Raw genomic sequence first — 144179 nt, forward strand, 5'->3', positions numbered from 1 at the left:
AGCACAGGAGAGAGAGAGAATCTGTGAGTGTCATGGACTTTGAAATATTTCACTGAGCAGTCACATTACACTCTTATTTCCTCTTACAGAAAGTACCGAGTCCAGATATAGTTGTTTTTCATCTAAATTAGGTATTTCTTGACTAGGAGATAACATTTTTCATAATTCAGTTAGATTTCTTTTTTTTCATTCTTTTTTGTTTGCTTTCTCATTTCTTCAAGTGAACAGTGAAATATTTCTGTATGTCTGCATGGTTCAGCTGTTTGCTTTGCCTTGAGAACAAAGGGTCACTTATGGGGTAGTGTGCTCCTGTTCACACTTCTGGGGGTAATGACTTCTACAAGGTGTTTCAGAAAAAGTGCCAGTGAAATAACTTGAAGAGTAATAGTCAATGTGTAAACAAGTCTGCTGAGTTTAAAAAGTATATGAGCCAAGGCAGGAAAAAGAAAAAAAACAATAGTGAAGAAGAAAAGCAAAGTGGTAAATGAACTTAAAGAAATGGGTTCATTCAATGGAAAAAGAAAAAAAAAAAAGAAGAGAAGATGGTGAAAGAAAATGTGAAAAAACAGAGGTGGAATACAAAGAGAGTGGCTAGGTAGTAAAGGAATGGGTAGCAAAGGTAGCAGACAGGTGACAGAATAATCTAACTGGACCAAGTAATGATTAAGAAATAGAAGAGACAGGGATAGGAATGGTGATGACATTGCCAATAAGAAATTATTTAAGCAGGAAAAGAGATCAGAAAGAGAAGATGGGTTGATTATTATACTACTAAACGCAATTTCCTTTGACTTGGACATTTCCATCATCATCTTTGATACATTTTCATAAGAACTAGTCTTGGTTTAACTTCTGTGCACATCTGAAAACCACAGCTCTTATGTGGAAGTCCTTATGCTAGATTTTTTTATATTTGTAGCAAAGTTGTAAGAGATATAGATGGACTCTCAAGAATCAATGCTTATGTGAGGGATTTTTGTGCCCAGGATTACATACTGGCATGTGCTACATATACAGTATGTAGTATATGCCAGTTTGACAGTATATGCCACAGATACATACAATGAATCTACATTTTATTTCTGGAAAGTGATTCATGAAATAAGGATATTCTTCCCAGCCATTGATTTCCTCTTCCATTTAGAATGATAGGTAGAAAAAAAAAAACAAAACCACCTTTCCATTTGAAAGGCCTTTCCTGAGAATTTAGTATAATTCCTGTTTAGATCAGAGGCTGCCATTTTTAAGTACCTGTGCCCAGACTCTGTAGAATTAAGTCACTGAAATCCAAAAGGCACTAATAGTCCTGAAAATCTGATCATTTATTGAAGCTGCTAACCAAAGCCAGTAAATTTAGAAACATCTTTTTTTTTTTTTCTTTTTCTGTTTATGATAGTATGGTGTGTAATGCTGTAGCACTTCCCTGTGTAAAACTAATTTAAATTTAAGCAAATGTTTGTACACTGATCTGTGTTTTATCGAGGTTACTGCATAACAAAATAATTGACACATATGTATACACTGTATTTTATCAACAGACTACTAACACATATTAATACTTATCATGTCTCAAACCAAATTATTTTTAGATTGAACTTATGAATTCCTCCTTTTATAGAATTACATCCAGTTCTGGGCCGCTCAGTTTAGGAAAGACGTTGAGACATTTGAGCACATCTGGAGGGCAAGAAGGCAGGTGAGCGGTTTGGAACACAAGCCCTGTGAGGAATGGCTGAGGGAGCTGGGGGTGTTTATTCTGGAGAAAAAGGAGACTCTATAACTCCCTGAAAGGTGGCTGTAGTCAGGTGGGGGTTGGTCTCTTTCTCCAGGCAGCACAGAGAGAACCAGAGGACACACGAGAGTCTTTAAGCTGTGCCGAGGGAAAATTAGGTTGGATATCAGGAAAAAGGCTTTTTTTACAGAAAATATGATAAAGAACTGGAATTGTCTGCCCGGGGAGATGGTGGAGTCACCATCCCTGCACGTGTTTAAAAACAGGCTGGATGAGGCACTTGGTGCCATGGTTTAGTTAAGGTGTTAGGGAATGGGTTGGACTCTATGATCTTGAAGGTCTCTTCCAACCTAGTGATTCTGTGATTCTGTGATTATTTTAATGAAATTGAATTCCTGTATTTAGAATATTTTGTATTTTGATGATCAGTATTATCTCTTATGTCTTTCTATCAATCCAAACTCAAGCAGCAACTAAACCAAATACACATTTCAAGTCCAATGGAAGATCATAAGCTCCTGTGTGACTATAGAAATTTTGTCATGAGCTGTACTCACAGCTCCAGCTCTGCTCATCAAATTCTGCAAACCAGAGTCTTCAAAGTGTGTGCAGTGTTTGTCTCAAATACTTGTACATGGTTTGACATTTTCAAGAAGCAGTGAAGTGTTTTCTATTGAATGCTGAGGACAATTCTGTCAGGCTTTCCACTGAAAGCTAGAAAGCTAAATCCAACTGTGCACAGTTCAGTGCTGCTGTAGGAAGAATGCTTCCAGTATATCAGCTGGTTTATTCAGAACTACCTCACACACCTCTTCTCTGCCCTGCCCTGTGACCTGCAGGATTTACACTCTTCTGATTTCATGTGGTAGAGGAAAAGAAAAGGAAACAGGGAATATGTGTGGCTTCCGGCTATGTGACACTGTGGGCATTGAAAGCCTGGGAACAGTCCTAGCAGGGAAGGGGTTTGAACTAATCTCTGCTGTTTTCTGTGTATGATTTATTAACAAGAACCAATGAAAGTTAAGGAAAAAATATAAGGAAGTGAATTACTTTAACTTAGCGTGTGGTTTGTGCTTTCAGTTTTGCATAAGTGCTTGAGTTGTTGTTTCTGGACATTTCCAATTTTGGCTTTTAATATGTGAAGTTGAGGAGAACCTGACATGGGTCATGAAACTGCAACAGCAAGTTTAGTGAAAATTATAGAGCAGCTGCAAATGTTGGCTTCAGTCCTGTAGAAACAGCAGAAACTGTTCCACCAACAGATGGTTGAGGGGCCTTCATTTATTTGGTAACTATTGGTGTGTACCTGCTCAGTGCTGTCTGCAGTCAAAGGATGTCATGAGGACACAAAAACAATTGTACTGGGTCAAAGATACATCCAGTCCTGTATCCTGTCTCTGACAATGGTCTATGCCATCTCAGAAGAAAAGTAGAAAACGAAGTTCCAGGGGGAAAATCTTTATTCAATAATCTTGCAATTTGCTCTGCCTGATTCAGAAATTTGCTTTAAATATTTGCTGTCAGTTCACTCTACCATCTACATTACTAAAATTCTTAAAGCAGTTTTGTGTGGACAAGCATATAATGTTTCAGTGGAAAGTAAAATTGGTCTGTACACTAAGAGCTCTTGTACAGCAGTGGAGACAGCAGTGCTAAATCCAGCTGTGACCCCTGGGCTTTGCAATTGTCCACTTGGTAGAAACCTGTGGATCTTTAGTTGTCAGGCAATGCTGTAAGTGTTCTGAGATGCCAATACTCTATCCACCTTAGCTATCACAGCCAGCTTCCCAGGAGATGAAAGCTCACAAGCAAGGATTCAGATCTAAGCCCATACATCTGTTCCTGAATTGTACTCAGCTAAGGGTGAGCTGACATAATTTCAGTTGGTCTGATCCTATAAGTATTGCTCTGAAAGAATGAGAATTGGACAATCAGATGTGTGAGCTCCCATTCAGCTAAGCATTTATGTTGAGTTACATGAGAAATAAGTGTGGGTTTAAGAGTGTTGCTGAACAATAGATTTTGTTATCATTAAGTCATTTTCCCCTTTCAAACTTTTCAAAGGTGACATCCATTGACCTGAATGGAAATCAGAGTATGGGTTGAGTCTACACAGAACAATTTTGATCACCACTCTGAAAAAACATGTGGAACAATCTACTGTTCTTCAAAAAGACTTGTGTATCTCCACCATACTCAGTATCTCTCCATAATAATAGTACTGAAACATATTCAGCAGCTTTTATTGACTATTTTTTTCCTGTCAAATCACAAAAATACACAATCCTGGTTTAGTTTTAAGATTTTTCTTTAGATAACAATTATTTGCAACCTTGCTAAATTGTAAGCTCTAATGTGAAAGAGCATTAATGCTCGAGCCACTGAGACTCCTGAGTCTGGTGCTGATGGACATAGACCCATTACCAAAAGGACAATGTGTTGGTAATAGTAAAAGATGCCCAGAATAAGATATGTACATGGCTTCAAAACCTGATCATTATTTTAGACACAAAGATAAGAGAATCTGCATAGCATCTAAGAAGTTTTTAAACAGAAGGAAACAAATGAGTCAATTATAAATAAGAGCTCATTAAAACTACATTAAAGTCATTTCACTCTCTTCACTCACATTGTCATAGCTCTGCAAAAAGCCCCATTCTTCTGACTGCAAAAAAATGTAAGTTTGTAATGCTGATTGATTACAGCCTTGATAAAATTAAAATTGTTGAATGCATCACTTATATTCAACCTTATTACTATTATCAATTCATTAGACTAGTTGGATAAGCTATTCTCTCCAATTCTTCCTAGAATCAATAGTTATAAAAAGACAAGGCAGGCAGATTAGGATCAATGTTAAATTAGTACAAGCAAACTAAGATTGCAGTTTAATTGCAATCATGTGAAACCAACATTACATAATTGAGGATTTGATTGTTTCAGCTTGACATATAGCCATTATTTGTTGGATTTTCAGCACAAAAGCATCCCATGAAGTGTTTCTAGCAGAAGTCCTTCAAAAACTTGAAAAAATGTTTCATTAAATTGAAGAAGAAAACCAGGAAATCCTTTTGTCATATTTCAGCTCAAAGTGGGTGAACCACCTTATAAAAAGCCCCGTTGCTTCGTGTCAGTGAGAGAACACCTGCACTTGTAGACTGCAGCTGGAGGAAGGGAAAGGTGAGCAGCCCCCAGGTGCTCAGCAGGCTGCAGAAGCCATGCCATTCACTCAGGACAGCAGCCCACCTTCAGGGCCTGAGAGCTACTGAGCAGAGAGAAGTGGTGCAGACAGCTCTGCTCACCCCTGGCTGGGATATTGGTGCTGCTGGAAAAGCAGCCAGGCAGCTGCTGGGATTGCCTGCAACCTCAGCCCAGTGAGGTTCAACATCAGCTGGGGAGCTGCTGCCTGGAGTGCAGGTCCATCCTTTCACAAGCCAAAGCTGTCCTGCTTATCCCATGTTCAGGCCATTAATTCTGTGTCTTTCTATCTGCTTTGCCTGAGGAGCAGGGCAAAGATCCCTCTGTGGACTGTGGCTCAGCTGCAAAATATTTTAAATGCTGGGCAAAGTGCCATGTGTTTGTAGTTAGCACTGAACAATCACCAGGAAAACATACTGTGAATTATCACTAACAGCCTTTCTCAGTGTGGGAGCTAAACAGAAGAGGGGGAGCTTGGCAAGTGACTGAACATGTGAGCAAAGCTGCTAATTTATCATGTTGTATCGAGAGACAAACACAGGGTAGGACCAATGGTCAAAAGACAAATTCCTGTAAACACAGAGCTGTGCTGTCCAGCTAAACTGTACTGGATACTGCCCTGAATAATCTGGGCTGGTGTAGCAGAGGCAGAAAAACTAAAGGGGACAGTTGTCCCTGTGCTAATGAGATTTCTAAATTACTGTGATGAGGGTAAAACAAGTGGTGGTGTAATCCTCCCCCTGGTGTCAAGGTGGTGAAAGAAAACAGAAATTATGGAGTTGAGAAAGACTGAGACTGTGGAAATCTAAGTGGTTTTAATTAAAATGTCCCTACATTGTTATTACTATGATATTAAAATCAGCAGGAGGTTTATTTGTCAGACTTGTTATTAGAGGAGCTGAGCAGCTCACAAACCAGCCTGACACTGTCAGATCTGCAGAGGGCCCAACTCAAACTGCTGGTACTGCTGAAGGTAAAATTTCATTTCTTATCCTCCAGATGAATGGTCTGCTCCCAGCTCAATCAGGTCCAATCAGCTGCTGGATAGTAGTAACTGCTTATTTTTTCTTTGAATTATTGGAGCCTGACAGTTTAGTACATTCAAGAGGTGGTTAATTCTTCTCTGTTCTTGCCTGAGTGATACCCTGTGCATCCTCTTTTACTCTTCAGAAACCTGGTGGCTTTAGAGAACTTCTGTACTGTCTATTTATCCAAACCTGTTTTGGTGCCTTTTCATGTTATAAAAAGACTTTTTACTTTAACTGATCCACTTGGCTAGGGTTTATTCCACTCTCAGAGTACCATGATGTGGCTGTATGCAGGTAAGTGGCTATTGAAGAATTAGGTGGCTAAGCTCCCCCAAAAGGTGGAGACAGAGTCAGTTTGCCAAAAAAACTTGCCCATTGGGTGTTCCTGCAGTAGACACATTATGTTTGGGCAGATAACCTATTCTCTCAGGAGAAAAAAATAAGCAGAAAGTTAATCCATTAGTTAGGTATCATCCCTAGGTAATGCTGAGTCTGAATAGGATAATAGGATGGTGACAGAGCCTTAAACTTTCCTGTCTTTTTTTTTTTTTTCAACAGGGATTATGCCAAACCCATAATCACCCTAAGGGGATTCTGTCAGCCTCATTTTGGACAGTGGTTTCAGTCACAGCACCATCCCCAGTTCTTGCTGGTATTACTTTGCTTCTCAGATCTCCAGTGTTTGCTACATAACATGCTATTTCTGCCAGATGGGCTCAGCAGATTCAATGCTTAGATGATTCTAGACAAGGATTTTTTTTCTGTGTTAACATGAAACTCTACAATTAGAATTCTTGAATGCTTTTTGCAGCCATACACAAATGCTTTACCTATTTTAAAAGTAAGTGCTTTGAACAAATCTTATCCTTTAGAATAAGAAAATATTTTAAAAACTTTCTCATCTGCCCTATTATTTCTAGTTCATTCCTTTATACTGAGAGCAAGGACTCTTGACTAATGATTAGACAGGATAGCATAATTGTTTGGGGAAATAATAATGATGTGTTAGGAATAGATGCTGCCTGAATGTGCTTTACTAGAGCTAGGTACAATGACAAATACTGAATTTAAGGATAAGAAGTGGTCATTGATTATTTATACCTACTTATTTTAAGATGTATCTTGTGTATGGGTATTGCTGGTTTCATTAATCTTCCCATTCTTTTTCAAGGCAGTCCATTCAATGAAAGTAGCAACATGTGATGGGGTCACTTCACCTCCTCTATTCTTGTATTTTCTCTAAATGTACATCAAATTAAAAAAATGGTTCCAGCTTTCATTAACTACAAATGTCATGCTGCCCCTTAAAAATATGCTAGAAGCCATTTCTTACCCTTTTCACTCCAATCTACATGCTTCTTGTTCAGCACAGCACACAGAGATGTTTCACTACACACAGTTTACACCCATGAGGGAGTACTGCCTCTTCTACTCTGACCTGTACCATTATGTTTTGTACATAGATTCTTTTGCAAAAGCTTCCACAGGGTAAAAATGCAATCACTAGGATGAAGAACTGTGTGCTACTGGCATAGGGTGATCTGGGAACACCAGATAAACTCTGCCTGGCTCATGATGGATAAAGAGCAGAGAAAAACAAAAATACCTCAATATGTCAGGTCTGAGGAAGGAATTTTCCCAACCCCCAAACATAAGAACTAATTTAAGTGTCTAAATGATGATCAAAGCTTAAAAATATGTTTTTAACAGGTTTTTAATCATGATACCACAAGTGTGCACACACTTGTGTGGGAACATATTAAACACAGAATTTCCTCCAGAAGAAGAGTGTTCTAGGAAAATCTAATCTTATTTAAAGGTTAAGTGGTGGTTAATTCATCAGCCTGGATTTATCCTGTATTTCTAGACTGAATTTTCTACCTTTGACATCTAAAACCAGCTTTTCATTGTGCTCTATTAATTATGTTGAAAAATCCTACATAATCTGTGGGGAAATACTAATAGACTAGGTTTCAAACTATTTCTCAACCTTCTTTTCAAGAAGGCAAATAGTATTACATTCTTCAGTCCCTACCCTGCTATTTGGCCTTTCTCTGAAGTCTCTGGAGCATGTGCACATAGTTTATATGATCTTCCTCTGTTTGAAAAGCTTTCCTGCACCTACTGGAAATTAAAAAAAAAATATTTCCAACTCAATTTAGTGAAAACAAATCATCAAATAATCTATACACCTTATCTGTACAGCTAGAGAATAGAGTTTCTATATGTCCTCAGTTTGGTCTGACACTTTAAGAAGTATTTTCAAACATACTCCTCTTATCATTTGTGTTATTTATTTCTTGCAATCACAATAAAGCAATACTGGAAAAATATAAATTAAACTTGATTTTTTTCTTTGAGTTTCTTAAGTAATTAGCTTTAGTAATTAGTTTCTTAAGTAAATAGTTTGTTTTTTCCTAATGTGAAATGTGTATTGCTTCATTTGGGGAGATAGAACAAGGTGGCTTATTTTATTTCACTAATTCATCAAGTTTAAAAAATGAAAAGTGTACTTCAGAAATCTTCCTCCTCTTGCAGACTGCTGACTAAATTATAAAATGATAGCAAGACATACACACATTACATTATGTGTGGCAGCTATCAGCTGTGTGTTTTGAGAAGAATCAGACTTCAGCATGAAGCCCTGCTGGGGACCTTCTAGTCTGACTGCAACATCATCTAGTGATGGTTCCACTAACACTATATACAACCTTCCCCCAAAATTTCTGCCTTCCAAAACCAATTATTTTAAAGTTTGGAGACATATGTAGGTTTTTTTGCAGACATTTTATCTGACTTCTCACACTGAAATGCAAATTTTTTGCATTGTAACTGTGGAGACAATGGCATAATATTGTTATCAGCTCTCTTGCCTAGTCATTCCCAGGCTATCAACCATTCTTGCAGCTACTAAGCAGATACCTAGTACAATAACATGATTATCTATTTCCTGTGTAGTTTCTCCTTTCAACATTTGGATGTATCAATATGTGTTGCTGTTGTTGTGTATGCCTTGGTACACGTGTACAATGAATTTTTGGGGGTGCTAAATCTTATCCTTTTTCATATAAAGGACTCCTTCATGAGTCTCTGAAGCTGATCCCTCTTGGGATGTGCCCAGAGTCCTGGATTCTGATGAATTCAGAAGCCAGCAAGTGCTGAGGGATGACCAAGGGTAAAGAGAATAGCCCATGTGGTTATGAAATACAAAAACCTGGATGTTAAGAGCCGTGGAAGTCAATAAAAAAGTTTATTCACTTCTTAGGCACAGCAGTCTACAAATCTAAATTACATTAAAGCACTGTCATCTTAAGTGTAGCTGTGATATCCCTCCTTAACTTCCCAATTTCCCCAGTCAGAGATAAGAGACCTGTATTGTCTCAGATTATGGTGGTGTATATGGAGTTGCTTTATTTTTGGAGAAGTGACTCACTGATATTCCAATTGCTGAAACATCAAATGAATACAAGCAGCAATTATGGACAAAGTGATTTCAAAGATCTTCACTGTGTGGAGTGAACACAAACAGGATGTTTGTCCTTAAACTCAGTGTTGGGTGATCACAAAGATTTTTCAAGCATTTGCAAGAGACAATGAAAAGTATTAAAAAAGTAAATGATGAATGACTATTTTTCCTTTCTTAGAGGTTGTTTTATTTTTAACAAGGATGAAATTGTGTTATTTATCTATTCAGAAACTAATCTAGAAATAGGAAAAAAAAAAAACAACTAAGTTTCTCCTTCCAAATCTTGATAAACTTGTTTTTTCATTTTTAAAAAGTTTTTAAATGCTCAAAAAGCTTTAAAAACTTCATGTAAAATTGGAGGTTAGGTATTCCTCCCAGAAGAGAATTCCCCATGAGTCCTGTGTTGCTGATACAGTTAACTACCCATGCAGTAGCATCTAATGAGCAGTCATTTAGAAATTAGATTCAGATCCCCTAAAGGTCATTAGCCTAGCAAATCTGATAGCCACATGAAAGGTAGTGAAGACACAAGTACATGATGGCAGCCAGGAGCCTGTGAGTCAAGGCTGACATTAAGGTTTTACTAGGAAAAAAGAAAAAAAGCTGTAATAGAAGTATGTAAGTAATATCCATTTAAAGTATATCAGCACTCAGATGAAAAGATGGTTTTCAAAATGCTTTTCCCAGATCATGTGGTTGGAAAGCAATAAGAAAGGAGACCTGGAATGGGTCTTAGCTCTCTGTGCAAACTGGCAGATTTCTGTCAAAATGCAGGCATTGCACTCTGCTTGTAATACATCAAGGTACTTGACTCCTTGGGTGCCCTGACTTTGCATTTACAACCACCTCTACTTTCATGGTATAGGTGGTTATAGCTGTATAATTAAAAATAACACATTAAACCAATGAATTACAGTGGCAGCTCTGTTTTCAGAGACCATATAAATTAATCGCTTTCTCATCCTTCTCTGACCTTGCTTCGGTAAGTGGGTAAGATAAATTCATTTGACATTTGCTCTTTGCCAACTTTGCTTCCTGAGCAAAGCAGGAGATTAATCCTTCAGGGTTAAAGCACGATGTACACAACACAGCTGTACCAGAGACCAAGAGGAGGAGAAAACTCTCACCACATGCCCTAACAAAAAATTAGCGACTACATCCAGATTAGTGATTCTATTCTTCCTGCTGGACTTGATCATCAGGGAAAGGGAGTGCAGCTGATTTGCATTTGGTCCCTGAAGTATCATGGTTTATCCAGTGGGTGCACTGAACAACATTGCTGCTTTCCTCCCTCTGGGGTGAGAGCAGCGTGGCAGGGGAGGGCAGTGCCCTTGAAGGATTGCGCAGTTATGCACAGACAGCTGTGCAAGGCTTGCCCCAACCCCAGAACAAACATGCACATGACTTGAACACAACTTCTAACTGGAAAAAAAATGAAAAAGAGGATTAATAAGAACTGTCATAACAGAAGTAGCAATTGGGTGCCACTTCAAAATTGCTGAGACTCTCATTTTTGTCTCTGTCGTTGCTTGGGAAAGGAACTGCAAGAGGTAATAAAATACTGTCAATACAGAGATAAAAAACAACACCCACTCTGTCTAATGTTTTGACATGAGGATCTACTGGCTACCAACACAAAGCTTTACAGGTCACTGTGTTCCATATTTTCCTTGTGAAATGTACTGCACTTCAGTCGATTGGGATTATGGCAAATTTCCTGGATGTACAATTTAAAACTTTAAATAGATCATTGACTTTAAGATATAGTTCCAACATGTGCCAAAAAATGTAGATGAACAAATGGCAAGTTTCATGGCTTATTCAATTGAAAGGGTTACATTTTTGCAGGGTCCCTCACATTTGACCCACCATATTGATGTCACATGGCTCACTAGGCAGAGACAATAATGCAGTCTTGCTGGAAAATCAGTCATGTAAGCAACACTGAATTATTTGTTTTTCTGAGGGCAAGTCACTTTACAGCACCTGGACACAGCATCTCGTTCTGCTTGATTCCTTGAGCAGGAATTCTTAAGGCCTTTTCTATTTCATGCTCACCACTTCAAGTTTCCTGGGTTAGAAGAATAATTTTGTAAGTAGACTCTAAACTCTACTGATGTCAGGCTGAACAACTTGAGTCTTTTTAAAGTGATAACCCCCAGGAGATGGGGGAGTTGGTACTTTATATGTGAGACAGAAAAAACTTTTTTTGCAAAGGCTCCTACAGGCATGAAGCACAGCACAGTGAGAAGGCACAAGTGAACCCAGCACTGGTGACATCTTGCATTAAATGTGTGAGAGTGGTGCTATGCTTCTGGTCCTTCAAAAAAGGCATTTATCAGAATGTATTGTGAGGTTGAGAGTAGCACCTATGCACCATGTTTGGGCCCAGAACTGTTTTTGTAGCTTGGGTTGCTCTCATTTGAAGGGAGGAAGAGGGCACATTGTTCTAAATGGCAAGAAATAATAGCAGGGACCTTCTAAACACCATTACAGCCTTGGAAGGTGGAGCAAATGGGACAAGCAGCCAACTGTTTTATCCAGTGATAATTTAAGTACTAATTCCTGTCTGGTTTTTTTTTCATAGTCACACAAAAGTGCATTTCTGCTCCTTTTGCTGCCTTCTCATCCCTAAGGCTCTCATGGACACTTTTAGGAAAGACCAGGCTTGTACAGAGAGGTAACACTTGTACTAAGCAGTTCTCACAGCCAGTAAATACAGAGAAGCAGTCACTCAAGGACTCCATCTGGCCTGAAACAGAAAGGGTGACTTTGACACCAGCACAGTTTGGAAAAAGTTCTTCTGACTTGAGATGAGTTCCGGTAATTTCCTGAGTGTTCAGGCAGGCATCACGATTTACTGTGAAGTGGCAGGCAAAGGGGAGGCAAGTTTGTTGTCTTTATTCATCTCCATGGCAAAGGAGGAGAGAAAAACCATGGTGAAAGCAACCAATACCCACAAATAATTTTACAACACACCACATGCAAAGTGATGTTAGCAACAGGAGATCCAGTCTGTGGATGCTTGCTCCTTCTGCTGACCCCACTTTTACAGTTTTGCTGGTCTATTTTTTAGGAAGTAAAGTTATTCACAAAACAGGTTTGGGGATCCTTCTTTCAGCCAAGTGCAAAGGAAAGGGAGAATCCAGTCCATAAAATATAATGACATAATAAAAATGTCATGATTGTTCTAAATTAGAAATGATGAAGAGGAACAAGACATCAGGTAGAAAAATGTGCTGGCAGGGCTGAGTACAACTTAAGAGCATTATTTAAATGTGTGAGGCACAGAAGAAATGATAAAGCTAATGTTTGCCAGAAAAAGGCAGAATAATGCCAAAACCCAAGAGGAAACACTCAGTAATTAATCTTTCTGTGGTCCTGGGAAGATGCAGCTGTGTGCCATTCTAGATGACATGGCACTTTCCCTTAGTGAAGGTGATAGCAGACAATATCTGTTAAAATAGCATTCAGATGATTAGGTGTGTATATTTTGTTGTCTCCACTGCTCCAAATGATATTCCAGGTTATTCCAGATTCCCACTGGTTTTATGATCACAAACCTTCTTTAAAATTGAAACCTTTTATTTGTGAAGTCATACCCTATGCATTTTTGTGTCAATATTGCCATTTAGTTTTGTTTTTTTCCAAACAATTTATATAACGGTATTAATAAATTAATCCAGTCTAGGTCCTGATCTGTGAAAGACCTTCCATTGTCTAAACAAGCTTCATGTTTCTTTCCAATCAATAAAGATTCATTTTTCCTCACCTATGACTTTTAGACTGGCACATGCATTTTTACAGACATTGAAAATTTCAATTTTTCATATGTTCTAGAATACCCTTTGATTTCTATGACATCAAAGCACACTAATGATTCAGTAAAATGAATACATGTAATATTATAAATTCCCTTCTATTTTACTCAGCATATTCCAAATTTTCAGCAAATTTTTGTGTGCCTGATCTTTTCATGCCCAAGTTTTTAGTTTTCTTCTGGTAAATTTTTTTGTCTTCTCAAAATATATCTTTCTGTCCTTCATATATTTTTCTTCCTGTATATTAAAAAATAATTCAGGCTTTTGATATAAAAGATCCTAAAAATAACTCCTCCAAGGATTTAATCTTTAGCCCCTCCTAATCTTACAATCAGACTATGATGGCCAGTCCACAAGATCCCCACTTCAGTTAGATCTTCATCATTTTATAACCAGTGATCTGATCTATATATTTTCCAGAATAGCCTATGTTTGTGGCATATTATCATCTTCATTTTGGACAAAACCAGCAGGCTAGCAGATTTTGATGAAGAGGAGATTGCAACCTTCTTCTTCCTTCCAAGATTTCCTTTTCACTGATGGCAGAAATAAAAAATTCAAAGTGAGATCTAGTTGCAAATTTATTTTATTTAAGTCACTGTGAAACACTAACTTGTGCTCTTTTTAGCCCATGAGGGTAACTCAGTCAGGACTCCTCGAGAACAGAATGGGATCAGAAATACAAATTAACAAATTTTTAAGATATAGATAAGAAATGTATTGCATATACATAATCATGGGCATAAATCCATATTTGGATGGGCATTATGGCTTTGCCCATATTTGTGTAATTAAACATAGCATGGCATAGTGTGATGTTGTTTTTAAAAAATTTATAAATGAAGCCATTTTTTGAAAAGGAAACAACACTAACTCATCTCCTTAGAGTAGTCACATACGTGCTGCATATTTTAATTATATATTCAGTGACAGAAGACTATTTGAGGGATACTTTATCAATCAACTAAACATAGACAACCAGCTTCCACTGGTTTGCAGAACTTTAAAATGTGAAAGCTTACAAATTAAGAGAACCAGGACTTTGATGCATTTTTAAAAACAGTATCTCACACAAACTCTGCAGTCCATGCCATCAGCCCATGATGGAATGTATCATTGTAAGCATTTTTCTTGGGCAGTCCCAGGTCAGAGCAAAGCCCCTGCCCAGCAGCAGGATGTGTGCAGAATCCCTCCCTTCTCTCCCCATGGAGTCAGGGAGTGGAGGTGTTCCTGTGGATGGTGGGAAAGGACCCAGCTTTCAGCTACTGCTCTGCTGAGGCTGGAAAGAGCCATTTGTGGCCATTGCTGGTCTGTGAGGTGCCCCAAAACAGCTGAGCTCAGCTGCAGGACAGGGCTGGAGAGTCAGGGTGAGCCTGGTGAGGGGCTGAAGGGCAGCTGGCCTCTCACAGGGCAAAACTTAGGACAGGCTCCTTTCACTTGCTTTTGTCCCTACTTCTTCAGCACTGATCCAGGGCTGTCTCCAGCCATTCCTCTGTATCTGTTTGTTCCACATCTGCTGTGCAGAATTTATGATGTGGGTAGGCTCTGCTCTCATAACAAACACTGTGTCCCTCGTGCTGCTATAAAATTGTTCTCTCTTTAAGCCTAGAATCTTCAATTACAGATCCACATGGTCTTTAAAGTCCCTTTTATTGGGCAATAAGATAAAAAATTTATTAGGATTATGCCACTGAGGTAGGATTCCCAGAAGATTGGTTGTGAGAAGCAGTTAATAACCAAAGCAATTCCAGCAGTTTCTGGAGGGCAGCAGCCTCTATTTATCAAGTATTGCTCAAACTGGTACTGGCCTGCACACACCTGCAGCTGTGCTCATAAGGGTGGCTCTTGCAATTTCAGCAGGTAAGGACATGGCCAGCTGCACACAGGGACAAAGCCAGGATGCTGTGGCAACAAACTTCCCAGTGAATTTCAGTTTTTCAGAGACATTCTCCTTGTTTCTCCTCCAAATGAATAATTATTTGAATGTTAAGAAAAATGCTTGAAATCTTTATGAGACATAAGAAGGAGAATGTGGAAATCAAACTAGATTTGTGGCTCATTAAATGCCACTGCCTTTAAAATGCACATGTTCCTCTCATTCTGAATTTTCTGCCTGACTGTGTCTCTGTGCATCACTGTCAGCCAGAGAATGAGACTTCTGAAGTATCCATTGGGCACTGTCTTTGATCACTTGGCAATAAGTTCAGAGATGATTGCCCAGAAATAATTTATATTGCTAAAATAAAATAAACTAAGAAGAAATTAATTACTTTCTTACAAGCTAGTTTTTAATTTTCCATTTGTTTTCTATGGTCAGTTCTGCATTTGGACAGCAAACATTTACCCTTAATCTTGTTTGTGTTCTTGAGCCACTGCAGGTTTATGCAATCCAAAAAACACTGCAATGAAAGCTGTGAGGTACCTGAATTAGCCTTATTTATACTCAACATCATCCTTCTGCAGTGATGGAGGCAGGTGTTGTCCAATGAAAGCCAACAAGACATAGTTTATCACAGTTTATCACATTGAAGTACATGTAATTTGCTCATCTGCACTCTTTTTGGTGTTTTCCTGCTTGTTTTCTGCATGGAAATCATAAAACTACTTAATGCATTTCTACATTCCTAAATTTGATTGTTTTGTAAGACTCTACATCTTTAACAATCAGGTTTAACTTCAAGTTTAGATGAAACTGTCCTGGGTGACCAAACCTATGTTTTGTTCTTTGGCTTCTCAGTGATCAAGACACCCACTGTGACCCATGAGCCCCAGCTGCTACTTTGTGTGATCCTCCTTGATAGTGAGAAGTAAATAAAAAGTTCTGAGGTGGGAGAAGGGCTGTGTTAACCTGCTGGAGTCTTAGCTCCCACCATAGATTTAAGGCTTACCATTTGGACCCTTACCCACATGCACAGAGATGTGAAAACAGGAGGGATCTTTTCTAGTAGGCAACTTTCCTGATGATTCTCATCTGTGAGAAAATATTTATTTGGAAGGGATTATAGTGTCATGCCTGGGCCCAAAGCAGTCAGTCTGTGGAGCAGATTACTTTTCTGCATTTCATCAAGACCCTGCAAAGACATGAGGAATGAAAACAGAGCCATTCCAATTTCCAGGGATTTTTTTAGAATGTTCTCAGTCTCAGCCACTGATATCAAAACAAGTAATATAAAGTTGGTTAATTGTTGTTGATTGGTTGCCTATTGCTCTAATGTCAAGAATGAAGTCACTCTCTTGGATCATTGTTTTGTAGATTCAGCTCTGTAAGGCACAAGTTACATCACGTTTACCTTTATCTAAAGATATTCATAGTCTGCAGCTTAAATTTTTGAATCCTGTACCTCTATTCAGAGACTCAGAAGCAGTTACATTTTTTTCTGAGGCTGATCCATGTCAAAAACACGCTTTTGACACTTTTGTATTCATTAAAATCAGAAAAACCTCTGATTTTTTTTTTTTCTTAGCATTATTTTAAGCATTGCAAATTTGTAACTGCAGTTTGCAGGCGTGACAGGTGTAATGCCTCACAGTCCACTTCTGAGATTTCAAGCACCCTGCTGCTGTTTTTGTCAGCCTAACTTTCTTCTAAGAGCTTCTTATGTAACTTTTATTGTAGCTGATCAGTATATATTTCTCTCTGGTTTCCAGAAGGCATGTCAAGCTAACCTAATCAGATATGAAACTGGATGCTCTGGAATAGTTAGGGAGGTGTGCTAGAATTTTCAATGGTATGGTTTCAGCCTCTTTTGCCCTCAGATAAATTAAAGTGCTTTTTAACATGTGCACAGTGCCCTGTGCCATTGGAGTAAATGGCTGTGCAGTATCTGCTGGTCTGTGCACTGTTATCTCTGTTATTACAATAGCTGAGCTCTTCTCAAGCACTGCTCCTCAGAATACCCTGGGGCTGTGAAGTAGGAGCTCCATCACATCTGTGGGGAGTGAATGGGGAAGACAAATTAAGGGCTAAACCTTAAAGGTCCTTCAGTCTTGCAGCACTGAGATGAACAACATTTGGAGGGAGAACTGAGCCTGCAGTATTCTCATCTCCAGGTCAGCCAGCCCTGAAACACCCCTGAAGCTGTCAAAGACTTGATTTCAGGTAGAGGAGGTGCAATTTAAACACTCCTGCTGGTTCCTGCTCTGGTCAGTACTGATGCTTACTATGATGAAAATAAGTGAAGTTATTGCACCACATTTATCTCAAATACCTGAAAAGTTATTCTACACTTACAGCATAGGAGGGGAAAACCTGGTTTGAAAGCACTCAATTAGACAGAGCAGGGATCAAAACCAGGTTTCCTACATACCACACACAGATCTACCCTAGCTACAAGAAGGCCCTTGTTCTCCCTGGTGATTGTCCAGATTTCTGGTGAAGTGTTTCTGAAGCAGCTCATGGGCTGTAGGATTGCATCAATGCTTCTGGCACAGCAGCTTTGTAGAATCTTAGATATGTGGGATGCTCAGGTACCCCAGTTGTCTTCCTCAGATCATCTGGCTCCTAACTGTGGCCTTTGTTGCATAAAAAGAGATAACAGGGGCAAGGTATTCTTAGTGTCACATTATTCTTTAACATGACCTTATTCCTGAGCATTTACCTCATTAACTGGGCCAGTAGAGATCATGAAAAGGAGAATAACATTTTGATTGAACTTGTGAATATCTTTCTCAGTATTTATTGGTGTGAACTGGTGGATCCATGGTCTTTCTTCAGTAAAACATGTGCCAGAAGTCTGACAATAGTATTGATACCTCTGTAAAAAGCCACATGTTTCTATGTGCCTCATAGCCTTAAGCCAAAGACACTTTGTCCTAATCATGAAAAAAAAATTATTTAAGAGACATAGTTTTAAAAAAATAACCATTTATTTTGATATCTTTGATTCTGCTAATTATCTGCAAGTTATTCACAAAGCTTTTGGTGACATATTTACAGCTTTTCAGTACTCATACTTTGCTATCCAAGTCAAATCATTTCATATCAGCTCTATGAAGGGATGGCTTCCAAAGCTGTCTTTGCCTTACTAATCACTTCTAAACATATCCTCACCATGTCACACTCCCAAGCAAACAAAGCTAGAGAGAGACATTTTCTTTTCAGTTTTCTCTTCCTGGTTATAATATCTCTAGACTGCTGTACTGGAGAGCACCTGTTGATGCCAAGAATCTGGAGTAGATTATCTGGAGTAGAACTGTACAATCTAGTATCCAGCTGGCCAAGAGGGAACAACTGCTGGAAGGGTTGAGGCTGAAGGAAAAGAATGGATTCCTGATGTCTTGTTATCCTTCTGCCTTAGGAAATCTATTGTGTATTAGGAGACACTGATAAACCTGGGCTCAGGGACCTTAAGCAGAATTATGCTTTTTTCACTGCACTTGTCCAACTAGCTGAATTCTAGTTTCTTTGAAGTCAGACAAAGTATAAAACTGTAGAAACAAAGACAGTTTTATGTCAGATTTCCTCTTCTGTAAATAATACAGGTTTTACATCTGTGCTCATGACATTTCACTCAATAGCTCTCAGGTATGTGGCTGAAGAGAAAACCATGACAGTATCACCCCTCACATTTCAAGACAACTCCAACATTATACTTCTCTCCTTTATAGATTTACCTGGCACCAGCCACAAACATTCTCACTCTCTGGTTTGTTTATAAGAAAATTAAATTAACCCTAGAACTCAAAGATCAATATAGTGATTTGTTGGAGGAATCAAGCCCCTTAAACAAATAATTTATTAACAGTTAGGACATGTTATACCCTGTTAATAGGTATGGGAAATTTAGAAATATTCTTACCAAAGGCTTTGAAAACAGGGAGTCAGTTGAAGTTCAATTAGCTTTAATTCATAAAGTTAAGCAGAGAAAACCTGTAGAATATGCAGAGCTCACATCTAACTAGCAGACACCACCACACAAAACCCACAGAAAAACAACATAGAGAACTTGTGAGGGACCCAGCCAAGTCACCCAACTAAAGCAGAAGGTCACAGAGCCACACCAATAACATGGCCAGCTCCCAAAACAGTAAAAGATGAAAGTCCTAAAATATTTCTGAGACACTGCTCTATGTTTCACCTGGGTAAAGATAACTAATAAAACAGCATGAATCTATCACAGAACATCTGTGCAACCAGGTAAGGGAAAATGTGAGCTATGGAACTGTTTTTGCTTTTTTCCCCCACAGAACATGAGGGATTATGAGAATAAATCTTCCCCAAGTAAAAATATCACTGAGAAATCAGTGCATGATGCTCAGAGAAAGACAAAAAGAAAACAGACCACAGTCTGCTGCCAAATTAAGAATCCTCAATGCTGGTTTGCAGGGGAAAAAAACATCAGATTTACTGCAAAGATTTTTTTTTTCTCAAGACTGTGGTATATGTAGCTCTTCTTGTGTGATCTCATGCCTTAAATTACATGTTATTTTCTGTGGCCCTACTTCTATAGTCTGTTCTGCCAGGAAATTACCTGGATTTGTAAAAAGCTAACTAGGCTAGAGCTGTAACAACTTAATTGGGCTTCTGGCCTCAATTCAATGTGCACAGAAGGGCAAAGCTGTTGAGAAGTACTGGCAGAGACAAGTGTCTTATGTTGGCTCCTTTCAGGTCAAGTTGGATGGGGGGCACAGGGAAAAAGTGTAGAACACAATGAAATAATAGCTCTAAATATAGCTTCAAGGAGAGCCTAGGCTATACAGCAGGAGATTACAAAATGTATTTGAAGGAAATCATCTGTACCAGTACCTGCAGGAATATTGAGAGAGACAACAAGTGAAGTGAACTGGTGACATCAGTGCTAGGGAAATCTCCAGCAGTCCTTCCCATGGTCACCAGCAGTGCCTGGAAGGAGGCTCAGTGGCAGCTGGTTTGTTCCTGCATCCTCACCTTCCTCATCACCCAAAGCAGAAGGCAAACACAGAAGATTGTCTGCACTGCAGAGTCTTTTTTCTCATTACCTGGGCAGAAAATACTCCAGTCTAAACAGGAAAATCCATTAAATGCTTCACTGCTGTTACTGTCAAGCATGAATTTCCCAGGTATGCTCAGCTGCTGACAGAAGAGCAAATAGTGGATCAGGTGATTTTAGGCACCTGGAGATCTCAGGCATTAACCAAGCAAAGATTCATGATGAGAGTTTGAATTGTCTTAGGAAGAGACATCAGCAAATCCTTTAAGGAAGGGGATGGAGCTAGATCAGCCTTACAAATGAGAAAAGATCACTTGGAGAGTTTTTGTAATATGGTATTGTATGCACTTTGTATGTGATTTACATACAAAAAAATTGTATATAATCATAAATGTAAGTTTACCCTTCCATTTCTGTGCTGTTGGAAATGTGATTTCAGGATGCTTTTTAAAGAGAACCCTTGAAAGATTTTAAAATTCATGATGCAGTCCTGCACCAATGCAGCTAAAACAACTTCACTTTGATTTTAGTGAAGTCATTGTGTAGATAACTACACCTGAATGAGATAAGTGGTCCAAAATCCTGCCCAAGACTTCACTTGGTCTCCCCAGGAGCTGTTGAGCATTTCCAAGACAGAAGCCAAGCAGGAGTACATTCCCTTTGAAGCTGGGCAGAGGCTGTGAGAGCCCCAAGCAGCAGGTGCCAGGGTTCACCACTGTGCAAAACCAGTGTGTAAATGTGTGCAAACAGCTGCCATCCCTTCAACTTAGCACAAAACCTTGGACATCTCAGATGATGGAACAGGAGCATGGCCAGCAGCAGATCCTCCTTCAGGCAGCCAGAGCAGTGGTAGCTCACTGCAGCCTTGTAAGGGAATAGAGGAGTTCCTTGGCAAACTGGGCAGCAGCATCACCAGACCTCTCACAAAACCTGATTTATGTGCAGCAAGCTCTGAGCCTGACAACGTGAGGAACAGCAGGCCCCAGCTGAAGTTGATGTTGTTGTACCAGGGAATAGCTTTCCTTGGACTCAGGAAGGTCCTCAGGCATCAATTCTGGAAAAGAGCAGAGTACTCATTTCAGGATGGTCCTTTCCCAGATCTGACAGAGACAGCAGAGCCCCTGGAAGGCAGACTAAATACAGAATCATATGTACAAATTAGAGGAATTGTCTGGGGAGAACTCCAAAGAGGATATTATTCAATTACAATGTGAACAGAAATCTATATTTGTCTGCAGAATCCTTCTGGAAGCAACTGAATAGACTGGAATTCTGCCCAAAAAATTGTATCCAAGGGTTTCAGTAGATCAGGCATGAAATGAATGTCACCTGTGACATGCTCACAAGAAACAGCACAATCTATGAAGGTGAACTTGTAAGATAAAGTCATATTACAGCTCTATTTTGTGTTGGCAGCTGAACAGCCACAACTACTGTGAGACATAAAAAAATTCAGAAGAAATTATCTCAAATGAGAAGTGTCTAAAAAACATAAATTTTGAGGAAAAGAATTGTGGTTCAGCTTGAAAGAATAGACTGAAATGACAGTTTTCCTCAAGTGCTTGGAGGCTGTGGCAAAGAGGAAGAGAATAATGTGCTCTGATCAGGGCTGGGACAGTATGGCCTGACAATGTAGCAAGAAAATTTCAGGTACCTTTACAGACAGAAGAGCCAGTGTCTGGGTTGTGGTTGCCATGGAGTCACCATCATCTGAGGTCTTAAAAGCAAAATATTTCTAAATGAGACATGATATTTATAAAACTGATCCCATGTCAGGATGAGGGGTGGACTTCCAGTCTATGGGTTTTTAAAAGTCAAGGCTAAGTCCTGACAACTTTTGTTGACCTATCAGTGCTGACAATAATTTAAAATACTTTCAAGTTTTGTCTTTCAGAACATGCTGTTTTAAGGCAAAGCTGATGAGCAACACAGCACATAACAAATGTGTGGGAGTCTGATCCCACTGGAGTAGATTTTTAGTAGAGATCAAAAACTTTTTCCAGTCATATTCCCACTGAACTCTTCAGAAACTTGTGATTGTCCTTATAGATTTCAGAGAAAAAGATAATGCCTGTATTCACCCAGAGAGAAGCAAGAGCTGGTAAGGATTCTAGAGGAAGTCTGGAAATTGCAAATGAACATTTTATTTTAAATTCTTGCATTCTTGCATCTCCTCCAATAAAGCCCAAAGAAAATAGATGAACAGAAAACAAATTAGACAGAGGAAATAAACCTCCCTCTTCCTGGCTTATGACTTCTCTGAACAGGTCTTGAGAGGGATTGCTGATGTCCCTGCCAGCAATTCCCTCACCCTAGCCCCAGCAAATAGCTTTATTTTTTTAAGACATTTTAGATATTTTAAGAAATTACAGGATTTGAACTCCATGAGAAGAAAAACATGCTCCCACTTGAATTTTCAATTGCCATATATCTAGCAGTTCTTTTAGAGTGAACTCAAAGTCTAACCTATTCAGTACCTAAAATACAGAGTCTGTCTGGATTTTAACAGGTAATGACATTTTTTCTGATCATATCAGTCATTTTATATCCTGTGGGTCCCAGTCAGTTTTAATAACATCTCTAACCACAAAAAAAAAAAAAAAAAAAACAAAAAAAAAACCCCAAAAAAACCCCAAACAAACATAAAAAACTAAAAAAAAAAAAAAAAAAAAAAAAAATCGAACTAGGATTTATTTTAATTGTAGATTCATTTTGCTCCTGAAATTTGGCCCTTCATTTCTGATTTATAGTGAGAAAAAAGAAAGAAAGTTAGGATTTCGTATCTGAGATTTAACCTACATTAAAAGCACATCACCATTTTAGTTGTAGAAGACAGATACATTTTGCCAAACCCTTTTCTCACAAAAGACTAAATTCACAGCTCATTTAACTCATACTATAAAGGACAAATACTCCCTTTTCCTGGTCTGGATTAATCACAAAGTGAAAATTCTCCTATTTTAGCATTGAAAGCTATTCAAGTAAGTCCAGTGATTTTTAATTAGAGTATCATGCCCCAATATTTTGAGATCAGTACACATTTGATTACAGTCAAAGGGTTATTTGTACATGCATGTGTGCAAGTATGTATATTTATATAGAATTGTATGTAAAATTGTCCTTATACAAATATAGATGCAGATACACATAAAACAATTACACTGAGACATACATACAGAGAATATATATGTTACATATTCACAATATGTTGTGTATTTCTTGCAAATGCAAATTCCTAAATATACAAATGATGTAAGAAGATGAGGAGGAAGTTAAAAAGGAGATTTGGAAAAAAGTAAACATATTCCAGTAAAGAATTTGATCTAATATAAAGTATCTGACCCTTGCTATACAGAAGCAATAGGAAATAGTGCTAGTCAAGAGGAGAAAATAATTTTTTTACTGACATAAAGAGTGATAATAAACCTTCACTCTCCCATTTCTGCCTATTCTATCCATTTTCAGGGAAAAAACATGCTCAGTGCTTCTAGAGCACTGGCAGGTTGTCACTCCAGACAGTCCTTTGCCATTTTGGTGCTTTCTGAGGTCAGACTCTAGTGTCTTTATGTAAAAGTGCCGTGAGTAATAATAGGATTGAAAGAAATACTATTTTAAAAATGAAAATATATAATGATTTTGTCCTTATAGCCAGTAAATAGATCCAGAACATGGAAGTTTGGTGCAGACCTTCAGACTGCCTTGGGAGCAGCCCATAGAGGGGCAACTGGAGCTCTGGGCAGTCCAGGGTGGATTCCTGCAGGCAAAGACTGCTCTGGGGGGTCCTGTTGGGCAGCAGGGACACACAGATCCCTTCCCAATGCACTCCTAATACCAGAGGGGCTCTTCAGTGCTGGAAATCCTACAGCCATGAAAGCACTAATGACACAGGGAGCTGGTGACAGCACCATGCCTTAGGCTACTCTCCCAGTAAACAGAGCTTGCTCTTGCCTTTAAAAGTAGGGAAATCCCATTCTTCCCCAGCAGTGAAAGCCTTCTAAGCCCTTTATTTTATCACAAAGCATTAGCACCAAATACACAGAAGTCAGCCCTATCTTTTGGAGAAGAATCTGGCTGTTTATAGCTGTGGGGAGTGATTTAGTGTTTCCTTACTGAGCCCTGGTGTCATGCAGAAAATATAGCAATGAGACATTCATGCCTTGATTTCCCTGAAAGGATGGGTTTTTTTCCAAAATTCCACCAGGCAAACTGATTTGGTCATTGTTTTCCAGTGGGAGGACAAGTCCTTTATCATATACTTGCTCCATACAACTCCCATCACTTAGGACTTGGAAAGCAGACCTTATTGTCTGTGTGCCCTCCCAAAAACCTTTTAAAAACAAGAACATTTCCCAACTCTAAATAGTGAAATGCATTTACTCTGTTCTTCTGAATCCTCCTTATATCTCATATAATTTCCCAAACCTTCTTATCTGCAGTTTGATACAAAACTCAGAAAGATAAGTCACAAAGTTTGCTCAAAGGTCACCTGCTTGCTTGTTGCTTTCTGAGCCACAGGGTGCAGATTGAAGCACTGGCTTTAGTAAAAATTACTTGTAAAAACAAAGGTGTTAAAATATTATTCAGCAATAAATGGCTGTGTTTTTTCCAGGTAACTAGCAGTTTCAGCTCATTTAGCAGGCACAGAAAACCTGTGGTCAATTTACTCACATCACCCCTCTGCCTGCCAAGGCTTAAGAGCAAGGGAAGAAAATGAATAGACACAAGGCCATGCCACGTAATCATCACTTTTCTGTAGAATAAAATCCAGACACTGGAGTAATTCAACCCTCATGACCTTGCTAGGACTGGAGATGTGCCAGTCCCAAGAGAAGAAATTAGATATTAGACAAATAAGCATAAGCCACAAGGACAGTGACCATTAAAATGAGATTTCATATGTATAAATGAGGTAACAGCCAGTCAATTAGCAGGTGTGGGATGGCAAGGATGAGAAATACAAAAACACAACCTGACAGAACTGCAGTTTTCAGTGTCCACTATTGCAGCATGACCCCAGGAAACACCTGCAGTCCAAATCCATGCAATGTGTTTGAGCTGTGCCACCACTGTGGATCTCTGTGATGCCCCAACATAGTGGGATGGGTGGCTGGAATGTTTTATTTTCTGTGAGTAGAATGAAGACAGCCTCTAGACTATTCTGCAAGGAGAGCCATCTGTGAGCCAGTAAACAAGTCTAGCATGGGAGAGCCAAAACCATGGAGCTGAGGATGATGTTCTCAATGACCCCTCTGTAAAGCCAGAGCAGATGAAAACTGGGGTGAGGAGCTGAAAGGTGCACTGGTCCTGGTCCTCGTGCTTCTCCCACTGGGCCAGCACAGATTTACTGCCTGCAGGGGTCAGAGGCCAGGCCTGCCTGGCCCCTGAGCTGTGTTTGAACTCCAGGGCTGCTGGGTCACTCTCTGTTCTATTTCCAAATATTAATATATGCCCAAAGAGGTTATTTGCTCATGGGCTTATCTCAGAAACTTCTGGCTCCATCCTGAGTGAGGAAAGTACAGCACAAGCCCTGTAAAATTACCACACTGGCTGGCAATTGGATTTGGGAAATATTTGCATTAATGAAAAAATATTGAATGAAAACATATATCATAGTAAAACATCTTGTTGTTTTTTTTTTGTTTTGTTTTTTTTTGTTTTGTTTTTTTTTTTTTTGTTTGGTTTTTTTTTTTTTGTTTTTTTTTTTTGTTTGGTTTTTTTTTTTTTTTTTTTTTTGTAATAATAAATCTAATATAAATCCAGGAATGAAGAAGGAATCAAAATACATTTCCTATTTACCTATAACCTAATAAAGTTGATCCATGGCATTTAAGATACGAAAAATCCAACTCGTTTGACCTTCTGTAAATCCAGAGCAGGTTCTCTGCTTCTCTCTCTCAGGTCTCTCAAGCCAAACAAGCTCTTTCAAACACTCACCTCCTCACAGCTGTTCCAAAATTAATATTAAGCACTGGTGACCAAGGATTTAATGGGAAAAAATGGTGCAAGGTAGGAAATGAGAGAAAATAATCTGGAGCTGTTTTTCTAGAAAGAGGATAATGTGAAAATTGGTGAAGTCGTTTTCATGCTTGGAATCTTAGCCTGAGAAGTGACAGCAGATATATTTTAAGACTTAAAAGTTCCTGTCTTCAGGGATATAAAACATTCATAATAAGTTCTACCTGAGGTGTGACTTTTTACAACCTTCATTTTGATGATATAATGTTTTTCTAAATAATTGTTCAGGCAGCTTTCTAACACTGCTGCATCAGATTAGAATAATAATATTTTTCTGCTGCATTCAAATTTTATATTCTGCAAGACTTTCTAAGTAGAGATAGGCCCTGTTGCCTATATTGGTTTGTCTTTTTGAGGCTTTTACTTGGCTGTTTGTTACTTAGTTGTTTTACTTGGATGGGAAAATAAAAAAAAAAATGTAAATCTGTTGTGTGTAGATGAGAGGGAAATGATTAATCATAGACATAGAAAACATGCATAAAAATATTAAATTTTACAAATTCACCAAGGGAAAAGTCAAATGGTAAGATCTTAGATGATTTCTTGCATCCATTCTAGAACACAAGCCAGAGGCTTTGCAAACATGGTCAGCCCAGAATCCCAAATTGTTGCTTTGTTTTAGTATAGGTAACACATTCAATTACTGAGACTTGTAAATGTGTTTAAAGTTACTCATAATAATCAAAGACTTATAGAATTATGGAATATTTTAGTTTTGAAGGAAGTGCAATAGATCATCTGGACCAGCCTCCTTGTCAAAATTAATCCAAACCCTGTTAAGTTGCCTCAAAATTTTGTCCAGTCAGATTTTAAAATCTGGAAAGATAAAGACTACACAGTGTCTGTGAGCAGCCTGTGCCAGTGTTTGAACCTGTCCAGAGGGAAAATACTTCTCCTAGTATCTGACCCAGCTTTACTGCACTTGGTGTCGATGGCCCCTTATTCTCATTGTGTGATCAAGGTGTGCAGCTGGAAATCTGAAATTATTTCTACAGTATTTTTACTGCCATCATAGTTTCACATCACCATCTGTTTTACAGGAAAGATTGTATGGGAATGCCCAATGCACTGTGAAAATCAGGTAAGTTTGGTGTCTGTATGTCTAATAATACATGCATGTGTGTTACACATGTATAATATTTGTGTATATAACACTTATGGGTGTGTAGCATATACAGCACACACATAAACATGTATGTGGTGGGTGTACATTTACATGAACACAGGTGTGCAAGGACAGTGCAAAGCCTGTGTGAGCCTTTTGCCAGCCCTGCTCAGTGAGGTGAGAGCACAGGCTGGGCAGGACTGTGCACAGCCAGCCCATCACCTGCTTTTTAAGCAAACCCAGGGCATTGCTGCCCCAGCGTGGTGGATCGTGCTCTTGCAAGTGCCTTGAGAATTGCAGATGCAGAATTCACTGAATTTTTCTCACTCTGAGCCTTAAAGCTTTACCACACTTATACAAATTCAAAGAGAGTTTTGTTCTAATCATCATGTCAGTTTTCCTGAACCTCAAATAATAGGGTGCTTTTAGACTGGGCAGCTCCTGCCCTTAGGTGGCTGCAATTTTGTGTAGCTGATAAGGCCTTACTGTATCTGATTGACAGGCTTTCAGACCCATCTGTTTGTCCTGAGTGAGCCATATGAAGCCAAAGGAGTGTACTGTGGGCATTACAGCAGTGACCTCAGGCCAGGAGAACATCATATTCCCAGGCCAGGTGCATAGGCACTTTAGCTAGGAATAATCTTGAACCCATTTTGAAGGTGTGTATGGGCTCAGTCAGCCTCCATTCCTGGTTTTCTTTAGACTTTCATCCAAACCATCTCAATGGGAGGCAGGTTTCAGCTGGCATGAGGGCCAGGTGCTTGTGCTTGCCAGCACAGTGCCAGGAAGATGGAGCTCATGACTGCAGAGGCAGAGAGAGCCACAGACCATCAGGGGCTCATGAGTTTTATTTATAGTGGTGCCCAGCCAGGACATCCATTGCATCCAACTGCTGTTACAGCCAGAGGGTTAGTATGGAAGGTAAAATATAAACTGGGATATAAAGCTTGAATTTTATAGGGCTGCAACTTGCTGAAGGGGATTTATATATATATATTATATATTTATTTATTTATTTATTTATTTATTTATTTATTTATATTTATTTATATATTTATTTATATATTTATATTTATATTTATATTTATATTTATATTTATATTTATATTTATATTTATATTTATATTTATATTTATATTTATATTTTTAACATCTTACAGTTGTTTACAACCATTTGTAGTGCTGAATTTAACTTCTCCCAGCAGAAACTGGTCTCATAAGGTCCTTTTGTAATACTCAAATCCTTTTATAATGTAAACAAGAAATACGAGTGAGGACAGTGGTTCTGACTCCCATAGTTTGGTTTGCTCAGACAAGTGCATTTCTTTTGTGTTTCCTCCTGGTTTTGTAGAAAAATTCTTGAAAACTTGATGCAGTAAATTGAATTATTCATACTTTAATAAATGTACCGCACAAAGATAGGTCATTTATATTATAATCATTACTGAATCAATTAATTTATTTCCTAATTATTAATTCAAACCTCTGGCCACAGTAAAGAGTTTATGTTTGCCAAGGCACTGCTGTGGGACAGTGTTGTTTTCAAACTCACTTGGAAGTGTTATTAAGAAAAAGGGTAGAAGGAATGTGCAAATACAGTTGGAAAATAACTTGCTGTTAAAATATTTGCTTTATTGGAAGGAGAATGATGCTTTATTGGAAAGAGAATGATGCTTTGTTGGAAAGAGAATGATACTTTGTGCATTTACATATCCAGTTAAGATATTTACAGGGGTGAACTTAGCAGAAGATAGAGTTTAATGGGACTACTGAAGACAGTGAATGTGCAGCAAGAGGGAATGCAGTTCTCATAAACTGAAGAAAATGTGATTGATATGCTTCTGTGCTATAGGAAATCTCTTTGATGGAGATAGTAATTATATTTATTTTGTACAGCACTACCAAAAAAAGCATTACTGCAACTCAGCTAAGTTGATAAGCTGCAAATGTTTTCTTTTCCTATTATTCACAGAGGGACACCCCCCTACCAGTGGGCAGATTTTTGTCTAGGAAATAATTATGTGTTTAACTCTCCTGACTTGCCTCATGGACCATAAACCTCAGGAGTTGCTGGAAGCTGTTTTTCAGTCAGCCACTGCTACTTCAGCTGTATTGGAGCTATTCTTAGGTTTTGTTTTACAATTTTCGGAACTAGAAACTTAAAATAGTCAGTGAACTTTACTATAACTCAATCCCCATCATTACAGCTCCCTGTAAGGGCTCCCCCTTACCTACCAAGTCACCTGAACTAAGAAACACCCGAGGTTTTATTTGAAGACTAACTTCTCCAGGTTGTTTCTACCTTTGCTATTAGACAGAATTTACTTTAGACAAGCAACTACAGGTCTGTATCACACAGAATAGGGTGCATATAAATATTTTTCAGTCCCATTATAAAGTTAATTAAAATCTTTTAGGTGTACAGGAAGGAAAATTCACTCTAAGTCACTGAATGGATTCATTTGAGAGACTGCAAAGTTTGGAGTAATAGCTCCTCTACATTGCATACTGTGAATGCAAACACAATTTACCTGACAGAAATTCAAAGTTCTCTTTGCTACAGTCTGTTAAAAAGGATGGATATCTAATACCATCTGTCATCTTCTGATCTGCATCCTGGGTTCTGCAGGTACACAGAGAGCTTCACCTTTTGCTGCATCAACTGATGGTGTTCATCATGCATGGAGGAATGCCAGGATGACAAACTCTTGGCTACTATGCTAGAACACCACCATAACATTTATAGACATTGAAAATGATGACTTGAAATATATTTATTTTAGTTAAAGTCGAGTTCCCAACTAAACCAACTATGTAAACCAATAAACCTAAAAATAAATGGGTAACCTTAATAATTTACTTTTCAAAAGAAGTGTTAGATGACAGGAAGGGATAAGTAAGAAGAAATAGTTTACTGGGAGGCATGTTATGTCAACTTTGCAGTTCCTAAGACTGGTCCCAAATTTTTCAAGTGTTCATATATAAAAGGGCATAAAATATTGCTATTAACATTGATAATGATTTATCTGCTGCATTTTTCTTTGCATACAATATGAACTGATCTTCACTTACTTTGATTGGAGTTCCACTGATTAAAGGAGCAAAGTGTAAACATCAAGGAGCTGAATCATAGAATATTCAAAAGCTTCAAGCAAAACTGAATGCTACTAAAATACAATTTCTTGGGCAGAGAAAGAAAGGGGAACAGGAAACTTTGCAAAAATGAAAACAAGAGAACAAATCAAATATTTTGCTGTAACTCATATACCAGGGAAGAACAGTGTATGGGATTCCCTGGCCTTGGAGCTTAAGGTACACAACTCAGCCTTGATTAACTTCTCTTTTGATATGAGCTTCTGAAGCACAAGAATTTTCCAAGCACAAAATTTGTGAATTCTACTTTCCACAAGCCAAATTAAAATTTAAGCAGGAACATAATTGCTTAGATAGATTATTCACACCAGGCAGTTTCTAACAAATTTTAAAAAGCATTAAATATTTACATGAAAAATTAGAAACTTATACTATAAAGACAATTTCTTTTGTTCTACAAATGAGTACATTTGCAGATTATGTGGTTTGTAATGTATTAATTATAATGTTCAGATACAAATTTCAAGCCTGAGGGAAATCTCTAAGAAGCAAATGCAAGATTTTGTTGTACTAAACTGCATTTTGGGACACAGCAGTCATGAGAACATGTTCTTAGTAAATTACAAGATACAGCTGCTATAGCTGAAGTACTGCCAAGATCAAGCAATGTATTTTAAGCTTTGAAAACATTGAAAATATATGCTCACCCCAATGTAGTAAATCATGGGATAAACTTCTCTTTATCATAAAAGCCCTGGTTCGTCACAGAATTTAGTTGACATGTGTTCTGTAACAGAGTTTTTCCTCATGTTTGTGATAGATTTGGTTAATGTGTGGTTCTGTAACACTAATGAAGACGGAAAAAATGAAATTTTGGTGCAGAATGAAGAAGAACCCTACTCATGCATCATCCCTGGGGGATGGGCTGGATTCTTCTGAAGGAAGATTAGATCCTGCTCCTCTCAGTGACTATCCTCATCAGTTCAAGCACTTCCAGGGAGATGATCATTTGGGATGGTTCAAGGCCTTGCCATGTTCATGAGCTGCAGTGCTCATTTCTGACAAGCTGGGGCTTCTCACACTTCAATAGAAATGTTGTTAGCAGCTAGAGTGGCTTCTCCAGAGTAACAGGAGATAAATGGTCACTTCTACTGTATGACTCCCATCTCAAGATGACACAAAATCCTGCCTTTGACCATTTCTATCCACTGAATAAAAAGAAAGACCAGACAAGCTCAGCTGCGTAAGTCTTCATGGCTGTCATCTAAAATCAGATGAATCTATAGATGCCACTTCTAAAACCAGAAGCACTCATTGGCTTGGCCTGTCAGTGCTCTAAAATAAGGTGTAATGCAGCAGATTTTTACCTGGAATGTTGGAATTTTCATTTGAAATCCTGTAGCTTTTTCTCAGCATCTGTCGCCTTAAATCTTGGGTACCTTGGGCTTGCATTGCATGATTGGTCTTTAACAAAATTTCCATGATGTATAAAGCTTTTTCTCAATATTTAGATGTGATTCTGTTTCATCCAGAATAGTGTGAGAAAACCTTGGATTTGGGGATTTCTTACTTCATTGTCCTCTTATCAGAAGTTCTCAAGTCCTTCCATACCTTTTAGTGAAATACATTTGGGTGAACAGAAAGGAGATTCTCTAAGGGATGATGAAATCTACTCACCATATTTCATAATTCAAGTTTAGGAAACACTCAGGGGAAAAAAACATATATAAAGGCAATACTTCATAGCAGGTCTGGTTTAAATGTGGAAGCTGCTGATACAGAAACAGAATTGCTGAGCTCAAGTAATTAATAAGGTTTAAAGAAACAAGTAGGTAGCCAGACTACCTTGTTATCCTAATAATTCACAAAAAAATCTGGGAATGCTTCCTCATTGAATTATTGTTTTATTAGAAACCAAAAGGAAACTATGCAAGGTGAAAATTATTTGTTACTGCAGATGTTCTGAAACATCTAGCATCAGACACAGTCACAGGAGACAAAATACTTGGCTTGAGTCTAATTAAGTGTGAAATGATCCTTGTTCCTTCTCTGAATGTTTTTTTTTAATATTAGTGTTGTTAGCAAATAGAAGTTTTTCACCATATCTATCTTCCAAGCAGGAATAGCCAAAGGTTCCCAGTGAAATATCAAGATGTTCATACAATGGATCACAGAGGCATTTTTAGTCTGGTAAATTTAATTTTTTTTAATCAGGATAATATATTTGGTATTGTGCTCATTTTAAATACTACATTGCTTGTCACACTACATTTGGCAATAGACCTCTTCAAATATATTTAACAGATTGCTCCATGTTTATATGAGTAATAACTACATATAAAATATCTTCAATGATTAAAAAAATCCATATGCATTTTCTTCATGAAATACAATATATACATTATGTTCTTATAGTTTTAAGGTACATCAAATTTTGGGTTTAAACAAATTCACAGTGTACATTTTACCTCTGTAATAAAAATCTTCACTTTAAAAGTGCCTGGATCTCAAACTGTGTATATGTATTTCCTTTCACCAGGTTTATGGAGAGTGAGGGTTTACCATCAACAAGCACTACAGCAGATCCAAACTGTGTATTACAATGACCAAAAATTAAGACTTCACTGAAAGTGAGCATTGACTGTCCCTGTTAGCTCAGATTCTGACCAAGAGATTTTCTGAAGAGCTTCTCTCAGATGGAAGATGTTCTTTCAGCAGCATGGCCTCGAACACAGCCATTCAGGGTAGCTGAATGAACTGCCCACAGTTTCAGAAAAAAAGGCCCAAAATTCTCAGGTGGAATCCCAATGCAGAGGCCAGTCCTGGCCAAGGGAGATGTCCAGGAACCATCCAGGAGCCAAAATGCAGTGAAGTTACTGTCACACTGCCTTCCAGCCTGAGGTCACACCAATTGCCTGTGCTCCACCACCTTTGAATCCTCATTTTCCTTCTTCCTCCTCAGAGGAAGCAGCCTTAGAAGATTCTAAGCCCTGAGTTCAGAGGCCCACAGGACATACAATGTTCCCCATGCTCCATTTGTGGCTAAACTTTTGTGAAAAGCAGTTCTTCCAAAGCATGACAAACACTCATGGGGCAGGCTGACCTCAGTCCCCTACCTTCACCTGTCTCCAAGTGATTTCAAAATCCATTCTAATATATGTTTCTTTTTTCCCTGAAAATACACAGTGATTCCATCAACAATTTTTAAAAAAGACCTATCAATAAATCCAGCTGGAAATTAATCCAGACCCATTAAAAATAATCTCCAGCCTAAAAGGGAGAGGCAGAAACATTCTAATACATTCCACAGTAAATAAGTTTCAAAAAACTAATTTTAAAGCATTTTTAAAGCATAATTGATGACAAGCCTTTTTAAGTCTTGTTTCATACAAGTCTTTTACAGGTGTGTTATACACGTTGATGTCATCTTAGAATTTTTCACAGCCCTTTCACTAATCTCAAAAAAAAACCTTTAAGAGAAGCAGAGATGCCCAATGTAATGTAGGTTTATAACACTTCCAGAATTAGTGACTGTCCAAAGACAGAAGCACAAATTACTGTATTAACTAAGGGGAAAATTACATGGAATTTATGCTGTTTCTATCTGGAAAGACAGAAACCAGCTGACTGTAATGGACATTGTTACACAACAAAGCCAGGCAGAGCATGGGGTATTTTCACCTGCAGTTTAACAGAAAGAGACTTTTAACTACTGCTTTGGGCAGGGTGAAAGTGTTGGAGCTTTCCTTACCACATGGACTGAAGATTCTTTATTAAAAGACTCCCAAAGAATGCAGCACAAGAGCTGAGCTTTCACCAGTGGAAAAAAAAGGACGAGGGATGCAAATCCACAGAATATGAGATTTCATGATTTTTTGCACCAAGATTGTTTTGTTTGCTAACTATATGTCTGAAGAAAATTTCATCATTTAAACAGGTTTAACAAAGAGAAACATGGTTGCCCATGTATGACATTCCCAGAATCCAAAGAGAAGTTTGCACCTAACATTTTATTATCTTCCACCTCAAATAAAAATGTTACATTCAAACCCCTAACCTGCAGTTCGAGAGGTTCAGTTCAAGACATAAAAGCTGGAGAACTTGGGAATTCTGAAACAGATTGGAACATCAAGGGTTAATTATTTTGGGTTGAAGAAGGCTTTCTTCCAGCATCCCAGCCTCAGAAATAACTTTTTAATAAACTTGGTGGTAAATATCTCTTTCTTAATGCACTAACTCCCATTGGAACCTAGGTACTTTGCAGGATAGTCCAGTGCTGACAGGGATCAGTCGGGAAAAGTACAACACAGTGCTCTGAGTGAACTGGTATCTACCTCTACATGGAAACTCTCATAAGTTTATTTAAATATCCTACACTTTTTAAAGGAAGGCAGTTAGCTTTCTTGTAAATTTTTTTGCTAGTTGGGAATGTTGGAAAAATTATATAGCTTTTGATATGTGTATATATAAAAAGCCTGGATTTTTTCTTTTGCTTCACTAAAATATATGTAAGAATACTTACAAAAGGAAATTCACAAAAAATAAACAGCTAACATAGGAAAAGTTTAGATCTCTGCTTTTAATGTTTCTTGACTGGACTTACCAAGATTCCACTGGAATGCTAAAGAGGTAAATTGAGTATTTAAATTCTCTCAGATCATCTATTCTTCAGAAGGCAAAGAATAAATATCTTTACTGAAGTGGTCTGGCCTCCCTACTGCAGACAGAGAAGATTTGCCACTGTGTTTTTTCAATAAAGAATTTAAATGATTTAATTTCTGAATCTTTTTTAGAAATGTGAGCTAGACTTGAGGAAAACAGAAATATGGCTTTAAGTGAACTGTTAACATTCTGTTGTGTATCTTATTTTGGTTATCTCTTGCTTTCTTCTTCCTTAGAGTCAAGTGACAGTTTTTCCCCAAGTTTCCTTATGAGTTCTGCCAGATCTTCAGAATTCTGAGATTTTTCCTCAAGAAGTTCATACCGGAGACTTGAGATGTCCTGTTTAATTTCCTTCAATTCACCTGTAACAGATTTTAAAAGATCACAATATTAAGAAACAAAAGGAAAAAAATCCCCAGCATATCCAAATATCTCATAATTATCATGGTATTATAATTATCATGGGTTTTTTCTATATTTCTTTGTTGAAATAGAAGAAGTAAATATTCTGCTGCCTGTTGGTGAATCATAGGATAGTCTGAGTTGGAAGGGACCCACAATGATCACTGAGTCCAGCTTTTAAGTGAATGGCCCACACAGGGATTAAACCCAAAATCTTGATGTTATTAGCACCATGCTCTGACCAGCTGAGCTAATGTCAGTGGAATAGTGCCTTGGGGATAGGAATATGAAGATGCAGTTCAGGAATAATACAAATCTGAATGCAAAAGTGTGACAGACCAGAAGTTCATAAAACTCACATAATCTATTTAATGGAAGATGCTGTTCTGCTGCAAAAGAGATCACAGAATCATTTAGGTTGGAAAAGACCTCTAAGATCACTGAATCCAGTCATTAATCCAGCACTGCCCAGTCCACCACATCCTTAAAAAACTAGATTATCCTTAAGGGCCCTTCCAAACCAAACTATTCTATGATTCTATTATTACCAGATGTAGCAACATGTTTTAAAGCTTGTCAGATCAGTGATAGTTTCTGATGGGAAGGAAGAGACAGAAATCCCATCTCCTCTTCAATTGCATGCTAATTTTATCTCTTGCACTTGTAAACATGTCAAATGGATTAAGTATTTTGGAAATATGTAACCACTTTATTTTGTTTTGATTCTCTGATGAAACATACAATCCATTAACATACTCACCTTCATTGACTTCATCACTTTCCTTATCTATCTGAGCTTTCAACACGTATCTTTTTATAAGACGCTTCATTATTTTCTGCAGAGAAGAAAGAAAGGAAAAAAGACTTTTCTTATTTGGACATTATTTGTTATGACATTTCAAAGAACTCTTATCCTGGTTTCAGCTGGGCCAGAGGCTTGGCCTTTTGGCCTTGAGGGGTGAGCATTGCTCCTCTATCTCTTCTTTTCATTGCTACTGCTACAACTACCACTACTACTATTTTTTTAAAATTTAAATTAGTGAAGTATTATTATCTCAACTCACAAGTTTTGCCTTTTACAATTCTCCTCCTCATCCCATGCAGCTGGAAGGGCAGTGCAGGGACAGTGAGTAAGCAACCATGTGGTGCTTAGTTGACAGGTTAAAGAAATTGAATGTAGAAATCTCTGCTTTCATCTACATAATTCTGCATATACATATAGATAGATAGATAGATAGATAGATAGATAGATAGATAGATAGATAGATAGATAGATAGATATACTTGAAAGCTAGAGAACCAAAGACAATCTTATGAATGTTATAATTCATTGCCTTCATCGCTACCCAAAGATGATAATGACCCTGCCTAGCAGTGCTAATTGCTAAACCCTTTTGTTGTCAGTTTATTTGAACCTATTTTGATATATTTGCCAAATTATGTTTTCCCAGGGTAGGGCTTGCTTAGAGAAAATGGGATCCAAAATTCTAAGTCATTTAAGTATCTCAGCTGGGACTCATCTAACCAAAGACAGATACTTTCTAATGTAAATATACATATATGTCACCTTTATTTCCTTCTATGGATAAAATGAGCAAACCTGAGAGCACAGTTCATCTGACACAGCTAAAACTGATCAAACAGCTCATGCCATGAGAATGACCAACCTCTCTGCTAATAATAAGGGGAACCTAGGACAACAAATATATTGTAAATTTTACCTTTCCAGGAAAAAAATTATTCTGACTCTGATTCTCCCTTTAGCTCAAATAACTTAAAAAAGAACAAGGTATCTAAGTATGTTTTAGTATATCTATTTCTGCCTTTGGGTTTAATATTTTCATAGGGTGCAATTCATGGCAATACAATATTTTTTCTTTTCCATTTTAAAAATAAAACAGTCATATATTTATATGTCTGCTTGTGTCTCCACAATAATAGAGCTGACCAGAGCTGGTTTTGAGGTGAGTCATCCCAGATTAGTGGTCCCAGACCATCACTATAGTCACACTTGCAAGGTCAGCAGCTGTACTGTTTATTATAATAATCCAAGAATGTTTCAAATACAAAGCCACCCTACATGTTTATGGGGTAGATTTTTAATCTTAGTATCTATTCCTGCATCATAATGAAATTGGCTGTGAAAAGGTCAGGGAGTTTTTGGAACAGACTCTTGTAGACACTGTGTAACAAAAAAGTGGAGTGGAGACAGCCTGCCCAAGGGAAAATCTCTTTTTTTGTCTTGTTTTCTGTACCCTTTTTCATTCAGATTGCCTTTTTATATTGCCCAGGCAGCCCCTGCTTCTTCCTTTCCACCCACTTTGTAGCATTACAAGAAGGAAAAAAGCAATCTTTGGACCAGAATAGCTGAGATTTATGTGGATTGTGCTGGGTCTCTTTATACTTAACTGCACACAGACTCACTGCACACAGACTCACTGCAGTTGTTTAGGAGGCAAAGGAAAACAGACTGCATTGATAGGATAGAGGCTGACAGATATTGCAGTGCTTCAGGCATTTGTATGTAGAGGTGTGCCACAATAAGCTGATCTGCTTCAGCAAATGTAATGGGAAGATTTTGGGATTATTTTTCGTTTTCTCAATTCACATTGTGCAGTTGAGGACTCAACTCTAAAGTTAAAACAATTTTTCTAAAGCACATTAATATGTTGCACTATAAGGGTACCATTAAAGAAACAAAGAGAGGAGAAAAATACCCTCAAATTGTACTGCAAATACCTAAACCATTTAATTTATTTCTGATATATCCAAGTTCTGTAGATTTATTCTTGACTCATGTTGTATAGCATAAATTCAAAACTGTCCTCATGCCATCAGTCTGTCAGTTCTACTACTTCTTGATTTTATTTAAAGATAAACTGGTTTTTACCTGGTATTGTCTTGGAGGATTGTTTAAACTGTTTAAGTGGATTTCATCTGAGCTTCTTATACTTGATTGCTTCCTTTGACCAAGCTGAAATGGAAACATAATTTACAGTACAAAATAAATAGAAGATCAATATGTATATCTCTTGTATATACCCTATGACAGAAAACTTAAGGCATCACAAAATGGTGAACTGAGACTTAAGCTGAAGGACTGGGCTGCAGTAAGAGTGAACAGAAACTGTAAAAACAAATGGAATTACTTTAAATAAAGAGCGAGGCCAGTTCAACAAGTAGCAGTGCAAGAAATAGAAACCATGATGGATCTGGATGAGGGATAAGTGGGACTGTCAGTAAAAATTCAGTTCCCTGAAATTACACATAGTCTAACAAAATTTTTACTGTTTCAAAGGATGGACTATCAGTGCAGTGTCTCAAATCCTGTGGGATCATTTTGTACTTCCATTGAACCTCTCTGTGTTGTGTCCTCATATATGAAGCATCTACTGATAAGCAGACTGGGGCACTTTGAAGCCTGTTAAATACTCTGTGGGATATGCTGGGATATAATTTGTTGGGGACAAAAATAGGGCATAATTCTATGCTTAGGCAGCTGTACACTGGGAATATTTTAAATACTACTAGATTTTGTTTAGCATTCCATGGAATCACAGAATGGTTTGTGTTGGAAGGGAGTCCAATGGCACTTTCTAGTAGATCACGCTTGTATTTTGATACAAAAATGGATTACATCTACTGATAAAATATATTCATTAGCAATTAATATAAAGTGTACACTGAATTTGGGAATTTTTTTCATTCTTTAGAAAGATTCACAAATATATTTGCCCATAATTTAAAAAAAATTATTTATTTGACTAAGCAAAAGTAATGATAAAAGATAATAATGTAAAACATATCAAACAATTAATATTTCACTTATATATCTACCTGTGGATGGAAATGAACAATGTATAAATAAATGCAAGTTACTACTTATTCATGCTTGAATAAAACTATTTCAGATACTTTGAATATATATTAGAAACCATATTCTTATCAAAATGTTTTAACTTAAACTAGGTATCTTATTTATAATAAAAATAATGGCTAGTGAGTCTACGCAATCACTATGTAATCACAATGCTTTTCAGGATTTTAGAACTTATTACACTCTCTCTTGGGCTTCATATATAATACTGGGTTAAAAGAGGAAAACAATCTTCCTGCTGTTTCAGCTCCTGGATTTCTCATGTGCCACTTTTGGAAATAATATAGTAGAATAAGACCATGCTTTCTCTGCACCAGCAGAGGGAAGTTGCCTTGGGTATTTATTATGTATTTTATAACATATTTTAAAAGCACTGTGTCATGCTGGTTACCAGTTTCAAAATTATATTACATTGATTCACTTCAAAAGTTAATCCATTGCTTAATTATAATTTGATTTTCACTTGAAAATAGCAAAATTGGTAATAAGTGGTGAGATGAGTCACTGCAAACTTGTAAAACCGAGCTCACTGTAATGCTTTTATCTTAACCTTCACCCTCCAGCACATTTTTTAAGATAATAATGTACTTTTAATTAGCTACAGAGTGTACTTTGAAAGTTGGCAGGTAAATCAGAAATATGTGAGATCTTCTCATGTGTACCAGTAACAGGACACAAGATCCACTGTAAATTGCTGAATGACCACTTGGTGGCAGAGACTGACAAGATTTCATTATAACATCTAATAACTTCTTAAAATCTCTTTAAGCTCTCTTTCTCCAAAAGTACTACTAGAGTACACTCAGCCTGTCACATTGATGACTGACCTAGAATTCATATTTTTAAGTTAGCATTGATTGAACATTAGTAACTAGAGGGGAAATTACATAAATTAAATAAAACTATATAAATCCCAACAAATATAACTCTTCTCCTAGAGTGTTGTGTGAAATATGAAATGCAGGATATATGGATCACTGCTCTTTGTAAACACCTTCATCTTTAAACTTGCCTCTCATTTCGTTATTCTCTTGTACTACTTAAAATTCAGTGCAATCAGAATAGGAATGAAATTATTGTAGCTGTTTTGTTTAGCACTTTATTAATGTCAATTTGAAATTCCAAAAGAATTGTACATTCTTGGATCATAAGGGAGGGTTCCCAGTAAGAGGCTCAGTTTGTGCTCCTATAACCAGACATCACTTGTAAAAATTTCAGAAACATTGTTTACACTAGGAAATTAAAGTTAACATACTTATACTTTTCTTGTTTGACTAAGGTCTTAAAGCTACCTCAATAGTTGTCCCTTACTTTTTTTCTGAAGGGGCATGTTTAAAGTATGAAATTTAAATATATTACCTCTCACTGCTGATTTTTAGCTTAGGAAGATGAACAAGTTCTGTGACACTTGAGCAATAAACTTTCTCAATCCTGAGGCAATTTTTAAATATAGAGTAAAAGTTGAAGTAAGGGTATTTTTAAAATCCTTTTTCTTAATTTTTTTTCTCCCGTTTATTGGTTTGTTTCTCACTCACTTGATGTTTAAAATGCGAATTCTAGCCTGAAACAAGAAATCTATAGATTTTAATCAACAGCCTGAAAGAAAGCATCTTCACAGTCTTTAGTACTGTATTTAGATATGTCTCAGAAAATTAATTTGTGGTGTACTACACTTTGAACACAGCTATGCAAATTACTTGCTGTTCAGCACTGACAGCATCTGGCTTCATTTTCTGCTAGGAATAATCAGGGCAGAGGTGGATTTAGGAGTAGAATTTCCTTCCTTCTCATCCTAGTGCTTGTCTTCACACTCACTCTAAGCTGCTCTGCCTTTGCACTGAGAAGGTGCAGGCTCTGCAGCAGAACAACCCACAGGCTGGGCCTGAATCAGTAAACACAATTTTGTGTTAACATTTTTGGGCACTGCAATGCAGTATCTTCCATCAGAAAACTTTTACTGTCCTCCCAGATAGGACTTGCACCAGAACAACCTCCTATCTTCCTAGGCACAGTCTGGCAACTGGAATGTTTTGGGGACAAGAGGTTTCCTACTTTGTGAGGAAAACTACCTGAATAGGGGCAAGCCATTCCTGAATTGGCTTCAATGCCCAGATAAGGTACCCACATTTCACTAGCACAAACACAGCCATCAGGTCTTGGGTCTGGTCTTGCCAAATCTTTCCTTATCTTTCCACAGCTCATTTTGTTTATAGCAGCTCCCTGCACTGCTCCTTGCTCAGCAGTCACAGCAGCATCAACCTACTCAAGCACTAAATGAATCAAAAGTCAAATCCCAAAAGCCCTGAGAGTGCCTTTGAGAAGAGGCCATGACAGCCTCAACAGTAATGAATCATCAACAGTGGATCAAAAGGCAACACAAAACCACTTTAGCTACTTCTTGGAAGTGCACAGCAAGGGAACATCCCATAGATTCAGATGTCAGCTCCACAGAATGTGGTAGCCCAATATGTAAGTAAAAATGCAATTAATCATCTGCCAGTATCTGCTGCAAAACCTTAGACATTAATGAATACAACTCAGATGCTTTATGTTTTTCAACATAAAAGTTTGGGTTTTTTTAATTTGATATGCAGTTTTATAGCTGCTTTGGCTGGGGAGTAAGCACATTTCATTCAAGATTAGTTATACTAAAATCTGCACTGAGTGTAAAGCATTAATATTTGAAGACTTAAAATTAAGTCAGGGTTAGGAAAAAATCTGATAAACAATGTTTGCATCCCTACAGCTCTCTTTTAGAGGGACTGCTGTAAAAGCTGACAAACCTGTGACTATTTCACGTAGAACTGGTAATTATCAGACTTTGCACCCTTCTAGAAACACGCATTTGCACCCTTCTGAGAAACATTCATGCTAGAAAACATGAATCATTAGGTTTGAATCGAATGATAAAAATACATCTTCTTTCCTTAGACTGTATAAATGAGATTTACAAGAGTACCTGTTTTATGGGAACATAAATTTCATGCTAAAAAGTTATTAAAACAAGCTTATGTGCTTTTCAAATTCAAAGTGAGTGAATTAGAAAAAAATACATTTGTTGTTTTCCATCACCACTCAATTTTAAGTTTATATGCATCTCCTCAAATGCACAATATTTTAGTGATGACTTTATCACTCACAGAGGTTTTAAAATCAGGTTGCATCAGGCTGCTTGATGAAAAGTTTTGCAAATGTCAGATTCATTAAAAATGCAGTGTCATTTCTGTCAGGTCTTAAATAAATTAGGATTAAATTTCCTAAATAAAATGAAATGAGATCTGTAAAACACTAGAAAAACTACTGGTAATAGAGATGGGACATTTGAAATTAATAACAATTTTGACTTTGGTGACAGTGTTTGTAATACCTGTATTTGTTTTCATAAACTGTATAAACTTACCCAGATGCACAGGATTTTTCTCTAAAACTCCATTTTTTTCATTCTAGGATTGTGAGTATTTTGTCTCTTTTGCTATAAATGTGAAATATGTGCTGGTCACATTAGTGACAGAGAGCTGACAGGTGCACACAAATTCCTTACTGGTCCCCAGTGTAATGACTAATGGCTCCTGACAGACTTAAGAACTACTAACCTTCAACAGGCCTCTGCTCAGACCACAGCTCATTTTAACAAATATCCCTCCACACTTAAATTACCATTGAAGAAAATTTTGTTTTGTCACCATGACAAATTCTAACCTTCTTTGTTTTTTGTATGTTAGCATATGCTCACCTTTCTACTCCCTACATCTGATCAGCTGCCTTGCACAACTCTTCATCCATAACACATTACAATACTGCTAGAATAGTGCCAGCCTTTACATTTCCAATTCCACCTAACATTCCATGTTCTTCTAAAGCAATTGATTTGATTTATACCAAAACAGTGCAAGAAAAATACACCGACTACAAACTCTTTAAGCAAGTCCAATGAATCAACTCAAGTGCTTTTTACTGAAGCTGTGTAAGTAAAACAGGTAACAAAATATTTTACAAAAAAACAAAGACCATTTTCAGTGGAAGAAGAGACATGTACCAAGGGGGAACTTTAAAAACTGCCCAGGCATGTGAGGGTGGAATTAGGAAAGACAAAGCTTGCCTCAAGCTGACATTTGCAAGGGCAGTAAGAACTATTGCTACAACAGCAATATAAAGCAGAACAAGGAAAATGCAAGCCTATTGCTCAGTGGGGAAAGGGATTTAAGTGGGAGTTGGATGAAGGTAAGAATGAGGGACTTGATGCCTTTTTTGCCTCAGGCTTCATCAATCTCTCAGGCCTCTGTGCTTAGTGTAGGAATTTGAGGAGACAGGAAGAACTTGATCCAGGCAAGTCCAGAGTGCTACATCCACAGGTAGCTACATCTGAGAGAGCAGATGCACCCCTTGCAAATATGCCATCATCTCTGAAAGACCACAGGTATTGGGAGAGGTCCCCAAAAGCTGGAGAAAGGCAAATGTCAGATCCATCTCCAAAAAAGGTCAAAATTATATTTCAAGCAAACCTGGGCACTCAACCTCCTTTCAGTAGCGGGCAAAGTAATGGAAATAAAAATGAAACTTCTTGGAGCACATGCAAGAACAGATGGTGACTGGAAAAAGCAGGTGTGTATTTATGAAAAGTAAAATCTGTCTGACCATCTAGATGGCATTCTGAGATAAAATGACTTGTAGATAAGGGGAAAGCAGAAGATGTCATTGGACCTAAACTTTAGCAGGATTTTAAATATTCTATTCTATTCTATTCTATTCTATTCTATTCTATTCTATTCTATTCTATTCTATTCTATTCTATTCTATTCTATTCTATTCTCCCACATTAGTGACTGACTTCAGTATGAATTAAGTATGTTGAGAAATTCATGAATAAAGCAGAGCAATAATAAAAATGAACTTAAAATTGGCTTTACCTTCTAAAATTAGCAGTCAGTATATACAAAATAAAATTACCTTGTTCATCTCTGCATCTTCCTGAAAGCTTTTCTTTTGGCACAAAAATGGTTTAGAAATGCATTTTTTGATTCTGATTAGGAGATACAACAAAGATTTTGGGCTTGGCACTAAGTTGAAGGGTACTGGAAGAGTTCTCCCTTCTTCAAAGTAAGAAAACCAAAGTTTAGCCCTTGCAAATTTCCATTCTACATCAGCATCATCCTGTAAAACAGAAACACAGCAGTTAAGACACTGTTAATACCACTTCGACTATTGAAGATGCTCTAGCTAAACTTTATGTGTGTTTTAAGTGTAATTGACTAAAGTAAGATCAAGATCCATGAAACCAAAATTTCAATGGATGGAATTGTTCTTATTAATCCATTTAAAATAATGCAATTGCAGAAGTACAGAATGGATTTCATTTAAACATAGTTTATTCCAGAGTCAGTGCTAATAATATGAAATACAGGATCCCAATGACAGACTCTATTACTAGTCTATAGACCCCTATTACTTTAAACATAAAGTTGAAAAAGATGAGGTGATTCTTCTTATTTGCTGGAATATATCATTAAACCAGATATACTATCATCACCATGGTTTATGTTTATCATTTATGATCCCCAAAACACTCACTTTATTTCTCTCTTGTAAAGTTTAAGAGGGTTTTCTGCAGAAAGGACTGACATCTGCTTGAGGTCATGACTCAATATGGCTGTACCTGTTTTAAGAAGCTGTTTTGTCCAGTCACTGTATTTTTAATGCTCCAAACCTGATAGATTTGCCCTGTGGCCTCCTGATTCAGATAAATGTGAATGTCCCTAGACAATGTATGGCCCCCAGTCAGAGCTCAGAATGTGGGACCAAACCTGAGTTTGCTGCTTTGGCAAGAGCATTCCCCAGGAAAGTCTGGCATGGCCCAGTTCCTGGAGATCTGCTTACTTTTTTCCTAAATGATAATGATTTAGCCCTCTGTTTTCCATGGAATGCAAAAGGTCATGCAGAAATCTAGAGCAACACTTGTTTCAATGAAAGAAGAACATGGCATGTTGGAGACGTGCCTGCAATGCTGAGGCACAGGAAAGAGAACATCCTTGCAGGAAGGACACTTCCCAAGTAATTACAAATGAGGCAAATGGAAGATTCACAAAGTCACACCATGTAGCCTGTACTCTTCAGGAACATAACACAGATCAGCAGTGGTTTCTTCCTGTCTGGTTCTTACTATTGCAAGCACATGCAGACAATAATTGCCAGATATTTTACAATAAAAATGAACAGTGGAAAAAACATTTTCTTCTCAAATATTCCAAAAGCTTATGTGGTACTTGTCTTAAATCAGATGTCAACAAGAAAATTTTCCAGGAGCCTAAGACAATTAGTTGTAACAGTAAATAGGGTGATAGTTCATCACAAATTGACTTTTTACCTCAATTTCCTGGAATGAACTGTTGATCATTGCGATAAGCATGTTCAGCAACACGATGACCATGGTAACATTATAGACTCCATAAAGAACATAACCAATATTTTCAATAAATTTGTGTTTATAATTGATAACAACTGATTTAACTTCTGAGAGTCCAAATATAGCCCAGAACAATGTTTTGAAACTTTCTTCAACACTAAAAGGAGAAATTGGACACATGCATATGTTATCGAAGAAAAGCTGTATCTTCTTATTGTAGAAAATGCCAGTTATCATTTTTATACAGTGTACAAATTTTTCCATTATCATAATGTTGAACTCCATCTCAGTGCATAAAAGTAGACTGTCTAATTTCATGGGTACAGGCTGTTTCATAACATGTGATTCCTAATACTTATGAATGACAATAAAGCCATCTGATTCATATCAGATGGTTTTAGGAATCATATATCCATCCTCAAAAGAACAGTACAACAATTCACTTGTTAACTATTTAATACTACAAGCTAGCTGTTAATATGAAAGTAAATAAAAAAATTTAATTAACCTGCACCATTAGTTCACTTACTGGGAATTACTTCACCATTAATATGACAAACATTCTGAAACTATGACAAAGACAGAATATCTGATGGCAAATTGCCAATTTTCAAAAAAATTAGTCTTATGGACCACAATCTTTTGAGCTTTTACTATTCCACAGTTCCAGGGTATAGCCATGGTGGGGGTATAGTGATGTTTTTTCAGGTTAGTTAATTTAAATACATGTATTTTCTCCTAATCAGTTCATAAATAAACATAAGTCCAAATCTCTGAGGTACTTTTTCCTATCTAACTCCATCTGTCTGAAGACTTATTTTCTCTTGCTTTCATAAAGAGATCTCAGTTCTCCACATCCAAAAATATAGTAGCATTGCAAAGAACATTTAGTATTTTACTGAGTTCTTGTTAAGAACATAAAGGTAACAGTTTAATCAGTTGTACTTACGTTGTGAAGGCTTCATTCTGTTTTGCCCCCAGATAGTAGGAATAGAGATTAAACATGCCTATCATGAAAGCCACAAAGACCATGATAAATATCACCATGAACTTGAAGATGTCTTTCACGGTTCTCCCAAGTGATATCTGCAGTGGTCCAAAGCTTTCATTAGCTGGTAAGATGTAGGCTATCCGTGAGAAACTTAGCACCACTGCAATTGCATACAGCCCTTCAGAAATGATCTGAGGATCAGAGGGATCCCAGTTTATTCTGGCTGGAAACAAAAGATGAGAATTCCTGTCATTATAACATGTGCTTATCCATGGAAGGTCTTTTTGGACTACCTGCTGCCAGTGCTCTGCTAATGCAGCCCAGGATACCACTGGCCTTTGCTGCACAGGCCCATTGCTGGCTCATGCTCAACCTGCTGTCCACCAAGTTATGTTTGCTAGCCCATAAGAAAACCTGGCATTAAATATTCACTGTTAACATTATCCATACACAGAGGGTCTCCAAGCAGACTTCAGTGTATGTGCATGCTGAAAAAATGCCCTAACTAGCTGCTTTTAGGACTTACGTGAAATTTATAGATTTCCAGTGAAATTTATAAAACTACAATTTAATGTATTTCAGAATATATATATTTTTTATCTGCTCTGCTTTTCTACAGTCTGGATAATACAGAAATGCAACCTTATCAGAAATAGTACCTGAAGCACAGAATAGAGATAGAAACTGATGTAATTCAGTATCTAGAGAAAAATATCTAATAATGGTAAGAGTGATGTGGTGGTCTTGAGAGTGAACACAAGTCAACAGTGCTTCTTTTTTTTCTCATTTGGGCAAAATACCTTCTAGGAATTCCCAAATATGCCATGAAAGTTTATGAACATTTTTATCTCTTACTGCTAAAGCGAGTAGATTGAGAAATATTAAAGTAATATAATAAAGTCTCTGAGCAAAAATATATAAAAGATATATTGGCTTTGCTGGCAAAGCAGGTTTAAGAACCTCCTGCATCTCATTTCTCAGCTCTGACCCTGCATTAAAGCACATTCCATTCACAGTTGCACCACCACAGACTGGTTTTCAAGATGGTATTGTGTAATTGAACATATTAAAATTATCTGGAAAGCAGGTGGGTGTCAGTGACTTTATTTTGATGTTAGATCATTTCAGTGCTGTCTAGAACTGTCTACAAAAGGATGTACAAACACAGCCAGGAGAACTATGATCCAATAGCAGAATCATAGAATAAGCAGAGTTGGAAGGGATCCATGAGGATCAAGTTCAGCTCCTGGCCCTGCACACCACCATTCCCAGGAGTCACTTCAGGTGCCAGAGAACATTGTCCAAATGTTTTCTGAATTCTTCCAGGCTGGTGCTGTGACCACTTCCCTGGGGAGCTGTTCCAGTGCCCAAACACCCTCTGAGTGAAGAACCTTTTCCCAATAACCAACCTAAACCTCCCTGACACAGCTTCAGGTCATTTCCTCATGTCTTGTCACTGTCACCACAGAGCAGAGATCAGTGCCTGCTCCTCCTCTTCCTCTCACATGGAAGCTGCAGACTGCAGTGGGGTCTCCTCTCAGTCTTCTCCTCTCCACACACCAAGTGACCACAGCTCTTTCTCATATGACTTCCCCTCAGAGCCCTTCACCATCCTCACATCACTCCATTGGACACTCTCCAATAGTTTAATGTCTCTTTTATACTGTGGCACCCAGAGCTGTCCCCAGCTCTCCAGATGAGGCTGCCCCAGCTCAGAGCAGAGCAGGACAATCCCCTGCCTTGCCCAGCTGGCCATGCTGTGCCTGATGTGCCAGGACAGGGTTGGCTCTCCTGGCTGCCTCACGTTCAACTTGCAACAGGGATAACAAAGAGAAGGAGTGGGAATTTCTTCAGTACTACATTGTGAAACTATGGTGTTATTAATGCTTTGTTATTATGTTTTGGCCCAAGAAGTGTGTAATCAACTCACCCAAGGTGTAGTATTTTATGTTGGGCTCCAGTGTTGGACTTGTCAGATCTTTCATATTTGCATCAACGATGTTCTGGGCTCTGGATGCATGCCAAAATGCCATAAACCTTGCTATAAATGATGCTGCAAAAATTGCTAACATACCAAAATCAAGCATATTCCATAACTCAAACAGGTATTCCTTTGGACCTTGAGACCAAATTTCTTTACATTCAGACCATATCATGCCTGTATAAGATAGAACAGAGAAAACAGCATGTTTTTTATTCTTCATGCTTGTTTTATATATTTATTATATATAGGACATGCTCTTGGTTGCAGTCAAACTCAAAACTATTTTCATCAGTGGCAATTCGTACGCAAAATGAAATTCTTGGACTTGCAAATTCATATACATTCCGAGACTTCTTTCTCATCTGAGTAATAATAACAATCTTTCAGACTGCTTCTTCCTGTAAAACTACAAAATCTTTCCAAGAGAGGAATGGGATATGAGTATAACCATCTGTTACAGACACAAAGAAATGAGAAGAGCAGAAATGCTTTGGCATGAACATATAGTGGTGGTAGAGCTAAAGCAGAACTCACAATTTCTTATTTGCCATTACGCTGGGTACAGTCTCTCTTACTGAAATTGAAAATATATGCGACAAATCATCATGAAAATAACATTCAGACCTAATGCTTCTTCAATAGTACAAAGGTATCTGTTGGATTCCTAATTACTGCCCCTTAGTAATAAAATGAAAGTACAATATCAGCTTATCTCAGCTTTTTCAATCGTGAAAATCCTTTTTTCTTTTCAAGGTAAAAAATATATAATTATGAAGTACAATTCTAGGATTCTAAAGAGAATTAATAACTGAATGGAATAATGTCACTAATTTTTACACTTATCAAATTCAAATCACTTTTCATCATTTTCAGATAAGTACAATAGTAATGTCAATTATAGTAGCTAAATTCAATGTCACATCTGTATGCACGAATCAATTTTTAATAAACTGTCTTATGCATGACACTGAGAATAGATCAAATTAGCAAAGTAGAATTTCAAATTGAGAATTTATTATTTATTTCTTTATTACTAGATGAAAATATTGATATTTATAGACCTTGGAAATCTAAGTGTTATCTAATTCCTAAAATATAAAATTATTAGAACTTATAAAACAGATTTATAATTAAATAAATAAATACTGCCAAGGTCTTTTAAAGCTATAAGAATCAGTTGGTATACAAATTTCAATCACAGTGAGATCATAAAAGCAAAATATTTTAAGTGCGTAAGCTCTTGAATGGATAGCTTGAATTTAGCTCACACATATTACTGACTTAACTAACAACCAGAACACAGATCCTTAAAATACTTGGCTATCTAAACCCTACTGGACCAAAAGGTAGCAGATATGTAATTAAGAATCAGACAGCTAAAATATTTTGGAAGGTCTGTGCTCAAGTTCTGATGCTGAAGAGTTCTACATGACCAAGGAGAATGGGTCAGCTCAGAGTACTGCTCATAGCACTCATTTCATTCCTGCATTGGGATGGAAAAATCTACCACCAAATTTTCAGGGATCTATATTCTTCTCTTTCATCACTAATATATTCAGCTAATCAGTATTAGTTCTGCAGGCATGCTTGCAAAATAAGAGACAATTAGACACAAAAAAATCTTGACTCATTATGTAAAAATCCTTCCCTTGGAAGCTCACACTGTGACTCAACCACCCCAATAACTGGTAGACACTTTGCTTTGATATTCATAAAAGTGAATTAATTCATATTCAGATAATATAGATTTCACCTAAATACTTTGAATGTTTGTGATCAATGAGATGCATGAATCCTGCTGCCACCCAATAAAAATCACAAGGCCTATGTGGGAATGCAGACAGATGAATAAAATCCCTTCTTTGCAAAAACATTAAAAAGAAAGTATTCAGTTGGGTTCAGCTTCACTTGTCATAGCAAGGCAAATGTAAGCAAAAATTTTTACCTACTACCCAAGAAATAATAAGCATCTCCATCCACGAGAAACAAGATGTTTTCATCCTAAAAAGCTGTTTTACATTGTCTGTTGTTTCATTAGGTCGGAGCTTGGTGCCATCAAACCTGTCAGCTGCATTCATGACAAGCAGACCAAGAAAAATGGTGAAAGAGGCTGCATGAGCTACAAACTTCATGAATGGTCCACGCATTATCCTCCCCAGCTGCAACAGAGATTAAGAAACACAAGGATATTGCATTGACTGATTCCAAATAAAAGGTATATTAAGAGAGCAGTCACACAGATAATCATATATTTCAGTAATACAAAAAACCAAATATTCGAAAATGTATACTATGATGCCCTCTTCAGAGTCATCTTTAGAAATTTCTACTGATTTGCTATTTTCAGAGGAATAATATAATAGTTTCACGGTTAGGATAGCAGCAACAGATTAACAGTGAAACTGAAATGAAAAAACATAAAACATATATTTTAACTCCGTGGTTTGAAATAATACTGTAATTATTTTGTGGCACCCATGTTTATTATAGATAATCAAGAGAAAAATCTATCACAGTTTTTAAATTTCTTAATACTACCTAGCTTCATTGTGAGGCAAGACAGAAAATAAGATTTTAACACGCTTACTAAAAGCATTATCACCATGAGTGAATTATGAAAAAAAGAGTTCAGTTTCCTGACTGATGTGAGACTCAGTTTAGCACAGTTACTGTGCAATTTTCCCAGCTTATTTTCTTTTTAAAAAAGTCCTGACATCTCAAGAGGTTATGTTTGTAGCTCTGTAGAGTCTTAAATTCCTCCTGACTTGAACAATGGAAAAGTTCTCAGCTTTGTAATGACTATGACCAACTTAAAAAATGATTTAGTGCAACACTTAAAAAACCTAAATGTTCCATACAAACTCACATGAAGTTGAACTTTTAGCAATTCTTTATCTCTGAGAGTGCCTGTATTAATATTAAAAGTCTTAGTTTGTCCACCTAGTTGGCAGCTGCAGAAAAGTACTTTTTAATTTCAGACTGACTGCATTTGTATATGACAAATAAATCATTGAAAAAAGCAAATAACAAGTACATAAGTCACTGCTATAGCAGAAAATCAATTGAAATGTCTTGTATTTCAAGGCATTTTAAGAGAAAACTATTCACAAAACCTCCAGTCACAATACCAAAAAGTGAAAATAATGTAACTGATTTTTATGCCTAGATTGAAATACATGAAGAAAAATATGGTAAAACTTAAAAGGCTACAGAGTTCAACCTGCTAGAACTCTGGATCTCATACTGCAACATGTTGAACAATCCTTATAGGAGACCATTTGTCCCTCTGACACACTTTCAAGGGAAATTTTCCATTAGGGAAAGGGATACTGGCCAGCTGAAACAGAGATTCAGCACAAAGATCAGTGAGGTCAGAAACTGCAACCCATCTTTAATGGAAATGTTTTCCATGCTACATATAAACCAAACCAGATTTATTGGTAGCACCTAATCCCAGACAGCGCATTGCAAGTGAATGCAGGGCAAATTGAGTAACTGCTTTGAAGACCTCACAAAATATGATGAATAGTAGCACTGTCTTGACTTTTACTGAGTTATTTTTAATAATGAAAAAAAAATTGCCTATGAGGCAATTGGAATTAACCCATGGCTTGAACTTAGTTTACATCTGAATCAATGGAAGATGAGTATCCTCTGCATCTGACTGCTAAGGCAAGAACTTAATGAAAAATTCTTTGACTCATTTACAAAGCATGATTTCTATAAGGCAACTTTTAGTCAACCACTGTAACTTAATTTACTACATATTACAGTTAACACAACTCATTTACCTGCCTTAATAACAATTGTCTGAACCTGCAACCCTGCAGCCATTCCATTCTAACTGAACTTTAAAGTAACACATTTCTGAAGGATTATTTAAGTGTATCTTCGTCCTACAGGAATCTATGTGCAGAGGAGTTAATAGAAGGCCCTGAGAAGTTTCCCAGGCTGACCTTACTGCAAGGAGCAATCCAATAGGCCATGGAGAGGAAGGGCAGTCCCACTGCAACTGCAAGGACAACCAGAAACTTCACTGCCATCGTCTGCTGCCGCAAGCCCGACAAATTCTCGTACCAAATCGAGAGGAGCTGCTGCTGGCAGTTTGGATGTGCTACAAACTAATAAAAAAAAAAGAGCACAAAAATAATACTGCTATCAGAATAATTTCTGTTAGAATACAGCTATAGGAAGTGCATTAAGAATGCTGCAATAGTGAAAAGGCAGCTTATATTCAAAGGAGCATTAACAGGGGCATAAGGAAAACTATTTTGATAAGCCAAATCTCCCAGCAAATAGGTATGCTGTCATCAGCAACAATAAATACTTTGACTTTAAAAATGTATTTATTAACACTATGTTCCATCACAAACTATTAATTTCATCTACGGCTAATTTATCTGGGCAAACTTTATATATTTCTGACATTTATAATTTTAATTTCACTGCTTCAGAAATTCCAACACTTTGAGTCTTTTGGTCTGCAAAAAACACTACATAATCTTCACTTAGGAAAGAATGAATATGTGCTATTTTCACACGTTAACACAGAAAATACCATTTTTCTCATCTGGCTTGAGAAAACAGCTGTCACATTTATGGGAAATCAGATGAGGATTATTTATAACTTGGTTCTGGAACCATCTGGACAAACTGCAAAACGAAGTCTGTCCTACAAGGCTCTTTGTGTCTTCTGGACAGTATAAGAAGCATCTTACAAAGGTAGCTGTTAAAAAATAGTCTATTCTTCTGCACTGTGCATTTTTAAATCCAAATCTATAAATAAAATTAAAAATTAATTGAATGTAGTATGTTTTTCTAGATCCTTTCTCTATACTTAAAAGATGACTGGCTGAAGGTACAAGAAATGTCTTTATTGAGATAAGAGAAAGTGTTGCAAGAAAGTTCATGTTTGCAGAAGTATTGACCCAAACAGTATGAAGGACCCAAGCTCAATGTAATCTGTTCTCTTCAACAGCTGTTTCAGCTCTCTTTAGTGACAATAGCTTGGCAAGTGTTTTGCACCTTTGTGTTCATATACTGGTTCAGCCAAAATGTTGGTTTTTTTCTTTTCTTCCCTTCATGAACACATAAATACACCTCACATATACATTTTTTGTGTGTCTGTCAAGGATGTGAACTCAATTTTTGTAAAAATTTGGGGTAACATGCTTTTGAAGTATACTTTTTATCTGTGCCTTCTTGATCTTTGATAGTACAAACTTCAACACGCAAATCATTTCTCCCTGGCTGACACAAGTCACCCAGAATTTTACAACCAAGACCAGTTTCCTGGGAAATTCCAACATTTATGCAGCTACAAACTCAGCTGGTTTCACTGAGCACTATTCAGATGGACAGCAGAGTATTAAACTGACAGTAGAAATGAAAGCAAGCCAAAGAAGGGCCAATAATTCCTGCAGTTGGCATTGCCTAAAGACTGCTGTCTCCTGAACTAAGAACCACAGTACTGATATTCCTAGGCTGTGTCTTGGCTCCCTCTGTACAGACAAAAGCCCAGTTTCTGTGAGACATGAGTTTCTCCAGGTTTTCTCAAATTTCTGAGCAAGACACAACAGCTTGACAAAAACCTGTATCAACATTTATTATGTAGTGCATGGAACTGATGTGCTATTCTCTAGCTTTTATTAAATCTTACATTATTCCAGGCTTCAGAAGTAGTGCAAAATTTTTCCACCTTTTTTCTTTAAAAAACAGATTTAAAATAAAAATATATATAAAAAAATTCTGCACATGGCTACACATTGTTTTAGGATCATTTGCTTTCATGCTCATTGTGACAAGTATTCACCTTAAATATCTGCCTCTTGTTTATACTGCAAGCAAGGATTCTTTTGATTGCAAAACCACTGTGCCCAAAGGGCCCAAACATTCATTTCAGTGTTGCAGGCTATCAAAACATAAAATTTAATAATAGCACAATTTTATACCACCATCATGACATGCCTGTTTGATCATCCTAATTGCTTACTTTTTTAACTTCGTACTTGATGGCGAGTTTTAAGCGGCTGAGGCTGGGACGACCATGCTCTCCATTATTATGGCTCATCTCTACATCACCATTCAAAATAGCTTCCACTTCTTCTGTATTTCTGCACAAATCAAGCAGTCCAACTACAAAATCTTTGCATTGCATAGACAGTTTCTTGTAATCATTCTAGGAAACAGAAGTGGAAAGAAAAAAAACTTGGTGTTTAGATCCAACGGGAGAGAAGCAATTCTACATTCCACCTACACCTCTGTGAACATGGATAGCTTCTTTGCATTTTGTTTTGCTTTCTTTTTCCCCAAATCTTCAAGGAGTGGGATCCATCTCATCTTGGTTGTCTTGCACATCTACATTACCAATTTTCACACCTAAGTCACTCCTTTAGAAGTGCTTAGAGAAAATTAAAGTAGAAAAAAAACACTTTCAGAAACATTGTATGACACATTTTAATGACCAGTTCAAGTTGAGATGTATAGCACAGGGAAAATTTTTCTATTCATTGTCACAGAAGTCTAGACTAGATGCAGAAAATTGCACTGTAGCAATTTCAACTGGACAAGATGAGCATCCTACACAGAATACATCTAAAGAAATTCTCAACCTTCTTCAGAATTGCATAAATATACTGAATTTTCTAAGGCTTAGAATTGTTCTTGTAAACTTTGGCTTTTTCCTTTTCCAATCTACTCTAGCTTGCAAACACAAGGTTTGATTGCTGTTCTCCAGCAACACTGCCAGCAGTGGTACAGCTTGTGTGGTGATACCACATCTCTGACTGCAGCTCCACTCTAGCTCAAGGATCTCACAACAGACTTCACTGTGTGAGGCAAAATGTTGTTCTGCAACTGCAGCTTCAGCTGCTTATTGCTTTAACTAACAAGTGTTCTCCCTGGGCACTGTTTTCCAAAAGACATAAGTCCAAACAAAAAATGGTATTTTGATCATTGCAATCTGCAGTTCATTAACCACTCCTTACATGCAGCTGTGTTTGGGTAATATAGGATATAAGGTGTGTCATATAGGATATAGCTGGGCAGACAGGGAGTTAGGTAGAGATGTGTATCTAAAGCTAAAAAATTCTCACAAGTGACTTAACATGTGTCAACAACTTCTGCTATTTTTATGATTTCTGCTCATTTTAATGTCTTAAAAAGATGGAATTACTGCAGAATTTTTCCTAAAAAAAAGAATGGAAGAAACCTCTAACCACCCCACACCACACAGGACTGCTCATCTAGTCTCTGTGGCATGTTCAAAGCACTTTTCAACAAATGCTTTTATTACACTGACACATTTCCCCCTCTTCCAGTCTGTTCTTCAGGGTATTTCCTCTTCTTCCACTCTTAGTTTCTAGTTAGCCCTTCTCTTCAAATACTTCCCTCATACTAACCACCATCTAATGCATCCAATATTCATCCTGGAAGAGAATGAGCATGCAGGATACCCTAATTTATTTGCTGAGGGTGTACTTCATGCATCTTTGTGCTTTATTATCCACAACACTACAATAACAGTTTATTACTGGATATATTAAAGGATTGCATCCAGTTTTACACTTCACTTTGCTTAGATGGATGCAAACATTCATAGATAAATATTTATAGACACTATTATATATCTACAGAAAACTGCTAGTGATTTATTTTTTTAATAATATAACATAAACAAGGTAAATCAGATCTGTCATAAAAGTAAAAGGCATTTCAATGCCATTTATCAACAAAGATGACAGAAGCTAAAATACTGAAATTAATTTCCTATCATTCTGGATGATTTATTACTGCATTATTTGTTTTCCCTCCATTCAGATGAATAATAGAAGAGCTTACCCAAAATCCTGACTTCTGGCACTACAGAAAGACAATTTTTGAGAGTAATATTTCATATTCTGTTTGGCTTCATTTTTATGCAGAAGTTAAGATTCAGTATTCAGTATTTTTAACACATAAACTTTCTCTTCCAAATGAAAGGAAAATTTTCCATTTAAAATTCACAAAGGAGAAAAATAGACACAACTACCCACAACTACCCTTGTATTATCAGGTACCAGCTCTTCCAAACTGATATTTGACCCTTGAATACCAATATAAAAAACCCAAAAAACTTCCAGTAAACATAAGAAGAATATAATTTGGCTTTCTTAAGAATTTATGAAGCATTGTAATGTATTAGTATGTGTATTTTTTCTGGTAGAAGATAGGTACAGACATCCACACTCTTCAGTATTTTCCAGCTCGAGTGACTGACATGTAGTTTCAAAACAGTTTGTAAGAAGACCATTACTCTACAGAGGAGTTGTGCCTTCTGAATTTGGTACATAGTACTACAGTATATATTAGCACCCTGTAAGTTCATCCACAAAATTTATTTTCTCATTTGCAAATGCAGTAAAACAGTTCCCCCTCCATGAAATACTGCTACAGCTGTGACCAGTGGTGGAAGCCAAGATGAAAAGTTTTCAGCAGCCCCGTTATGGCAAACAAGCTTTGGGAAATTGAGCATTGCCCATCACTGCCTCCACCTCAGCCATGGCACAGGCAGAGTCAGCTTTGGCAGAACAAAAATGAAATGACAGCAAAAATGGTCTATACACTCTTCAATGTCTCTCTGTCACACACACAAATAAAGTTCCCCCTTTCTGAATCTCATATATCTCCTACAATCTATGTCAGCCAAGGGAATTTGTTTGGCTTGACTTATTTTCCAAAATGGACAAAGGCATGGATGATTTTTCCTTTACTGCATGTTGTAAACTTAGTAATTTTTTAAAAAACCATTCCTGAGAAACTTTAGATGGTAGTTAGAAACTCTAAAAGAATCAGCACTGAATTCTGCAGTAAAGCATGCGTGCTTTATTCTCTGCATGTGACAACATGGGTTCAGAGTTCCTCAGCAGTTTAGGAAAAAATAAATTGTGCCAAATTTCACAACACCAAGGATAAGAGAGCAGTACTAGCTGCTCCCACCCTGCAGAAGGAAGGTGATAATTTGGGGTGAGCACTGTGGGGCATGAGGAACTAGGGGAACAATGCTGGTGGCAGAGGGGTGAGAGTGAGAGCAGCACTGCTGAGAGGAGTCACCCATCCCTAATGTTCATGGCAGCTGCAGACTGTCTGGAGTGCCAAGTAAGGGAGCAAGCAGGCTCTTGTCACTCTGAAAACTTCAGCTGACCATGCCCTGCTTTACCTCTTAGGAGGAGACCACAGCCAAGAGACCAGGAGAGCATCACTACAACTGTATCTCCCAGAAAAAAAAGAGTCTTTTTTCACAGTCCCTGTGAGCAGTCACAGGCTCCTGCTGTCCCCCAGACTGTCCCTGGGATGAGAATGCTCTCAGGATGCAGGCTGACACTGAACCCTAGGGAGGAGATGGAGCAGTGCTCCAGACCATGTCCTGGTCTGCTTGGTGAACTGTAGAGGCCAAGATCAGAAATATGGATACTGCTATACTAGAATTTAGGATTTCAAAGTGAGGCGTAATGTTGGATTTAGGTGTCATAGTAGGTACATAAATACATTATTTCCCTTGCAGAGGTGGCCCTTCTGCCTTCAGTGTTTCTCTCCTTCTTCTCTAATAGGTGGTGTTACTTTTATTTAGGAAAGCTAACCATTGCTGTAGTGAAGACTGGGGTCCCATTTCTGTAATGGGGGTTGTATAAATGAAAAAAAAAACCAAACCAAAAACCAAAAAACAAAAACAAAACAAAAAAAACCCAAAAACAAAAACAAAAAACCAAAAAACAAAACAAAACAAAACAAAAACCCACAACAACAGAAAATTAGACTTTGAAATAATAAATTGCATTTTTCTTCTCATTAGAAAAGCAAATTCGGACAATCTTATTAGAGGGATTACTTTACAGCAAACAGTAATATATCTATGTTTAACTTAAAAACACATTTTCCATTTCATCCCTTTAAACAACAAAGCAGTCAGTTGCCATTATAGTTGCAGTGGAATTTATAATAAATGCTAATCTTATCCATTTTGAACAGTACTGGGCCACAGCTGTCCCACTCAAACCTTCAGGCCACACCTCTGCAGGGCAACATTTGTCATATATGATCTATATTTTTATGCACATAGTAAAGATATTAGCTCTTAGGTGAGCAAACCATTGAGATGACAGAAAACATGAACACCATCTCCAAAAATAAAAATATTCTATATATATAATATCAAACTTTGTAAAGCTGCACACTAAACCATGCCCTGCACATGCTCTGATGATTTAATTATCTTTAAGGTCACTTACAACCTAAACCATTCTGTGATTCTAAGACACAAAACTAAATTAAATGGTCTTCAGAAAATCCTGAAGATCTCAGAATTACTCATGAAACATGAATTAGCTATTTGTTTGGTACAGAAATATTTCTATGCTGTGCTTTACATGTCTGCTCAGTTATTCTTCCTTCAGAAGTAATCTTCTACTTTTTTCTGACTTTACTCTAATAAAGTATGTTTCTCCAAAACACTCTTATATAGTGCAACAATTTTAACACCTGCAATATATGCAAAAGGCATATAATGCAAATGACACTACTGCATGGGTTTGTAGAAAGAAAGGGGTTTATTCCAGAGAATATTGGTTTCCCCTGACTATGGCATTTCCTATTTTGTACAGATCACAGTTTCATGGCCAGTGTTCTCTCTAGTATTAGGATAAAGATGCAATTTTAGGACAATCATAAAACAACCAGCATCACAGCTTAGCACTGATCCTTCCTATTGCCTCTGAGGAAAATCTGGAAATTATCTGTGTCACTGGCTGCTGTAGACAACCACTTATAAGTTCTCCTGTTACAATACCCTATCAGCACTATAAAATAGGTGACCTAAAATGGTGTATTACCAGTTTTAATTTAGGTAAGGTTTGAAATACTTTAAATGGCTCAGGCTAACCCTAGGTGGAGCTAAAGATTTGCCATGTCCAGCTAACATATGCACTAAAAATATACTTGTTTTGATTACACTAACACAGGTAAAAGCATTTTTACCAAACCCACACTTTTATGCAGTGACTACTACTCTCCACATAATTGTAGTAAAGTCCTGAAATAAAGCAGGGGTAACCATTTTTTAGATTAATTGTTGCAAGCAGGGATATGAGCTTGCAGGGGTACAAACAAGCCCAAATTCAGTAAAGCTGACAGCCTCCATTTCTCATAACTTTTACACACTTGCCTCCACTGAACATAAGGCAGGTATTTTGCAGTCAAGTCCCTGGCCAGTCTAGATATTGTAAATGTCACTGCTTATCAATAGTGTAAATGTCAACTCCCATCAATTCAGTTATAAATGTACTCCACATTCTTTAATATTTATCCAGAACCACCACATGCTTTTAGTATCTATAAAAACCTTCCCAAAAGACCTTATGTTGCCAGCTGCCCACATCTGGTGAAACCTTAAATTATTGGAGAGTTAAATTTCCACATTGCCTTGTACTTGAGCTCCTCACTGTTCCACTTCCACTCCACTCTATCCAAAGAGGATGTACATTCCCAGCAGAGCCTGGATGATTAATGCCCAGCAGATCTCCTGTTTCTGATGAGAAAAATCCAAAATCTGTTAAAATTCTTTGTACAACACTACACTAGAAGTGAAGCTCTCATTTTAGAGAAAGCAGCTGAGACAAAAGAGGAACTGGAAAAGCAGGAGCTACCAAAGAAGAACCTCCTCATGGCACTTCAGAACTGACTGCAGAAGCTTGTTCTGTGACCAGCTGCTTGGGTTCTCACCTGTGTGCTCCATTCCCTGCCTGGTGTTGCCACAGACAGGTGCTGTGCTCCCATTCCTCTCCCTGACTGTGTACTGCAGCACACATCTGAAGGGCACCTCTTGCTGGCTGCTCCAGATGATGAGTTTATTTATCTTTATAATGATCTTAGCTGTGTCACTCCAACTGTGGTAAAGGGATCTATACAGTCCCTACAAGTCAGATATGCAGTTTATCTCAACATAGCTGTAAACTTAACAGGCTGCACTTATGGTTTATGAAAAATGATTTTCAGCTCTGTTCTAAATTTACTCTGCTTTAAGTTAATCAAGTCCTTTTGTTCCCATCAGCAGCTGCTAAAGAGAAAGAAGTATGTGGTTTCAGTACTCTTCTCTGAACTGTACATGAAATCAGTGGATGAAATCTCAGTCCACTGATGTCCTGAAGGTTTCTGCCAGGGACTTCATGGGGCAGATATTCATCTGCAATAATCTGAAATGGTCCTCCCAGCATTTTGGTTTTTTCTCCTTCCCTAATTTCAGCAGTTCAGCTGCTGTTCTTAAGATCACCTTGTACATTCCTTCTCCTTATTTTCCCTCTCCCATAAATATTCCAGCTTCTTACAACAGACTGGTGCCACAAAGATTTACCTGTGAGCACAAGCCCAGGGTAATTCATTCAGAACTGCAGCTCCTCAGCTCAGGCTGGCTGAGTAGAACTGTACCACTGCTAAGATTACTGTTAAATATTGATCATGATAATATCAAACACTTGCTAGCACCATGTTGGAAATTATTCTGTTACAGCTTTGGAAGAATGTTGATATCCTGCTAGCGAAGTCTATATATATTGCTTAGTTACAGGAATATCTGCTTTTGACAGGGTCACGTGAGGCAAACCCAGACTAAGTGATTTTAGCTAACCCAGGTCATAAATAACATTGGCAATGTTTGCACAAGGCCTGGTTTTGCATTTACTGACAGATAAAACCTTACATTCTTACTGTCTTAGCTGATGCTTCAAGAATCTATGGAGCCTGGGTCTCAACTATTAATATTTTTTCAAAAACATGCATTTATGAAATACTAAAATTTTTGTGTAACACTGAAAAAGCCTTTTAACTCTAGAGTTCACATACAACTAAGTACAAATAAGTAAGAAAGAGGGAAAAGTAAACAGAAATACCATAACAGCACATTAAAAAAGGAGATTTATTTAGAATCCTCCTTCTGAACGAATGCAAGAATCTAAGAAGTGTGAAAGCTTCAAGTCCAAATAAAAGAAACTAAAGGGAATGCACGAGGGTTTGATAGAATCATGGAATTGTCTGTCATAAGTGACTAAAATGTACCACTTTAGTCCTCCTCACCCTAAACCAGCTTCAGCCACGGCTTTGCAGGGCCTCCTTCACTCTCCTGCCTGATAGAAGTAGAAAATTAGTTCACTGGCACATTCTACACAAGCAGCATGAATTACAATCAGCACATGGCAATAAGACATTCACAGAGATTTAAATCTTCCAGTCAGTTGAAAACTGTATCTTTTCCCACATTATCTTGCTGATTTTTGAAGGATAAAGTTTGCAGTTCTCTGTCTGCCAGAAATCAGCGTCCCTCTACTCACCTTGAACTCTTTTTCGATGTTGGCCAGCACGGCCAGCTCATTGCTGAGCTCTAAGGCAGTCATGACAGGGTCTTCGCTGGACAGAGACAGATAGGCGGGGCTGGCCAGGCCTTTGTAGGCGTTGATCCTGGACCTGGAGTGGCTGAAGGAGTCGTGCTTCTGCTTCTGGCTGCACTCGGCGCACTTGCAGAAGTAGTCGTGGGGCCGGTCGATGCGCGCTCCCTTGCGCAGCAGCGTGTGCACGATCTCGTACTCGTGGCAGTGCGCGGCCAGGATGATGGGGGTGACATCGTGCGAGAAGCGCGTCCCGTCCTCGTCGTACGCGTAGAAGTCGTCGTGCTGCAGCTCCGACTGGCTGGGGCTCAGCGCCAGCCGCTTGCCCTCGGCGAAGGCGGGGTGGCTCAGGATGGCCTCCACAATGCGGACGTAGCCCTTGCTGATGGCCAGCAGCAAGGCGTCGCCCACCCGGGCCAGGTTCTCCTTCTTCAGCAGCAGCTCGGTGATCTCCAGGTGCTCGTTGGCCACCGCCAGCTGCAGCGCGTTCTGCCCCATGTAGTCCACGCAGTTCACGTTGAGCGAGGGGCACTCCTCCAGCATCTTGCGCACCACGGGGATGTTGCCGTACTCGGCGGCGTCCAGGAAGCGCTCCTCCTCCAGGGACAGGCTGGTGGAGTGGTCATTGAACATGTAGGCTGGCCCCCGGCTGGCCTGCCTCCTGCCCTTCTCCCGCAGGATGGTCTGCCGCCGCAGCGCCAGCCTGTTCTCGCTGCCCCGCCTGTGTGCACACGGAGAAAGCGTCAGTTCTTTATGCAGGGCACATCCCTTTCTGTGATAATTCATAAATTATCCTAATCCTCTATCTGCTGTGCAGTTTGTGTGCAGCACCAGAAACCTCGCCTTCGATGCGTTTTGTGGCCACTGTCACTACTCAAGCTGAGAATCGGTAGCCAGCTACGTTCAATTCAACAAGAAGAAAAAGCTGTCATCAATCATCATTTAAAACTACACCTTTTTCTTCTTATTTTGTCCTCACAGCTCATAGCGAGAACAAGCCACAGTGTGAAAGGAGTCAGCAGTCATGGGATGAGAAATGAGGGGTTGCTCAGGACAGCAGGGCACACAAAGATGGAAACTCTCTAAACCCCCTTCTGCTTCAGGCTGACTTCACTTGCTCTTATCTCTCTACTCCAGCAACCATCTAACTTCCATTCTGGCCCTGGTTCCTCCTCTTCACACTGCTGATGTTTGTCTGACATCCATAATTGAATGCTCAGGCACTAACTGAATCTGGACAAGATAAAAGCACATCAAATACATTGTATGACATCTCTTACTCCCCATCTCTGCCATTCTTTTCATTACTACAGTTCACAATCTTGATATGCTATTTATTCCTTCACTCAGGGGCTTGCCAACAAATGCTGCTAACTCTTGATTCATGATAGCTCTGAAATCTGTCCAGTATGCTACTTACTGAAACCCCCAGCCATTTCCAACCATAATTATTAAATACCTCATTAATAATTATTTAGTGATTATTGTAAATAAAGTGAACATATCAAACTTTTCTGTGAAATGTTACAAAATTTGCTGCATTGTCTTTAAAAAGAAGAAAATCTAATTCACTAATTCAACCTTATTTCAGCCAATTAAAATCCCAATATTCAATAGAAATTAAATTGCAAATAATTTTCTCTTCTAGAATTACTCTGCTAAACTACTTAATATTCCCCACAACTTTATATTTTTTCTTTATTGAATTAGAAGAATTAGTAGCTTAATTATTCCTTACATACAAATGCTCAAATACACTTCACTACATTCAGTACTTCCCACAAAAAATAACCATGAGCAATATTTTATCCATTAAATACTAATAAGTATGAATTTAAATGTCAGTAAAAAAAAAAGTCCTTTGTGACTCAAAATTTCTTCACAAAAAGTAACATTACAAGGTATTATTTATTCTAGGTTGTTTAGATTTAGCTTTAGTATAAATTTCCTTTCTGCTTCTTGCCTTCTCTGTTCTAGAGATACAGTCTTCTGCAGCATTGGAAATACTTCAAATTGCCTTAAGTCTTAAATATAAATGAACCATTTTTCTGTAAGATAATAATAGGTATGGAATGTGGAATATATCACAACTGGCAACAATAACTATTAAATATAATTATTAGTTTCATTATTTGATATTTTAAGAAATAATTTTTCAGAATTGTTAGCAGGGAAGCACAAAATATTTAAATCAAGCAAAGAAATATTTAGTTTTATGTTTAAATTCATTTCAAAAGCAAACTTTTTTACTAGTGATAAATATGAATCCTATGAACTGTGAAATATAGCTCTGAAAAAAATCTATACAAGCTTTATTTAACCAAGTTTTCCTGTGTATATGCTGAATTTTCTAAACTTACTGTATTTTCACAATTTAGTGTTTTACCACAACATCACATTTGTAGAAAGCTGAAAAGCAATGCAAAGTTTTCATATACACCTTTTATCAATTTTTTTCTTTATATCAGAGAGGGTCCTTAGCAGTGTGAGGTCTTACCTACATTTAAGGTAGACTGACCTGGGCTTCAATTTAACCAAGCAGACACAGAGTCCTGAGACCTGGCATACAAGGGTGCAGAGGGAGAAATCATGGCAAGATTGCACTCTACCATTTTTTTAGTGCACCAGGTTTTCCAACTTTGTTAGCTCCACACTGGCTTCTCAGTTTTGAGTAAACTGATTATTTAACTGCAGCAGCAAAATAATCTTAAATGCAGAATCCCTCCTATTGAGCAACATGCTGCAAATTCCCAATCTGTGTTGAACTGCTTCTTTCTTCTGTGCAGCACAAATTACTGCTTGACATAATTTAAATAATTTCCACTGAAGTTATTTCACAGAAGGACAGAATCATTGAGGTTGGAATAGACCTCCTAGATCATCAAGTCCAGCCTTTGACTGATTACTACCTTGTCAGCTAGACCAAAGCACTCAGTACCTAGTGATTGCACCACCTCCCTGGGCAGTCCTTTCTGATGCTTAACAGCCCTTTCCATGAAGAAATTATTCCTGATGTCTGACTTGAACCTTCTCTGAACAGGTTATAAACAGATAATAAATTCAACTCACAAAAAATGTGAACATATTTTTTAAACTTCTTCCAAATAATAAAGATGTGTTCAGTGTAGACTTAAATCTTAGTTAAACTAATTGTCAATAACAACATAATTCATATAAAACATGCATCTTTATGTGCCCTGCAAAACTAACCCAGTATAAAATTGTTTTGCTAGTATTTGATTCTTGAACAAGGAAACAAACCCTTCGACAGAATCTTGGTCATTATTTTTTCCTGAGATGCATCAGCTTCAGAAGTCTGGGTTGATTAACTGACCCAATATAATGCTTATGAGGATGGATCTCAACTGTTTAAAAGTGGGGCAAAGGAAGCATTGAGTACCTCAGCCTCACTTGGGTCCTCACTGGCTCCACCAGCATAATCAGTCTGTGGTGGTGAACTGACACAGCCCACAGCCAAAAACTGCTGCCCATTAAACACTTCCTCTTTCATTTTTCAAATAATGGAAAGAGACTGTATTTCTGTTCTAGCAATACATTCAGTATGGCTTATCAAAGCAAAGGGTAATCATTGCTAGTGAAGAATACTTAGAACTAGCATCTTTGTCTAGTATAATTTCCTCTTTCCTTGCCTGCATTTAGAAGAAAATCATTGCTCAAATGGGATATTAAATACATACATTCCTTACACAGAAGCTCATCATCTGAATTTGAACCTATTATAAAATGAAATAGAATATATTTTTATTGTTTGCTGGCCTGTACCACATACCTGCTTCAGACCTCTAGAATTTCAATGAAATCAATTTTTCCTGCATCAATGTATTTCATGTGTTTGAAATTAACATCCTGGTTTGTCCACTGCAGCAACAATCAATTAAATTTAAGGGTCTGCAATTAACACTGGTTCTTGCAACAAAAGGCTATAAACATGTTTAATTGCAACAGAAATATGAATTTTCTGTTTTATTATTTCTGCTTAATTAGACAGGGAAGCAAACATTACTTCAGGAGTTTGTTTAGAAAAGTGCAAGACACCTGATTGACTCAAAGTATAGGGAAAGGAATTTCATGATCCAGAAGAATATGATAAGTCTTGTTATATTCTTGTTATATTGTTATATAAATGTTCTTACATTTACTTTACATTCATTAAGGCCCTTCCAGTTCATTTTTTCTTAAAGAGATGCTCATGTCACAGGTGCTGGCCACATAAATCTTAAAGCCACTTGAAACCTCATCCTTCTGAGACTATAACTGTTGGTTGCAAGACACTATCAATGTATTTGGGGCAAATGCAGTCTAAAGTATGATACTCATTACTCCTTGGTACTGAAGAGCCTGTAAGACCAAGGCTGGAATATTGTCATCACTTTGGATAACATATCTCAGGAAGCAGTTCTACAAAATTAGAAATTAAATTCAGCAAAGAGCAACAAAGGTCACACAGTCTCTACCATGTCTTCCACTTGAAGTCTGATTTTGTGAATTATACAGGATAGTACTCAACTCATCTCACTTCCACCATAGGATCAGTAGAATTCTAGTATAAATTTTCGTATGAATTTCCTCTGTAAATAGAGGAGAGACATTTCTCCTATCTACTCTTTAAATGGAGAACCTATATTTTTTCCACTGCTTCAAAGAGAATCCCAGCAGATTAGAAGAGAGGCCTCCTTTAATGCATAGAATTCAACAGGAATATAGACCTGGAATTTAACAGGCATATAGAAGGATGATGGAGTAAAGTCCCTTACAAGTACAGACATCACCTCAAACAATTCCCATCAAAATATCAGACTCTGTCTTGAAGGAAATTGCTGAAATTTTATTATCTGCCACTAATCACATTGAAAAACTAATCTTGAATTTGACTGTTCAGTACTCAGAAACATTAACCTGATTTTCACCCTAAATTTTGAAATCACCAATGAAGATCTATTTTACTCAAGCTAAGTAGCATTTTGCCCTGACAGTAGCTACCTGCAAAACACAAACTCATAGCAATCATATCCCCTCTCAACCTTCATCTTGCTGAGTGAAATTAATCTCTTATTTCCTGCTACATCCATGAGGTTAAATCTTTCACTGAACAAAACCCTTTTTGAGTACAGCTTCCTAAACTTAAAATACAGTAATCCCTTGTGTCAGTGCTTGTAGTAAAATGATTAGACACCTTTTTTGGTGCAGTACATCTTTTGGATATCTCTCAGGTGCCTTTACATCCAAAAAATCATTTAGGCACCATGGATTCTCCTGTGAGGCAGAATTCTGCCTTTGCTGACTTTCCTTAATCAGGTGTCAGACAATGAGTCTCAGATTTATGAACTGAAAGAACTGTGCTGAAAGAACTGATTTTGACCCTCAACTCCCTTTGAGGATATGAACTATCATTACAAAGAGCTGTGAAGCTGGGAAAGTTTGGGCATGGGAAACAACTGTGAGTATCCACAGAATTAAAATCCAAAGTAAAATGTTTTGTAGGAGATTTTGCAGTATCTGCTAGAAGCTGAACAAGTTTGTACAATGACAGATTAGAGTCCTCATCTTCCTTTACTCACTTAAAAGAGCTTATAATACTTTAAAATTACCTTATAAAAGCAATCTGTTAATGCATTTAAACTTGAGGTTTGGCTTTCTTTCAAAAGTTGTTAACCTTTAGAAGAAAACTGAGGAACATCTCAAAAAATTAGAACATATACTCAAAGAATCCAGCTTTGCTACTATCTTCACGAACATGCTTTAGTAAGAAACTACACTGAAGTCCCTGACTTGCAATTATTAATACAAAACAAGACATAAAACCCGCTGTTCTCATGAAAAGAAAATTAATGTGTACTTATGTGTACTGCCAACAGTGCACATCTACAGGCTGGAAACACTGCAAGGAAAAAAGGAGGCTGATGCTACTAGCAGCATCCTCAAGGAAAAAAGTCATAGAGATAAATGCTCTCAGAGCAAACTAAATGGAGAAAGTTGTGTTGACACACTGGTTTAATCACAAACTCCTCAATCCTGTGAAGTTCAAGAATTTTGAAAACTGTCCAATCACTGTGACAACAGAATCCACTGTTTGTTCAAAGTCAAGTACACAGCTGAAACAAGGTTGACACCATTAGTAATCATTTCTGAACCAACTCGGTGGGAAGCTTCCAGAAAACTTGAAAAGCCATCAGCCTATTTTTAAAACAGGAGAAAAAATCTAAGCTAAATCAGTCATTTTCAAATTTAATTCTCTTATGCTCTTAGTAAACTGTCAATAATTAACAATTAGCTAGGAGATTAGATAGGAAGCAATACCAAAAAAGATCATCAGCACCAAACACACAAGAATAACTCAGCTTAAAACTTGCTAATTATTCGGATTTGGATGTTCTGTTCTTCTGCTGTCCTTTATCACACTTCTATATAAAAATATATGTAGCATATAACAAAATATTATATATAATCCACCAAATATGTTTTATAAAAATATATATTGATATACATAAAATAATAGCAGCATAAATAAAAACAATATAAACTCCATCTAACTAGAGATAGGATGGGGGCTTAGACAGACACATAGTGTGAACCTCTATATGATATCATGCGAAGGGACAGAAAATTAAAGGCTGTAGAAAGTAAGATTAAATTGAAATTCCAAATGTAAAGACAATAAACATCTTGAAACAAATATCTGAAAAAACTTGGATTTTCCATCCTTTGGTGTGAGGATCCAAGGTTCCTCCATAACCCTTAAAAGCTGGTGGTGAATTATAAGTGACCTGGGGCTGAAAAACACTGTTAGTGACAAGCTAAAACCATCTGTGGACATGTACAATAAAGCTCACAAATAATCAGTGACAGTGACTGTCTTAGCAGTAAGAAAATCCCATAGTGAACATCCCTTAAGTATTTAATTTAGTAGCAGATGAAAGGTACAAGTAAGAGTATTTTTTGTCTAGTGAGGTTTTTATCAGAAGATGTACATCAAACACACAATATGAAATATATCATCTGTAAGACTTTTATTTGAAATATTGGTGAAAACTGATTTGCCTTCTGCAACTGTTCTGGAGGTCCTTCTGAGACCTGGACTGTCAAAGTTTTTTTTTGTTCACAGACTGCTGAGGAGTGTTTTCTCCAAGCTGATTGATTATGTTGTGCAAATGCTTATGTATAGAAGAAGCTAAAAAAAACAATTATGTTTTAGAAGGTGTTTCATCAATCCCAGTTTGTGAACCTGGAAGGATAATAACCTGACAAACATTTTCTTCAGGAAATAAAAGATTTTTCTTTGCCTTCTGAAAAGTAGTTTACTGGCTATCTAATGGATGATGGAGAGAAAGCAGCCAACATAAGGCAAACAACCAGTTTCCAGACTCCTTATTTCATTTGTCATTCATTCACCCTAATTTTTACTCTTAGTTGAGTAATAAAACCAGAGGCTCACTATTGATGAAGTAGATTCCAACCACTGAAATGAGAATGACAAGTAAATAGAAGTATTTAGCGAAATGATTGGGAAAACAGTGCTCTGAATAAAAATGGCCTAAGGAGAAAAAGTAACCTGGAAAACTGTAACTAAGTCAGCTTACAGATTTATCAGGAACAACATATAAAAGGTTATAGCATTCAGATTGCTTGAAGCTTTTAGAGAGGGGCATGAGATTTAAATTCTTCCCTAAGAGGGAAAAAAGAGAGAAGAGAGTGCTTTACCAGCCCAGAGGCTTTTATGCATCACAATGGCAAAGTAAACAGAGTCACAGACTATTCTGAGTTTTAATGGACTCATGAGTACTATTGAGTCCAGCTCTGATGTAAACAGCCCATATGAGGAACAAACCCACTCTGGTGTTTCTAGCACCAGGCTCTGAGCTAATCTCAGGGTCAGCACAGGACATAAAGCAAGGCAGATGACATGAAGAAATGGGTTGGGACTGCTTAGTATGTAGTGTCAAAAGATATCATCCTTTTCTTCGAGGATTACTCACATTTTAAGCTTTAATGACTTCTATGGATCTGGATTTTGTAGGTCTGAAGATTGAGTTGCACCTGAGCACATTCATAATTTCATGCTGGCTGCTGAAAACATCTGACAATTAACTTTAAATACAATTTTTGAAGCCTAATTTTAGTGCCATTACTGAAAAACTGAAGTCCTATTTTTCAGTAGTTGATCTTGCTCAGAATGGTGTCTAGCTGTGTCTGCAAAATTAATTCCTTTCTATGTAACACCTGCTCAAACATTTTTCCTCAACTGTAAAAAAATGTTTAATGCATTCACCCTTTAAAAAACACATTAATTAAAGTGTAATTGCCTATTTTCAAAGCTTATTTGATCAATGTGCAACCTCAATTCTGAGGTTGTTTAAAGATAGGATATACTTTTCTGCACTGTTTCTAGCAGAAGGTGGCAAATTCTGGTGTGTACCCACCAGATGGAACACCTTGGTGCTTGATAACACCACTGTTCTCCTCTATACCCAGCATCTAATAAAAAAAATACAGGATTCCATATCCCTTACACGTTTTTCAGGAAGTTCCTCTTGGTGCCTACTGTATAACTTAGTTACATCCTCTGCCCCTCTGAAGACAAGCCATTCAGAATTCATGTGTTTAAGAACAGTAAAACAAAATCAAAGTCTTAATAATTCAAATTAAAGCTAGTATTTCATATTCTGGACTGAGATAAAAAGGAAAATTAGAAGACATTAAATATAAAGTATGACTTAGCATAGATTTACCAGCTGCTAAATTGCTAATTTCTGGGTTTTATATGAATATCTGAAGTACATCATGGCCTTCACTGCCACGTGTTCATAGAGATATTCCACTTGCATATGCCAAGAGATATGTTAAATTCTGTACTCCTACAGTGTTACACACTGCCATTTTGAGATGAAGTAAATAATTCTTCATTTCTGAAGGTTTCTATATGGCTTTTATTTGGGGCTTAAACAATTTATATAGGTCTATCTGAGCTTGCATGTTTTGCAAAATGTAATGTCTTGTGCCTTGTTCACTCCCCAGTTACCTGGCAGTGCCTAACTTTGTCACTGCAGCTGCTGGTCCTTGTTGAGGTTCCTTCTGCTAGCCCTGGAACTATTTCCCCTTCCAGAAACTCAGTTTTCTGCTCAGGTGCTTTCTGTCCATTTCAAGCCATGCCTTTTGCAGAGCTCTCAGTGCTGCACAGTGCAGCTACCTGCCAGCAGTCTGCTGTGCCCCCCAGTTCTGGCAAGTGATGGCTTTCACTACTCACCTTGCTGCAAGGTGACTGTCAGTACCTGCAGACAACTATTGCTGGGTGCTTCCTTGCCCCAAGCAAGCTTCTCCTCTCCACTAAGAATCACTGGCCTTTCTGTCTCAATAAGCCACTGCACTTAGCAATTCAAGAATTCCAGGCCTGACTCAATCTGAGCTGGAAATTCAAGAACTAGTTGTTTACCTAGATAGGAGCTCTCTGAAAAAGTTCATATTAGAGTCATCACTGAAGTTCCATAACTCTCTTATCGTTATTAATATCATAAGACTACTTCTGATGATTTGTAGACTAAATCATTGAACCTAACAGGTCATGATTTCTTAAATGAAGCTGAAACTTTGTTCAGTTAGAAGGATCACAATCAATATAGTGGCTGTAACACAAACACAGCTGTCTGTCTATGACAAACAAGCCTCTATAAACAGAACATTATTACATTAGCAGTGAAGAAGCAGGCATCAAGACCATAGCCCTTGTTACTTTCTCAGAGTTCTTTAGCAATGAAGTGACAAGAAAACAAATAAAAGCAAAACTCACATCTCTTACATCAAGTGGAACGTTGTGCTACTGTGTTGCATGTGCTTTAGTGCTGTGTCCCACTGGCTATAAATAAAAGCACTTTAAATAAAGTGTGGATACTTATACCAATGCTAAAACTGGATACAAATAAAGCAAACATCTATTGCACACAAGCCACTAGATATTGGACACCAACTGTTGGAAACTCTGAGATTCTTAAAGAGAAAATAGCTTTCAAACAATAAAGACAAGGTTCAGTGTTTTATTTATCCAAATCTTGTTACACAAAATGTTGATCCTATAGAGGGACAAACTGAATTTCTTTTTTTATTTTCAAAAGGATAAAGCCCAATTTCTATTCAACTAAACAGGTTAAGTCCTCTACTGTCATAATTTATACAGTGCTGCATTTTTGCTAACTGCTTCATAAATTAGGTCAGAATGCTTTTTCATGTGCATTCTTGCAGAAACACTCCAAACCCTCTTCTCTGCTTTGGCTGCTCATGGCTACTGTTGTACCATGCCATTCAGTATCCTGACAGATATGCTGGGATATCTCCAGGCTGACCCCAAGCAAGGAGCTATCTAAATGAAAATTGACATTTCTGAAACAAGCAAACTCCTCTTCTCCCCCTACCCCTCCAGAAAAATACTTACTCTAAGCCCAGCTCTCCAACCCATATTAGCATACAGATGTAAACCCTTGTGGCTGTTCCCTGGTAGGAGTCAGTGTGAGGACAGGAATCAGTGGCAGAAGTGAGGAGAGAAGGACATTTGATTCTAATACCAGTCTATACCACAAAGGCTACTGTCTACAGTAGTAATTTAGACACAACTGTGTATTTTCTTTTGGATTTTCCCTTTGTTGAACTACCCAACTGCAAGCTCTCACTCGAAACAATATGCTATGATGCAAAATAAAGGGGATTTTTTTTTTTAAACCAGCATTTTTTATTCACTCAAAAAGTGATCTATCTATGATGAGGATAGATGATGTAGAAGACAGGGGAAAAGCAGAATAGAAAATTTCATGTGGGTTTTCTCTATCAAGCTCTGGGTTGTGCTTTCCCATTTCATAACCACATAAATAGAACCTGGGCATATTAATCATATTTAGACCAGTAATAGTGGTCCTTCAGCTGAAAAAACTGGAAAATGCAAACCTGAAAAACACTACATCTCTAGTTTTAGTGAATCCTAAACAGAAAACAGGTTGAAACCTGAGTCCAGAAGGACCAGGTTATTTTCTCAGCATTTAATTCTCTGCTGTCCACTCACTGTCTACAGGTCACAAATAGGATACCTGCAGTTGGCACTCTGCTCTGATTCCCTGCCCCAAGGACTGCTCATGCACAGCTCTCTTGCTCACACTTCTGAGTCATCATAAGGCCTCACTGAAAAGCTTACAGAGGATCCCAAAGATTGGCTGGGAGCTGCTAAAGATCAGAGACCCATTTACACACACACATACACACTAATACCCCTTGTATCTAGAGAACATATACCAATGCACTGACAGAACAATATATTTAAATCTACCTGGAGACAAAACATTACCCTTTTATAGTGTGAATTTTCCTTCTGCCATGTCTTCTTCAACTTTGACTACAAATAGGCATGTTTTTAAGCAGTACTTGGAGGGAGAGATGATCACTTATCCTGCCTATTCTCTTTTTTTTTGTACTTATTCTTTTCAGGAACAAGTACAAGCAGAACCTGTATCTTATCCCTATGAAAAGAAACTGAAGAAAAGGCAGTAGGAAGTGCACTAGCAGATTACTAGCAGACCCAAAGCAAGGCAAAGGAGTTTTCAGGCACTCCTGTACATGTACTCATACTGTGCAGTTAGTTCATGCAAAGTGCCACACAATGCTACAGGTGATAAAAGCTAACAATAGGCTCAAGGGGCAATGATACAAATTCAACCAACAATAATCAACTGCTGGGATTGAATTGCCTCTTTTTTATATATACATATTTAGACATAGAATCATGTGCATACCAAATAATATATATAATTGTATACAGGTGCCTAACTGAAAAGGCTTTCTTGAACCATTCCCATGTCTATAGGTGTTTGCACAGCCTACAGCACATTCCAAAAGATTCTGTTAAATCTATTCCAGTCTCAATAGTTTTAATATTTGTATCATATAGATCTGTCCATGTTGTAAAAATTTAGCTTAATAAAAATTATTTTTATGGAAATTTTTATGCAAACTTGAGTATGGATAAAGATTATTACATTAGGCAACAGGAAGGTGCATCTATATACTGGAGACAAAATTACATTTGTGTTGCTCCTCTGAGTAAAGCCACAATTTATCAGAGAAACATGGAATCTGATTTAGTATAGTGGTAATTTAGAGTTAATGGATTAATGTTTATAAAAATCACTTCACGCCTAAGAGAAAGAATTAAACTCAAGAGGTTAGTGTAAATAAATTTACAGAATAGAAACTGTCCTGAGCTGCAGTCTTTCCTGATAATTTGAAGAACTCAAGCATTCAGACAGCTGATCTTAATTTAAGTTCCTCTATAGTAAATATCAATGTCTGAAATTAAACAGCAGCTTTAAAAGATGCTAACATCTGTGTACAATGTACCAGAAAGACAGGGCAATCAAACATTAATTGATTAGCTCTGTAGCAGCCTATTCTTCATCAGCTATTCCAGATGCCAAAGTTCAATGGCATGAGCTCTTAATGCTGCTGCAAGAGCCCATAAACTCTCCAGCAACACTGGTGGGTGCACTACTGGTGCCATGTCATCTAAATCTCACTCCTCTTGCCTCTGGAAAATCTTATACAACTATGGCTCACAGCTAGAGAACAACACCAATGTATGCCTCATGATTCTGATGACCAACTTCTTCCTACATCAGTAATTAGCTGTAAAAACACAGCCAAGGAAAACTTCCCACTGTGTTCTCCCAACCTAGTTTGAACTTTGAGCACTTTAAAGTACCTGACAGCACAGTCAGAACCTTTTTCTAATAGCCCCCCTCATCTGAATAGCTCACACCATAATGTATGAAATATATTTTGCTAGTGTATCTTGACCTTTAGAGGGGAAAAAAGCACTAGATTTTTCTAGTACATGGGGTTTCAGTTTAATAGGATTTAATCCCTTTTAATAGTGCTTCACTACTTGCAAAGCTTAATACTGCTGGGCCCAGGTGATTTTGAAATAAAGGCAAGAAAACTCAGATACCCAATTTAGGATAACTGGGCAGTTCATACTTTGTGAAACTACGGTTTCAGGCTGTTTGCAGTCATGAAAGTGACATTATCCACAGTCACTAGCTCATAGTCCCAAAGCAAAGAGCAATGGCTGGAGAGGTAGAGCCCTTCAATAGTTACACATTGATGAGCTCCAGCAAAATCCCAGCTGTGGAACCACAGGGGCTGTGACTCCAGATGGCCACAGCTGAACACTCTGGGTAAGTGCAGCACGTGAAAGACTGACTAAATCTGTGAAACAATGAGTAAACCTAACCTAGCAGCCTTTAGTAACAGCCCTGAATGCAGTATTCTGTTCCACTTGCTAGAATGGGCAGATCTGTAGAGACTGCGTAGAGGTACAAGAAAGATTCTGTTTGAGTTTTGTTGGCCAAAAAAATGGAAAACAGAAAGAAAACTCAAGAAGTGCTGGAGAAGGGTATATTTAAGCCATGCCTCGATATGAAGCAATGTTCTATCACAGTCCTGAGGCATCAGCCTTGTGATAGCAGTGGAGTTGCTAGCAGAAGTTGTTTAAAAATTAATTTAATTTCAGCTCACAATGTTGTCACATTCAGGAAGACATTTTAAAAGCAGAGAAACTCCACATACTTGCTAGTATTACTATTCTTCAGCTTATTTTAACTGTGCCCTTTACCACAGCCATTTTCATTCTGCTGGGGTTTTTTCATAAACTGAATGCTGCTTACTGACACATGTGCTAATTAACCTCATTTGTGAAATGCTTCTCCCCAAGCACTTTCTTAACTCCTTCATTTATTTTTAAACCAACACTTATTAGAGACAATATTGTCATCTACTTTATCCATATTCAAAACCTGCCAGAGGATATTAATAAATTGCTTATAAATAATATACAATAAAATTAATATACTAGAAAAAAACCTGAAAAACACCACAACATTCTCCCAATACTTAGGGTTCTAGTTTCGTGTGTAAAATTAAAGATATTTAAGGCACTGATGGGCTGTGCTTCACATGGTTTGAACCTAGAAAATAGCTGTTAATAACAATCAACTGAACCAGATCAGACAGAAAAGGCATCCTACTTAGAAATTCTTCAGGGAATACACACAGTGAAAATGTTGCACACACATTGCAGGGAGATTCACCAGAATCTGGCAGACAATTACTTATTCAGGTAATTAAGGCTCCAAATCCCTTACCAATTGTAAGAATAAATGTAGAGATTTTTCCAATAAAACACAATAATCCATAACAGATTAAATTAAAATGAAAAAAAAAAAAAAAGAGCCCATCAACTGTTTCTTTTTCTGATTCTTTAAAATACAGAGGGTATATTTACTTTCCCAGAAAACAATTTTTTTCAGGATGTAGGAGAGCATTTATCTCTCCTGTCTGTGCTATTACCACTCTTCAACTTTCTTTCACCCCTGAAACATAAAGAAGTCCAGCAGTATCATAAAATCACCCTTCTGATAGAAATAGGCTGCTGGATTACCCCAACTTTAGCTCCCTTCCACTAGGAAAAGATCCATTTATGGCTGTTTCTTGGTTTCTGGAAATTGGCCAATATCCTATTTCATCTTTCACTCAACACTATTTTACCACAGCTCATTATCTCCAGCAAGGAATCTTGTCAAGTGATTTTAGAAAACATAAGGCATATCACTTATCTCATGCAACATTTTTATAGTGCTTAGAAAGGATTTTGAAAATTAACAAAGGATGTTCCCATGTTTTCGAACCTTCCAGCTATTGAAGAATAAATCATTTATTTTCAGGGATTCCCCAACTCCTCGAACCATAGGTTTATATAACAAACAATTCATTAAATTAAAATATTATAGTTATACACAGTATAGACACCTGCTTTTCCACAAACCATTTTAGAACAACCCAGCAATAGAATGAAAGGTGGTCATTGAAGTACAAGAATTGGAAATAACACAGGAAGTAACACAGCTCTATGTCTTGTCATACACAGCTTGGATTCACTTTCCACTTGCAAGAATACTGAACTTCCATTCACACATTTTATAGCAAACAGTGCTAAATAGCCACTACTTTTTTAGCAGAGTAAAAAGGGGAATCATTATTCTTCATTAGATTTACTAACCACCTCAAGCAATTAGTTTTGGAGACTGCTTAATTAAACTTAATACATCCACTCCCTATTCTTTTTAAAGCATACCATTTTATTGCTCTCTTTTTTTTGACTGAGCTGTCAGAGATCACTGGTGATGCAGAGGAATCAGAACATGACAAGTCCCTAGTTGGATTTTCCTGATGCAAATTCCTGATTTTATCCTGAATATTACTTCAAGAACATGCAACTGTTATTGACATAGAGATGAAGCAGATATATGGAAACTGAAAGGAACCAGATTGAAATTGCCTCTGGAAGGAAAAGGTGTGCTGAAGTACTTCAGGCTGTGCAAGCTACAACTGTTCTTGAGAGCAACTGCTGTCTATCTCCAGCTCTGTTCTGCTTAGGAGATTGGTCTTTCATTGCACAAAAAATCTGTCTCTCAATGCAAACAATGAATCTACCTAAAATCTATGTAAATCTTGATCTTCCAAGAATAAATAAAATCAGTGAACTTATGCTGTGACCAGTTTTGATGAAAATAAATTCACAACTTCAAAAAAAAATGTACCAGACTGGGATGAAGTAAGGTAATTTAGTTCACACAAGCTATCATCAAAGAGGGTTTCAAATATTTAGTATCCTATTAAGGAGAGGAGTTTGTGCAATGCTGTAATTCTACACTGATAAAGAATAATAAGCAAATGTATTGGATTGCTTTATAAGGTATCCAATCAACCTATTCAACTGCTTATTCAACATTAGTGAAGTTGACAGATAGTCCAGGGTCACCCTGAACTGCTTTTTCTACCAGTGAGCAGAGAAAATGATATATCCCAAAGCCTAGTCCTCAGTTCATTATGCCATTCAGCATTGCAGTGCTTAGTACTAAAGGGAAAACAATTATCAAATCATCTCATTTGCAGAAGCAGAAATAATTCTGATCACTTAAAGCTGTGCTGAATTTAGCTTACAGAAGTTTGTGCCAGTGTAATTGCTACCCTTGCCTTAGGTTGCCACAAGTCTCATTGCTGCTCGATGCTAGAGTGGCAGCTTTGGTTGGAAACGCAGACAAAACTAGATTTCCTCATTCACATTTCATTTATATTATATAAAATTTCCCACAGTCTTCTGTTTGTGTGACCTACATAAAAAATTCTTGTAAGTTAAGAATGAGCTTTTACCTTTTTTTTTTTCTAAAAATACTTTGCATTTTCCCTATAAATAAGTAATAGTGATATGAAGCATCTGGGCCAAGTCCACTGTAGAAAAGTTAGGTCAGCTATCCAAAAAAGTGAACAGATTCATGTAATGCTACCTCTAGTTTCAGAATGGATTAATTTATTACTGAAGGACCTTTTGTGCCTCCTTAAATGCCTGGCACAAGCAGATGTTAAAAATTCCAGGAAAAAATATGGTGGATTATCTCAGTTTTTCTTTTTGAGTTCTGCATTTTGGATATTGTGTTTTCTGTTTCTCAGTCATGAAAAAAAAATAATGGGGAAAAGGATAGGCATTATGGGAGTCTGAGAAGAATCATGTAGAAGAGGACAGATTTCTTACCTATCACAAGAAAATTTACACCAATTAAAAAATTCAGAGCAAATTAAAAATAGCTTTGATATTGAATAAAAAGAAAAGATGAAATAAAGTAGAAACAACAGAAACAGATGTAAAGAGCTGACTATTCAATGTTCCTTAATAAAAAACACTCAATTTTACCTTTATCCTGTTAAAACATTTTGTATAACTGATAGTGCCCCAGAATTACACACAAATAAAAAATCTAAGGACCTTGTTCTCAGGTTTTCATATTCTCAGGTCTTCATATATGAGTTGTACTATTTCTTTCCGTCCCATCTTCATCACTTTCTACATTGGTCTCCAACTATGAGTCTTACAAACCTTCTGAAAATTGGGCCAGAGATTTAATAGAATTTGTTTTAGTTCTTTTTAGTTTATTCCACTCTCTAGACAGGTCAGTAATACCAAAACTATGCTTATTTGCTGTGTCAGTCTCATTCTTTCCAAGAAAATCAATATGTTTTCATTGCTATGGCAGGGAGAAATAAATTTAATACATTATGTTCCTTTTGTCTGCGTCATCAAACATAACAGTCCATTTATCATGGTCTAGCTCTTCAGTGTTCCTTTGTATAACTTTTCATATATAATGCAATTGCTACAGCAATCACAACAGCTTTAAAAGACTGAAATGAGCAATACTGAGCAATAATGAACTTGTTGAAAGGATGCCAAGTTTATTGCTAATTTATTAAAGAAAAATAATACCAGGACAGTACTTTTGCTGACTCTGCGGAATAATTTCTCAAGTTTTTGACTCATTTCCATTAATAAAAAAAGATAAGCAAACATAAAATATTTTTAAATCAGTTAAAATCAGAAACAGGCAATCAAAATAAATATTATGAAATAGCAAACAATAGCACTGAAGCATCATCATAAATATAAATCTCAATTGTACATTTTTCTTAGAGAGAAGAAAACCTGAATGAAGTCTGAGAATCTTCTGAATCAGACTGGCTGAACTGGCTCATAAAAAATTGGCTGAATGACCTAAAAGGGTTGTGTTATCATAATGCAGCTCTATCAGGAAGCCCTGCTGACAAGAAAGAATCTAATGCAAGAAACCTGACTCATAAAGATACTTCTCATGTTGACACCTGGGTTATTTAAGGCACTTTAAAAAATGGAAATATGGCAGTCAGTTGATCCAAAGGGGGAAAATGTTCTTTAAACAGGGAATAGCATGAGAAAATTAAAGGAAAAAATTAAAAACCAGGAATTCAGGTCAGGAAATTACTCAATAATACAAACTCTGTTTCCTGAACCAGTACACTGTCTTGGACATTTCTCTGCAATACTAAAATGAATGGTGTCAGAAGCACCCTGAATTTAGATCATATGCACTCCAGAAAAATGAGCTATCTGCCCCTTTCTGGCTGCATGTCACCTCTCCTTTTGCAACACAAAATCAGTAGATCCTGGTTGATGCTTTAATCTGGCATGACAGGATTACAGTTCTACTCCCAGTTGTACTGCTACTATTCAGAGTCTGTGTGTGCAGCAGGAAAACAAAACAAAACAAAACAAAACAAAACAAACCCAGAAAAACAAACCCAAACCCAAAACTAGTGAAACAGCAGCTGGTGAAGCATTTTTATTATTATTTTTACATGAAATTATGGACAGCATCAAAAACGTATTAAGGAAAAAGTCTGAATGTGTTGCTGTGTTACACTGCCAAAATTCATGTTACCTAGTACCTAGGAAAGGCTTCTTACACTTATTAAAAATTCCACAGAAATACTGAAAACCTGCAAGCAGACCTCCCAGCTGAGTTAATGTTTCAGGGGAAGCTAAAAGAAAGTAATTTCCAAGTAAGAAACTTGCAGATGTCACTACGTGGAGCACTGAACATCCATAACCTACTTGGCTTTATATCTGCGGGCTGATTCTGTTTCCCTAAAAAAGGTAACAATTCAAGACGAGTCCTCTTCCCTCAAAACAGCAGGAACTCAAATCCAAAACCTGACAACAATAAAGAAAAACATTTCCCTAGATGTTAACTCATTTTGAATGAGACCAAAGTATGAAGCAGCTTATTTTCTAGGGAAATTTGTTTTTCGGTTGTTCTGAAATTCATGAATGAGGAAATGAAAAGTTTTAGTGACTTCAGGCATGGAGCAAATCCCAAATATTAACTTGGGATTCTCTGCCAGGGTGATCAGTGCAAAGTTTAAAAAAGGTCTCAAGTGCTTTGCTTAGTGTGAAAAGGACACGTTTTATTCTTGTTCTTCAAGATCACACACTAATTGCTAAATTGTCGTTTTTGTGCCTTAAAAGGAAAAACAAGTGCTTGTGTCTTATGCTTGGTGTCAGTGGCCCCAAGATGTAACCATTAATTTCTGCCTGCTTTTGCTTCTGGAAAGAATATAATTGTGTCACCAGATCCCTGAGCACTAAGGCTTTTTGCAGAAGCAAAACTACTAAAAACTGAATAATAAGTATCATAAAATAGATCTGGAATAAAACACCATTGTTTACAGTAGCCATTGGTATGCCTAGGGTGTTATTGTGTTGAACACTGTCAGAAACTAAATAATGCTCCCAAATAACTTGTTTTGCTAGGATTAAAGAAGTATGTCCTAAATGCTGCCCTTGGTAAAGAACTAGTAAATGTCCTGTGTCCTGTGAAATATAACTTTTTGTGTTCTATTTTCTGAGCTCCTGAAATTGCCTCTGTGACAGGGAGCCACAGCTCTTTGCATGAGTTACCCATATCTGGTTATGACTGTGTACATCAAAACTGCCTTTGAGACTATGCCAGAATAAAACCTCATGTCCATTTCATGTGTCCTGAATTCAACGACGTGACAGGAGTTATTTGAAAATACTATGCAAAACTAAATAAATAGCACTCATCTTATGAGAAAGGTTTTGCCCTTATGATTGTTTACTGATGTAGCTCCTTATTCTTCTAATCCTTAGTTTTCTGGCTGCTCCACAGACACCCAGGAAGCATCAGAAGAACTTGGAGGAATCTTGATCTCTACCTTTATGAGCACCATCTGTCATAATTATATTTTTTCAGAGATGACAAACTGACAATTAAACACAGTAATTAACTATCACAGCTGTCTATGGGTTCCCTATACATGCCCTGTCACCTCAATCAATTTTATGGCAAGGCTAAATACATATGAAAATACAGGGTTCATATGGTCATTAATGACCTTGTCCCTCTGTAGGTTTCATTTGGAGACATTTCAGAGAACATTCATAACAATGTTTTATCATCTCAATTTTCAGAGTAACTAGACAATTTGTGGCTTAGCTCATAAAGGGACACTTGTAGGTAGTCAAAATGAGCAAGGAAGGGATGTGCTTGCATTTGTGGATAACAGAGTTAGAAGGAATCAGGATATAAAAACTGGTGTTTAAGGAACAAGTAGTGTAATTGCTCCCAGTGCCGAAGTCCAGACACTGGGCAATAACTTGTAAGAAATATCAAAATATGCCATCAAATTCAACTCACAGATTTAGCAGAGTTTGGTATGGTTAAGTCTATAACTTTATAAGTTTAATTTCTAAATCAATGCTTCAATGTTTTACTTTGTTTTAATCACAACTCAGAGAACAAGAAGATCCTTACAACCTCTTCTTTCGACTTAAATTCCTAAATACTTTTTGACAGTTAGTAAACTAATCACTTTCCTTTGAATGGCTGCAGAATTTTTTGAAGGACTGTTTGAATGCCAGCAATTTTGCCTAGAAGGACCAAATTAGACTCTGATTCTCATACTGTTACACAGAAGATTTCAACCCACCTGAGCAGAACACCCCAGGCATTTCCAAATACTCCCTAGAAAGGACTCAGAATACTGACTCACTCTCATTTCTACTGATAATGAGATCTGGAGGAACTCTTCTGTCAAGAAGTCTCTCTCCTGATGTGTACAGACTACCTCACTACACTAGATCTTTCTGACTTTAGCTGCACAAGAAACCCACTAGTAAGAAACATGATGTATGTCAGAATGGTCTATCTTTCTTTTAAAAAATTTAAACATGAGTCACTCAGCACAGTAGAAAATAATCTGCTGCTTTTAATGGGGTATACTCATGTTGACACCAGAACTGACTTGGGAAATGAGATAATACCTAATCATATCCATTATGTGTGACACAATCAGACAGATTGATTTGACTAAATATAGATGCACACAATGCAGACATCTGCAACTGAACTCGGCATCCCGAACCCTCCATACTGCTCAGGGACAGAAATAAGCCCTTCCACAGCATGATTCACTGCCCCAAGTAAAAGTCTAAACTGAACTGCACATTGGAAGTGCCTATTTATCTCCACTTTTTGTAAAAGAGCTAAGAATGGCTAGTTGAGCCTACATATGCATCACTAAAATTACCTGAGAGGATTAAGACTTTTTCATGCTCTGATTCAGGTCTACACTAACTGGTCCAAGAAAGGTATCGCCGTTGTCCCCAAACCTTACCTTGCCAACATCCTTAAATCATTCTGGCTATAACATTGTAAATTGAAGCATGCCATTTTTTCAAACTCTGCCACTCTGTAAAGCAGAATGCAGAGAGTTTAACCAGAACTTGTACCAGAAATTAGATTTAAAGCATGGATCTGAGAGAATTATGTAAGAACCAATGCCCTCTCGAAAACACACATTTCTGATATTCAAGCTAAGCTCCTGCAAAAGGTCACATAACACTGTGAAAATTCCCCAGGCAGTTGCATTTTCACCATGGCAGCATAAGCTAGATAAAGCCAAACATCTCCTTGAATCTGATCCAAATGTTACTGACTTGTGTGGGAACTGGTCTGGACCTCGAATGTTTGAAAAGGGTCTGAAGAGTCCTGTAATGAGATGAAATAATGCTATCTGTTTGGAAGAGATGAATCATTATTAAAATATGCCACCATCTTACTTTAGTTAGCACAATGTATAAGAACATCAATTTTTGAAAAACAAACAAGTGAACAAACACTCATGAAAAACCTACAGGAATAAAACTCTTGCTCGATCAAAGACAATATAAAGCTCTGTTGCTCACTTTAATGAGGCTGGGATTTTACTTTATGACTTGGCTGTTTTCTGACATACATATATCAATACTCATACTGTATATCAAAATGAAAAGCCTCCTAAAAATGTATTCAGCTTTGCTGCACTATGTAAAATATTAGTCAGCCTATGTAAATACAGACAGATTTTGCATATCGTATTTTCTGTGTGTACTTCAGTTTAACCCTATAAATAAGATATAAACATTCACACTTGGAATCCCAGATAGAGAGGATGAAACTCACTCATTTCCCTGACTTTCAGCACACCACTCTGTTCTGTTCATTCACTCTTCTTGATCTCATATGCTAAGTGTAATGAGTTGCTGGATCACAGGGAAGGCTAGCAAGCTGCCTCAGGCACACTGGGTCCTTGAAGGCTTCAAGCTCCTGCAACACAAATAATTTCCCAAGAAAATATAGACTCCTCCCTTTAAGGCAGGAAACAAGAGCCAAAATAATTGTTCTATGCTCAGAACAGGGCACAGCATGTATGGTTAGAGAGAGAATTGCAGGTGCTTTCTGCTTGCTCCATTGTCCTGGTCCTGTCCCTGTCCATACTGAGGATTTGTCTGGAGCATGCTATGATTGCCACTCAGCCAGTAGATAATTTTCTTTCTTTGGAAGATTCAAGACATTGTCTTGAAATGAAAGCTGCAGAAAATTATGAGTTAGAGTATATGTGGGACACACATATGGGAGCTGCTGTATCTGCACCAAAAAGTGAACTGGTGCTGAATAACCCTCGACCCTTTATTAAACCCTGTTATTTACAAAATCACGGTGGCAGCATCCAGACTAGCTAAAGGAAATTTTCCATGGCCTGGGTTAATTCCTGAGTGGTGCGTGGGAATATCTGGAAATGCTAGTTGGCTTATCCCAAGAACATAACAGGGACCATTCTAATAATTTAGCCATACAGAGTGAGATCTGCTGCCCAGGAACATTCCCTGGCACTTATTCATTTATTGGTACAGATATAGCCTAGGGACTAGAAATTGAGCAGAAACCTGTTGTGTGAGATGCCCAGACACATAAGAAAACAGTACTTTTGTGACCAACAGGTTTATGAGTGACAAAATTGCAAGTTTTCAAATCAGTTCCTAGTATTTACTGATTCCTTTCACAGGTGTTGTGTGAAATTGCTGGGTACACTCAAAAAGTTGGAAAAGGCACATTGGGTCCTGAAAGAAAAATGTGCAGAGAGCAGATGCCCAAGAATAACCCTAATAAAGCTCCTGTGTTTCCAAAACAAATAATAAAGCTTGCATATCCCAGGAAACATGGCTAGCTGAATGGCAAGATTTCCCTTCCCCCATATATTTCCAAGGACAGGGGATGCTACAAAACATAGAGAAGAATATTGTGTAGTTACTGACAAATTGAAGAGGAGAAGAAGGCAAAAAAGCCTGAGATCTTGCATCCATTATGAATGTATGACACTCCTAAAATCAAAACAGTGCTTTGTACAAGAAGCAGCAGCTTTTCTTCTCAGTTTTCCTTTACTCCTTTTTGTTTAATCAATCCAGACTTACACCTATTAGAAAAAGATGAGCCATCTGTTTCCTCTGGACATGCTGTCTGCAATGCAAAAAGTAAATATTATTGTACAATTAGAAGATACTTGGGATGGATCTGCACTAATGCTTATGTGAATCCAAAACAGGAGGGAGTTTGAAGAATGGAAAACTAGAACAATTGAAAGAAACTGACATTTCAACCCATGGTATCTCTAAGAGTACGACTGTTTTATGCTGCATTAAGATATTTTCTAAAAATGAAACAAAGCGAGGAAAAGTCATTCAAAATGGACTGCACAGCAATTTCATTATAATTAATGGCCATATTAGGATTCTCTGGGTCTTTTGAATCCTTCTATGCAGGTAATTTGCAATCTTTCACCTGTTTGTGAAGGTAAGCGCTGAGATAAGTGGAAAAATAGAGCAGTGGGAAGAAACAAAGTGCTCTGAAATACGAAATCAAACTAAAACTGCAAGGAAATAAATATTTTTGTGCAAAAGATTGTAATCAATATGTTATTGATAAGCAACAGTGCAGCATCCTAATTGCACTCAAGACAATAGCAGAAGTAGAACAGACCATACACTTGCAATCACTGCAAGATTCTCCTTTTCCTCAGCAGCAGCAAAGCCAAATGGAAGTTCCTGGGCAAATACACCAATGGGCATAAAAATGACACTCTGGCATCTGTATAATCCCTGTCTGCAGGGTTCATTCTGCTGACTTTCTCAGCTGGCCTGATGTGAACTCCCACCAAGTGCAAAGCTGAGTAATCACGGCGAAACCACAAGTTCAGCCTGAGCCATCTGCCTTCCTGCTGAGTGCATAACCCAAATTCTGCACCACACCAATGGCCTTTATGAGCCAAGAGCAAGTTCAGGCCAAGCTGGCATCCACCTGTGCAGAATACACATCCATGAAGAGGCTCCCTGTGGGAACAGCAAGCTATTTATATAATCCATATGAAATACCTGATTTTGTAGACAGCCAGAAACATTAGGTGCATATATGCTGATAATATACATGGAATTAAAATGAGAATGCCAAGTAATTTCTTATGAACACAGAGCAAGAGGCTACTAATAATTTTGAATTTGGATTTTTAAAGTTCATTTAAGTATGACATTTTTAGTTAGGCAAGGATCTTTCCCCAAGTTATAACAGCACAAAGTGGATTTGAATCTATTATACAGAAGTATAAATCCTCGTATGCTATCACCACCGAATCTCATCGGTGCTATGTAATCCTCAGGGAATGATTTTGAGAAATTCTCAAGAAACCTGTCTTCACTTTTCAGATGTGAATTTACTGGAGGAGTAAAAGATTTCTAAATTTCATTGCCTCATTTTCACGATTTATTGGAATGCTGCTTGCTCTTATGTTACCAAGAAACATCGAACATATTTATTCAAATACAGCCTTATGAAGTAGAAGTGATTTATATGAAAAGAGGAATCTCAAACAACCTTCTGATGGAAATTCTTTGTACTTATCTGCTGAAATCAGAGCTCTAAGACAGTAAATCACAAATACCTATGAAAATTTTAAACTTAAAAAAACTTCAAAAAATTTTTGAAACTTTTATGGTTGGAAGTAAAGAAAACTCTTTAAAAATTGAAGTATTTAATAAAATATTTTAAAATCTCTTCTACGGGATTTGAAAGAGGAATTTACGTGACTTGTCATGCTGGAGGCAATATTGATAAAATGTGAGAAGCTTTTAAAGAAACCATTATTCATCTAGCAAGGTTTTCTATTCTTCACGATGATTTAAACTTTAGTCTGATGAGTCTTTTTGCTGTAACTATCTGCAGACTTTTGCTATGTCCTTTGTGCACTTTTTTTAATATGGGGAAAGCACATATCAGACACAGCAGTAAGAAAACAACCTGTTTCACAACAAAAATTCCTGTAAGAAACTTTTGCATAGTGGAAAGAAACACTTATCAATGTTATGTGTATCTTGACCTGCAGTCATGAACTGTCTGCTACTGAAATCCTCAGGAAGTCTCATTCCATGATTATTGGCACATAAGCATTTTTATTTTCTGCAAACCAACATTCCTCCATAGTTAGTGCACCCAAACTCTCATTAGCTGCTTATCAGCACTGTGGGATTGCAAAGGTATTGAAGAAGCTGTGACAACATACACAGTGAAGGGGTGAGCATGAGGAAGGGCTGGAGGGAAAGCTGTGAGAGGAGTGCCTCAGGTCACTTGGTGTGTTCAGCCTGGAGGAGACTAAGGAGAGACCTCATTGCTGTTAGAATTTGAGAGGAAGAGGAGGGGCAGGCACTGATCTCTTCTCTGTGGTGACAGTGACAGGACCTGAGGGAATGGCCTGAAGCTGTGTCAGGGGAGGTTTAGGCTGGATATCAGGAAAAGGTTCTTCACTCAGAAGGTGGCTGGGCACTGAAACAGGGTCCCCAGGGGAGTGGTCACAGCACCAGCCTGAAAGAATTCAGAAAGTATTTGGACAATGTTCTCAGGCACGTGGTGTGACTCTTGGGGATGGTGCTGTTTAGGGTCAGGAGTTGGACTCAGTGATCCTTGTGGGCCCCTTTCAACTCAGGATATTCTGTGATTCTGCCTACAGCTGCCATGCTGGCAAGAAACTGAAACTATTGAGTCCATAGGACTCCTGCAGTGTCCCATCCCTCTGGGATAATGAGAAACAACTGACTGCAGCACTGGAGTAAACGTGGGCCAGCAGAGACACAACCCACAGCACCCAACTACACCCAGTGTCTCCAGAAGCACTGACTGCTGATGAGATTGGGATTCTGCAAGAGCCATGTTTGATCTATTCTGGCTAAGAGCTCCAGTTCAGTGCAAGTTATGACATTCCATCCAGAAGGAGACATCCATCACTGCACAATTTACATGAATACACAGATTTAAATTCTGCCACTACAAATGCAAAACCTTCATAATTATTTTCAAGAAATTGATAAGAAATATCATATAGAGGAGTTCATGGAAGTAAAACATCCACTAGAAACACTGCAAAAAAAAAACCAACATAAAGAACCTCCCATACACTGTAACTTTTCAATTAAATACTATCAGACAATACATTTATAAGCATTGCTCTAGCCAATTTCTCTTTTTTGCTCCTATGACACATTTTTATTTTATTAGAAATATTTGAGAACACATTTACACCTCTATTGTATAACTATAAATATGCTGCCTTCCAGTGTACTGTCAGAGAAGATTCTTTTCAACGATTGCATTGTGGCTATAATACACAGCTAAATTAAACTGTCACAGAAGATTTATTTATTAAGTCCAAACTCTGCTTTGAAAAAACTGGAGAGTTATATGGCTCCCTCCCAACCTGCATGAGAGGTCCTTTTGTATAAAGCCAAAAAGAGACAGGAGGGGGTGGGGAAGGTGGAAATGGGGAAAGGACACTGCGATCCCAGCAGCTTCCAGGGTGTGTGTCAGGTGCAGGAATTTGGAAGCATGCACAGATGGGTTTAACCAAAGAGCATCAACTACTCCTTCAGGCTTTCCTTCTAGAATCAGCAGGAAGCAAACTTTTAGAACAAGGAAAACCAATATGGGGGGGAGAGGGTGTGATGTTAAGACAGACCATTTGTCTCTTACTATCAGTGAACTCTCTACGTTAAATTTTGCCAGTCAGGACTGGCTAAGGGCTTGGGGGAACACATACAGACACACGCTTAAATTTCTCTATCATTTGTTCTGTATCTCTGTATCCCCTTTCTCGAACTATTGCAAGTCTTTTCCAGAACAAAGAAATATGTTCTTATAATTGGCACTAGCTGGCCAATTACAGCGTTTTTCACAAGTTTAGTCAACTGTTTGCACAGCAGGCCTGTGAGGCTAATCCTCAGCGCTGGTTAAAATGAATGTTTCACTGCAGCCACTGTGCTCAGTTCCAGTAAACTCTCTCACTGTTGAGAACAGGGTGGCTGCATGAAAATATACATTTGGAAACAGGTCCAGAAACACTCTCCATTCTAAAACTGTGAAGGGAATGGTTTGCAATGATGTATATGGATTAGGCAAAAAGAAGGACAGGGAACTTTCCAACCTGTTACTCACAAACTAAGAAATGGTTTAAGATAGAAAGGTCATCAACAGCCTTGTCACCGGAACTATGAAGTTGTACAGTTCAAAATCCTGAAACAAGGCAGCAAGACAGACAACATAATTGTTGTGGCAGGGAATCTAAAGGAATGAGTAAGTTTGAGGAGCTTGGTGTTTTCTTTGCCTTGATGGGCAAAGTTTATCAGGTCTGTGAGCCAACTATCAGAGTGCAGGGGACTAAAGCATTATCTACATTTCCAGAAAATTAAATTGGGCCAATTGGATATACATAAGTAGAACTGATCATATCAGACACATGCAAAGTTACTGAGGGACCTTGCCAATACCATTGAAGATTGTCATCTATTATCTTTCAAAGGTTTTGGCAATTGAGAAAATTCCTGATTCTTGATGCCCAGAAAAAGGCAAATGTTGCACCCATTTTCAAAAATGGGCTTCCCCAGAGGTAACCTGTGCACAGCTGTAGGTGAATCAGCCCAATCCCAGTATCTCAGGAAGTCTATGGTAAATTCTCCCAGAAGATATTTTCCACACATGAAGGATAACAAGGTAGAATAGGCAGCATCAATTTACTAAACAGCAAACCACACCTGACAATTGGACTTCTTTTCATGACAAGATGTTGGGCTCCCTGCACTGAGCCAGAGCCATGGCATCACTGACCTTCAATTTGGCAGCATGGTTTGGAGAGGGACAGGATAACACGAGCACAGAAAGAAGAGAGTGAGGAAACTGTTCTTAGCCATCTTGAAGGAAAGAAAGCTGAGATAAAGATCTTATTGCTTTCTATAAAGACCTGATGGAAGGATTTGAAGATAACTGAGCAAAAGCAGAAGTTGCAACACAGGAAATTCAGATTTGGTTTAAACAAAAAATGCTCCCGTGGCACAGACTGACAAAATAATTAGTGGAGCCTCCACTGCTGGAGACTGAAATTGTTCAAACTCAGCTGAACAATACCATGTGCAACATGAGTTGCAACATGAGTTGGACCTACTCTGAGCAGGGATTTATTCAAACTGACCTTAACAGGTTCATTTCAGCCCACACTGTTCTATGATTTGGTGGCTCTAAGATCAGTTTAATAACATAGAAAACTGCATTTCAGTATCCCCCATTATAAAGATAGCCTCCCCTTCCACACAGAAAATGAATAAATAACTATATTTTGTAAGCAGAGAAACATAACAGGAACTGTTTGTCACTGTATGATCAGGAACTGTATGTCACGAGTGATTGAATATGGACCAAATCATCACCAGCAAGGTGTGACGTGTGGTAATAAATTATTAAAAGTCAAGAAAAGAGCACTTGAGAAAAAATTTAAGAAACTAGATTGCTTCTTCTTAACCTGGGGGGACCTCCACTATACAAAAAATTTACAGATACATAATGCTTCAAAGACAAAAGACTATTTCCTTGAACTAGGCAAGGAGTTACATAATGAAAAACTATAGAAGTTAAACATTTGGAAACCAGAATTCAACCCCTTATTTCCTTCCACCAAAGCAATTTTTTCAATTACAATAATATTTCCTAACTTAACAAAAAAATTTCTATATGACATTGTATCAAGTATTATTGAGTCCTAGTACACTAACTCTTATTGTCCTTCTTATTAATATACAATTAATCTTGCAGTATCTGGCAATGTGCTGCATTTAATTTTCTCTTATTATTCTTTACTTCAATTTTCTGTATAAAACTTTGTATTCTGTTCTTAAAATGGGACTGGTGCATCTACCATTCATTAGTCACAAAATATCACCCCTATCTGATAGAGCTATTAAAAACCAAAATGGCAAAGATTATTTGCCTTTAGAACTGAAAGCTTCTGATAGACTTTGAGAAAATTATTTTAATATTTTCCATATTTCTTTTATAACACATTTTGAATCAACTCTACAAAAATGAAATTTCATTTTAAGAGACAGTCTTCTAATTCTTCCTCTGAGCCTCTATCTGACTGAAATGTAGCTTATTTTATTCCAATCAAATTTCATAAATTTTTAGTTATTGACCATATTTAGTATGCTCAAGCTTGAAAGGCTTCTAAATTTTAAGGACTCCAGCTAGTGATGTACACAACCCTTTGACATTTCAATATCCACATGAGAATATGTTACAGAGCCTTTCTATTGTGAACTATTGTGTGAAGTGCTATGATGCCTTCTGGTTCTAAACAGGAATTTTGTACATTTTAGAATTTAAAAAGAGCATAGATAATAATCTGCTTTACTAAACTCACCCTAGAATATGGATGTTAGACCATCTATTTGCCCAAAGCTGGAAAATTTCACCTATTCCAGAAAAACAAATCATGACCTCTGTCTGGTTCAGAAAGTCCCAAAATCAAAATTAGATCAACTCACAGAATAGAAGTCCTAATGAAAGCTCTCAGCCTGCATGTGTACTATATATCTTGAGATGTGACTTTGAAATTGAGAATGTTTCAGTGTTTTTCAGGCCTGAAGGTCACCATTAACTTTCCTTGAAGTTATTATACTTGTAACTGGAAAAATATAGCTAAATATAGTCAGCACTATAATATAGTGCTGACAGACTAGTACTTTTTCAGCAGGATAAATTTTGACAGAATGCACATAAAAACATTCTGCCACAATCATACACAGGCAACTTTATCAAACCTTGAAACTCACATTAGGAAATTAATTTGGAAGCCACAAAGATCTTTTAAATGCAGTACCAGATACAAATAATCAAAGACATTTATTTTCACAGTAGTTATGGTTGACCGTGCAGTAAGTTGCTCATTCTGTAAGTGGTGTTACAATATGAACAACCATAACCAGAAAAATTAATCTCCATAATCTTAAAATAAACTTAATTCTTGAATATTTAAATGGATTTACTGTTTGTATGTATGAAAAAATGGCTTTTTGAAGTTCATAATAACTTAGTCTACAAGTAAAATATATCTCAGTGTTGTCCATCTATATAAACTTTGCACAAACACTGCTCTCTTCCCACAGTCAATGCCATAAATAAGGGTGATCTCCAGACAGTGCCAACTGGTACAAAACCACTCATCTTTTCCCAGTCATGTTGACATGCATAAATGCCCCATTTTCCCCATTATATTTGTCCGTGTCTCACTTAATTGCACTTATGGCATCATCTGCATCATGATTCCAAAGAATTGTTTTTGTAAATTACAGGAACTCCAAAGGTAAACATGAAGAGGCCTGAACTGTCATTAAAGAAAGTGGATGACAGTAAAGTTCTTTTCTGCAGTTTTGCAAATTAGAAATCATCCAGTCATCCACTTAACTACTAAAAATGCAAATTTTTAAGGTTCTCAACTCAAAACTCAACACCCTTCACAAGACACACACAAAAGCCAGTTTAATCAGTAAGAATCAGGTAATCAAGAATTGGCAGAACTCTTCAGCCTGCACAAGGAAAAGCCAACAACCAGTAATTATCTGGAGAAGTGCAGGAAACAGAGTACAACTTTTATAACTAGAAATGACAGTGTTACGTAAGTCCAGCAATAGCCAGTCAAATACATCTTTACCTTAAGTAAACAAACTGCAGAGATGTGAGATGGATAAACTAAGCTGAATCCTACAAATTTCAGGGCAACTACAGCACTTATTCTTGGTTGTAGGAATATCTGAAGTGCTGTCAGTAGATAGTTCAACAGCTTTAGACAAACTACACTCTGTTTTTGAAGACTTTCTCAGATATATCCAGGTTTTAGTGTGTAAGTACTACAATTTGCTCTTCAAAATTAATTCAGTGGCTGATTTTTTTCCTGTAGTCAGCAGCCCTTATTAGCAATTTCTTGCTCTTCAACCAAACACAAAACATTGTGATTCTCTGCACTGTGAGTTAACACCACTACTCAGTGCTGACATGTTTCAATTATCTCAGGTAACAAGAAGAAAGCCTCAGAGTTAAATTAATTCTCATTCTAATACTTTACAGTCAATAAAACCTCTCAGGAGATAAAAGTCCTACTGCTCATCTATGCCAAATCATCTGTCAATATTCATTTATGCAAATCAACTTGTGTTTTTAACCCCTTTAAATCTGCGAAACCGACAAGTGTATTAATGCCTTATAACATGCTTTATAAAATCCACACACAGAAACAGATTAGCTCAATAAAAGTATAATGCTTCCATGCCTACCCATCCTTCTATCAAATCCTATAAACACTGTTAACTAATGCTAAATGCCAGAACTAAATTTTATGCCTTTCAAAATTTCTCACTCATATTATTATCAACTCAATTAACTGACACATTAATATTCAATTAAATACTAGATAAAATTTAATTTATTGCTTCCAAAAGTAATAAATCATAAAAATAATTTTAAAAATTTAGGAGCACAGAATGCCAGAATCATGTTTAGCAGTGTGATACAATATGCACACTAGGAAAATTAAATTAATTGGTTCAGTATATTTAAAGGTCTATTTTTCTTAAGGCCAGTGAAATGAATATACTATATATGTGAAACTAGACAAAATATTTTTATAGCAACAAAAGAATAGTAAAATAGTAGAGTGGGGTTTTTTCCACTTCCTTTTATGTAACTAAATTCTAAGTTCATAAAAGAAGTTTGTGCTTTTCAATTTGGTTGCCTTAAAATCATTAAGACTTAATCACATGGTAAAATGCTTTCTGAATTGGAGGGGTCTTAAGGTTGAATATATATTTATGGGTAGGCTTAGATAATTTAGATTTTCATATTACTTCCACTGCTCCCTTCATACCTTTTGTGTACAGATTAATTTGGAAGTTTACAGAACTGCAATTTAAGAACAGAGAATCCCATTTGTCAAAACAAACTAATAGCTATCAAGTGCCTTGTAGTCCTCTCATTTTTAAAGCTACTAACAATGATCCTTTCATGCATTCCTGGTCATAAATTAATAATTATTCTGCTCAGAGACAGCCTCAGAAGGAGCAGCAGCTTCTGTAACACTGCTTCCCAGGTGTGGGATTTTGCCTCCCCAAACACAAAACCAGATAAAACAGTTCTGTGTGTACAAAGTGCAGCCCACAAGGCTGGCTACTTCAGCCAGCTCTTTTATGTACCTGTGGGACAGAGACATGGTCCTGACTCTCCCTGACCCTCTCTGCATCTTTGGGTAAGCCTGCTGAAGGATATCCAGCCAGCAGTGCCATGCATTCCCTCAGCTCAGAAGCTGCAAGGCCCAAGGCTGATGGGGAAGGAGAAGGAGCTCCTGACTGCCTTTACACAATTCACATCATGTAAGATATCCAGGGACCATCCACTCACAGAACTTCCAGCAGATGAGGAGGAACACAACACTACAGTGACAGGATAAAAACACAAGCTTGTGCTGGCATTGTAAAGAACTCTGCTGAGCTCTCTCTACTTTGATCATTTAAAGAGGGTAATTTCCTTTAATTCCATTTAAAGCCATCTATTTTCAAAAAGGGAAAAAGGGGAACAGGTATGAGCATGTGCATACATTCCATATATATCTACAAAAGGAAGGAAAACAAACATTTATCACATAGTTGAGATAATAGAACTCATCCTAGCCACTGAATGTATCTAGATCCAACTGCAGTACAGCAATCCAGGAACTGCATGGGGAGATTCAAGCACAAGGTGAAACACTGTACAGAATTCAGACCAGCCTCACAAGGTCTTGTTTTATTCCTCTTCCCTGTTCTTCTAGAGGTATGAATTACTTCTGGCATGAGTCAGAAACAATCTTCACCATTACCTTTAGCACAGTTTATTTTACAGTTGTGCTCCAGGAAATAGAGCAAGGTATCAGCAAAACAAGGTCAGAGAAACACAAAAATCATCTTGAGCAGGAGACCTGGAGATGATTAGAAAAAGAATGATGAAAGTAATGTAAAACACTTTAAAAAGACAGCTCTTCAGGTAGCTGCTTCCTCTGCTACTTGGTCAGAGAGATGCTGCTAAAGCTAGCAAGTCTAAATACATCACTTTCACCTTATTTTTATAAAACTTTATTAATTTTAGACAGTCATGTTTTTATTACTTGTTCTAAACCAAGACTACTGGGCAACCTTTAAGAAAAACCTGCACAAGAGCCTCAGCAGGATTGTTCTTATTCTCTGTAGCACAGAGTTTACAACAAAACCCCATCAAGTTGTTAAGTATGAATCCTAGACAGGAAACAACACAGCAACTAAGATTACTCCAGTATTTTCACATGCAATGCAAGTAAAGATAGAAAAGATAGGAAAAAAAAAGAAAAAAATTGTTAATTGAATGAGGGGAAGCACACCCACATGGTTTAACCATAAAGCCTACAGTGAATGACACAAAACAGGTGAGTCTGTAGCAGGGCTACGGCAGATCAACATGCCCTCCAGTCAGCACTGAACTAGCACTCCAACACAGGAATAAATTATGCTTTAATCAGATTAGTCAGCTTCTGGGTTGTAATCAAAAATTGAGTATTTCTTTTATCCTCAGAAGATCTATTTATTCTATATTTATTTCTTGTAAACCTGTCTACTAATATCAAATGTAGCTGAAATCTGAGGAAAGCTGCAAATATGAAATACAACAACCCTGAGATCTCATCAAATTCCTAGGTAGAGTCCCCACATTCAGAATTTTTCATGGTGAAATATTACTCAGGGTATATTCTTTTTTTTTTTATTATTTCAGGCGCTCTTCCTTTTCATAAATATAATATCTTTCAATATATTCTCCTTTATGTATCTCTCATTAATCTTGACCTGTCTTGGGTGAGGGCACTGAACTGAGGAAAACTGCCAATAAAATAAGGATGGGGAAAAAATACGGATTTTAACATCATGGATCCTTCATGCTGAATATATGTCTCATGATTGCAGGAGAACTAGAATAATTTATGAGTGCATGCAATTGTGGATAAAAGGGACTGGATATGAAATGAAAGCCATTTAAACAACTGATTAGGAAAATGACAACCAACAACCTCAGGACTACTCTCTGTACAAGAAAAAGGACTACAGATTTTTCAATCATCTGAATAGAAAAGAGCAATAGGAAGATCTATTGGAACTGGATGAGTGATCAGGGTTTAGTCACGGAGGAACTTCCTTCTGCAGAAGCAGTATGTCCATTTTCTGCTTGGCACCTGAGGAAGAAGGACTAGTAAGGTGTCTCTGCTTTGCAAAAAAAAGCCAAGGGGAGTATAACTATACTAAAGACAGTAAGTAACCTAGAGACAATTGTGTTTCAACTAATGTAGATATGCAATAATATAGCAAATACAATTGAGAAAAGGTAATGAGTAAGATTATTCCAGCAGTCACATTTGACTGACTCAGGAACTTAATATGCTTATCCATTTGTTCTTCCATTACACTCTGTATATAATAAAATGTGTCCATCACCTAATATGAGTCTAGGTCTGACCACGTATTTCTATGAAATTAAAATTTCACTGAGAAACTGCATTTGTAACTCAACCAGTGGTGAAAGGCTGACACTAATTTCAACACCTTCAGAGAGAAAACCAGATCTAAGCAAACTTTTCCTTCTTAGATAAAATAAAGATTTGCACAAGATACAATGTTCATGCCCAGGAGACCTTTTTTTTTTAACAGCTGTTTGTGGGAAAATAATTAAGTGTGCCTATCGATACTCGTCCTGCATCCATGCTAGGAATAAGCCATTTTCATCATGTAAATGTGATATACTTCTAATTAAAGAATCCATGCAATATAATTAAATTTACCTTGATACACACACAATAAAAATTGCAGCAGTATAGCTACAGGCTGAAGAGGAGTTCCTGCAGAAGATCTTAGCATTTCAATGTGTTCTTACATAAAAGGGAAACAATGTTAAAAAAAAGGTAATTACTTTTAATATCTGTAATTACTGTAATTCAAATAAATTACCTTGTAAGAATAAAGAAACAATGATACTGTTTATTGTCCCCTGCTATGCCCAAATTAAGTACTTGGTATCAGGATCTCAGTGACACTTTTAGCGAAAATAGAATTGGTGGAGAGACACACACAATTCCAGCAGGAGAAGATCATTTGTTTTTCTCAGATCTGAGATGTAATGGTGATTGCAGCACATAGCACAAGTTAAAAAAGAGCTCTGATCAGATTTGATAGATCAAAGGCATAGAATGAGACCTTTAACAGTTACTGATACTTCATAACTGCAGAATATTTTGCAGAATAGGTGACATTTGCAAAAATTGTCACTCAGAAGAAATTAAGAGGCCCTGGCCTCCACTGAACTCCATGCTGCCTTTGATCCCACAGAACAGAAGAAATCCATTAACTAATTAGTCACATGACAATGTCATTACCTGTTGTTGCTCTCCAGTTAGGTACTAATAATAGAATAGCATAGGGAGGATTTTACAAACAATTGAAAAATACTTTTATTATAGCTAAAATGAAATCAAGAGGTTTGCTTTCACTGGGGAGAATAACGTTTCAAAATATACAGAGAAAACCTTGAGACCTTTATCTTCCAGAAAAAAACATAAGGAAGAGACACAAGAAGTTCTACCTTGTTAATGTTTTTCTGGCAGGTAGCTGTTGTGGATTGAGATTTCTCTTCTTGAAACTGGTTTGCAACTTAGTCTTTGACACTCTACAAACCTACCTTACTGCTAAAACTTCACTATGGTGAAATACAGAGATGAGAAATTTTCCTAAGGGGTATTTATTCAAACTGATATGTTGATTCAAACTGAAAAAACTGGGAGCACTGACCATCAGGTACAATGGTAAATACCAATCAAAACCAGTTCGCACACAGTCCTACTTATTATCAAATTATACTGGATTTGTAACATGCTCCAGAGAAGAACTGTAATTTAATTTAAACTTTCTTCAATTAAATAGCGTTAAATGATAAAGAATGGTGATTCTAACATCTAGAGAATCCAGTGAATCAAAGCAGAATAACAATGTACAGTGTATTTTTGCATGAAATTGCAGGGACACTGGCAGAGTTAAGACCCACACAATAACAGTTTGTTGGGATGGAAGGAAACTCTCCTGCTGGGGAAATAAAGGACACCAGGAAAAATAAGTTCTGAAAAAAAATCGAAAACTTTTATCAGGAATTCTTGCTTGTCTAACTCCACTTACCAGATTTTAACCAAATACATTAAAATTAAGGGGAGAAGGGGAGACTCCATTACCTGAATCCAAACTTCCATACTGCAGAGGAGAAGGAAGCATTTGTAGGGTTGCTTTGTAACTGATCTGAAACGCACAACTCTGCATCAGTGCCACAGCACCATTAGCTACATTTTCCTACTGGGGACAGAAGTGTAGTTTTGGTCACAGTTGCTTTGCCTGGGCTGGTCTCTTGAGAGAACACCGTGGCTGAACACCGACAAGGAGAATCAACCCATGTATGATTTATGGTGGCTTCAACAAGCCACATGCTAACATTCTTATTTCAGCCATACTGAAACACTTTTGATCAAAAAGCCAATGGAGAATACTTCTGAGAACAGTGCTGTCAAGACTTATTTGGAAAAAAAGAGTGAAAGTAGTTTTCTAAACCATGAAAACAGATACAGAACAAATAACATTCCACATGAACAGACGTTTCAGACTTACTTAGCTTTCATTTTTACATAGGACTTGGGAAAATGGGAATATAGCCTTCCTCCATATTCTCTATTGGGAAAATGAAATTATTATTTTTTTGCCAAGCATAAAAGGTGACATCCCAGAAGAAGTGAAGGGGAAGTAAATAAACCCAAAAGACAAAACATGTACTTTCAGAGATTTACTTACAATTTTTATTTACTTAGAAATTGGACTTTTTTCCTCATGATCCTCCTGTAAGTGTAATGCTGTGTACTCTCTGGAGCAGCAGTAAGTGCAGCAGCAGTAAGTGTGAAAGTATGAGGAGCAGAGAGTCATGCTCTCTGCAGCAATAATGTCTGGGATATAAAGTCAGTCTAGTCAACATATCATTTCTCTAGATGCTGCCCCAGAGAAGTGTCATGAAAATAGTTTTACCATCCTTCTCCCTCTACTCAGCAATGTCCTATTCCTGTGCAATAGAATATACAGCAGCTTCATCTGTCTTGGCTGCTTTCTGGAAATTACCTTGAACTTTTAGGAACTGATGACTGGAGACAGGTGGAAAAAAAGTCTTATTTTGTACATCCATAACTTTTTCAATTCCTTTTAAACATCCCCTCCAGTCACATCATTTTAGCACCTTGCCTTTTTCTGTAAGGTATTTAGTAGTCATAATTTCATATTTACTGCCTCTTATATTCTCAGAACTAGTGCTTTCAAGAATATAAAGCTGTACTAGATGCTTTCTTGTTTTGTTTCTACCTTTTGTCTCTGTCTTGGGCTCAGGGGTTACCAAGCAGAACGAGAGGTAAGGTGATCCTATCCATCCCTGACTCTTCAGCCAAGGCAGTTATATGGCATATAGGCAGGATATGTTAGTATATCTGAACATATCCCACTAAAGATCCACTGCCTACACTCAGGACAAATGCTGTGATTACAGGAACAGGAGAACCAGCCCAATGAGCATAACAAAAAGCTGTGCTTAATTGAACAGGCAGTATAACATGGTGATACAGCTGGAATGATCTTGACAGAGCAGAGCAGTACAAGCCCAGCAGGCACAGAAGCAGGATCCCAAGCCTGTATCACATGCAAAAAATCAACCTCATGCCCCTCACAAGCAGCAGCCTGCTGCTGAGTCTGGATGTGAGCTTGCACAGATGGACACACTTCCATTTTCAGACACATTCAGCACTGCAAATCTTGTTCCACACTTCTTAAAATAAAGAGCACCCAGCTGTACAGTGCCACCTCCAAGGGGCTGTCTGGTTGGAAATTCCTATCTGGGGCAACATTCCACCTCTGCCAATACAATATTGACAGATTCAAAAGAATTATTCCAGACATAGAAATTATTCAGAAATTACACCTCACTCAACAAAAGACACTTTGTAATTCTGATTCCCCAAAACTGTCTTCAGGTCTCTAAACACATACAGGAACTGGACCATATGCCCCTGCAGTGAGTCTATTGCCCCTCCTCCTCAATGTGTACTTCCATGCCTTTCCTGGCCCTCTGGAGAGGTATCAAGACTTGTATGCAGTCAGAAGTCTTGTCATAGACAGAGTTTGAAAAAGGCACACAGATACCCAGCAGTGTGGCTACCAGCACCTTCTTCATTGATCCATCTCCTCCACACAGCTAGTTAAAGCACAAAGGATACTCCTTCCCTCGAAGGCATTATCAATGATCTCACTGATAACTAGGGAAATTTCTGCTGGTTTTTAGATTTGATGTAAAATCAGTAACATAAAAACCTCAGGTCATGTAAGATCCTCAGGCAGCTTTGTAAAATGAGAGGTATTAGCCTTGCTGCCTCTGTAAATCCCTGCCTAGGTTTTTTTCTAAGTTTCTCTTCCTGTTAAGCACTAAATGCTGTTGCTGATTTTAGGACAAAAGTGGCTGAGGGGTAAGAAATCCCAGTGTATATTTTATATATCAACTTCTTAGGTAAGATCATTATTTTTTTATCATACAAAGAAGTTCTGAAATGTCACTATCACATCATTTGCTGTTTACCTACAAATGTGCTCACATCAGATGTTGCTAAATAATTAAATAGCTTTCTGCCTTAAACCTCAAAAACTCTTTTCTCAAGAAAAGTAGGGAGTATTAACTTCTTCAGCTTTGTACCATATTCAGCATTCATTCTGCAGACCTGGAGATACTGCTATTGCTGACTTTTATGTTAGAAGTGTTTAAAAATGTTTCAAATAATCTGAACTGTATCTTCAGAAACTTAAGTCCCTCTCCCCTCCTAATTTTTGGTAGTTTTATTTGTTGCTTAGATGTCAATTTCAGATATTGCTATTTTTGCTCCAACATACCTGCCATGTTTTTGCAACTCCTTAGTCTTCCCTGGGCAGCAAGAAGTTGTTACAGACTGACATCCAAGGGACTTAAACAGTAATATGGATTACAGCCCAAGTTTTCCAGAGCTTTTGATACTGTGTGATTTAGTTTTTAAGATCCTAGAGTGAGAACATCTCACAAGGAGAGGCCATACAAAATACCCAGTGTCCTTGAAAAGTTTCATCCCATGCCTACAACTTGAAAATGAAATCATATTACCCACATTTTGTAAGTGCTACTGAACTTCAATTGTATTTTTATCAAGGGTTGTTTCAGTTTTTAGCTCAGATTTCTACACTTAAAAGAGAGAAAACAAATTGTGTCTTGTATGGGGAGAAGTACTATTCTAAGACTCACTTGAGACCCATAAGATTCACTCTTAAGACTCACAAGAGCAGCAGTCCTCAAAAACTGCCCTGAGTAATTAATAGGAAACTTATTCTTGAAGGGAGAGGAATACAAAATCTGCAGAGAGGAAGAGTCACTGCTGCCTTCCCACAGCCTGCCTTTTGCATCTGATTTGCCAAGATAACTAGGTAATCCAATCACCAGAGGAGCAAGATGATGCTCTGCAGAGCCTGAACCCTCTGAGCAGCCATCCTATTGTGGGTGCTGCTACAGGCCAGAGGAAAGCAAAAGCCAAGCAGTGGACACGGCACAGGCAGATACTCAAGTGTTCAGATTTATCCTGCAGGGCCAAGAGAAGCTTGAGAGCTCTCAGAGCACAGGGCTTCTCTTTGAATAAGCACCACCAGTACAGCACATGTAACTTGCAAGAACTCCTCTCCCACATATCCCCAAATAAAGCTCTATAACCTTTCAATTACCATTTCAAAAGCTTTTTGTACATAATATACTTGGATCATTGCAGTTTCACAGGAATTAACTATAAATTAATAAGTTCAGATGGAAAAACCCAAAGAACCATAACTTCAACTCGTGTACAATACAACAACCTTAGCAAATGTAGATAATAAACTAGAAATTCCTACATGTTTCTTTCATTAAGAAATTTTTTTATAAGACTTGAAAATTGAAAGTAATTTTAAGTTATCTCAAGGAAGAAAAGCATATAACTAAAGATTAGCAGAGTGGAAATAAAGCTAGCACAGAAAATCAATTACTGAATTGAAAAGCAGAAAGGAAAATTGGTTTATAATTTTCTGTCATGAAAAAGAGTTGCTTAGGAACAATTGTTATAGAAGTTTACTGTGGGCTATTACTACTTGGCAGGCCTAGGACATGTACATAGAGTAGGACTAACAAAGTTTATCAGTCTGGCCTGGCTACCTGTTCCAAATAAGGGGGAGGATCATGACTAGAAAAGCTGAAACATGTTGATGGCAGGCAAACATCTTACAAAAGGAAAAGAAAATATAAATCACCCCACAAAGATAAGGGTATCTTCCCCTTTGAAAAGCTGCTAAGCAGTCAGTCATCAGTCCTAAAGTCAGTCAATGTGCACAACAGGAGAAACCCAGGCTGGGCCAGAAGGAAAATCAGCACAACCAAATGCTCCTCTGACAGAAAATGACAGGAGGCAACAGAGCATCTCTGAATGCATCCTTTCAGTGTGCTGGGCACTCACCTATTTGCTAGTTAAGCTGATGTGACACGTCCAGGACAAGAGGGAATGGCTTTGAACTAAAACAGGAGAGATTTGATTAGCTGTTAGGAAGACATTCTTTACTCAGATGGTACTGAGACAAGTGGAACAGGTTGCCCAGAGAGGTTGTGGATGCCCCATGCCTGGAAGTGCCCAAGGCCAGGTTGGATGGAGCTCTGAGCAAGCTGATTTAATGGGTGGCATCCCTGCCCATGGCAGGAGTGTTTGGATTAGAGGATCAACCCAAACCCTTCCATGATTCATAAAGCACAAAGCTTTATGAAAATTCTCCATTCTGAATACTCTGAAAAACTGTTAGTGCTGCAGCAGCATCAGGCCTTGTGGTCTGTATTCTGTTTTTTTACAGATCAACCATGATCCTTTGGTTTACGATCTTTCTTTCTACCTGCATGAAAGGCCTCATAGATGCTAAATATTTTTTTAAGTATCCTCACTATCCTTCACTAAGGTAAATACTGACATCAAATCCAGGGTTTAATTAAGTTCTAAGACCAAAATGAACTCCAGTCATGCTCTTCTAAGCCATCTAAGTTCACAATCACAATGCTGATATTTTATTCATATGAGTAATTTCTTGTTGTTTTTTTTTTTTTAACAAAAGGGAACTACATTCAACTCTTCCAGGAAACAAGTTATCCACTTTCCACACAGCTTTGAGAACACAGCTAAAAATGGCATTATTTCACTAACTTGGGGTTTTTGTAGTAAATCTCACATTTTATTCTTAATGCCAAAGCTTGCCTTTTTTTTTTTTTCCCAATAGTCACAAAAATTTATTCAAACATATCAGACAGGAGTTTGCAATAGAGCTGCACTGAAAAATGCACTATTGGTAGGAAAAAGTGTAGTTGTACAGAAATGGATATAGAAAATAAGCCCAAATAAGCCAAACTTTTCTTTTGATCATATTTGCAGAGCTGGAAAGTCTAACACAGCCTTGATGACGCAGACCCACCACGCCAAACCACCTTTATTTGGGGATACCAGTATTGGCAGGAATAATTCAAGTAGCCAGCTATTACAACCTTCAGCTTCTGTGGTGGAAAATGCTGCTGGGAGAGTGTTTGACAAACAGTATGCTGGTTATTAACATTTACATTGAAAAGTATGCCATATACATCCCACACATTTCTGAATCACTACTCCACCTTCCTCATGAAAATGTAACAAATTACTTATATTTTCATGGAAATCTTCCAGTTTTATAAAATTGCATCCCCCCAGGGAGGTGACTTTTATTTGTTTGGTGACTACATGAGACTTAGGGTATAAATAAACTTGCAGATATATTGCAATGGCTCAAACAAAATGATTATGAAGTATTAGCATAAGAAACTGTTTGGGTATTGTAGCTGACCAAAGAAGTTCACAGTTAAATTAGTGAGTGTACACAGAGAACACTAAAGTGCCTAACAACTAAACCCAAGAAGTCCCACAAGCCTTCATCAAAAATGAACACATGGGAGGGGAAAAAGCCTACCTAATATGAAATAAATAAAGATAAGTGTGATGTTGAAAGTGAAGCATTCTCTTCTACCCACTTGCAGGATACACAGAGTCAACTAAAGGCTGGATTTTCTGGGGCTTGAAAACAATGTTCTTGTCCTTTTACTAAAGACCTCAGGGACTACATTTAGTCACCCAGAACATGAGAGATTCAGGTATGATTTTTTTTTTCCCAGTGCCCAGTATGAGGTAGATCCATCAAACCTAAATCACATGATGATTTGTGTATTTGCTCCATACACGAGGCTAAAAAGGAAATTACCCCTCCATACCAACTCTTCTACCTTTTTGATCTCAACAAGACTATCGCAACATATTTTCAGAAGACAAAGCATCTCATCAAAGAGGCTGACAATCTGAAACACAGCTGCCACATTGTACAGTACTCCCTGAAGAGATTATGTCTAATGAAGAGTCTGGAAAATAATTTTACAGGTCATTTCAAAAGACAGTTGAGACTAGAGATAAAAATTACATTATGTCAGTGGCAGAAACCATTATATTGCAGGCACGAAAGAAATCATTTAACATGTTATTTAACAAAGAATAGGTTATTTAACAAAGAATATGTACTAGGTTTGGTAATTTCAAGAAACAATTAGCTGGAAAATTGCAAAAGTTGAGGAATAGTCTATGTCTTAAGGCAGTCAGGCACATCAGAACCCTTTTTCCCCCATTTTCATCCAATAATTTGTGTGCCTCATTTACTTTACAACTGACATTTTAATACACAATTATCCCTCCTCACGTCTGTAAGAAAACATTTACTGTTCACAATGCAAAATACTGCAAAGTACAAATAAGCAGTATAACCAGATGTCTGACTGAATTAGTGTCTTCTCACTAGCTTAGTACACTGACAATCTGTCCTTCACTAGCATTTTTTCAGCAGGGAAGTTTACATACAAGTGCTATCACTTCCAAAACCTACTGCACATTATCACTCAGATTTGGGGTTGGACATTAAAATCCACTTTTCATCCTGTTTTAAACCTCAAAACTTGGCTCTTTGCCAATGAAATACTCGCACAGGAAGGACAAATCCCAACATATACACATTTTTCCAGGAATCAATCTTATGACATGTATATTGCAATGTATTTCTTGATACATAAGGGGCAAGACTCAATGACTACATGGAAGAGCACTACTAGAAAGAAGATGTTTACTCCCATGTAATTTCTAACATCTTAAAAGTCTTAAGTCTTTAAAAGTAGCCTCATCCTTCAGAAGTAATTTATTTACAAATTCTACAGATTGCCCAAATTTTGAGTTTCCTGCTTAAGGTTCTGAAGTCAAAAGAAAACTAGGATTTTTCAGCACAAAAATTTGCATCATATCACATATAAAGGTAAAAGCCTTCCATCCACTGCCAAAAGACTGTGTGACCCTACTTGGAACAGCTGATGAGCTCAAGGTACCTTCTTGAAATCTTTTTTGCAATAAAGGCAGCAGCTACCTTGGATACAATAAAGCTGTTCTCCAGAAAGAGGAGCCAAAATACAGGAAATAGATCTCTGTAAATGGTTTGGGTTTTTATTATCATCCAGAAACTACTTAACAGCAGCCCCAAAACAACACATGAAAAGCATGTTCTACAAACAACAAACACAGTAACATCAGCATTAGCACTAAATCACCACTTGAGAAAAACTATTCCTTAGTATCAAGCTATTTTTCAAGTAATAGTCATATGCCATATTATACCAGTAAGTGTGTTACCCTCTCAGTAATTTTTAAATATTGAGCTTTTTTTGGACATCAGCTGTACTCTGCATTACTGTTCTCCATTAACCACCATAATAACATCAGGAAATACCAGTAATTTGAGGATTTAAAAAAACAAAAGTAGAGAAAAGTATTCTTACTGCACATAGAATTATTATTTATTAAATTCTTGGCCATATGAAGGCCTCTAGCAAAACTAATGACTTTTGGCTGAAATGTATCTGAAAAATGTACCTGAAATGTGATGTAGCTGGAAGTTAGGCAGAAAAATTCAAAACCTGTGCATGGTAATCACTGCATCCTGGATGAGCCTATTCACTCACTGGCATTCACTCCTGCCAGCCAAGGAGTCCTGGCAGTGGCCACATGTAGGCACTGCCTCTGGATCTCTGTGAAGTGGTTCTTCTCCACCTCCAGAGAAACCCTAAAGAACAACTTCTCCATGCCTCATGTGCATGTCAAAAACGAGCCCTGGATAACTCCCTGTGGTTAGTGCTACCCTTGTTCTACAAAGCAACTCGATTAGGATGCAGGCTTGTCTTAGGTGAGGTGATGAGAGGCAATCTCCACATTGGGAGTGTGCTGCACCAAGGGCTGCTAGCACATGCACTTTATTTACTTCCCTCTTGAAGGGAAATTATCAGCACCCCACAGACTTGCAGATTTTGTATGAAGAGATGATTTGAAACACTTATGCAAGATCTATCCTCTCACAGCTGCACAACCATTCTGAATGAGTAGATGGCAAAAGAAGTTCAGAATTGCCACATCAGTCCAAAGCTTTAGTCCACTAGTGAGAACCAATCTGGACTAAACATCATAAGGCCTTTTTTCTGAAAGGATTCCTTAGATAGATGCATTCATATATTCTGAGATGGAGTTTAAGTCCAATGTGCAGTAATATATGCTGTTGCAGCTACATGAGCATACTGAATTAGTGATCCACAAAGACGCTCAAGAATAGCAATACAGCAGTAAATTTTGAAAACTCCTGTTGTTCTTAGCTGAGTTGATAAATATTCAAACACTTTAAGTGTTCCCAGTTCCACTGTTGTTATTCCTTTCCTATATCCAGGTAGCTGTCAAGTGGCTGGTAGGTGGCTCACAGATAAAACAGCAAATATTAGGAGAGACTGATAACTGAAATTTACCAGTTAAGCAATAAAACATAATTTGTACAAAAGAAAGTACACATCCTCTGGCAATCACCTGAGGTTTTAGGACTCATCTTGCTTTGCTTAATGCCCATTTTCTCCCTCTGTTGGATAGCTTCTCCTCAGAAGCATTAACAAGTGGTAATTACAGTAGTCATGCTGACAGTACATACCCAAAGGGACACTGTCAACACTGAACGCCAATCGACGTGGACATTAAGTTGTGATTCCTGGACCTTTATAGTTTATGTTTACGTAATTCAGCTTTTATTCATATGTTCTTGCACTCTGCTTTAAATGATAACTACCTGTCAAAACTCACGTAATGAAATTACACGAGCTACACGGCTTTGACAAAAATAATAAGAGGATGGGGTTTTATTTGCAATTATTTTGCAAAGTGAAAGGAGGATGGTTTTAAGCACACACCTGCAATGTGCGCTCTCTCGGTGGGCGCAACCGATCAGAGGAGTTAAAATTTCTGTAATTACATTAAACCCATTAGACACCATCAGTTTTATGCGCACCCGACGCCTCTCGCCCTGCTCTCCACAGCTGAGCCCAAGGCACCCCTCGCCTCCCTGCCAGCGGGAAGGCACCGCGCTCTGCTCACAGGAGACCTGCCCGGTGCCAAGGCTGCTCCTCCGCCTTCCCAAGCACCGGAGAGGCCGAGGGAAGGTGGCAGCTCCCCGGGCTGCCCGCCAGCGCGCCCGGCCCCCCGCCCGTCCCGCCACCGCCTCCCCGGCGGGACTCACACGGGGTAGAAGGCGTAGGGCGGCAGGGCGCTCTCCTCGCACAGCTCCGCGTCCAGCAGCAGGTAGTCCTGGCTGTCGTTCCGCCGGGCCCCCGGCGCCGGGGAGCTGCCCTTGCGCGGGCCGTAGGGCTGCGCCTGGCTCATGCTGTCCCGCTCCGGGCTGAGGGGCGGCGCGGCGGCTCCCTCGGGAGGCACCGCGCTGGGCTCTGCCCGGCAAGAGGGGCTCCGGCGGCGAGGGGCTCCGGCAGCGAGGGGCTCCGGCAGCGAGGGGCTCCCGGCAACGAGGGGCTCCGGCAACGAGGGGCTCCCGCAGCGAGGGGCTCCGGCAGCGAGGGGCTCCGGCAGCGAGGGGCTCCGGGCGGCGAGGGGCTCCCGCAGCGAGGGGCTCCCGGCAGCGAGGGGCTCCCGCAGCGAGGGGCTCCCGGCGGCGAGGGTCTCCGGCAGCGAGGGGCTCCGGCAGCGAGGGGCTCCGGGCGGCGAGGGGCTCCCGGCGGCGAGGGGCTCCGGCAACGAGGGGCTCCGGGCGGCGAGGGGCTCCGGCAACGAGGGGCTCCGGCAACGAGGGGCTCCGGCAACGAGGGGCTCCCGGCGGCGAGGGGCTCCCGCAGCGAGGGGCTCCCGCAGCGAGGGGCTCCCGGCAACGAGGGGCTCCCGCAGCGAGGGGCTCCCGGCAGCCGGAGCCGCCGCCCGCCGCGCCGCAGGCGAGGCGCAGCTCGGAGCGGGGGCAGCAAAGTTTGCGGCGCGTCAGCCGGCGCGGCTGTCCCCGGCCGGAGGGAAGGGGCGGGAGGTGGGAGGGAGGGCGGCGGGCTCCGCTCGCCTCCCCCGGGGCTCCGGTGCCCCCTGCGCGCCTCCCCCGCCGCCGCCCGCAGCGCCCCGGGCCCGCCGGGCCGTGTCCCGCCGCACCGTGCCGCCGGCGCTGGCCCGGGCCGGGGCCATGGCCCACTGACCGGCACCGGCACCGGCACCGGGCCGGCCTCCCGCTGCTGCTCCGAGCGAATCCCGCCGAGCGCTCCCGCGGGAGTTCGGCAGCACCGGCGGCACCGCTGGGGAACACAGCTCCTACTCGGATTTGCTGTGGCTTGCTTGTGTCCTCTTGTAAGTGGCCGAGGAAGAGCATCAGTGAAAGTGAATGCTAATTCAGTACACCCAGAAAACTTGTAACTTTCAGTCTTACACACACACTGGAAAATTTCCTTGGAAGTTTTCAGGCTCTCGCCTCTTTCTTTCATCTCTGATACATCCTCTTACAAACGCTGCTCACCTGTTCCAGACAAGAGCTAGTTTACAATCACCTCTAATAATTTCAATTAAGAGCAGGGGCAAAATATCAAATACCATAGTAAAAAAACCCAAACCAAAACAACACAATATTTTTGCAGTAATAACACTTCAGCAAAACTCAGTCCACTTGTATTTCTCAGTTCTGCTTCACTGGTAGCACTTTGATGATATTTTGCAAATAAATAATAACAAACTTTTCTAGGAAAAAAGGTATTGCACTGAAGAATCAGCATTTGATCTTTAAGTATCTTTCACATTAAACGTAGTACTTTCTATTTCATAAGGGAATATTTAGAATTAAATGTTGTTAATGTATAGTTAAAACATTAGTGCATCCAAATAAAATCACTTCCTCTTTGCTGGCCATGTTCACATATTGAATTCTTGCCAGTGTTTGTGTTGGAATAGCACACAGCCCCGTATTCTCTGGGCATGCACACCTTCCCCTGATTTAATGATGTGCTGAGAAATTGACTGGGCAAGCCCCAGCAGAGTCTTTGCAAAGCAGTCTGACCCTGCCCTGCTCTCCACAGCCAGCCACAGCCACACCGTGGTTTCTGTGCCTGCCTGGGCCACTGGGGCTCCTCTCACCTACTGAAACTGCCAGAGGAAGAGGGGTGTAAAGAGACCTGCAGCTCATTTACGCAGTCTTTAGAGGAGGTACGGAAATACCTGCAGTGAAATTTCTTTTGTCCTCCAAGCTATGCCTCTCAAAATTACGCTCGAATGGGTTTTAGAAATCATCCTCTCTTTGAAAACCACTTTTTCTTTTGCTAAAGGATATTTTATTTTAAATAGGAAGTTTAGTACCAATGATACCACGCCTATTTTATAGTTCTTGTGCTGATTCTTCTTTCATATTACTATAAAAAGAGACAATACAAAGTTATGTGCAGGCTTTGCATTTGAGAAATATGTTGCCGATAATATCTCACATTTTTGTTGAAAGAAAATTGTTTTCTAGAATACTTTGTGATGAAATTTTGATGTATTCCACTGCTCTTGTGCATAACCATTTAATTTCATTTGTTCTACTGTTATGAAGAGACAGTACTTCACTGTTTTTTGTATATTCCCCAAATGTTTGCAGTTACTTTTTATTTCAAGTAGTCTATTTGATATGAGACTGTTGTTTCAAATCTTTTCTTCCAGGTACTATTTTTTTCCCTTCCCTTCCCTCTGTTCTTTTTTTCCCCTCCCCTCTGGTATATTTTCTTCTTACCTAAAGTGAATACCATCCTACCTTGTTGATGGGCTATCAGATCCTTTCATTTCAGAGCCTGCACAGATTTCATTCTGCTGCTTCCTTTGAGCTTGTGCTTGCCAGTTGAATGCTCTAGATTATCTTCCATCATCCATGACACCTGTGGATCTCTTTCAACTTCCAGGTGACATTTCTCATTTTCTCAGTTGCTACCCTTCCTAGATGCCAAAGTTTCCTTGGTCTTCATTCTTATTTCAAGCCTCATAAGTTCTGTTATTCCCTGAGGCACTCTTACTTTCTTACCAGCCCCAAACCTTTCACAAGTCCTGAAGCCACTCTCAATAGGTGTTATTGATCATACAGTCATGACATAGCTGTGTGATTTTCCAGAAACATTGGGCAGATAAATTATAGGAACAAAAAATGTTCAATGCCCTTGGAAGGAAAAAAAGATGCTGAGCTGAAATTCTGAATCTTTTCAACCTGACATCTTTCAACATATTGTAGCAACTGTCTTACAGGGTGAGAACACACAGTGCTATGGGAGTGGGCCATACTTCTACCAGAGGTCAGATAAGCACAGATGTTATGAAATCTGTGGGTTTTTCAAGAGTCACAGGATGATGGGAATGCTGGCTAAAGGTGGTGTGTTCTTTTGATGCATTTATGTTGGAATGGTTCAGGATATGGGAGTGGACTTGCATTTTTTTCTTTTTTTAGGCTAGGGATGATAATCCATTCTGTAACTATCTGAAAGTTAATGAGGTTAAAGAGAATTACTTTGGATGCCAAAATGCTGGAATGAAGAAGAAAGGTGTGGTCCTTTCCTTCTGAGAGGGAGAAGAAAAGAGATTACTAGCAGAGAGTATAACTTTGACTATTCATTATGCTTTGTGCAAGTCTTTCCAACATGAAAATGTAATTTATATATTATTCTAGCTTTCCTAATGACTTAGTATTTCTGTTGCAAAGATGAACATATGCTATTTTTTAATGAATTAGCCATTATTGATATTTATGTAGTCATTTATTAGACATTTAAATTGCAAATTGAATTACAATGAAATTGCTGTTCTGGAGGAAGTTATCAGATCTTCACTCTAATATTTCCTGTAAATACATGTATATATCTATATATCTATATCTATATGTAAAATCAGAGTGAATACTGAACTAAAAAAGAAAGCTGTTTTTCCTGAGTTTTTGTGGGGTTTGTGGTGTGGTTTTGGTAATGGGGAACCTACAGGGGTGAGTTCTGCCAGAAGCTTCTCCCATGTCAGATGATGTCAGTGCCAGCCAAGACAGACCCACTGCTGGCCAAGGCTGAGCCATCTGCAATGGTGGGAGCGCCTCTGTGATAACAGATTTAAGAAGGGGGGAAAATTTCTGTGCAAGAACATTTGCAGCCAGTGAAAGGAGTGAGAATATGTGACAGAAACAGCCCTGCAGACCCTAAGGTCAGTGCAGAAGGAGGGGCAGAAGGTGCTCCAGGTGCCAGAGCTGATTCCCCTGCAGCCCCTGGTGCAGAACATGGGGAGACAGCTGTGGCCCTACACCCCGTGGAGAACCATGGGGATGCAGAGATGCACCTGCAGCCTTTGGAGGACCCCATGGTGGAGCAGGAGAATGCCCAAAGGAGGCTGTGACCCCATGGGAAGCCTGTGCTGGAGCAGGCTGACAGGACCTTTGGGGCCCTGGAGACAAGAGTCCATACTGGAGCAGCTTTGCTGGCAGGACTTACAACCATCTGGGGATTTATGCTGGAGCAGCCTGTTCCTGAAGGACTGCACCCTCTGGAAATGACCCACATTGCAGCAAGGGAGTGTAAGGAGTCCTCCCCTTGAGGAGGAAGGAGCAGCACAACGTGATGGACTGACTGCTACTTCCATCACCTGTCCCCCTGTACCACTGGGGGAAAGTTGTTTCAGGCTTCAGATTTTATTTCTCTTTATCCTACTTTGATTTGATTGGTAAAAAGTTTTGATTTTCCCCAAGCTGGGACTGTTTTGCCTGTGATAGTAGTTGGTGAGTGATCTTTCCCTGTTCTTGTCTTGACTTGTGAGCCTTTCCTTATATTGTCCCTTCTTGTGTCCAGTAGAGGAAGGGAGGAATAGAACAACTTTGGTGGGCACCTGGCGCCCAGCCAGGGTTAAACCACCACTGGGATTTTATCTGGCTTGTAAACACATTAACCTTCCATTCTTTAGAAGTAAAAAATACATAACCTTGACCAAAAAAATTTGCAGCATTTGCATGCTTAATATCTCTCTTGTGGACCTTTTTTTAGTACATAATCAGAAAATAGATCTGTCTTCTCAGATAAAAAGAACTGGTGCATTAATGTGAAATGTAAGTGTAGTTTAGAGTTGGCTTAATTGGTTTTATTACAGACAGCAAGTTACAAACTACTCCATCATCATTCCCTCAATCAAGTCTAGTGACTGAGATATTTCACTCACTGAGATGAAACAAAAAAGCTGAAAGCTCTTGTTCCCTGTACAAGGGGAAGGATGAGAGATGGAGTGAGCTTGCCTGATGAGTGACAGGCACATTACTTAATGCACTACTAGAAGTCACTTGAGTGCCATGGCAATGAAAGCTGCACAAGATGCCATGCCGAACAGCACAGTACCATGATTCAGCCTCACTGCATAACTTACAAAAAGGTTATCTCTATCTAGTGGAATATATATAGGTGCAATTGTATTGCTAACATGTAGACTAATCTAAACCTTTTCAGGAAAAAGAGAAAGTGGCAACATCAACCTGTGCTTCCAAGGAAATTTTCAAGGATTCATACAGTGGTGTTTAATTTGCCCACATTTAACCAAGGTCTTGTGTTAGCTGGTTGGAATGCCCTAACAAGGGTACTACAGCACAAGCCACACAGAGTTTCCTGGCTTTCTGTTCTGCAATGAGAATACTATCAAAACAGCAGTTGAATAAACCAGGAAAGGTGTAAGTCAGTTTGACTGTGCAATGGCTAAACAGTGTCACTGCTCTGGGTCTGAATATCACTTGGAAAGAGCAGAAGAATGCTATACAGCTTGGAGATGTGAAGGATGTGTAACCTGCCTGATGGAATTCTTTTCTTCTCTATAGTGCAGAACTCAGGACTTGCTTTGAGAAAGCCTGAAAATGGAACCATTACTACTTAGTAAATTTCTTAGTTCTCTGCATAAGATAAATAGAATTACCATTGACAACAACTGATTCTAATCCCAGCTGACTTCTGCCTTTGTTTAAATGTGAATATGGGCAGAATCATGTTGTGCCAACCAGAAACCCTTCCCTATTTCTAAAATTCTTTCTTTGTATGGTCTATTCCAGCCATGATCCAACCTGCTGTTTCCCATTCAGTTTAGATATTAGAAAGAAATTCTTAGCTACAGGGATAGTGAGGCACTGGAATAGGTGTCCAGAGAAGTTGTGGGTGCCCTGTCACTGGAAGTGTCCAGAGCCAGATAGGACTGGACCTTGAGCAGCCTGGTCTAGGGCAAGATGTCCCTGCCCATGCAGGGGGTTTGAACGACATGATCTCAAAGGTCCCTTCCAATCCAAACTGTTCTGTGATTCTGTGACTTGGCTCTCATAGCTACATCCCTTCTGTTCATACAGAATGTATGCCTAGATGTATGTATGAAACTGAAGTACACATTTTAATCACTCAGTCAGAAATTACAGATGAACCTTTTTTTTTTTTTTTTTTTTTTTGCAAAGGAGAGCTTGATGAGGAGTTAGGTTTAGATGGCTAATGAGCCAGATGAGAACAGTAGGATAGGATCAGAGATACACATTCAAAAGCTGTTCAAAATGTCATGGCTAAGAGCACTCTTGGGTGTTCATGGGCCAGAGATACTGAAGGATTTTTGCACTGCAAGAGGGTGGGGAGAGAAGTAGGGTCTGCAGTGAGAAAGAATTAATTTAAAGATGTGTTCCTACCTGGACGTTTATACTCAGGACTTGAGTCAATGAGATTTCTGGGAGCATCATTATTGCTGGACTGATAGGGATGATCCTACTCCCATTTAAACCTGTGTACAAACACACTGCCCCCCTCCCTTACAAGATCCCACTTAGCCTTTATCTTTTTCAGAAACACACAGTTCTTCTCTATGGGCCTTCACACAAGATCTGTCAGGCTACATTTGCCTTGATTTACATGGTTTAATTAATTATTGTCAAATAATTTTAAAATTTTGAAATGTGCTAACACCCACTTGTACTATGTCTACACTCTGGAAGTCAGTCCAATTGAAACACTGTCATTAAACCCATTGCAGTTTCATTGCACATAATTTTGTGGTTTTTTAACAAATACTGTGTTTCCAACCCAGTAGTCTGAAGCATATTACTCAAAGATAAAGAATTATACTAGTCATCGAGTCCCTATTCCCATTACAGATAATGAGATACTCCTTCTCTGTTTTAAGTGAGTAGGAGGATATTTGAAGTCAAAACTAGGTAGAATTAACTAGAAAATGTCCTTCTAGTTTCCAAGGAAGTGGAAGTTTTTAACCTTCCAATGAAGGTGTATATGGAAAGAGATATTGGACTAGAGATCATGTATTTCATGAAATGCAAGACTAATTTGACAGAAACTGATAGATTTACAGCATAAGTGAGATCAAGATTGCCTTCTTTCATTGCAGAAAGAAATCAAATATTTTCAATTCTTCATTTTAATGACTAACCTAAGAGCTTTTCAACATCCATTCCATGTTCATGTAAGGCACTGTATTAACTTCTGTGTCCTGCCTGAGTGGTTCAAAGCACCTCCAGCTGTCACCTAAATTTGTCACAGCAGCAAAGAATGTGATACACTGAAGACTTCTGCATACATACTTTGTAGAATCATGTGGCTCTTATGTTGGAGATTTGATATTTAGACCTGCAAATGTGTAAAGAGTAAACAAGTATCATAAAGAGCGACAAATACATCACAGCTTAAACATTCAAACAACTATTCCTGGTATTTAACTTTTGCCTGCAAAGTGTGTTTGAATTACAAGTTGTTTAGCTTGACATGATCATATACAGCCATATATAGCAATGGTGTGGTTAATAATTTGAAAAAAAATTCTATTTACTTTTTATTTTAATTTAAGCTCTTTACAAGTTGAAGGTCTGAAGCTTCTACTAATGAGAAGATAATATTTTTTGGTTGCTTTTTTTTCTGGTGAATACTAGAAGTCTCGTGTTAGCACTGTCATCATTAAGGTTTGTTACTGTGACATATTAAGAGATTACATCAGTAGTTACTTTGGTTCTCAAATCAGTTCTTCTTATTGTTTAAATTTATCTGTATATATCTGTATAAAGTTATCTGCCCAGCATAACACTAGGAATTTTCTACCTCCTTTGAGAAACATACAAAACCGCAAAAAGTGTGAAAAATATGTTGAAAGGAGACCAGCAGAAGAGATTTGTTAGATTAAAAGCAGAGTAACTGCAGTGAGTACCTCCTGAGCATCTCACTGCTATGCCAGCTTCATTATTTAGAGATCCTGACAGATGGATATTACTGCCACCATTCTGCCTTCAAGGTGGAACTTATAATTATTGATATGCCACTGATTTCCTCCTGCTGTATTTAAAATAATTAATTACAAGAGTTAATCTGTCACAAATATCTTTTCTAAGTTATGCACAAATGATATCTTATTTATGTTTTCTCTGAATTACATATGTGCATCATATTCCTTTATTGTAAATCAGTTACTACTCAAGTTTCTTGTTAACAAAGTTCTAAATAATAAAATAATCCTGTCTGGATTTATGTTATATTTTGTATTTATTTTGTTACATGTTTATGCTGCACCATCTTATCCAGTGACTTCATTAGCAGAGAGCTTTAATGCTTCTCACCATTAATATCTTGAAGAGTCCCCACCTTCTAAAGCATAAGACACTGACTTTTTTTCCCTTGTAATTCTAAGGTCTGAGAGCATCAGAGAAAACATGGTGCAGTATTGATTGGCATCAATAGTGATCTTTGAACTCAGACATGTGCTTTTATTTATTTATTGGTTCTGTATCTCTGACAGCAATCACAGAGATTTCTCTACTGGCTCCTGCAGGCAGGCCTATGGTAAACTCTCTAGTTCTGCCACCCTGACTTCTCTGTGTTCTTGCTGCTGGCCTGAGTTGTTTTTGTTTGGAAATCAGGAAAAAGTAAACTGGGAGAAGAACATTGTGTTGCATGAAGGGCTGTGAGCAGCACCTCAAACAGCTCCACCTGAGGACTACAGTCTTTCTCCATCCATTATGTGGTGCATGACAGCCTTCACCCCTGGGTGATTCTCTGGTTTCTCTACACTCATGCCCACCACCATCTGTCATTCATGTGTTTTTAGATTAGTATGGGTTTGTTTGAATAACTGTTTGAAAAGTCCTGTCTGTAATCACACATCAACAATTATATGTGACCAAGATTGTTCAAGAAAAGATAGTCACTATCTTTTACTTGTTGCTGCTATTTTCTTTTTTTTTTTTTTTTTTAGGAAAAGCACATAAACAGATTTCTGGGATGAAGTTGTTTATATACATTAATTGTTGAATTCTATGAACTAAATTACAGGATATAATCTATAATGCATATATAATGCAAGTGTGCATATATCTTGAGAAAGAGAGCAGGGCTGATACAGAAAATGTATGACAACTCAGTCTGCTACATAGTGAGTTACAAACAATTTGACAAGCTCTACCCAACATTCTTGGTAAGAGAAAGTCTTTTATAAATATGTCCTCCATGTATATGGCCTCTGTTCTACAGTTTGAGCTATGGTGGCATCTTTCAGGATGTGCTTTGACAATAGTAATACTCATTGTGACTTAAGACCTGAATGAGCAGTCACTTTGTGTCCTGCCACCAGATGGGACAGTTGGGTATTAATAACATGAAAATCTTCTATGCTCCATATTGCAGTTCACACACTGACACAAGATGCAATTTCAGTTTCATAAACTACAGTAAAGGAAGTTAAATTGCTTACATACTATGCAAGATGCTTATGTGGTGGCTATGCCACCACAGTGTCAAAAAACACTTTTTGCTGTTGTTGCTACTCTTTTAGTAATTCACAGGTGCCCCAAGTTTGGCTTACACTTGTTGCATAACATTTGCCTGCCCCTTTTACATCATGGCACTTCAGGAATGATGGCCACTACTTACACAGTTTGTGAAATTTCTTTGATCCAGACCATTCTGATAGCATGGAAGGATTTAACTAACACCATAACAATCAAATAAAAACGTGAAAAGAGTCTATGGAAACCTGCAAGTAATATATTCATTAAACACAGCAAGTTGAACCAATTTCAATCTAGAAAAGTTGAAATATGAAATGCCCACCTGCGGTTTCTCTAAAGAAAACTTTCCTTCTGATGGACTTTACAAAATGCACGGCAATGTTCATCTGCCTAAGTTGCTACATTTTAGGCTCCCTTACAATGGTCAACACATAAAATTTAGACTATGATGCACTAAGAGATGCATGAACATCCCATGAAATCATGAGAAATAAAACTGTGAAAAATATTGAACAGGAATATGTTTCCAGACCCCTATTTTGCAAATGGCCACAATGAGGTATATCTGCATTTCATGCCATGACCACTTAACCCACCAAAGAAAAGAAAAAGACAATTCTAGGATTTAGTAGAGACCTTTTAACATAAAGTTAGTCCACTAAAGGTGTGGGATGAGACATGGGGACAGATGGGGATGAAGTTAGGCAGGGGAACAGACAGAGCAGCTCTAAGGAACATTATTTTTCCCTTCTGATTAAATATATTTATCAAAAATTGTAGCAAATCTACATCTTTAGAAGGATTTGGTTGGGTATTTTTTTCCCCTTTATCATATGACAGCTGTTATGTAGTAGGACATATTTCCAAAATACTGATCTCTTACATTTGGTAGCAGTAAATTGAAGTCTGGTTCTTACTTTTGTTCAGGCCTTGTAAAGTATCTGTATGGCTGGTGTATTTCTAAATAATGCTAGCAAAGAAATCAAATGTGAAGATTAAAGAGTTGAATCTTTATGGTTATATCCTTTTCAGCAAATATGCAGGTTCTTCTTTTATCCCCTGAGACTAGATCACATGTAATGAGATTCAGCAGAGTATCAATATGCACAAGTACCACAAAAGGAATCTGGATATTCAGTTCATTCCTGAGAAGTAGAATTAATGAGGAATGAATAAATATGTATGTAAAAAGCAAGACTGGATTTAAAGGTAAGTCTTATGGCCATGGTCAATGTTTAAAGACTACTGATGATCAGTACATTGAAGAAGTTGTCTCAGAGAAAATTCATAAGGGAGGGGAAAAAGGATTTTGAATATATTTTTGAAGTATATGAAATAATTTTGAATAAAGCAGCCCTACTGAGAGTTGAGCCAGAGTTATTTACTCAATATTTCCAGGTAAAATTTCACAGATTTTTGATTGTTTAGTCATTAGGTCTCTGTTTTCTTCACCAAGCTGAAGTTGCTAAATAATTGCAATTGCAAAACATCCTTGTCCCAGACTTCACAGTTCTTAGATTCTCACCAGCCTACTGTTTCCTCAGAGCTTAAGAAAACAGACTGCAAAAACTACTTAACTTTATGCAAATTACAGCAGTGATCTACTGCACACATGTGTTATGTGGAATGCAGTTTGTTCTGTGCAGTTCACCTTGATTCTGAGATATTTTTTACTGAATTAGATGTCACTGAGATTTTACTCCAAAGGGAGTATAACTGCAGTAAAAACTATGCAAATGTCTCCTGCACTCATTCTGTTGTAGTCCATGCCACCTATATGGATCCAGAATTGTATGATGTATTTTTAATCTTGTCTGAGTCCTCCAAACTACATCATGGATAAATGTCCTCATAGAAAAACTCCTCCTTGTTGATATAAAGAGATAAACCACTGTAGTTTTAATTCTTCATGGCATCTTTGAAAATATAGCTAACAGAACTTTCTGCTGGGCTCTATAGGATCATTCTGGTAGATCACATTTATGTATAACATATTTATGTATAATAAGGACAATTCAAAAACTTGCCTGAAATATATAGTACCCACAAAACTATCCATATTGTGTCACATAGGTCACACCTTTAGTTTTTCTTTGTAATCCTAATTAATAACAACAAATTAATACAAAAAAGGATTCATTTTATTCTGTCAAAGCAATTTTTGTCTTTAGGAAGCAATTCAAAGGAAAAGTCAAAAAGAAAGGATATTGAAGAATTTAAAACTATGTAAATGCTGAATCTTATCAAAGATACATGAGCTAACCTGCAGGATGTTAATTATATTCTGTTTAGAAGAATTTTTCACAAAACTCTTCTCTGCAATATTCAGCAGATGCAGTGTCCACAAAATCATCAGTACTTACTTGACAGGGGTTTTGTCTTGGAAAGAAATTAAATCCCCAAATGATAAACAGCCATTCTCTGTCACTTCAAATTGTATCCCCTTCATTATTTTTTCGTGATTACTTTATTTTGATTTTAGTAATTACATTGGAAAATATAAAACCAGAATGAAGTACTTTAAACATTCTCAGAATTAAATGATTCAGGAAGCCAAATACATTTGATCTTTTTCACCATTAATTAAACACTGAAACAATTTCATCCTTCCAGATAGTTGACAGTTAGTACAAACTGGTTGAGTTATTGACAAAGAAAAAAAATATTGGTGTCAGTGGATAGTCCACCAGAAAACTGACTATTGAGGTTAAATTCTGATCCCACTGGAATCCATGGAAGTCATGTCATCAATGGATTACAACAAAACCAAGAGTTTATTCTGCATATTAGCAGGATTTGTACAAGCTTTAAGCAAATCCCAGGTGTATGGATGAGCTAGATAAGTATCTTTGTATCATTAAATTATTGAAAATTACTTTAAAAATTATCATTGCATGAATTACGTTTTCTGTGCTTGCAATATTATATTCTATAGAGTCATGAATGTTTGATGAATGCTTTTAGAATCATCAGTTATAGATCCAGTCACCAAATTCAGAAGACCTAATGGGTTGCTATACCATGGCATTTTATAACTAATAAATCCTGAAATCCTGCAGTATTTTTTAGGTCTCTGTAGTTGTTGGGATTTAGGAATGGTGTATTTCAGTTTAGTGCTCCCACTGAGACCACTCCAAATCATGCATTTCCCTGTGGTGGGCTGGAGAGGAGAACTGGAGGCACAAAAGGTAAAGGTCATGGGCTGAGACAGAACAATTTACTGGAAATGGCAATGAGACAAGAAAACTAACAGCACTACCGATGACAGAGGGTACAAGAGGGAGGCAAAAAATTCCTATGAAAATCCCCAGAGAATACCTGGCTGCTCCCTCTGCTCTCCTACACTGACCTGTAAGGGAGCCCTTATCTCATCTCTGGAGGATGGGAGGTGGTATCACATAACCTCTGGGTCCTGGCCATGCCCCTCCTGCCTGCTGCCAGAATTATCCCTGTCCCATCTGTAACCAGGGCAGTGGGCATCCTTGTTCTCTGTGGTTGTGCTACTTATATTTTTGGAGCTAAATACATGATCATTGCAGGGCTGAAGTTTTTTGGAATTGCTCCTCAAATCCCATAATAATCGTTAGTAGCCACTTTCTGTGCTAAGGTACCTTCAGTAGATAAATATTAATAGGTTACTTTGGCTACAGCACTTTTTCTAAAAGTGTATGTTGTTCCATTGGAAAGGAACAGGTGAGCTGTGAGACTGGAGAAAGAAATCTCTGCAAATATGAATCCTGGGTTTCTGTCCTCTTAGTTGTGTCTTTTCTGAAGCACTGGTATTTCTAAGAAGTGCTGAGGTTTTCAAGGCCACAGTAGCATTCTAAAGAGGATTTTTCAGGCAACAGCTTACTTCACAAGTTTGTTTTCATTGGAGAAAATAAGTTGTTGTGACTTAACTGATTTATTTAATATATTCTTGGAAGAAACTCCCATGGAACTCTTTCAGAACTACAAGTCTGCTGTTATTCATCTCTAAGTGTTGTATATTGTAAATAGCTCTTTGGAATCTTGAGTCAAAGAATCTGCTCTCCTTCTTCACTTACCAGCTCTCGAGACCGTGTTACTTGCATGAGGGTTCTCAGTGAAAAAAGCTTCTAGTACTCTGAGTTGCAAAAACAGAAGTGAAAATAATAATCCACTTCACATGCCTCTTGGGAAAATGCTTAAAATAATCCTCAGGCTTTAATGTTAAAATTAATTTTAACTTCAGGAAGAATATGAATTGGTTCCAATTATAAGGGGGGAAAAAAGCAGTAGCCCCCCCAGTTTAGACACTAGTTCTGGGAAGTTCCCCATGCCTGTATCCTCTTCTCATTCACTCTAGCAGCAATGAAAGGGCCATTCCAAGCCCTTTCAACAGGACTCTAGAAGAAGATCTTTTTTTCAAGTAGGTTAAAATTAGCACTAAATTCCTCTCAATTATGAAGTGTTGTGTTCAAAGTAAGAATCATATTCAAAATCATATCTTGCAACTGAGATGCCCTTTTGTCAGATTTAAATCAGAAGAGCTGAGTCTCCAGTTGTGGAATTGAGAAGTCTTAAACTTGGCCTTTTGATAATCAATCATAGTAGATTTGAAAAATCTATATAGTTTATCTGTAATAACACAATTTATCTGTATATTTTATCTGTAAAACACAATTATACAGTTTTGTTTAAAATCATATTTTAAGCAACATCCAGTACTGTCCTGGTGAGAACAGGCAGCAGCTTTTCAAGGACAGAAGTATAAATTTCCAAACACAGAGATATTGCTACATTGCATAGGATGCAAGAGGGAAATATAAGAATACTACAGAATGTAATATATATCTCTGACAACTGGGTAGTCCTCAATCCATAGGTTCCAAAATATATTTTTAACAAAACTAGTAAATATTTTTCCTACACAATTGACTTTCATTCTGATTAAAGCAAAACTGTAATAACTTAGTCCAGAACTGCTTTCTGGGGAGCTGGGGGTGCAGCAATCTCTTAGATTAACATTTTCTGGTGTCATCAATGCTCTTGTGCCACAGCTGGGATGCTGCACAGCTAACCCCAACCCACCAGCCTAAGGCACTTGAGGACCTAATTTAATGGTGAATGTAGTGGTGGTGCTGAGTTGATGACTGGACTTGATCTCAAAGGTCTTTTCCAAACTTAACCATTCTGTGATTCTTAACCTAGTTGAGTTGCTGTAATCCCATAATTGCACTGTGGTACATACACACTTCAGCAAGGTGTTTCAAGGAGTCACCTTGCCCTGATTTGTTTTCTCCATATTTTAAACTTAAACCTACTGCCACTGCAGTCACCATTCCTTTCTTCATCTTCTACTGCTCCTTACTTACATTTCATGCTGCAGTTTTTGAGGTAATATGTTTTACTAGGCTTTTGGATGTGACTACTGGTGTATAGTAGAGACAGAACCCATCCAACCGTTCATGATATATTGAATATCATATAATTCATTATATTCAGGATATATGATTATGATATTCATATATTATGGATATCATAAATAAGGCAAACTAAGTACTTGATTAATTATTAATTAACAGTCACTATTATGCAATTTTTTTCTGAAGATATCACACAATATTAAGCAGTTATTATGCACTCCTTCTTCATGTGTCTATTCCAGTGGTTTTTCCACACTGAATGCTGCATCACAGTTTGCCTTAAAGCTGTCATATTAAACCCTTAATTCTTAATTACCATTAGGGTATTAGAAGAATGGCCTGGCCAAACTTTCATTGCCCAGCCAAATCCTTAGATCTGAGAAGTTTTAAAAACTTTTTTCTCCTCTCTTAATCATCAAGCCCTAAACAGATGTTGATTTTCACCTGAACCACCTTCAGCTACTGCAAAATCCTCATAGAATGCTCCAACATGACCCTCACTCAACAAAGTTTCCAGTAGAAGTTTTCTTTGAGAGTCTGGGCTGAATGAAGTCTGAGCAAAGATCTTAGAGTTTGTCCCAGAGGATTTAGTAGCTCCTGTGTGACACACAAGTTTTATTGTGCGTGACTTGGTATTTTTAAACCTGAATAATTCAGCAATCTGTGTTAAATAATTAATTTGGGGTTATTAGCATTTCAGAGATCTCTTGTGGTAAAAAAAAAGCCAAATCTAGTGTGCAGCTATGCTTAACTTTTATCATGTACAATTGCTCGCTTGATTTTATACCCATGTTTTTATGCTTTACAGTCTCATTCTCAGATAGTATAAATAATAAAACTAGCCACAGCCCTACACTTGTTATTTTGATATCTGATAAAATGTACTACCACTGAACTCCCTCCATAATTTCTATAGGGTTCAATATGTATTTTTTCTATCATGTCATGTCAACACTTCACACATTACTTTAGCTAAGGACTTTGAATGAACCTCAATTAATTGATGAATCTTTGAAGCAATTTTGAGAGACAAGTATTAATTATGGGTAAATGAAGACACAGGAGATTTTTTATTTTGAAATTTCAATACAGGTGAGAAGCAGATTGAAGAACAGAACTGCAGCCCATGGAGAAGGCCATGCCAGAGCAAGCTGATGCCCAAAGGAGGTTCTGACCCTGCCTGAATATTGTATTGAATTATAATTCAAATATATAAAAAGCACTTTGCTTGTGCAGTGCAGTCCAATCCATATGTGAGTATTTATGCCCTTTTTTAGGCAAGCAATTAAAATATCTGAATAAAACTGCTTGCTTAAAATTAGAACAGCTAAATTCAGGAGACCTACTCTGGTTAACAATTAATTTCTGTGTGTTTTCCAACTAAAAACAAATGCTCTTAAAACAAAACTAAATAATCAGGCCAAAGCCATTCAAAATTAACTCGTTTACCAATCAACTCATCAGCATCTCTTTCATCTTCTTAGTGTTGAAGAATAGCACAAATTTATCTTTGGGAAATGAGACTCCAAGCATATTAGATCCATATTTGTGAGAATTGATCCAGCTAAAATGGTGAAATGTTGAATCTGATTCTGTGGTTCATATTCTGCTATATTTAATGTTCAGATCACTGTGCAGCAGGAATTCCCTATATGAATAAGATCTGAAAGAAAAAAAGGAATAACAAGCCAACAATATTATCTTTACTTCATTTTGACCTCTACATACACTTGTGGAGACATCCAGGTCCACCACAAATCCAGGCTTCTGGGTATTTTTAAGTCATTAATCTACAGAGAGCTGGGAGAGAATTCCTCATTCTTGTTCCCCTCACAGAATCAGAGCAAAAAAACCTCAGAAAATTAGAGCTATTATTTTCCCTCCATCTCAGCCCAGAGATGGAGGGAAAATCCTTAGGAAATTCATCTCAAAATCATATGTTTCATTTGTTCCTCTTCTGGGCTCCTACTGATGAATGAATAGCAGAAACACATGAGACTCAGACTATTACTCTTTCAAAATTTTCTCACAGATAGGTATCAGTGTATTCAGTAGCCAGGTTTTTACAACAGAAACATGGCTTATCTGATACTCTGTGTGTGATTTGCACTAACCAAACCTCTGATTTAGAGAAAGGATAACTTTTCCAGTTTGGCTGTCTGAGATTGCAAGGTAAATGGTTTATAAAATCCCATAGCATTTCACAATAATACTGTGTAATTAGAATTCTAAAATCTTATCTTTCTAAAGGTTGTTTCTAAAGGCACATAGACTTCAGATTTATCTTTGTGACTATGACTAACCATTCACCCTGAGTCTAATGTGTCAACAAAAATCATAGAATAGTTTAAGATCTCTATGGAACCTTTTTCTCTCCAAGCTGAACAACTCCAACTCTCTCAGCTTTTCCCCACAGGAGAGGTTCTCCATCCCTCTGATCACCCTGGTGTCCCTCCTCTGGACTCTCCAGCATTCCCTGTCCTCCCTGTGCTGGCCCCAGAGCTGATGCAGCACTGCAGGTGGGTCTCACAGAGCAGAGCAGAGGGGCAGAATCCCCTCCCTTCCCTGCTGCCACCACTGGATGCAGCCCAGAGTACAGCTGGCCCTTCTGAAACTGAATTATGCTCAAATACAACACAATGAGCAGCAGTCAGCACCATTGGATGGGGCTTTGAGGGGGCTGAAATGGTTTTAAAAGTCCTGGGTTGGTCTTTTACGAGTAAGAGAAGGTAATAGAATTTAGAGGTCCATATGTGCAGGGCGCTGCTGAGCGTGCCTAAGAGATTTGATGTTTAGAACACAGATGTCACCAAAATTTTTGTGTGTACTGTTTCAGGTGCCTGTACAGAGAGAGACTTAAAATTGATTCAAGTCTCCAGTCTAAAAATTCAAAATTCTCTTCAGTCCATCCCCAAGCAGGATAGTAAGTAATTTCAGTGTCAACTAGATTTTCACTAGATTTTCACAGCTGAACAATCCTGATTCTCAACATCCATATTTAAAATAAATAAATTAGCTAATGTCTAGCTGATGAAAGAAGAATAAACCAGAAGTTAACTTCAATGTTTTGGATACAAAATAATTTTATTTGAGGTGTAACACTGAAGGCACTACTTTTTTTTGTTTCACTCACATATTGTGGGAGGGTGTTGCTGAAATATCTCACAGTGTATGTTCTGGTTGTCTTTCAAATACTCATGCCATAATTGGGTATTATAGTGTGTACTGGGTTTGGCTGTTAATGATAAACTTAATTTTCTTTCTGTCAGCCTGAATGGTGGTGTGTTTTGGATTTGTTGAGGGCACACCAGTGCTTTTGCTATTTCTGAGCAGCGCTTGCACAGCATCAAGACTTCCTTTTTTCCCACTCTGCCCCAACAGCTGGGTGCTGGAGGTGGGTAAGAAGCTGGAAGGGGAGACAGCTGAACAATGGACTGCAGGTGCCCAAAGGGATATTCCAGGGTATGAAACATGATCAGCAATAAACCAGAGGGGAGGGGGTTTTGTGGGGTAGCCATTGCCTGGAGACTCATTTGTCATTGCTCCACTACTGGCCATCGCAATGCCTGCATCACTCAGATTTTGTTTGTTTGCCTTTCATCTTTCCATCACTTACTAAACCACTTACTGTCATTGTCTTGATCCATGAGGGTTTTTTTTTTGCTTTTGCTCTTCCTACCCCCTCTCCTCTCCAGTTAAAGGTGAAGAGTCAGTGAGCAGCTGGGGAGGGCTTATCTGTGGCCAGAGTGAGTCCACCACACACCAGTACATTACCAGAATCTCACAATGCTGCAGACAGAAGAAACTAATTTCTGAAGATAAAAGATAGGAAAGAAATGATAGAAATATAGTGATCTATCAAAATGTCAACCCATCTTATCCATGTAGCCAAAAAGTGTGAATGTATGTGAACAGGATTTGTGAGATATAAAACCAGGTATAAAGATTAAATAATACCAGACCAGTATGAAACAAGGGTCATAACAGGAGCAAAGATTGGTGCATTTTCTCAAGAAGTATTTCAATATCTCCTGTAAAATTCTCCAAGAAAAGCAAATATGACAACTGTCTTGTGTTAAGTGTGACAATTGACTCGTAGTCAGTAAACTAGGAAGCTGCAGGTTGCAAATATCCTGTGTTCTTGAGGTAATGATGCAAGGCCTGCACACATCCTTCTGCCTCATCCTGCTTTTTTCAGAAGAATGTAGGAGTTTCTACTAGAACAGAGGAAGCAATGAGCACTTTGCAGAAAACAATGAGCAGTAGGACTTGGTTGCAAAGTAAATATCTGTCCAAAATCTTAGTGTAAGAACTTCTTCAATAAAATATACAGCAATACCCTTTTCAGGAGATGTGACCACCTTAGTCTGAATGGCACATTTTTTATCCTCTTGTAATCTTCAAAATGGCAGTAGGTGTCATTAAAAATAAATTCAAACTCAAGAGCAGAGATCTGATCTCATTACAGTTTCTCAAGTCCATAATGCCTTTGCTCACTAAATGAGATGGTTTTCTTGAGAAGGACTCTCCTATTCCAAATGCACATACAACATTGCCACCTCTAAAGTACTTCTAGATCATTGTCTTTTTTTAAGCAACAAGCATGTTGAGAAAGTTCTTCTGCACAGCAGTGTCCATTCCCTGTCACACAGAAGGTGATTGGAATGCTGTGCTCTGGGCTCTCTGTATGCTTAGCAGCACAGAAAACAGGGCTTCAAACATAAAATACTTCAGAGATTTCTCAGTTCTGAGTGTGAAGAGACTGAAGGGAACCTCTGAGCTTTATCCATGCATTTATATGACTGCATTTCCAGACTTAGCTAACCCCTACCAGCTCCTTGGTGCTTAGTAGGGCACTGTACATTTGTTTATGTTTTATTAAAGGAATTTTAATCACTCATTTTGCTAAGAAAGAACCTTCCAATAGTGCATATTAGAACTTCATTAAAGTATTTATGCTTTCTCCTTTGGATGTCCTAGGAGCAGCAGTCAGGCACACAGTGGTTATGACTGCTCTGTTCCAGTTCATGTTTTTTTGTGGCTCTTTTCCTCTCCTGTCTTAATTCTGATGTTGACACTCAGCAACTTGCACAAATCAGGTAGTTGAAGTTGGATGAAGTGAATCCCAAAAAAAGACAGATAATAGCAATTTTCCTGTGGCTGGATATCCAATATGGGGTGTAAAACTACTTTTTTAAGGGGGAATTAAAGCAGGACTCATTTGTGTTCTAGTGGTATATACCTTAATGCTTCCCTACCATCTCCCCCACACCAGCCTCTGGCAAAAAGGGCTGCACAGGGTCTTTACAGGAGCAGAATCAGAGAACTCCCTTATTTGGCTGAGGCAGCAGCTCAGCCCTGGTTTTTCAGCACACAGAATGATGCACCAACACGACTCCATCCATTCAAGCACTGAGTGCTAAGAGCACATTTGTTGCCGCTGATTTTATGCAACAATCCGGCTTTCTGATGACAAGATTGTACAAAAGTCTGATTTAACTAACTATTCCTTATCCTTCCTCATTTTCCCAATTGATGAAGCATTCAGTGCCTCAGAACACTCTTCAGCAGATTTCTTGAAACTCTTTCATTCTCTGAACATTTTTTGCAGATCTGCTACATTTCAAATGTTTATAGTTCTGCAATGTGGGTGAGCATTTCTGATGTTCTGAAAATCTTTTATTGAGAAAAAAAATAATAAATCTACTCTTCATAAATGATTACTAATTTTAATGTTGTTTTACACAAGTAAACCATCCTTCAAGATTAGGTGAAACTTGCAGATCATGATGTAAATTCCGAGATGCAAAATATGCAATCCATACAAATCTGATTTTGCCTTGTCTTTGGCATTTAGGGGAGAAAAGATTTCTGGTAAGGTCATAGTAAAACTTTTATGTACAACATTGCAGTTATTCCTATGAAAAAAATAATAAAATTTGGAAAAGCATTGATTTTTTTTTAAAAGAAAAATTAATGTGAAAAATTCATCTGACTCTTTCTGTGTTCTACTGAATATCCACTTTGAAGAGAGGATTACAAGAAAATATTACTAAGTATGTCAGGTATTTATGAGGTCCAGATTATCTACTGTCTATAACCAAGAATGGAGAAAGAGCAAAGTGCCGTGACTTACCCGTGATTAAGTAGGAATGTCTCTGGCAGAGCAATTCCTCATCCTTCTGGTTGCATGGTGCCTTGGAGGAGTAACAGGCTACACTTACATTTCAGTTAATCATGTGGTATTTGTGAAAATCTGAATGTGATATTCTCTTTTTTATAAAAAACTTACCCAAATGAGAAGTTTCACCAGCTGACAGAGGCTTCTTTATGCTTGAATTTGTTTTCCTAGTACTTTGTTAAATGTTTTTTCATCTGACAATTTAAAACACATCCCACAGTTAGGACTGTGCAGGCCATAATACACATGAAGTGAACAGAGCTTTTAAACATAGTTTTTCCTGTAAAAGAAAAGAACAGCAACTGAGATACATAAATCAAACTGTTGATCATGGAAATTCTACAGTGAAAGATAAAACTAACAAGAATAGAGAAATGTATGAGGCTCCTTCTATGCATCACCAGCCTCTGTTTGTTTGAAAACCTAAATAATAAACCATCTTTTAGCAGAGCAAGATGAAAGGGCTGTTGCTCTGTGCACTTTATGAGCCAAACTAACTAGGCATGTGCTCAAATCCGAATCATGACGTTGCAGAGTACCATATAATAAGGAAGATTTATAATATAGAAAATATGAAAGGCATTAGTAGTTAGTAAATTAGTAAATCAATTGCTGTTTGCTGTTTGCTTTGGCTGATTGCCCAGAGCCATACCTCAGAAAAACAAATTTGATAAAGTGCACTTGAAGTTTTACCTGCATAAATTTCTGTAATTAGTCTTCCTACAGCAAAGGAAACACAAATGCCTCTGGGCTATGCCAATCCCAAAAAAAATAATGCAGATCCCATTTGGGCTATTTGTGTGGCCCAGAGTGAGTGTCTTAATTTCCAGGGATTCCAGGAATTCCACCTGCAAACCCAAAGATATTTGTAATAATTTATCCTGGAAAAGTAATAGCCAAATTCTGGATTATTTTCCTTGACCTGATTTTATAAACAGAGTATGATATAATGTTTAGAAAGGATTAGAGACAGAAGTCTTTATCCTCAGTGTTGGCATATGCACTGTAAAATGTATGAATATATAAGTATTGTATGAATGTATGAATAATGTCTCTTTAGCTCATGTCCAAAAGAAGAGAAACAAAAAACCCAACAGCTGAAATAAAGTTGGAATTAAATAGGAATATTTTAACACTATTACAAAACTCAGGGAAATTTAATTTCAGATTAAACACAAATGTTTCATTCTTCAAGATTTGTATTCCATTTATTTGAGGAAGTTGCCCTGTTCTACAGAGAGTATGGTGAGCCCCCCCCCCCCACCAGAGAGGGTGAGCTGAGCTGAGAGAGCTGGGAATGCCCACCTTGTGCCTCTGGCAGGATACTTCATCAAAACATTCTGGCAAAGGCCTAAGGAAGTTGCACAGAAAAAAGATACTTGAGGCCTGAAACATAATAATATGACAACAGGACTAGATGACTATTCAGAATTTAATAATTAATGCTTTCCTGATTGTTAGCAAAATCAAGTTAAATGGTTGTCATTTCTGCCTGCAGTTCTCCAGAGCTGAGCCACAATTCTGCTTTACAGGATCTGCCAGTCACTGGACTCCACTGAACATTTACAGCAGTTTCAAAACATTTCTGGATTTTCTTGTTCAAATGTAAACAACCAAAGGTATAAATCCAATTGTAAGCATGAGACAACTGTAATATTTTAAAGTCAAATTAAACTGGAAGTTATGCAAATGTTTTGCCAAAGCAAGTGTGAATATATTATAATGGTAATTATTCTTCCTGGTGCACTCTCTAATTTAATGTATTCTAATTCCATGTGAGGAAAAATATTACATGCTTTTTATCCATTTTAACAATAGATGGGTAGTGTTTTTTATTTCTTTCCTATCCATGCTCTTCCTAAATTGGTTGCATATTTGCTGTAGCCTTGCTGTCCTCAAAACAAAAATATTTACTGAAGTTGCTGCTATAAACTAAAGAAGTGTTACAGCATCTCAGGTAAGATATTCTGAACAAACCTCTGCATTTCCACAGCTCTATTTTAAAAAGCTGGCTGAAGAACACCAGAAATCTTGATGATAGAACACCATCTATAGCACCTTTAACAGAAGCTGCACAGCATAAGTAACCCACAAATGACCAGATATTTTAGGAGACCAATATGAATGAGGATCTCAAATCCCATTTGGACTTTCCATAGGAAAATCACCTACTCCTCATTTGAGCTTTATTGAATTAGTTCTGGGTCCAAGGAGACCCTTCCAGGATGGACACAGCTTCCAGTTTCCCACTGACATATTCAGTGTTAGCTCAAGTTGCCTTGTACCATTACTATACACAAAGTTTCAAAAACCCCATTCTAAAGCCTCTGTAAAGATCCATGTATTCTTGCATTCAGTTGTACTGAAACAAAACTGTAGAATTAAAAATTGGTTTTTGTTCTCCTTTGCCCATAGCCATTTCAAGTGACAGTAGTTGAAATAGCCCAACTCTTGAATGAGTTGCTGAGAGAAGTTAATAAACCTGTAACCATGAGTGGCATCAGCAGCCACACAGCACTTCATAAACACACCCTGTGACTCAAAAAGCAGCTTAGTTGCTGCTGGAGTGATGAGTCCTGCAGCTGAGACACGTTGAAGAGCCAAAGTGAATCCTGGGTTGTGCTTTTCATGAAGGGGTTAATTTCCACCATCAAAATGGAGATTTGAAATATTTAACTTCAGGCTTTCCATGTAGCTGTTCACTATTTGAGGAATAATCCATTGCAAAATCCGAAAGATTTTGTTATTTCAGGATATTTGTTCTCATCTCTTCCTAACCTTTCTCTCGTCAAACAGTGGGAGGAATCTTATGGGATTAAATCCTCTGCTGCTACAGCAAGGGCACTACATTAAAAGGTTGCTAGGGCATCAGCACAGGGTGATTTGGCCTTTTTGCCATTTCTAATAAGCTTAATGGAAATGGCAACACTCGCCCTCCTTACTTGAGGCATTTAACTTTGTGCCTAAGGTGGGAGCCCAAGTGGGAGTGGAGGAGGCTCCCAGCAGGGCTGCTCTCAATTATCCTCCAAAGGCTGCCTTTACTGCAAAGGGGCTCGGAGGTCCCAGCCCATGCATACAAGTCAAAAGTCTAAAATTATCTCCTGGCTCTGATATAGCCAATTTCCCTGCACTTCACATGGCCAAGCTGTGATCTGAACCATACCGCACAAAGGTGTTCACAACTGCCACTCACGGAAAATTCTGCTGCTTGGTAAAATATAATGACCTATAATGACGTGTAATTCAGCTTGTGGAGGGCTGTAATTAGTGATAAACCAAAGCTGAAAGATTGTGTAGGTGAATTGCAGTTTATGGAATTATAGGGCCTGTTTTTTTCTGCTGTTTAATTCTGTAGGCTCTGAGCTATGGAGCAGTTGCAGTTCCACTCCTCACACCCCACAGAGCAGGGCAGAAACTGAAACTTACTCTGTCTCCCATTGGGAATTGCTGCTCAGGAGGTACAAAACCCAGAGAGGTGGAGAATGTCATAACCCAAGAATAACTTAAATCTAGGATGTTTCCAGGGACAAAAAGAGGCCTGAATTCACTTGGGTGCAAGAGGGAATTAAATGTGAGGATGCCACATTCTGAGCAAGTGCTAAGATACTGCTCACAAACAGCAGCATAAGACTAAAGATTCATTTTTAAAAGAAGAAACTCTTCCTCCTTCTGCTTTAGAAAGAAAGAAGAGATGCCATCCCTGCTGCAGAGTTTGGAGGTGAGAGTCTCAAATGGAGAGAAGCACTTATCTGCCTCCCTGCATGAGGCATCTCAGCCCTGGAGAGAAACAGCATTTATCATGTATTGTGTTTTCACTGCTTCTGCACAGGCTGACCTTAGCTGGCTTCCCAGCCATTGCTCTGCTTTAGTGCTCTCATCTTTGGGCACTCCCTGCTTTGGGGCATCACTCTTCCTTCCCAGGCACTTCATGGGGACATCAAGCATCTGGCAGGGATGGGGCATTTCAGTGCACAGTGAGGCACCCAAACAACTGACTGTACCAGCACCAGGAAAATTAAATGTCCTACGATTTCCCCTTCTCATAAAGGAGAACACCTGTGAGAGCCTGTGCATTAAATACTGTGAGATTCTCAGAAACCATCATGATTAGGGGCTGTGGAAGAGCACCAAGGTATGCTCAGCCCTTTGGATTTAGGAGCATCTGAACTGGCCTCTGCCTGAAGTTACAGGAGCAGTGATTTTCCATGTCAATGCTTAGCACCTAGGAATTCACATTTAAGTTAAATTAACAGAAAATACCACGGCAGTGTTCTTCTCCTAGATTTTTAATGCTTTTTAACATATGTACATGTTACCCAAAATTTGTGGATTTTTTTTTAATTCAGCTATTGTTTTTCACTAGGTCTTAGTTTCATTTACAGCCTTCCAAACATAGTTCTGTGTCATAGCAGTGTTACAGACTGAAAGCAAGTGTTTCCCTGTTTGGGAAAAAATAGTATTGTACAACTGACAATTACTTCTCAGGCATAAGGCACAGGGACCTATTAACTTTTTCAATGGAGTTAAAGTGTCCATAATTTTGATGAATAATCAGAGATATATACTGGGGATCTATGGAGAACATGAATTCCTATTACTGAAACCCTGGTCTTTTCTCAAGCTGTGAAATGCTTCTGTGAAAGAACACTGTTATTATGAATATATGCACTTGAATTGTAAATTCTCAGGGTGTAATCTCAGACTTGGGTATGCATATATGAGATAGTGATACAAGAATACATATGACTTCATTGCTTGAATAAACTGATGTTAAAAGTAGTGATTTACTTTTCATGGTATTTTTGTCTCTTAGCAACCTCAATTGTTTTCATCATAGCACATTTATGTTTGAGTTATTCATTAACTTACAGTACTTGAAAGTGGTTATTACTATAATCTTTTAGGTTATGAACTGTTCTTTTGGGCTACAAGCTAATAACAAGAGACACAGCCACTTTATCTTTTAGAAGTTTTTAAATGTTATCAGATGAAATAATTCTCTTATTGGAGTATTAATGAGAGACATCTTTTCTGGATAATTTAGTCTCAGACCTCAAGCATGTATAAATTAAAACATATTCTAAACTTTCAAATGTACTTTATGCATCATGGATCTGAATTACATATTTTCAGCAAATGCATTTCTTGGTTCTATTTATTGGACAAAGCTACTGACTACTTCTCTGCTTTGGTTTTCTATAAAAGTTCTTTTCACTGGGGATTTTTTTATTAACTTACTTCAAGAAAATTAACCTGGCATAGCCTAATAGCTGTTATAGTTGTATAGGCAGCTCAGTTATTAAACTTCTTCTGGGATGTTATAGTAATCATCTCCATCCCAAAATTGCAAGAGAAGGAAAAAAAAAAGACAGTGCTTGCAAGGATTCAAGTTTACATTGGTGTCCTTTTCAGAAGATGTAGGTTCAGATGATATCCATGAAAATATACCAAAAATATAGGAACTGTTATATACATTTCTCAATATTTCTTCTTTACTTACTTAAAAACATTTACTACTATTTATGTGTGTTAATTATTAAAATCATATAGCATTAATATTACAATATAATGAAATTATTCTCTTGGAACAAGTATTGCTCCATAGTATCCAAATCATGAATAGAACAATTAATAAATGTGATCTTTACTGAAGCAGAGGAACTGAAATGAAACTTGACAATTAGGAGAGAGATCTAATTGTCTAAATCAAATAAGAGTGGAAGGTGAGTCACTGGTCTTTATAATCATGACAGAAAAAATACAGTTCTGGACTGTAGCAGTCGAAATGTTTCCTCAGAGGAACAGAAGTACTGATAACTGAGTCACTGTGGGCAATAAGCTGATGTATCTGAGACATCTGTATGAGGAAGATGTATTTGGTAATAAACCATGCCTGACCTGCAAATGGCAGTGGGAAGCTCAATAAAACATCATCTCATATTGCATTTGTCACAGATGTTTGGGCCTCTGAAGTGCTTCCTGGGATTTGTACCTGCTTAGGTTCATTGATCAGTAATGGAAAGGGAGAGAATGGAACCCAAGAGAAGAACATGTTTCTCCAACTTGAAATTTAAGAAGTTCTGAAACAGTCCCTTTAGGTCTCCACAACTTTCCAAGAAGTCCATTCCATTCCCATGCAACAAGAAATTTTATTTTCTTCAAAATAAAACTTTCCTCTAAAAGCAAAGAAACAAAATACTTTTGTTTGTATGTACTTAAATGAAACTACAACTTTTCAGGGGCATTCCCCATGCTATTAGGAAGTGAAAGTATTTTAAGGTCATGAATGTTGCTTTGATGTTTCCTCTAATAGATGGAGATATGCCAAGATTAACTGATGTGTTTCTGGTGTTTCATGAGCCAGTTATAAATACACTGAAATCTTCACACAGATCTTTGCAAGAGCATGTGAAAGAGAATACAAATCTTCTAAGCTTTCCCACAGCTTAATTTTACAAAGCCAGTAATGTCCACCACACACACAAACTCAGCCAACACAAACTGACTGTTCATGTGCACACCCAAATGAAGACTGGGCTCATCAGGATATCTGTCTTTCCCTTTGTCAATTATATTCACACAAAAAATATGAAACATGATGAATTTACGTAGTTATATTTCTAATATCACTTCTTGGAAAGAGGTTAAAAAAACCTGCACAGTACAGACTGCTTTACACTTAGATATATTCTGATGTTTGGCATTCCAAATCAGCCTTATCTAGGTGTCTTCTAAAGGAAGGCCAAAGTGTTTTGGCTTTTTAAGGCCTTTGATGACACATCTTCCAAGGTCAGAAATATTTTTCATTGCCAGAGAACCTCATGCTTGCTGCACATAAGGCCAGTGGTGTGGTAGAAGAAGACAGGCAGTGCCCATATTCAGTGAACATGGTGTTTCATATAGTTGAACACTGGCTTTGCTACACTCCTTCCTGGTTTTCAAACCTAGTAGAGCATCTACTGCTAAAGGTCACCTGGTTCCACTTAGCCTGTGAAAATTACATTATTTGTTCCAGTATATAATTCCTCTCTGGATTTTTTTCCTTTTTTTTGTTCAGAGATAGCCCAAATCTACATATGATTCCTGTTGTTTCTGGAGAACACATTCTTCACTCCAAGGATCACTTCATAATTTTAAAAATGCTGAAAATGGAAAATATGGAATACAATAAAAAAGTCTGTAAAAGTATTGTTTGTAAGATGAATCTAATATCCAAAATTAATAATGAAATTTGGTCACCACATATTTTACAGAGCTACCACAAACTTCTAGTGCTTTCACTGAAGGACTTCCAGAAGAAGAGATACACAGTCTGGTGAGAGAAAAAGCACAATTCTTTCCAAAAAGTTCATAGATCTTTGTGACCTGGCTGTTTACAGATTTAATTTGAGTTGCCACAGCTTTCCACTTATTATTGGTGACCTCAGTTTTGTGGTCATACTTTACAGCAACAAGAATTAAAGCTTTCTGTGGTAGAAACATTATAGAAAGAAAGCCTAGGAGACTGTGAAAAGATGCTGAAATGGAGAAGGTGAACAGAAGGGAGGTGGAAGAGATTCCAAGAGGGAAAGAAACATCTACTTATTTCTGCAGAAAATCCTCTAAATGTTTAAAGATCTCTTTGGTAACTCCCACATTAACTTCGACCAGCTGATGTTACTCAGTGATTTACCTTCATTCCAAACCCCCAATAAGAAAAAACTCCTGCTTAAAAAAAAAAAAATGAAAAAGAAAAAGAAAAAATAAAGAAATGAAACCACCCCCCAAAAAGCAACCAGCCACTCCCACAAAACAAAAACAAACAAACCCACAGAAAAAAAGAAAAATTCCACCACACACTGATAGAAGATGGTGAATGGGGATGAGAAAGGATTCCCCAAGCCTGAAAAAGTCTCCCTTGTGCAGTCATTTGTTCAAGGAAATGTAGAAGTAATTGCATTTTAATTGGACGTAATCTTATTGGAAACAAGGAATAGTGAATTTAGCACATTAAATAAATAAAATCAAACTACTTTCTAATTACCTTCTTACAATCTCAGTAAGGAATTCGCAGTTACATTAGGGTGTTTCAGGCAATTAAATTAAAGAATTCCTAATTCAGAAAGGAATCCAGCTGGCACTTGAAAAACAGTATTGTCCTTGCAGTGCAAAATGCAACATTATCCTTTATCTTTCCTTTTGGTTTGGTGAGGGGTTTTTTTGGTGTTTTTGGGGGGATTTTTGGTTTGTTTTTATTAAGGATAATGGAGCTGGGAAGGAAGTGTTAGATCCTAGAGCAGTACATCCTAATGCATGCTTCAACTCACAGAACATGGCAGAGAAAGTAAGTAAATTCAGAACCCATTTATTTCTACACCACCAGCTATCACTATTGCTGCACGTGCTCTGTGTCTTGACAAAAGCTACAAATAGACAGGACATGGTAAAATGTTTTCACACATTCATTTTTCATTCTCAAACTACAGCTTACACTGGACAGAGTAGAAGGGGAGCATGCCTGATAAATGTCAGCTTAAAATACTTAGAACTGGCTAAGCAGCATCAGAGGGGTGTCTGCCCTAGGAAGAAGGCAAACACAGCACCTTTCCTTAAAAAAAGGAGTCAAGCATTTACAAACTAATTGACTTAATTTACCATAGAAATTCTGCTAAAACTAATTAACTAATATCTTAAATGAGAACACACTAACACAAACCTGTTATGTACAAATAATCTCAATCCAGTATATTTTTTTCCATGACTGCATCACAGGCAGAAGCCCTTGTTTTTGCACAAACCATTTTTGTGCTTGTCAAGTATTGCACAGAATTTGACAGGCAAAACAATGGATTAGGCTTCACAACTACCATAGGCTGGATATAGCATTAGTTAGAAAACCTCATTGAGATAATCTTTTGTTGATTACCCAAATGGAATGTTGTACTATTCAGCAGTGATGTAGATAGCACAAGGGGTAATGGCTATGAACAAGGAGAGGGTAGATTTAGATAATAGGAAGAAATTCTTTCTTTTGAGGGTTGTGAGGCTCTGGCACAGGTTGCCCAGAGAAGCCCCATCCCCAAAAATGTTCGAGGCCAGGTTAGAATGGGGCTTTGAGCAGCCTGATCTCATGGAAGGTGTCCCTGCCCTTGGCAGGAGGGTTGGAGCTGGATGACCTTTAAGGTCCATTCCAGCCCAAACCATTCTGAGATTGTTTGACATGCCCTGGATTCAGTGCTCTTCAATAACCACCTGCAAGACTGAACAGAAAGTATGTGCTATTAAATTTGCAGGTAACAAGAGGCTTAGAAAAAAGGACTGTCTTGGAAACAGAATTGCAATTCAAAATGAATTCTTGTGGAGTGTTCTGTAAAAGAAGGACAAAATTCATCAGAAATAACTACTAGGTATTTATTTGAGGAGACTGAATTTCAAAAGTGTCTAGGGAAAGAATTCATTAGAAATATTTTTCAAGAAACTATATGGACATCACAAACTGGAAATCAGATATGACCATCTCAATTGCTAAAAATGTGTGTATGTATTATAATATGGCCTGCAAGACACAAGAAGCAGTCCTTACCACCAGTAGGTGGATGCTTTTCTCCAATGCTATGCTCATCTTTGGAAACTGCACTCTAAGGAAAACCACTTGACCACTAGGGATATTTTAGAGAAGAAACTGATAAATGGTTTCTATAAAAGAAAGGGAAAAAAATTGCTTTTCATGTTCATGCCTATTGATTCCAGTAGCAGCAGGCTAGAAAAGTTCCTGTTAGGCTGGAAAGATTCATGTTAATAGGAAAACTTTGCTAATAATATGGCTTTAGACCTCTACACTGCCTGGGAAACTGGGTTGGAATAACTGATTATGATGTGGAGCAGTGCCTCTTTACACACTTCCATGAAACATATTATATTGTATATAACATATAATAAATTATATTATATATTTATAATATATATTTTATATATTATATATTATACATATTATATATATTATGTATTATATATAACATATTATATAATATAACATATCATGTCAATTTTGAAGCAAATAAAAATGTTTATAGTATTTAAAATCAGATAGCACTAATACCTGGAGAGATTTGCATTTTAATATACTCCCAATTGTAAATAAAGGATGATATTAGCAGTTGCTCTTCTATCACAATAAACTTTTATGACAAGTCTTTTTAGACTTGTAAAGTTCATATTTTGATGACTGTGTTTCATAACTACCTAAATTCATTAAAACTGACAAATTCAGTTAATTGCCATGCTTATAGCAAATTGTAACTAAGACTATTACAGATTGAATTACAGGAATTAGCCAAAATCTGTTCATTTCAGCTGTTTGAAGAGAAGAGCATTGAAAATACCCAGATTTCCAATCAAAAACTCAAAGTGAGTGAAGTGACATGACAGATTCATGTGTGGCCCCAGTATGTGCAAAACCACAGCATAAAAGGGGTGCTTTAACTGAAAGAGTAGCACTAGTGTAGCTTACAATAAATTCTGAAGTACCAGAGAGCAATATACAGATTTCACAAAAGGATAATTACTGCCACTATGCCAGCTCCTATGGGCAAAAGTCTAATTGGCATTTTGAGAGCAAAAGAAAACAATTTAGATTTGAACTACAGTTTTCATACAGAGACAGAACTGTAAAGAAAAATATGTTTTAAAAAAAAAAGTGTAAAAATCATTCTTCCTCCATTAAATCACTTGAATTTAATTTTTCCATAAGGACAATCTTCTTACAGGAAGATCTGAGTAATTTTCATTTCTTAAAATGAAAGCACAGATGTTTTTCTTAGGTTTTGCTTATTTGTGAGCTCACATCACTGGGTCTTGCTATGGAGATTAGGAGAATCTTTTTTAAACCAGCACAGTCAAGACTATGAAGAGGCCCAGGTAGCTCAGCTGAAAATGAGCCTTTCTGGATTGGAAATATTTATAACATTTTTTACTCAGAGATCAAGGTCCATGAGATTCTGTTGCATCATCTCTATTGCCAGTGCTGTGCCTCCTGTGTGGTCACCTGCATAAGTGAGATGTATGTGTGTGTTCAGCTGGATAAAGACAATAACTTTTTTTTTTATTTAGTATTTTTCACAAACTTTCTCTTTGCTAGGACTTTTATTGATATTTTTTCATACTTGCTACACTAAAACAATGACTAAATGTAGTTTACAATTTATAATTAAAATTGAATCTGTAGTCTGACAGACCAATATTAGCTCTCCAGTAAAAGATTAGTTTAATTAAGAATGAATGTCATTCTTTCACTGTGCCAAATTCTCTAAGCTGGTAATTTGTAACACCCGGATTTTTCTAATTGCAGGTATGCTCTCTAAGCAATGTAAAACATTTTTATCACACATTAAATTATGTTTTTAATATGTTAAACTTATTACTTAATCATCCTGATGAAACTGCAATCATTAGCAGAGTAGCATTTAACTACTGCCATGAGCAAGAGCACATCCATGATGCAGAAGAAACCCTGCAGTTGGCATGAGCAGGATTTTGTGCAATGTGCAGCAGTGTCAGCACATTCCCTTTGCTGGGAGGACAGAGCTGTGACACTGGCAATGGACAGTGGTTCCCTCCATGCCAGCCAGTGTCCAGCTGTGTCCTGGGGGCAGCCAGGACAAACTTTTCACTGGGGACACCTCTGCAGGCACAGCTTTCCTCCTCTGCAGGCACAGCTTTATTCCTCTGCACTGACTCCCTTCTGCCTCCCTCCAGCAGACAAAATGTCCTTCTTCAGGGTTCTTTAGGGCAAAGGGAAGTGCAGAGACAACATGAGGTGAGGAGGGATGGGCAACATGTCTTGCATGTCCCTTCACAGACAGGGCTCTGTCCAGCTGGTGTGTTTTATGGTATGGCTGCACCAGCATGCATGACTCTAGATTAATTTTTTAATTTCTTTTTGGGAGTAGGGTATCATTCATACAAGTTTCCTCAGCGTGTTTTGCTCCAGCCATCCAGCTTCTGAGATATTAAAGACTCTTGGCCACTTCTATGACACAGTTGTTTATCTAAGGCAGGACTAAAACGTGGACTTTCTTCACAGAATTTTTAAAATCTGCACATGACATTTACATATTCTTTTTAAGATGTTAACAAAAAGTATTAAAGCTCTCCGTCCTGTAGTTCTTAAACAGCATACCAGTACTGGCTGACATATCAAGATCAAATATTTTATTGTATCATACTAAGCACTAGAATTTTTCTACAAGGTAGCTAGGGAAACCAGAGCTCCCATTTTCCCCCAAGTTCTTTCCCCAACACTGTGGTCTGATGCTAGAGGCAGAATTAATTTCTCTCACCATGGATACCTAATACCACCTGAGGTGCTCTAGTGGTATGAAATAAATCCCACAAAGGACTGGCACCCACTAGAAATCAATACTTCACTCGTACAGCCAAAGGAAAACACATGCTGCCCAATCAATCTCTCCTCTGGGTAGTGGACACATTCATGTGAAACATGAGAGGGCTAAATACTTATATATCACTAATATACTTATATATCACTATATACTTATATATCACTAATCAAATTTTTAATCTCTGTGTGTAGTTGGACAACTACTTAAGCAAATATTAACTAATGTCTTAACTGGGGTATTTTATTTGCATCCTGTATCCCATTCTCCATGGCTTGGGTTGTTCTGGGGCTATGGCAGCATTTCTAGAGTTTTGACCTGGAGTTATTGAGCTTTTCTTCTTTATTCTGTACAGGTTTGTGTCCTGTTTTCTGGAGTGTCCTCAGGTAGTTTATTGCCCTTCCAGTGTCTGCACTGTAAACAAAACTGAGAGCTTCACCTTCATCTAACCCACTCAGCACTGTTACAGAACAGATTCTTTCCCAGCTGGTATTTACCTGGATAGTCACATCCTCTATTGTGTAATCACATTCTCTATTGTAAGACCAGTGTTTTGCAGTCCAGTTTTTAGCTGTTTAACTTCTTTGTTGTAATAATATCATTGTTTGTGGCACAGCTTTTGCCTCTTCACCTTTCTTTACCCAAATCAAAATTTGCAAATATTGTGTGTTCTTTTGGGCTGCTAGCTTATTTTTTGCTGCACTGTCACCTTTTGTGTCTAGCCCTAATTCTTTTGAGTTAAGGGCACTGCCTCAATCCTCCAGTCCATGCTGTGCACGCTGCTGTGATTTGCAAAGCCCAGACAAATAATATAATCTGTTGCTAATACCACCTCCAATCTCATCTCCCTACCCAAAAAACACTAAGTTAGTTCTGAAGCTCAATGTAGCAAATAAAGGCTGGCTCTGAGCCATTTTTGGCCTTGCATCATTTTTATTCTATTTTATTCTGTCATGGCTGCAGTGTCAGAGCCCTCTCCATTCTTAATCAGCTTCAGCCTGAATGGAGATGTGGGAGTATCTTAATTTTCTTGGCAAACCCTAATGACTGAAGTGCTAACTCTATTTCCTAGTGTAAGTCTGCACATCTGCCTCTTCTGTTGGCATCCAAAACAAATCTAATTATTGAGCCAGTATAAGTGTCCTGATCACTGAGAGCTGTTAAAAAATAATCAAAAAATCCAGCACCAGAAGCACCATTGTGCTTTCATGCTGCAGCCCACCAGTTGCAGATTCAGTGATGTGTGAGTAAATCTTCTCCACATTTCATGAGTGTCAAAGCTGGCAGAGCTTTTATCCTCACCAGTCTCTTTCTCAGGGTGATGTTTTCATCACCATAAAACTGACTTCATATTATTTTTATTGAGCAATTTCAGACAGGCATTTCACTGCAGAAGATGATTCATTTCCATCTAAAATAATTTATCCTGTACATATCTCAAGATATTTTGTTGCAAAAGATTTCCATGCTGTTGATTTCACAAAGTACAGACAGAATTGCTTAGAAGTTTTATTGTGGGAGTGGTGCCCACCCTGTGAAGTAAAGCACAAGTGTCATCCTGATTATATTCCTTTCAAGCTGATAGAGTTTTAAGAGTTGAATTTCACCTATCAGTGGCTACATATCAGTTAATAGAAGATTTTAACCTATTTATCCATTTAAGAGCTGACTTTAGCTTCTGTAAAGGTGTTGGCCACTCCCCCTTGCTGATGCCCCAAACCCCTAATTCTGATCCCCTGAGGAAGGTGTGGCAGAGGATGTGTCATTCCCTCGTGTCCCCCATTTAGAATGCAAGCTCTGGTGTGCTGCCCTCTCTCTGCCAAAAGCACCTCCATGGTGAGGCATCTTGTTGCCAGCTGGTGCAGTGGGTGCAGGAGGTGATAACTTGCCACAGGACAACCCACAGTGAAGTCTCATTAAAATATGTTTCTCATATTTATTACATAATATAGTGACAGGGATTAAAAATCCCATTTTAAATGCCTTTGGGTATTTTAATTGGTCTAGGGCAGATGATGCAGGTCCAAGATAACTATATTAATGATAGAAAAGCAATTCACAATGGTAAAATTCAGGTTTTTTTCTTCTGTTATTTACAGAAGATTGTACATTTTTGTAGACATTAATCCAGAGCAAACCAGAAAAAACAGTGAATATTTTTTTTAATGTGTTGTGAAGATCTTGTTCTAGGCACAGCTGCACAATTTTCTAACAGTTTCTTAACAAGAAATGAGGTTGTGATGAACACCCATTACCCAACCCTTAGCCCAACATTTTTTCTTTTCTTCTTTACTGCAGAAATTCAGGTTTTGCTTGTCCATACATAAATTTTATTTCCAGCTGAGATACATGACATGATAACAGCTTCCTTAGGGTTGGTGTCTGAAAGATTAAAAGGCTTCTGGTTCTTCTCTGGAGCGTTTTAGAAGACAGTTCCTAAGAAAAATTACTGTTTCCTATGTGAGAGCAGCATCACAGTGCTTCAGATATCTGCAGGAAGCACTGCTTTGCAACTATTGCACATGCTTTATGGGCCATTCAGGGAATAATTTAATCAAATGTGGAAAAAAATTTACTACAGCCCTGTTCAGCGTTCAGGTTTGATGTTAGTCCATAACAGCAGACTGAAACCTGCCTCTCTGCCCTGAGTT

At 37.9% G+C, this 144179-nt stretch overlaps 1 protein-coding gene across 1 annotated transcript; it reads right to left on the bottom strand.

Moving 5' to 3' along the window:
* Positions 1–32550: 32550 nt before the first annotated feature.
* Positions 32551–108211, bottom strand: TRPC6 (transient receptor potential cation channel subfamily C member 6). The gene is made up of 12 exons (XM_056482221.1): positions 108065–108211; positions 62038–62812; positions 54675–54860; positions 52639–52803; positions 50628–50841; positions 48629–48856; positions 46657–46921; positions 45669–45864; positions 44255–44458; positions 38321–38404; positions 36191–36266; positions 32551–35390 (listed from the first exon to the last, which is right to left on the bottom strand). The coding sequence occupies exons 1-12, from the start codon at positions 108205–108207 to the stop codon at positions 35239–35241; spliced, it is 2688 nt and encodes an 895-aa protein (XP_056338196.1). The 5' UTR covers positions 108208–108211; the 3' UTR covers positions 32551–35238.
* Positions 108212–144179: the final 35968 nt, after the last annotated feature.

Source organism: Oenanthe melanoleuca, chromosome 1 (genome assembly GCF_029582105.1).
Source record: "Oenanthe melanoleuca isolate GR-GAL-2019-014 chromosome 1, OMel1.0, whole genome shotgun sequence".
Taxonomy (NCBI): domain Eukaryota; kingdom Metazoa; phylum Chordata; class Aves; order Passeriformes; family Muscicapidae; genus Oenanthe; species Oenanthe melanoleuca.

Bases quoted from the DNA above. Each gene is read 5' to 3' on its own strand.
- TRPC6 (XM_056482221.1), bottom strand. From the start codon at position 108,207: ATGAGCCAGGCGCAGCCCTACGGCCCGCGCAAGGGCAGCTCCCCGGCG. The intron at 62,813-108,064 runs GTGAGTCCCGCC...GTGTGCACACAG, and splicing joins CCCTACGCCTTCTACCCCGT to GCGGGGCAGCGAGAACAGGC. The intron at 52,804-54,674 runs GTAAGCAATTAG...TTTTTTTATTAG, and splicing joins TCAAGTACGAAGTTAAAAAA to TTTGTAGCACATCCAAACTG.